Source organism: Durio zibethinus, chromosome 22 (assembly GCF_047325235.1).
Source record: "Durio zibethinus cultivar Kanyao isolate XHJ-2024 chromosome 22, ASM4732523v1, whole genome shotgun sequence".
Classification (NCBI taxonomy): domain Eukaryota; kingdom Viridiplantae; phylum Streptophyta; class Magnoliopsida; order Malvales; family Malvaceae; genus Durio; species Durio zibethinus.
The window spans coordinates 8,865,368-9,009,546 of NC_143183.1; the positions used below are offsets into that span (position 1 = coordinate 8,865,368).

Sequence of the window (144,179 nt, forward strand, 5' to 3'; positions counted from 1 at the left end):
GGAGTTTTGGCCCTTTGTCTCGGCATATTCTTTGACTACCATCAGCACATGGTAGCCCTTGGTGTAGGTAGTTCTATCAAACACCATTGGCACATTCTGGGCTGTACAACACATACAGGTATTTTAGGCCTAGGCCATGCACCATACACACCATGACCAAGCAATAGGTGGGTTCAGGCACATCTTTGTATTTCCACTACGCCAATACTATTTTTATGGCTTCTAAATTCATATAATGGTCCCCTAAGCCTTTACGTTAAGTTTCATGGCAAGATGACTCATTTTTTATTTTTCACAATTTTTAAAATTTTTTAAAAATTGTTTAAATGGAATTTTGGCCTTAAATTTAGTATACATCATCCTTGTATTTCTGTTGGCATCCACAATAACATTAAGCTAAAAAATCGAAGTGTAGAAGATTTTGTGGCCATTTGAAAAAAGCATCCCCATTGCGATGAACCTATAAAAGCTCTTATACACTTTAAGAGGGTGTGAGTTATCAAGATTCCTTGGTGGATAGTGGCCCAATATAAGGGCCAAAGAGTAGCACCCATCACACATCATGTGCACACATCCCTCAGGCCCCCTTCAATCATCGAAACCCCTAATGCCACTGGTCAAGTTCCTTACAATGATGGTGCCCTAGGCAAAAAAATGTGGCACTAGCACATGCCTAAGCCCTACTTATGCACCGTGGCCTAGAATTGAACTTCGGCCAAAGCCTCAACCATCAATGGCATATGCTGGCATATGCTGCATGTACATGCCTTAACCATCATTAGCATAAGTTGGCCTTTCATACGGGCACTTACCTTGACCACCATCAGCACAAGTTAGCCTTGATACGAGTACTTGCCTTGACCACCATCAGCACATACTTGCCTTGACCACCATCAGCACATACTTGCCTTGACCACCATCAGCACATACTTGCCTTAGTGAGAGCATATGTCTCGATCAACATTGGCATAATTTGGACCTAGTGCAGGCATATGCCTCCATCAACATTAGTAGAAGATGGGCCTTAGTGCATGTAGTTGCCTCGAACACCTTTGGCAAATGTTAAGCTTTAATGTGGGCACATGCCTCGACCATCATGGCACCTATGGACCCTTGGTGTGGGATATGTCTGTTTGAAAAAAGTGTTCCCACTTTAGACACTTTAGTGTCTACTGCTAGCATATTTGTAAAATCTTTTATGCTCTTTCGAGGGTGGTTATTAGGGCCCTTTTTTCCCTTCATAGGGGGAGTAGGTGTGTATGATGGGCCTATCATTATGTATATCTTTGGCAATGTCCTTGGAGCAAAATCTAGGCCATGGATGCCTTTTGGTCGTGTTATCTGATGACTAGTTGCACCAGTGACCTATAGGTGCCTATGGGCTCAATTAGTTGGTGTGCATGCCAATAAAGGGCTCAATTGTGTAGAGCTCAAGCCAGTGCTTGTGGCTGATGCTACCCTAAACCAAGTCCTTGAATCAGGTAATAGTTCTCTAGGGTAGTGAAAGTAGAAGCCATCGTCATCTATGATCGTGGGCTTGGTCTACCAAATCTCTCTAGTATTTGGTAGTCTCATGGTCTATTCTCATTGACCATAAAATTGCTTTAGCTTCATTAAGCCTGTGCAAGCAGTTAATGCTACCCAAGACCCCAAGAATAAGTTTTTGAATCAGACAATGTCCTTTTAGGGTGGTGATAATGGAGTTTGCGTATGTAGTCTTGGCCAAACCAAGGATTGGTGGTGTCATGTCGTTATTGCCTATTAGACGATAGGGGCAGTCTCGTGGCCCTTACTTATGTTTTTCCCATGCTAAGTAGTTATGGCATGGCCTCGTACATCATTTCTTCCACTTACTTATTGAGTAATAGATTAAGTGGGTCGTAGACTGGTGTGTGTGGATGCTGCCACTTATACACAATAAGCATACAAATGTTGCTATGGTTGTGCCTGTTGACAAGTTTTATGCTTGATGCATTAAACTGTTGACCCATCATCCTCTTCAATCTCCCTTTCATATGGTCATTGTACCTTGGAAGTGCAATTGGGATCCTATGCTAGATACCTAAATCAATGGAAACTGAATGTCTTGTCATTCCCCATCCGCCTTGTGTCCTTAAGGACTATAAGTTAGACCTCATTCATGCCTCATGTCCAAAGTGTGCCACCCAAACCTCTATGGCAGTATTGGTGCACTAGTGTTCAATTGTGCTCTCAAATGTAGAATGTTTTGTAGGTGTAGGTTCTTAACCCTCTTTTGTCCAATGTTATGCATTTTACATGCTCAGCATGCATGATGCTTGTGCTCTGTGTTGGCTCTCTTCACCACTTAGTCAATGCGTTGAGACCTATATGGTACCAACATCCCAAAGAAATGCTATTTGGTTGATCCTGCTAGTAGTCATATGCTTGTCTTAAAGATTAAGAAATGCATGTGTAAGTATGAACTAATTTAGATTGTGAAACTATGAATGTCTCATTAAATTAGTTATATAGTTTGTTTAATAGTGTTTACTATTCGAATAACCATAGTAATTCTAGAGCTAATATGTGCAACAAACCCTAACTTGACCCTAAAGTGTTAACACTTACAACTTGGGCTGAGACTAAGGAAGACTTATCCAAAAATATGATGGGCCTATCCTTGGTCCAAATCCACTAAAAAAATGTAAAAATAAGGTGGGTTTGAATAGAGAAATTATGTTCACACTAGTTTGAAAAGAAGAGCATGAAAATGGATGGGATTATAGTCAGATTTATTATCATGTAATCTACAAGAGTAAATGGGTAGATATTGTGTTCACATTATAGACTATTGTGTTCACATGAAAATCCCATGATTTTAGGCACGATTCTAACAATTCAATATATGAAGTTCCCATGCTTGGAGGGATGTTCGTAGCTTATTTTTTTCTATTATTCTTTGGTAGAAGGTAGAATAGAGTTTTCTTTATCCTTAAGCAATCTTTTAGATTATGTTCAAGTTTTGTACCTCTTAGGTGGATTTCTTAGAGTGGTGAACTTCTATAGTTTCGTATCCTTGATTAGATTTCTTAAGGTGGTGTTTTTGTATCTCTTAGTATATAGTCTTGGTGGTGAACTTCTATCCCTTTTAATCCAATAATCATATTTTGTCGTTATTCAAATTCTTTTGAGTTGACTTTTTTGTGAGTTTTTCTACTTGCTATTAATCTCCAACATCTTAACCATCAATTCTTGGCATCAAATTGGTATCAGTGCCATGATAGGTCATTGTCATCAAATACCAGCAGAAGAGATTAAAGCCAATACCGATGTTGATGTAATTAACAATGTTGACCTAAAGGATGCTTTCATAGAGGAGATGTGGCAATAGATCTTTTAGCTGTAACAACGTTGCATATACAAGAAGAGAGAGAGGAGATAAGAAGGCAAGGAAAGAGGAACAAAAAAGATGAAGGAGAAACCAATCCATATCATGGAAACAATAGTGATTTTGATGATAGCACCCCACCTCACCCATGACAAGTTAGAGATTATCTATGCAAAAGCCAACTTCAACATAGCATATTCAATCCAAACATAGAGATTCGTAAGTTAGAAGGGAAGATATAACCTGAAAAGTTCTTAGATTGGCTACACACAGTATAGTGCATATTTGAATACCATGATCCCCTAAACATCGCAAAGTGAAGCTAGTGGCCATTAAACTTAGAAGGCATGCATCTTTTTGGTGGGAAAATTTGAAGAAACAAAAGGAAAAAGAAGGCAGGAGAAAAATTACAACTTGGGAAAAGATGAAAAAAGAGTTGAAGAGGAAGTATCTCCTAGACAACTTCCATCAAGATGTCTTCCTTAAGCTCTATAGCTTGAAGCTAAAAGATCTTTCAGTGGAGGAGTATACGATTAAGTTTCACCACTTCCTATTAAAATGTAAATTAATGGAATAAGAAGAGTAGACTATTGCACAGTATCTTAGATAGTGGAAGGTAGACTATTACACAGTATCTTGGATAATGGAAGATCAAGATAGCTAATGTAGTATAATTGTAACCCTATTAGACTTTCAATAATGTATGCAAGCTTAGCCTTAAGGTGGAGAGACACCAAAAAGAGGCCTGTGGTAGCAACTTAAGATTTTGGTCCCAAGAAGGCTATATTAATAATGATGGCTTATCCAAAATAGTTGTTCCTTCAAGACTGTTCCAAAGCAACCCTAAAAGAGATATGAAACCTTAACAAGCAAGCCTCAGTCTAGTCCATAAACCAAAAGGTGTTTTAAGTGTCAAAGGCTTGGACACATTGCCTCAGAATGCCCAAAACAAGAAGATTTTGACTCTAATAGAGGAAGACTTAGAGGAAAATGAAGAGGAGCTAGTTAAAGAGAATTAAAACGTTGAAAAAGAGGAAGAGGTAACCTATGGTGATTGTGGAGCATCTTTAGTCGTATAATGTAGCTTGAGTACTACACCTACTAAAAAAGAAGATTGGTTGCATAAAAATGTGTTCCACACTCGATGTACTATCTATGGGAAGGTATGTGCTGTTATAATTGATAGTGGAAGTTTTGCAAATGTTGTTTCTACTTTTATGGTGCAAAAATTAGGCCTCAAAATTATGGATCACCTCCAACCATATAAGCTGTCTTAGTTGCAAAAAGAGAATGAAATCAAGGTTAGCAAGAGGTGTTTAGTTCTTTTTTTCGTAAGAAAGCAATACAATGATGAAGTGGTGTGTGATGTAGCTCTGATGGATGCTTGCCATTTATTGCTTAGAAGACCTTAGCATTATGATAGGAGGGTTATTTATAATGGTTACCATAACACTTATACATTTGTGAAGGATGGATGCAAAATCATCCTAGGTCTTACCAAGCCCATAGTGATGTCAAAACCAACCAAAAGGGAAGGAAGTAGCTTGTTTACCAAGGCCAATTACAAAAGGGAAGTTAAGATAGGTGGTACTATGTATGCATTAGTGCTGATTGAAGAGAATGAAGATAGTGAGGAACCCTTTGCAATGATATAACCATTATTGGCAAAATTTCAAGATGTTGTTCAAGAAGAGTTACCAGCTAGTCTACCATCAATAAGAGACATTCAACACTGCATAAACCTTATCCCAATAGCTATTCTACCCAATAAGGCAACCTATAGACAACCACTAAAGAGCATGCAGAGTTACAATGCCAAGTTGATGAATTGGTGAGAAAAGAAATAATGATGAAAACATAAGCCTTTGTGTAATCACAACCTTTTTGGTGCCTAAAAAGGATAGATCATGGCATATGTGTGTGGATAGTAGGGCGGTCAACAAAATCCCAGTTGACTATCACTTTCCTATTTCGTGCTTAGATGACTTGTTAGACTAACTACATGGAGCAACCATTTTCTCTAAGATAGACCTATGTAATGGTTATCATCAAATCAGAATAAGGTTTGGCAATGAGTGGAAAATAACTTTCAAGAGAAGGGATGGTCTCTATGAATGGATGTCAATGCTTTTTGGTTTATCCAATGCTTTTTGTACTTTCATGAGATTTATGAATCATATCCTTAAACCTTGTATTGGCTTATATGTAGTAGTATATTTTGATGATATATGCTGTACAACAAAGATGAAAACCAACACTTAAATCATCTACACCAATTGTTTTACATATTGAGGGAAAAAAACTTCATGCTAACCTTAACCTTAAAAAATGTAGTTTCTTTACTTCCAGCCTTATGTTCCTAGGGTTTGTGGTGTCAAAAGAAGGAATAAAGATGGATCCTAGCATGGTTGAAGTAATTTTAAATTGGCCAACACCAGTATCTTTGCATGATATCTTAAGCTTCCATGGCCTTGCATCTTTTTATAGGCATTTCATTAGGAGTTTTAGCTCCATTATGGCTCCCATCACTAACTATTTGAGGAGTAAATATTTTAAGTGGACCAAAGAAGCCCAATACAACTTTAAGCTCATCAAGAAGAGGATTATCGAAGCTTTTATCCTATCCCTACTAGATTTTGATCAAGTGTTTGAGGTGGAATATGATGCATCCAATTTTGGAATAGGTGATGTTTTAAGTCAAGAAGGAAAACCTATAGTGTTTTTCAGTGAGAAGCTTAATGAAGCCATGAAGAAGTATTCAACTTATGATAAGGAGTTCTAGGCCATATATAAAGCTTTATTCCATTGGAATTAGTTTATTTTTTCTAAGCCATTTGTCCTATATTTAGACCACGAGGCCTTAAAATTTATTAATAGCTAGTACAAGCTCAACTGAAAGCATACAGTTTGGGTAAAGTTCCTTCAAGCCTACAACTCATTATCAAACATAAATCGAAAGGTTAGAATGTGGTCACAAATGCTTTAAGTCGAAAGCACTCCTTATTGGGGACTATGACTATTGAAGTTATTAGATTTGATGTGATCAAAGGGCTTTATGGGGTAAACCTTTACTTTGGCTGAATTTAGGAAGAATGTAAGCAATGACCACATAACTAGTTTTTGTTGTATGATGGATATCTCTCCAAGACTAATAGTTTTTGTATTCCTTCTTGTTCTTTAAGACAAACCTTAATTAATGAGGCTTATGATAGTGCATAATGTGGACACTTTAGATAGGACATGACACTTGCTCTTTTGTAGGATAGGTTTTATTAGTCAAAAATGGAGAGGGATGTGATGAAACACCTTGAATGATGTAGAGTATGCCACATTGCCAAGAGTCATGGTCAAAACACTAGATTGTATAATCCATTGCCTATGCCTAATGCTTTTTAGGAAGATGTTGGTTTGGACTTTGTAGTTGGACTACCTAAAACTTAAAGGAACAAAGACTCCATCATGGTGTTTGTGGATCATTTTTCCAAGATAGCCCATTTCGTTCCTTGCACCAAAACTATAAATGCTTCTCATGTTTTTGATTTGTATTTTAGGAAAATTGTGAGGCTACAAGGAGTTCTTAGATCCATGATGTCTTATTGGGATCCTAAATTTCTTAGTCATTTTTAGCATACCTTTTGGAGGAAGCTTGGCACCAATCTCAAGTATAGTTCTTCTCATCATTCTCAAACAGATGGTCAAACAAAAGTAACCAACCGTAGCTTGGGCAACCTTCAAAGAAGTTATGTGCGAAAAAATATCAAGTAATGGGATTTTGTTTTACCTTAAGTAGAGTTTACCTACAACCGCTCACCAAGCCAATCCACTAGTTATAGCCTTTTGAGGTGATGTATGGTAAGAATCCAATAAGCCTTTTAGATTTAGTTCTTCTCCTTACTAATCAACAACTTAGTGGAGATGCAAATAAATTGGCTAAAGGTATCTAATGATTGCATGAAAAGTGAAAACTAAGATTTTATATCAAAATGAGAAATATAAAAAGGCAACAAACAAGCATTGAAAACATGTGGAGTTCAAAGAACGTGATTTGGTGTGGATTAACTTGTGAAAAGAGAGATTTCCTCTAAGAAAGTTTGGCAAATTACAACCTAATGTTGATGGTCCATTAAGAATTTTCCAATGTATTGAGGAGAATGCCTATAAGATTGAGCTTCTTGACACTTATGGAGTATCTACCACCTTTAATGTTGTAGATGTGTTACCCTACCATGGCGAGAAGACTAATTCAAACTTGAAGACAACTCTTTTCCAACCAGAGGAGATTGACCCCAAAGTGTCAACACATCTTACAACTTAGGCTAAAAGTAAGGAAGACTTATCCAAAAATAAGATGGGCCTATCTTTATTCCAAATCCACTAAATAAATGTAGAAATAAGGTGGGCTAGAATAGGGAGATTGTGTTCACACTAGCTGGAAAAGAAATGCATAAAGATGGATAGGATTATGGTCAAATTCATTACCATGTAATTTGTAGGAGTAAATGGGTAGATAATTACGTTCATGTTATAGATTATTTTGATAACATGCAAATCCCATGATTTTAGGCACAGTTATAGTAATTCAATCTGTGAAGTTGTTAAGCTTGGAGAGATGTTCCTAGCCTATTTATTTTCTATTATTTTTTGGTAAATGGCATAATAGAGTTTTTTTTTTTATCCTTAAGCAATCTTTTAGATTGTGTTTAAGTTTTATATCTCTTAGGTGGATTTTCTATAGTGGTGAATTTCTATAGTTCTGTACCCTTGATTAGAATTCTTAGGGTGGTGTTTCTGTACCATTTAGTGTCTACTCTTAGTGGTAAACTTCTATCCCTTTTAATCTAATAATCATATTCTACTATTATTCGAATTCTTGTGAGTTTGACTTTTTTGTGAGTTTTTCTATTTGCTATTAATCTCCAACATCTCAACATCAATTCTCAATATCACATGTACTATTGTATTGGACCTTCTAGAAGCCTACAAATCTTATCCTCCCAAGACTGTGTTCAGGTGTGCTCGCACCTGGGTCTAATTATGTACCTATACCTCAATCATGAATGCCTGCACCTGGGTCCAACCTATGCATATGCATAGCTCATTAGTGCTTGCACTTGGTTCTAGGTCAATTTTACATCCTGAACACCATGCCTAAGTTTCTAGAGTCTTGATCACTGCCCATACCACTATTTTGGTCTACTTTAGTAGGTCTCAAGGCCTAGTCCCCCTAGTTGTTAGACCCTATCTCACTATAACTTGAATAGCTCCTCAATTTGAAAAGAACCCCTGGGGCTAGACCAGCCTGCAAACCATGACACATGCAATTGCCTCGACCACTACCTTGGTATTGACAAATGCTTCGAACACCATCAGAACATGTTGGGCCATGCACAATGCTGGGCATCTTTGGCCTGGGCCATACACTATACACACCATGATAGGGCACCAAGTGGATTTAGGCATGTCTTCATATTTTTGCCATGCCAATGCCATTTTTATGTCTTGTAAATTCATATAACTGTTCAACAAGCCCTGCATCTGGGCCTAGCTCAATTCTACCAAACCCGAACACCATGCCTAAGCTACTAGAGTCTTGGTCACTATCCATGCCACTATTTTAGGCTAGTTTCCCATGACGTAGGCCTCTAGTAGAACTCAATGCTTGGTCCCCCTAGTAATAGAACCCTATCCTACTAGAACTAAAACTACTTTTTTACTCAAAAAAAACCTCTGGGTGTGGACCAGCTTGTTGATCGTGACATATTCACTTGCCTCGACCATCATTAAGACATGTTTGCCCTTGGTTTTAGCACATGCTTAAACCACCATCTCACATGTTGGCCCTTTGTATGGTCAATTCCCTTAAACACCATCAACATATGCTTGGTCGTGCACCACGCATAGGTATCTTAGGTTTAGGCCTTGTACAATGCACATCACAACCTGGTAGTAGATGGGTTTAGGCACTTATACATATTTCTACCATGCCAATGTCATTTTATGGCCTGTAGATTCATATAAGTGCTCACTAGTGCCCACACTTGGGCTTGGCTCAATATTGCTAAACTTGAACATTGTGCCTAAGCCTTTAGAGTTTTGATCACTACCTATACCACTATTTTGGCTAGTTCCTCATGACATGGGCCTTTAGTATACCTCAAGACCTGGTCTTCTTCGTTATCAAACCCTGTCCTGCTAGAGCTAGAATTGTTCCTCAATATGGAGAGAACCCCTAGGCTTGGACCAGCTCACGAAGTGTGACACATGCATATGCCTTGATTGCAAACAAGATATGTTGGCCCTTGGTCTCGACACATACTTTAACCACCATAAACACATGCTAGCCTTTTGTGTGAGTAGTTCCCTCACAAACACCATTAGCATATGCTCAGCCTCACACCAAGCGTAGGTATCTTAGGCTCGGCCATGCACCATGCACACCATGACCTAGTGTTGTCAGTTAAGGTCATGCATAGGCACCTTTAAGTGCATTGGTGGAGCAACCAGTGGAATGCCTAAATTATGATGGCCAAGAGATAGGCCACTAAGCCCTGAGTTGGTTAAACCCTAAAGTGGTTGGGGAGAAAAATATCCCCATTTCAAACATTCTTATGGTTTCCTAGTAGGATGACTGGGAAAGTTTTTATGCTGTTTATAAAAAGATGACTAGTGTCGGCTCCTCACCATCCTCTTAGCCAACAAACAAGCTGGGCCTTGCTAGTTTGAAGTGAACTTATCCTAGGCAAATATGGTATCTAGATGGGTAGGCATTATCAGATCACGAGTGTGGCATGAAATCTCATCAAGTCATGATAAACTTGAAGATTGTCAGGGGTAGCCAACCTCACATCACGCCAGTGTGTTAGCGTTAGCTATACCCTTAATTTCCTTTCCTTGAGCTAATTCAATAAGTAACCAAGGATCATGAGATGGTGTTTGCATAGAAAGGGCACCATTGAGCCTAAAGGATAAGCAAGCTAACAGCCAAACACGCTGTTAGACCTTTGTGCCCAATTGGTAGAGGTATACTATGACTGAGGTAGCACACCTATGTCCTTTAAGGTAGGATAAGCATGATATAAGGTGTCCATCATGCTTGCAAGTAGCTTTTAATAAGGCTATGGGCTAAGGCCCTGAGTTATGAGTTTCATGGGATGAAACTAGCCTAGTGTGCCTCTGGACTGACTACTGCCTAGCATTTGTGTTGTGCCTTTGAGTTCAAGGCACAAAACCTTACTGATTTTTTGAGTAGGCATGGTGTTGGGTTCTTTCTATGCTAGGAGGAAATAATATTATGAGAATTAAGGTAGTGCATCCTTATAAGGAAGACAGGTTGGTGCTCAAGACCTTGATGTTTACGGGCAAAGAAGGGTGTTTAAAGCCACCTTAAGAATAATCAGTTGATAAGTTGATGGAAGTTAGGTTACTCCCTACCGAGTTTGAGAATGTTACATGTGACCCTAAAAGGTTCCAATAAGGAAAAGCTCACAAGTATGTGGCTTGAAGGATCAACATTGAGTTGTCCATGGTAAATAGACTCAAGAAAAATTGATCTCAACTATGAGTTATCCTGGTGCTACACAGATGCATGGTTTTGGTGTAGGGAACACACAGCCCATGATAGTTGGTATCAAAGCCATGGTTGGCTTAGTGATGGAACTAAAATGGCCCTAAGTGCGGGCATGAGATTGAGAAATCAAGGTTAGGCTAAGTTTAAGAAGAGCTATCAAGGTGTGATTGTGTTAATGTGGCTATGTGGGCTTAAGATGAGCCATTGATGCATGCTATAGGAAAAATTGGCCTAGATGGAAGGTCTTTAAGTGGACACTTGGATGCCAAGTGAAAAGACAAGGGAGTTTAGCCTTACCTAGTGAATGGTGTTGGCTTATGCAGGTATGTGATACATTTACAGTGGAAAAACAATGTTGAGACCAAAATGCAAAAATGGCTACACCATGCAAGGGTGTTATGTGAGGCCATGTAGGCTGAAAGAGTTTTGTCCAAAGAAACTTGAGCTTATTAAGATTAGTTACTAGTGTGTGCAGTAGTTGTAAGGTGCAGGTGTCTTGGCGGGAGTATGAGCTTAGTATTTGGGGTCCAAGTGTAAAACTATTCTATAGAGGTAGACGAGTTTGAGTTCGTTGAAGATTAAAGCCATGAGTTCGTGATGGTCAGTGGACCATGAGTTTTTATGGTCAGAGGATCACAAGACTATACTGGTTAATAGACCATGCTTGTGTTGGTCGAGAGAGAAGGCCTTATGAGATGTAATGGTCAATAGACTATGACAATGTGTAGTTCAAAGAAATAAGCAAGAGGGAAATGGCTAGTTGACAAGGCCTTAAGTTGTATCGATTAGAGGACTGATTGAGTTAAGTAAGCCAATAGCATTTTTGGAGTGGGATCTGGTTAGTGGACTGGATGAGTTTAAGCAAGGCAAAATTAAGCTGATTGATTGAGTCAAATATAGAACATTTTTTGAGTAGATACTGGCCAATAGGATGGCCATAAGTTCAAGTAGGTTAGTGGACCTTGAGTATTAAACGGGTTGGTGAACCCTGAGATTAAGCAATCAATAAATAGTATGATCGAGTGGATCAATGGATCTTTAAGCTTTGTGTGGCTTTGAAATGCCCTTTAAGATATGCCAAAGTTAAGGTAGATGAGTTGTGGAACCATTATGGAGACATGGTTGCATTCAAAGCTGAGCAGAGTTCAAGTAAAAGTGGGGAAGACTTGTCATTCCTTGTGAAATTGAGCCAAGGTAGTGAAGCCTATTAGATATATGTGCATGAGTTTGAGTTTGAGTTTGAGATAACAAGCACTAAGGTGCTACCACGAGGGCAGTTGGCCAAAGGGCCACACCTAGAGAGGTGACCTTGGAGGGGCTTAAAGGACCCCAATTATGAAATGACCAAAGTTTTTGAATACCACCATGCTAAGGTGTATTATGGGTGGTGTCATGTGAGTGTGGTTGACCTAAGCACCATGACTAGATGGGTGCTTCTAAGAGTCGGTGCCGCAGGCATGTAATTGGTGTGATGGGTCATGTCTAGCAGAGCGCACCAATGTGTGGCAAAGTAAGTAGTCGTTCATTTAACTAAAAGACATGATTGATAAAGTTGCCTTGAGGTTGTAACATTATGAGACCATAGAGGAAGCCATGCAGTGGCATGTATTGAGTAACTAAGATTGAGTCTTAGAGGTAGATGTGGAAATAGCACAAACGTACAATAGAGATGGGTGAGACTATCTGGCTCAGCAATGAATGGTAAGTATAGGTGGTACCTCATGTGATAGGATCTCGACCCAATCTTTGAGGGCACAAGTGTGGGACATATGGGAAAATGTTAATAGTGTGTAATAAGAGAGTTGTATGTGGTCCTGGCATCGATAAAGGCATCGACATAATAGGTGGGGGAGATTGTCATGGTTAGGCTCTAGTTTGCCTTGGTTCTGCCATAACTGACCTTGAGTTGAGTAGTTGTCGAAAGCTTCTTGGTAGGATGGAGGTCCTAGCAGTGGAGTGCAATATAAGCCTAAGAACATGTTACTGATAGTGTGTGCAAATGGTGTGAGCCATAGGCCTTGAGATGTGCAGGCAAGTGCAAGCTAGTGGGTGAGCACCTTAGAGTCGAGTTGTCAATTAGGTGCTATCAGCAAAAGCTATGCGTGGGCGCCCTTAAGTGGGTAGATGGAGTAATGAGTGGAATGCCAAAATTATGGTAGCCAAGAGACAGGCCATTAGGCCTTGAGTTCATTTGAAAAAAGGCTCTAAGGTGGTTAGAGAGAAAAGAATCCCCATTTTAGACATTCTTACATTCCTAGTAGGATTGCTAGGAAAGCTCTTATGCTCTTTATAGAGGGACGACTGGTGTTAGCTCTACACCACCCTTTTAGCTAGCAGGTGGACAGGGCCTTGCTAGGCTAGTCCTAGGTACATGTGGTGTCTAGATGGGCAAGCATTGTTAGGTTATAAGTGTGGCACGATGTCTCTTCAGGTCATGATAAACTCGATGATGGTCAAGGCCAGTAGGCTTTATATCATACCAGTGCATTAAACCATGGGGTTAGATGCTAATGTTCGTTATGCCCTCGATTTCCCCTCCTTAAGTGTTTGCATAGGAGGGGCACCATTAAGCCTGAGGGATGAGTGGGCTACCAAGCAAGCACTTTGCTAGAACTTTATGGCCAATCGGTAGAGGTGTGCTGTAGGTAGCACACCCAAGTCCCTTGAGGTGGGACAAGCATGATGTAAAGTGTTCATCATGTGTACGGGTAACCTAGAATGAGGCTAAGGGCTGAGGTTTTGAGTTATGAGTTTTATGGATGATATGAGCCTAGTGTGGCTTTAGGCTTGCTACTAACCAACATCTGTATTGTGCTTTGGGTTTAAGGCATGAGAACTTTTAGATGTTTCAAGAGGGCATGGTGTTGGGTTCCCACTATGCCAGAAGGAAATAATATTATGAGAACCAAGGTGCACCTTTATGAGTAAGATGGGTTGATGCTTGGGACCTTCTCTATGGGTAAAAATGGGTGTTAGGGCCACCTTAAGAATCATGGCTTAATGAGTTGATAGGAGTTAGGTTCCTCCCTATCAAGTTTAGGAATGTTACATGCGACCCTATGGGGTTTGAGCTGGGAAAGGCTCATGAGTATGTAGCTTGATGGATAAAGAATGAGCTATCCATGAGAAAATGGACTCATGAAAGGCTACCCTCTACTATAAGTAGTCTTGGTGTCACATAGACATGTGCTTTTGGTATAGGCAATGCATAGCCCGTGACAACCAGCATGTGATCCATGACACATACACATGCCTCGACCACCATTAGGACATGTTGGCCATTCATCTTAGCACATGCTTTGACCACCATTGGCATATGATGGCCCTTTCTATGGGCAGTTCCTCGAATACCATCAGCACATGCTAGGCCATGCACTATTTGAAGCTATCTTGGGACTGGGCTACACACAATGCACACCATAATTGGGCATTAGGTGGGTCCAGGCACATCTTCAAATTTATGCCATGTCAATGACATTTTTATAGCTTGTAAATTCATATAAGGCTCACCAGCACCCACACATAAGCTTGAGCCTTTAGAGTCTTGATTACTGTACATACCATTTTTTAGGGCTAGTTCCTAGTGGCTTAGGCCTCTAGTATGCCTCAAGACCTAATCCCCCTAGCTATTAGACCCTATCCTGCTAGAGTTGGAGCTACCCTTTGACTCAAAAAGAACCCTTGGGCCTAGACCAGCTTACGAACCGTGACACATGCACATGGCTCAACCACCATCAGGACATGTTGGCCCTTGGTCTCGACATATGCTTTGACCACTATCGATACATGTTGGCCCTTTGTGCGGGTATTTCCCTCAAATACCATTGGCACATACTGGGTCGTGCACCAAGCATAAGTATCCTGGGCCTGAGCCACACACTGTGTACACCATGATCGGGTAGTTGGTAGGTTAAGCTTCATATTTCTACTATGGCAAAGCCATTTTTATCGCTTGTAAATTCTTATAATGGTCACCAAGGCTCGTACCTAGGCCTGGCTCAATTATGTCAAACCTAAACACCATGCCTAAACTACTGGAGTCTTGATCTCTCCCTATACCACTATTATAGGCTAGTTCCTTATGACCCTAACCTCTAGCAAGCCTCAAGGCTTGGTCCCCCTAGCTGTCAAACTCTATCTTGCTAGAAATGGAATTGCTCTTTGATTTGGAGAAAGCCTCTAGGCCTGGACCATTTTATAGATCATGACACATGGATATGCCTTAACAACTTTTGGGACATGTTGGCCTTTGGTCTCGGCATATAATTCAACCACCATCGGCATATGATAGCCCTTTGTGTTGGCAATTCCCCTGAACACCATTGGCACAGGCTGGGCTAAGCACCAAGCATGACTATCTTAGGCCTAGGCCGAACACAATGCACATGACCATGTAAGTAGGTGGGTTCAAGCAGATCTTCATATTCCTACCATGCCAATGCCATTTTTATGCCTTGTAAATTCATATAACACTCACCAGTGCCTGAACTTAGACCTAGCTTCATTCTACCAAACCTAAACATTGGGCCTAAGCCTCTAGAGTCTTGATCATTGCTTATAACACTATTCTGGGCTAGTTCCCTGTGACTTAGACCTCTAATATGCCTTAAAGCCTAGTCCTCTTAGCTGTTAAACTCTATCCCACTAGAACTGGAACTACTCCTCTACTCAGAGAGAACTCTTGGGCTTGGACCAGCTTATAGACTGTGACACATACACATGCCTTGACTCTATCTCACTAAAACTAAAACTACTCTTTGACTCAGAGAGAACCCCTAAACCAGGACTAGCTTACGGACTGTGACACATGCACATGCCTCGACCACCATTGGACATGTTGGCCCTTAGTTATGGCACACGTTTCAACCACCATCGATAAATGTTAGCTCTTGATACGGGTAGTTCCATCGAACACCATCAGCACATGCTGGGCCACAAACCATGCACAAGTATCCTACGCCTAAGCTATGCACGATGCACACCATGACCGGGCAATAGGTTGGTTTAGGCACATCTTCATATTTTTGCCTTGCCAATGCCATGTTTTATGGCTTGCAAATTCATATAACAGTCCCCTAAGCCTTCATGTGAAGTTTCATGGCAAGATGACTCATTTTTTATTTTTCATGATTTTTAAAATTTTTCACGATTTAATTTTTTTGGCCCCTAATTTGGTATATGTGATCGTCATATTTTTGTTGGCATCCATAAAAAAAATTTAACTTAAAAATCGAAGTATAGAATATTTTGTGGCCATTTGTAAAAAAACATCCCCATTTCAAACACTTAAATGGCTATAGGCTGTGAACTTGTAAAAGCTTTTATGCTCTTTAAAGGGGTGTGAGTTGTTAAGATTCCTTAGGGGATAGGAGGCCAATATAAGGGCCAAGGATAAACATCCATCACACATCATAAGCGCAAACCTCTTGGCCTTTTTCCCCAATCATTAGAACCCCTAATGCCATCGATTAGGCTCTCCCATAATGTGTCAGCAATGGGGTGCTAGGAAAAAAAATGTGGCACTAGCACATCCTAAGCCAAGCATGTGCACCATGGCCCATAATCAAACTTCAGCAAGGCCTCAACCATTATCGACATATGTTGGTGCATGGTGTGGGCATATGCCTTGACCATCATTGGCATAAATTAGACTTTGGTATAGTCAATTGCATCGACCACCATTGGCATAAGTTAGCTTTTCGTATGAGCACCTACCTTGACTACCATCAGCACATGCTGGCCCTTGGTGTGGGCACATGTCCCGACCAGCATCGGCAAAAGATAGCCATTTGTATGGCTAGTTGCCTCAAACACTATAGGCACATTTTCACCCTTATTATGGGCACTTGCCTTGAACACCATTGACACACTTTAGGCCTTGTTGTAGAAAATTCCTAGACCCCCATTGGCACCTGTGGACCCTTGGTGCAGGATATGCTTGTTTGAAAAAAGTGCCCCCATTACAGACACTTTAATATCTACTACTAGTATATTTGTAAAATCTCTTAAAGTCATTAGAGGGTGGTTGTCCATGCCCCTTTTCCCCCCTATGGGCATATCATCACGTACATCCATGGCAACATCCTTGGAGCATGATCTAAGCTATGCATGGCCTGACTGGTTAGCATGCATGTGGTAAAGGGGCTCGACAAAGCTTATGCCTATGGCTGATGCTACCTCAAACCCTAGGCCAAGTCCCTAAATCAGGCAATAGTTCATTGGGATGGTGCACGTAGAAGCTATGGTCGTGAGCTTGGTCTAGCCAAGTCTCTTAAGTATTTGGCAGTCTTATGGTCCCTTTTCGTCAACCATAAAAATGCCTTGGCTAGCCAAACCAGTGCATATGTCATACTCTAAGTGCAAGTCCTAAGCCAAGTGGGTGAAAAGACATAAGATGTTTGAGTTGGTGTAAGCAAAGGATCGAAAAGGATCGAGACCAAGGTCTTAAAGGCACATATGAGGCCCAAGTGTAAAAATTCAAGCCTAGGCTAAGTTGCAAGAGCATGGCAAGGTGAGCAGCTAGTGTTGAGAATTGGGATTTCTTATTAGAAGGATCTAGAATGCCCCAAAAAAGTGGCATGGGGAGGTAGGCATGAAAGGCTCTAGATTAGCCTAGAGATAGGCTAGGCGTTTTGGTGTAGAAGAGTCTAGAGAAGCCTAGAGGTAAGCCAACTGTTTGGGCACCAAAAGTTCCAAAAAGGCTAGGTACGAGAATAGTAGCAAATACTATAGCATTCAGATGATGAAGGCCCTTCATGTGCACTAGGCTCGGGCACTAAGTAAGAGTGCCTAAACTCTTGCAGACCTGAGGCTCAATGAGGAGCCTAGAACAAGCTAGATTCTACAAAGGCCTTAGCCAACATAGGAAGTGTCTAGGGACCATTAAAGGGTTTAAAAGGTGTATGAGGGTGACACCCTTGGATCAAACGAGCCATATGTGCTGGGGAGGCTCAAGTACAAATAGGGGCCCTCCCTCTCATTTGTAAAAAGTTGAAGCAACAAAAAGGAAGCAAAAGAGGAATTAAGTCATAGACTTAGCCATGCTTAGAGACTTGGGGATAAACATAGGAATCATTATAAGGACATTGAACAATTGTACAAAGCATCAAGTAAATAGAAATACGATTGCATTAACTCTCTTTCCTAGCTTTCTCCCAAGCTCCTAGGGAGCCAATGGAGTGCATGGCACAAGCATTTGGCATAGAATTGGAAAATGGGCTAACTTAGGCATATGGATAGAAGTTTTTAGCCTAAGGCCACACGAGTGCTGGGCTTAAGCCCCATGGCCTATGATAGTTCGTATCAGAGCCAATTCCAATCGTAGTTGGTATCAGAGCTGGTTCTAACCATGGTGGGATTAGAACTTTTGTTGGAACCAAAGTTGATATCGATTTCATTGTGCAGGCAACTTCATGTGCTAGTGTGTTGCTTCTGTTGATAGCTTGCATGTAGGGTTGTGTGGTGTAGGAATTACTAGTTGTCATTGTCAAGAATAGGGCACAAAGATGCTTGAGTGCCACTGAAGATGTATGGGAGATGCTTAGTTTAGGCTTCACATTTATGGTTGAATGCACGGGTGATATGTATGAGGGCGACTGACCCACGTGTAAGGGGAGAAAAGCTAGTTTGAAGGAGAGGTTGTTATGCATGACAGCTGGTTCAAGACACCAAGGATCACATATGAGTGTTCGACTCCATATGGGAGGAGTCTGAAGAAGGGTAAAAGTCATGGGTAAGAGCCAAGTGAAATGGTAGGGTATGTGACTTGAAGCAAGACTATTGCCATTGCTAAGTCAGTGGTCAAGGTTGAGTGCACTAAGTCTCCACAGCCCAAAGGTATGGGTTGAACCCAAGGGTAAGGGCTTGAGTGGGGGAGATGAGAGTAATAGTTTCCCTATTGCTCCACTAGGCACTGTATGTGAGTTGGGTTGTTTGGGAATGCAGGCCTAATCGAGTAGTAAATTCTACCTAAGGTTGAATATGATTGAGAGATCGATAGCAAAAAAATACCGCAAGGGAAAGATGAAAAGGACTTTGAAAAAATAGTCAAATAGTGCTTGAAATTATTATAAGAGAAGTAGATGGGGGTTGACTGTGCACCACATTCGAATGTGGAACAACAAAAAACAATTCACTAATTAGTTTGAAGTGTGGACCAACATTGAAGCCCAAGCTTTCGATATGCCCATGGAGAGGTTGTTGCTATAATCATGGAATGTAGCACGTGTCATCTTAGCATGCCATAGCATTGGCATGCTTTCAGTGTCGGCCTACAGTCTCCCCATTTGGCTTGTGTTGAAACATAGACCAAGGAGTCTGACATGTGTGTATGTCAGTAAGTTTTATCAAGCAAAGCCAATGATTAGAGGCATTAAGGGTGCCATGCCCTCAACCTATTCTCGAACTTTTAAATAAGTAGGATGACATGGCTGCTTCATTGAACCACACCACTAAATCGAGAGCTTTGAGTGTGCCATTTTGGATAAATAAGATTGGCATTGCAAGATGAACCAAAAGCTAAGTTACGGTGACCAACTACATGCTAACCTAGAACCCACAAATAGTGTTGGTTAATTGAGATAGTAGGATAGTGGTTATGGAAGTCAAAATCTGCTAAGGAGTGTGTAACAACTTACCTGCTGAATTAACTAGCCTAAAAAATGAATGGCATTTAAGCGTGTGACCTATACCAGGTTGTCGAGGTAAGGGCCAAGCTCGATAAGTAAGAGGGCATGGTAGATGCTACAAAACCTAGGGCACAAGCCCGAGTAGAGTGGCCGTTCATGCAAATCTTGGTGGTAGTAGCAAATATTCAAATAAGAACTTTGGAAGCCAAAAAAGGGAAAGGTTTCATGTGTATGGTACTTGCACACAGGTTAGTCAATCCTAAGAGATAGGGGAAGCCCATCCAATAGCATGTCTAGCATTAGCTTTGAAAGGGAATTGGGTTAAAATTCTTGAATCAAGACATGGTAGCTGACAACAATGTTTGAGAGTTTGGAGATATTGGCAGGGGCCATGAAAAGAGTTATCTTATTTATTTAACAGCTTACCCACCCTAGAAATGGCTCAATCGAAGGCAGGGTCCAATGGCTAGAAGAGTCCCGTACATCATGTGGTGTCCAGTGTGCCCCTAGTGGCCTTTCAAAATTTGAAAGATTGAGTGCCATCAATACGCAATCGTATTCATAACTGTATCAAGTCTTCAAGGTGATCAACCTTTAGTTGATGGAATAATGTAGGCAAGGGGAGTTGGCACAATGGATTTGTAACCTTTGAAAAAGGATTGGCTCTGAGGGTTGGACATGAGGGTCCCAGTTCAAAATCCATCAGCTATCGATGTACTACTCGAGTTGCTCTCATGGAAAGAGTGGGTCACTGCATGCTGGCTGGGGGACAAATTGGGAATGGCTCTCTCGGAGGCCTTCCCCCTAGCAGTGAACAAGGGGAATCCAACTGTTCAATTAAAATAAAGCGTTGTGATGGTTCTTGCAAATGCTCATGCAATGTGATTTCTACCTAGTGCTCTAAATGTCAAAGTGAAAAAATTCAACTCTGTGCAGGTAAATGGCGAGAGTAACTATGGCTTTCTTAAGGTAGCCAAATGCCTTATCATTTAATTAGTGATGTGCATGAATGGATTAACAAGATTCATACTATCCTTATCTACTATCTAGCAAAACCATAGCCATGGGACAGCATCTAGCCCCTCGTTGGTGTAGGTAATCGCATCCAACACCATCAATAGATGCTAGCCCAATGTTGCCTTGGACAACATCAGTAGATGTTATTCCCTTAGTGTAGGATGTTTCCCCAAACACCATCGCCAAATGCTAGCACTTAGTGCTAGCACATACCTCAACCACTATTGGCACAAGTGGGCCCTTGGTATGGGTTATTGCCTCAGACACCTCTTTGACAGATGCTGGCACTTAGTATGGGTTGTTGCCTCATACACCTTTTTGGTAGATGCTGGTACTTAGTGCAGCATGTGTACCATAACCCTCTTACCTAAGGCACTTGTTTGCCCCTTGAATACCATCAACACCAAATAATGCTCAGTGCATGCATCATGGGTTTTAGTCTTAAGCCAAACTCTATGCAACCTTGGATAGTGAATTGACTTTCTCTGCCTAAGTCACCTTACAAAACTCAAGTGCTTACCAAAATTTCAACTTGTCAAAGATTGTGGTGCAATATTGGGCCTTCTATAAGCCCACAAATTTGATCTTCCTAGGATTTTGTTCAAGTGTGCTCACACCAAGGTCTGACCATGTGCTTACACCTTAATCATTAGTGGTCACACCAAGGTTTGATTATGTGCCTGTGCATCACTCACCAGGGCCCACACTTAGGCCTGGTTCAATTCTGCTAAACTTGAACATGTGTCTAAGCCTCTGGAGTCTTGATCACTACCTATACCACTATTTTGAATTATTTCACAGTGACTTGATCCTTCTATAAACCTCAAGGCTTAGTCCTCCTAGCTATCAGACCCTATCCTACTAGAATTGGAACTGCTCTTTGACTTGAAAATAACTTTTGGTCCTAGACTAATGTCATAAGCCATACGTTGCTTAGACTGAAACCATGCGTTTGTATGGCACCAAGACTACTCTTAGTCGAGATTAACCTTTCCTGAGTCCATTTCTCTATCGATAGATTATTTCCAATCCTTCAAGTTGTATACTCGTGAGCCTTTCTTGGCTCTGACCTCACAAGGTAGCACACAATATTCTCACTCTTGGTAGGGAGGAACCCAACTCCTTTCATCATAATCAACCCATAATTCTCAGGGTGGCCCTGAGCTCCCATCTCTATTCATAGGCATCAAGGTCCCAAGCATTGACCCACCTAGCTCATAAGGGCACATGCCTCGATTCTCATGATATTAGCTCATTTTGGCATGGTGAGAACCTAACACCATACCTGCCCGTATTGCATGCAAGCTCTCATGCCTTGAACCCAAAGGCACAACACGAATGCTAGTCAGCAACCAGCCCAAAGCCATACTAAGCTCATCTTATACCATGAAACTCATATCTTAGGGCCTCAGCCTTTAACCTCATTCTAGGCTGCCCACACGCATGATTGGCACTCAACTTCATGCCCATCTCATCTCGGGGAACTAGGATATGCTATCCCAATAGCAACACACCTTTGTCGATTCATCCCTTAGGCTCGATGGTGCCCTTCCTACTCAAACACTATGTCATGATCCTTAGTTACTCATTAAACTAGCTCAAGGAAGGGAGACTAAGGGGCATAGCAAATGCTATTATCTAACCCCATGGTTTCACACAGTAGCATGATACAAAGCTTGCTGGCCCCAATCATCCCAACATTTAACATAACCTGAGGAGACACCATGCCACACTCATGACCTATTGATGCCTGTCCACCTACACACAACATGTGCCTAGGAGTAGCTCATTTTAGACTAGCTAGGCACTTGTCTACCCCTACCCAAAGGGGTGGTGGAGAACTAACACTAGTCATCCCCCTCTAAAGAGTGTAAAAGCTTTCCCAGCTATCTTACCAGGAACCATATGTTTGGAAGGGATGCATTTGTTAGATAAAAGGTCGATGTAGGCTTTGCTCATTGCTATGATGATTCATGATAACTTGACGGATCACATAGCCTTTGTACCGATCATGGATCATTCAAATTTTTGCCCTATCAACTTTTGATAGTAGGATAGTGGCCTACTATGGTGGTAATGGATGATGGAGAATTAGGGTTTGATTCCAATGAGAGAGCCTAAGAAGTAGCTATGACATCCAAGGATGGTAGCAAGTGCACAAATTACCCAATCCTGACATGGGAAGGTAGTGACAATAAATAACAATATCAGGCTCTGTGAGTTTGGTAATTGGAATGAGTACAATTTAAATCCCTTAATGATGATCCATTGAAAGGCAAGTCTGGTGCCAGTAGCCACGATAATTCTAGCTCTAATAACATATATTTAAGTTACCGCAATTAAAAGGCTCATAGTTGGAACTAGGGTTCTATTGTCTAATATGCCTCACGGTGAGCACCAATCTACTTGTCCTTATTGCCAATGATGCACTCCAACCCTTAACTGGCCAGGTCATTCCTTTGGTGATGTTGCTTTGAAGAAACTAGAGTTTTCAAAGTAGGCCTAGGCTTATTTACAATAGCATGGGATAACATCATAGGATTTGAATCCTATTGTGTTAGCTTTTAGGTCAAAGTAATGATTAAAAAAAATAGTCAAGGGCATTCGTATTTCTTAGTTAGAGGTGAAATTCTTGGATTTATGAAAGATAAACAACTATGAAATCATTTGCTAAGAATGTTTTCATTAATCAAGAATGAAAGTTGAGGGTCAAAGACAATTAGATATCATCCTAGTCTCAACCATAAATGATACAAACTAGTGATCAACAAAAGTTACTTTTAGAACTCTATCGGCACCTTATAAGAAATCAAAGTCTTTGGGTTCCTAGGGGAGTATGGCTATAAGGCTGAAACTTAAAGAAATTGATGGAAAGGCACCACCAAAAGTGGAGCCTACGGCTTAATTTGACTCAACATAAGGAAACTTACCAAGTCTAGACATAGTAAGGATTGATAGGCTGAAAGCACTTTCTTGATTCTATAAGTGGTGGTGCATGGCTATTCTTAGGTGGTAGAGCAATTTTTCTGGTTAATTCCATTAACAAATAAGACCTCAACTTGCTAACTAGCTACACGGATGTAATCCTTCATGGCTTGCTTTTTAAAGGGATTATAGCCACTTAGGCCAAGAAAGTTTGAGGCAATAACAAGACTGTGATACCTTTAGATGTTTTAAGACACATGCATGCTACATTGATGTATTCAATAAGTCTATAGCCTTGTTCGATAGGCCTAGGTAATCTATGAAATTTCATCATAATGAGGATAGATCATTGCAATTGTTGGTCTTCAATAAGGAATTCCTAGTAAGCATGAGTCAATAGCTCATGTTGACATGTCCCTGCCTTTTGTACACACCCCCTATTGCTCCTACCAATTGAATGGTCAGGTAAAGTGTTCAAATTGTAGTAACATGGACAGTTCATTGCCTATGATGCAGCGAGAAGTCCACTGGACCTTTTCATTTAGAGGAAGGAAAAGTTGTAATAAGGTCTCTATAAGTGAACCTGTAAAAGGATTATTGTTGAAACCAGCTCAATGAACAACCCACAACACATTAATGAAACATCAAAGGGGTGAGGGTGTCTTCCTAAGCCCTTTCTAACCCCTAACATGCATGATAGTTACTTTGTTCTACCTCTCAAATAGGTGAAATGATCAGTATCGTCACCCACTACTGAATAATGAACCCTAAAAGTAAATTACACAAAGGAACCAGAATGAAAAAGAGCATGCATGCCATCATCATCCTGTTTGCTGTACATGTATGGGTGGCACCATGACTCATTTTGTCTTGAAAAACCAAAACAACTCTCGATAATGGATATCATGGCTCTTACAATGATGAATAACATAACAAAATGTGATGCTTGGTGTGAATTGTAGAATCCTGTGAACCATCAATCTTTGAATGCAAGCTACACCCCAAGCCATTAGGCCAAGGGCATGCCTACTAAGTGTCATGAATCATTGCCCCCTCTAACCTTTTGTCGATTGGGCTTCAATTGAAAGGGGGCAAAAGATGGCCTCCCATGATTTCATTGGTTGTGGTTGGCCTAAAAGCAAGACCTCGATAATGATAGCACTGTGACCATTAATGGTAAAGCTCATGGCGTGCTTCGTCTCTGGTGACATACACTCATAGTCCATCCCGACCCCATCAAACAACCCACATCACTAGTTTGATGCTAGCATTGTGACCCTGGGTTATGAGGGATTATTCATTGAGTTTAAGCATATCAATAAGCAAAGTAAAAAAACCTTACTAAGATTCTCCTAGTAACAGTGAGCAGATCAAGAAGAGCCTAACTTGGGAATTAGGCACCCTTGATGTTCAAATTATAATCTAAAGAAACATCCTCTACAACAAACCAAGCCTAAGTCCCCTAGAAAGGGGTGCCGGAAAGAGCCCCATTATGCTTGGACTAGAGGTGTAAATGATACATTAGTACTCGCAAGCTACTCGAGTTTGATTCAAAAAAAAAACTTGAATTCGGTTCGATTATTGTCGAGTCGAGCTCGAGCTCGAGTAGCTCGACTTATCGATCGAGCTAAATTCGAGTATTCTTATATCTGACTCGAGTAGCTCATGAGCCTAATCGAGCTTTTATATTTAAATATATTTTTATTATTTTAATTAATAAAATATTTCAAGTCCGAGTTTGAGTTCGAATTCGAGCATGAATAATCAAACTCTTGTCGAATATACGAATCGAGCTTTTTTTTTACATATTAATCGAGCTTAATCAAGCGAGCTCGAGCTTGAAAAATAAAATTCGATCGAGCTCGAGCCGAGTATCGAGCCTCGAGTTGTGAGTCGAGCTCGAGCTCGAGCTTCTCACTACTCAGCTCGGCTCGGCTCATTTACACCCTTAGCTTGGACCCTGTTGCACAATAAGGCACTATTTGCAAGTTAGGTTGTTTAGGAATGTAGCCCTAATTAGGCAATAAATTTCATCTAAGGTTGAATATAGGTCAAAGACCGATAACAAACAAGTATTGCTAAGGAAAGATGAAAAGGACTTTAAAAAAAAAGGCAAATAGTGCTTGAAATTATAGGGATAGAAGTGGGTGGGGGTTGCCGATGTGCCATAGTCGAATGTGGAATGGCAAGAGCTAGCTTCTTGATCGAAATAGGGTGTGGATTGATGTGGGCCATAATGGTGGCCTAAGCCCAAGCTTTTGATATGCCTGCGAAGACATCACTACCATGATCATGGATTATAGCTTGCACCATCTTAGCATGCCTCAACACCCATATGCTCTCGATGTCGGCCAGTGGGCTTTCCATCTAACCCATCTTTAAACATGGACCAAGGAGTTTGACATGTGTGTGAGTCAATGGGCTAGAAAACCCATAAGGCACAAGAAAGCTAATTGGTGGGAGATTTTATCGATATGCTAGTAAGAGACATTAATATGTTTGAAATAGGGATAACTTTTTCAAACAAGCATATCCCAAAGCAAGAGTTCATAGATGTTGATGTGGTCAAGGCATGTGTACACACCAAGGCCCAACAAGTGCTGATTCTATTTAAGGCAAGTTCCCATAGTAAGGGCTAGCATATGCCAATGGTGTTCAAGGCAACTAACTGCACTAAAGGCCATCTTCTACCGATGTTGATTAAGGTGTGTGCACATGTTGGTTGAAGTTTGATTCTATGCCACAGTGCACATGTTAGGCTCGAGCATGTGTTGGTATCGTATTTTTTTGCCTGTGGCATAATTATCGAAGCATCACTAAAAAACATGATCGGTGGCATTGAGGGTTTTAAAGATTAGGGGTAGTGGATCGGGGGGCTATGCACACATGATGTGTGATGGATACTCATCCTGTGCCCTTATATTTGCTCTCTATCCTTGAAGGAATCTTAACAACTCACACCCCCTTAAAAAGCATAGGAACTTTTATAAGTTCACAACTAGTAGCCATTTAAGTGTCAAAAATGGGTATGCTTTTTTCAAATGGCCACAAAATCTTCTACAATTCAATTTTTTAGCTAAATATTTTTTATGGATGCCAACAAAAATACAAGGATGACTTATAACAAATTTGGGGCCAAAACTCCTTCTCAAAAAATTTCAAAAAATCTTGAACTACAAAAAATTTTAAAAATCATGAAAACATAGAAAACAAGTCATCTTGCCATGAAGCTTCACATGAAAGCTTAGGGGACCATTATTTGAATTTACAAGCCATAAAAATGGCATTGGTATGACAAAAATATGGTAATGTGCCTGAAGCCACCTGTTACCTAGTGTGGTGTGCATAGTGTGCAACCCAGGCCCAAGATACCCATACATGATGCATGGTTTAACATGTGTCGATGGTGTTGAAAGGCACTACCCACACTAAGGGCCAGCATTTTTCAATGGTGGTCAAAGCATGTGCCAAGATAAAAGGGCCAACATGTCTCGATGGTGATTGAAGGATGTCCATGCATTGAGGTGCTGATGGTAGTCGAGGCAAGTGCATGTGTCATAGTTGCCAAGTTAGCCTAAGCCCAAGGGTTCTTTCTAAGAATAATTTCAGTTCTAGTGGGATAAGATTTGACAACCATGAAGACCAAGCCTTGAGGCCTAATGGAGGCCTAGGTCATGGGTAACTAGCACAAAATAGTGGTATGGGCACTGATCAAAACTCTAGAGGCTTAGGCATAGTGTTCAAGTTTGATAGAATTAAGCCAGGCGCAAATTTGGGCACTAGTGAGTGTTGCATGGGCACATAGTCAGATGCAAGTAAGGTGTCATAGGCCATGTATTCCTTAGACCAAAACCATGTGTACACGTGACACCAAGACTACTCTTAGTCAGGGTTAGCCTTTTACAAGTCCCTTTTTCCATGGACAAATCATTTTGTAATCTTTCAAGCTGTATACTCGTAAGCCCTTCTTAGCTTTAACCCAATAGGGTCGTACACACATTCCCAAACTCTATGGGGAGGAACCCAACTCCCATCATGATTCTCAATCAATGAATCTCAGGGTGGCCTTGAGTACCCATCTCTACCTACAGGCATCAAGATCCTAAACATAAACCTACCTTACTCAAAAAGGTGCACAGCCCTAGTTCTCTTGATTTTATCTCATTCTAGCTTAGTGAGAACCTAACACTATGGCCACCTGTATCATATGAAAGCTTCCGTGCTTTGAACCAAAAGGCATAACACCAATGCTCGTCAGCAACTAGCTTGGAGCCACACTTGGCTCATCTCAACCCATGAAACTTGTATCTTATGGCCTTAACCCTTAGCTTGATTCTAGGCTACCCTACACATGATGGACACCTTACATCATGCTTGTTCCACCTTAAGGGACTCAGGTGTGCTACCCAAATCATAGCACACCTCTACGATTGGCCACAAAGATCTAGCAACATGCTTACCTGCTAATCCACTCATCCCTTAGGCTTAATGGTTCCTCTGTTACATAAACACCATGTCATGATCCTTGGTTGCTCATCGAACTGACTTAAGGAGGGGAAACCAAGGGGCATAGCAAATGCTAGTGTCTAACACCATAGTTTAATGTAATGATGTGATATAAGGCCTACCAGCCTCGACCGTCTTTGGGTTTGTCATGACCAAAGTAAACATTGTGCCACATTTATGACCTGATGATACTTACCTACCTTGACACCATATGTGCTTAGGAGTAGCTCACTTTAGACTAGCTAGGCCCCTACTTACCCACTAGCTAAGAGGGTGGTGGAAAGTTGTCACTAGTCGTCCCTTTATAAAAAGCATAGGAGAATTCTTAGCCATCCTACCAAGAACTATAAGAATATATGAAATAAGGACTCGGGGCCTTTTTTTCAACCCATTTAAGGTCCAGTGACCTGTCTCCTGGCCACCATAATTTTGGCATACAACTCGTTGTTTCACCAACCTACTCAAGGGTGCCTATGCATGGCTTCTATTGGTAGCACCTGACTGGCTACTCGGCTTCAAGGTGCCCACCCATTGGCTCATAGTTGCCCATACATCTTGGTAACTAGGGCTCACACTGTTTGTATATGCTATCAACAACATGTTCCAGGGCTTACACTGACCTCGTTTAGCTCTAGGACTATTGTCCTAACCACAAGGCCTCATTTGCTTAGGGTAAGTCATGGCAGGACCAAGGCACACTAGCGCCTAACCATAACTTGAGGGCATTGATGATCGAGGAGTGGGTGCATGGTCAAACCCAAGTACAGGCATGCCTAAACATAATCCTAGAAAGATTAGATTTGAGGGCTTCTAGAAGGCATAGTATTGTAGCATGAGCCTACTTAAAAGCCTTACACCGAGGATAATTTTCCCACAAGATGCATTGATGGCTCCTTCTAGAGCCTACATAGCAACTATATTGCATTCTCAACTCGACAGCTCTCTCTAAGCTTTTTATCATCTCAATATGTTGTTAACATGCCCACACCTAGGTCACTTTAGTCCCACAACTAAGCCAAACTAGGCTTTGATACAATGTGTCATGGGCCACGTGTTACTTATATTGAAACCACATGTCCATACAGCACCAAGGTTACTCTTAGTTGAGGTCAGCCTTTTATGAGTCCCTTTCCCCATGGATAGATCATTTTTTATCTTTCAAGCTACATACTCATGAGCCATTCTTGGCTCGAACCTTGTAGCGTCAGACACATATTCCCAAACTCTATAAGGAGGAACCTAATTCTCATAATGATTCTCAATCTATGAATCTCAGGGTGGCCCCAAACGCCCATCTTTGCTCGTAGGCATCAAAATCTTGATTAGTTACCCATCTTCCTTATAAGGGTGCACAACCTAGTTCTCATGATTTTATCTCATTCTGGCCTAGTGTGAACCCAACACCTTGCCCGCCCCTATTGTATACAAGCTTTTATGCCTTAAACCTAAAGGTATAACACAAATGTTGGTTAGCAACCAACCTGGAGCCACATTGGGCTCATATTATCCCATGAAACTTCTATCTTAGGGCCTCAACTCTTAGCCTGATTTTAGGCTGCCCTTATGCATGATGGACACCTTACATCATGCCTATCACACTTTAAGGGACTCAGGTGTGCTACCCTTTCCATAGTACACCTTTATCGATTAGCCACAAAGGGCTAGCAATGTGGCTGCCTGCTAGCCCACTGATCCTTTAGGCTTGATGGTGCTCTTCCAATGTGAACACCATCTTATGATCCTTGGTTCCTCATCAAAACCATCTTAAGAAAGGGAAACTGAAGGGCATAGTGAATGCTAGTGTCTAGCCCCATGGTTTAAAGTAATAATGCGATACAAGGCTCGCTAGCCCCAATCGTCCCCAAGTTTACATGACCCAAAGGGACATCATGCCATACTCCTGACTTGACAATGCCTACCCACCTAGACCATATGTGCTTAGGATTGGCTCACTTCAGACTAGCCAGGTCCTTACTTGCCCACTTGCCAATAGGGTGGTAGAGAGCCGACACCAATCATCCCCTTATAAAGAGAGTAAGAGATTTCCCAGCCATCCTATCAGGAACCACAAGACTATTTAAAATAGGGACACCTTTTTTCCCAATCACCTTAGGGCCTTTCATCAACCAACTCAAGAGCCAATGACCTATCACTTGGCCACCATAATTTTGGCATTCCACTCATTGCTCCACCAACCCACTCGATGGTTCTTACACATGGCTTTGATCGATAGTACCCGTCTAGCTACCTAACTCCAAGGTACCTATCCATTAGGTTGTACTTACCTATGCATCTTAGGGCATAGGGCTTATACCGTCTGCACAAACTATTAATAACATGTTTGAAGCGTACATTACTTTTGCATAGCTCTAGGACCATTGTCCTAACCATAAGGCCTTATTTACTGCTTAGCTCATGGTCAATCATGGTAAGATCGAGGCACACCAAGGCCTGACCACAACATAAGGGCACTAATGATTGAGGAGAGCAAGCACACTTGAACATAATCCTAGGAGAATCATATTTGAGGGCTTCTAGAAAGCCCAATACTATAGCACAATCTTTGACAAGCTAAACTTATACTAAGCACTTCAGTTTTGTAGGTTGATTTAGGCAAACCCAATCAATTTTCTATCTAAGGCTACATAAAGTTTGGCTTAAAACCGGAGCTAGTGACACATGCACTAAGTGTCATTTGGTGCCAATGGCACTCAAAGAGTAAAAAAGTGCCTTGGGAGGGATAAAAGAGTAATAGGAGAGTCATAGTACATATGCCACACTAGGTGCTAGCATCTGATGATGGTGTTTAAGGCAACAAATTGCACTAAAGGCCACCATGTGTTGATGGTGATTGATGCATGTGTTGAGACCAAGGACCAACATGTCCCGATGGTAGTCAAGACATGTGCATGTGCTGAGGGTCATTAGGTGTCAATGGTGGTTGAGAGAAGTGCATGTGTCATTCTAGGCCTAGAGGCTCACTCCAAATCGAGGAGTAATTCCAATTCAAGCGAGACAGGATCTAACAGCTAAAGGGACTAGGACTTAAGGTGTACTTAAGGCTTAAGTCATGGGGAACTAGCCCAAAATAGTGGTATGGGTAGTGATCAAGATTTCAGAGGCTCAAGCATGTTGTTTATGTTCAACAAAATTGAGCCAAGCCTAAGTGCAGGCCCTGGTGAGTGCTTATATGAATTTAAAAGCCATAAAAATGGCATTGGCTCAATAGAGATATAAAGATGTGCTTGGACCAACCTACTACTCATTCGTGGTGCGCATGCTATGTGACCCTTGCTAGGATTCTCATGCATGGTGCGTGTCCCATCATGTGCCAATGGTGTTTGAGGGAGCTGCCCATACAAAGGGCTAGCATATGTCGATGGTGGTTAAAGCATGTGCCGAGACCAAGGGCTAACACATCTTAATGGTGGATGAGGTAAGTGCATGTGTCATGGTCTACAAGCCGATCCAAGCTCAGAGGTTCTCTTCAAGTTGAGGAAAAGTTCTAGTTCTAGCAGGACAGGGTCCAACAACCAAAGCAACTAGACTTTGAGGCCTATTAGTGGCCCAAGACATGGGAAACTAGCCCAAAACAATGGTATTGGCAATGATCAAGACTACAGAGGCTCAAGCATGGTGTTCATGTTTGGTAAAATTGAGCCAGGCCTAGGTGCAGGCAGAGATGAGTGCTTGTATGAATTTACAAACCATAACAATGGCATTGGCAAGATAGAAATATGAAGATGTGCTTGAACCCACCTACTGCCCAATCATGGTGTACATAGTGCCTAGCCTAGGCCCAAGATACCCACACATGGTGTACAACCCAGCATCTGCATATGGTGGTCGAAACTTATGCTGACACCAAGGGCCAACATGTCTCGATGATGGTTAAGGCATGTGCATGTGTCATAGTACACAAGCTGGTTTAAGCCCATGGATTGTCTTCGAGTCAAGGAGCATTTCTAGTTCTAGTAGGATAGGGTTTGACAGCCAAGGGGACCAAGCCTTAATGTCATGGTTCGTAAGCTGGTCCAGGCCTAGGGTTTTCTCTTAGTTGAGTAGTAGTTCTAGTTCTAGTAAGACAGAGTCTGATAGCCAAGGGGACCAAATTGTGAAGTGCACTGAAGGTCCAGGTCAAGTAAATCTATCCTATAACAATGGGGCAGACAGTGATTGAGACTCTAAAGCCTTAGGGAAAGTGTTTAGGTTCAGCAAGATTAAGCTAAGTCTAGGGACAGACGCTGGTGAGTGATGCACAAGCATGCCTAAACATAGTCCTAGAATGATCAAATTTGAGGGCTTTTATAAGACCCGATGCCCAGCATGATTTCAGCAAGCCAAAGATTGTGCAACAACACCAAATCTTTAAGAATCAAGGATTGTAACTTAGCTCCTAGAATCAATGGATTGTAGTCTCTAGAGTTTAGGAATGTATCTCAGGCACTAAATGTAAGGGAGGCTTAGTTATAAATAAAGAGTCCCTTACCCTTATTGTACATACACCAAAACCATTGAGTAATAACATCCTTACTATTGCCTTAATCCTTTCTGTTGTTCTTTCGTTAGCCTTTTTTCTAACACTTATAGTGCCTTTTCATTTTGCAGTGTATTGAAGGGCCAAGCCCCATAGTCTAGAGTCTCCGCACATAATTTCTTATGTTAGGTTGATCTGGGACATAGAAGAGTCCATTCTTGTGTTCTAGAGCCATACATGCTTAGAGCTTGAGTCTTGGCCTGTGACCATGGTATCAGAGCCCAGTTTGGGGGAGCTGGGAATAAGTGGCTGAACTAAACACTAAAGGGCATCAAATCCTAGATTAGACTAGAGGCAGTGACTAGAGCCTTAGTTCAAAGTGTGTAGATAGATCCTTGCTCATGACAAATGGAGCTAGAGTTGCCATGAAAGCCAAAGTTGGCATGGAAAGCTAGAGTTAGCATCGATACAGGTTCAAAGACTTGTATATAGGCATCCTAGTGTGGTATGTGACCATCTTGGTAAGTTTTGAAGGCATCTTATTATGTGTACAGTATTTGATTATGTCATGTTAGTAGTTTGATGCTTGGTGCATGCATCTTAAAAGGGCTACTCTGCTTGTGTGTTGCTAGTGAAACACTCCTAGTGTGCTAGGTGTTGGCAAGCTAGAGTGCAAGCTAGGTGCTCAACAAGTTGTTGATGTGTGCTATGAGCGTGCTAGGCATGCTGTGCCGATGTGTAGGTGTGTAGACTGGTGTCTAACCAAGAGGTTGGAATGTTGAGCTAGTGTACAGACTAGTGCCTAACAATGTATGCTATGCTAGTTTTCGAGAACTAGAACTGGATTAGTTGAGTGCTTACTAGAGTTAAGGTAATCCTTTTGGTATCTACATTTGTGGTCTAATAGTTTGTATGTTTAGGCTATGGCATGGCTAGGGAAAACTAGAAAAGGGCCCAAACAAGGTGCTCGAGGAGTGCCCATGTACAGACAAGTGAAGGAAGGCTTTAGTAGGATAAGTGTTGACAAGCACTCGATTAGTGAAGCATGAAAAGGTCATTCTATAGATAACAGATCAGTTTGGGCATATTGAGGGATCCTTGATTAAGGTAATGGAAAAGCTCATGTGGTGTAATGAGGCATTGGAATCTATGGTGTCAACCTTACGAAAGGAGCTGGCCAGGCTCATAGTTGACCATGTTGGATTGCAAGGTGCCATGGTTGCTGATGTAGGCTTGGGACAGAGAGTGGAGGTGCCTAAGCATTTTAGTGATAGGTTAAAGCCCTACATAAAGGCCAAGCCATAATGAAGAGGTATGCAGAAGTTGAGTCAGGCTAGAGTTGCTATGAAATGAATTACTCAAGTTAAGTGCACCATGTCTCCAAGTCGAAATGAAAAGGCCAAAGTGGGAGAGACACTAGTGGTAATTCCTCAAGGGCGAAAAGAGCTTTAGGGAAGCCCAAATTTCAAAAAATTGATAGAGTTGCTAGTAGGGGCAAAGGGAAGAAACCTTTGAGTTACCATTGTTGTGCTAGTCTACATCGGGTCAGGGAGTGCCCAAAGCTTTTAGCCATCAACTAGGTAGAGAGGCTATCTGAAGGCAAGCATGGCAGTGGTAAATAGCACTAAAAAAAAGCCCAAAAAAGAGCGACTAAGTGATAGTCGAGACTAACAAGGGGTTGGGAACTCTCAAGTAGCTGATAAGGGGAAAGCAATGGCAGTTGATTGCCACAGCATAAGTCTTACAATTCAACTAGATTCCTCATAGGAGAGTGTGCCATGGGCAACTCAGTGGAAACACAAAAAGCATCAGTGGCATAGGTAGAAGAGACCACTACAATAGAGTGCTAAGAGACTTTGGAGTGAGAATAGTGAAAGCCAACAAAGTATATGTTTGGGAAAGGGACTGATATGTTGGAAAATTGGTTCGTGAGCTAGGAGTTGGAATCGATGTGCGAAGTGAGCATATCATCCCCCTAGCAACAAAGGCATTGCTAGATTGAGTGGGGGAGAATGTCATAGTATGCAAGCTAGTCCACACCTAAGGGTTCTTTCCCAATCGAGTAGCAGCTCCAGTTCTAGTGCAATAGAGTTTGATAGCCAAGGGGACTAGGCACTGAGGTGCACCAGAGATCTAGGTCATAGGGAACTAGCCTAGAACAATGGGGCAAGTTCTGATCAAGACTCCAAAGGCTCAAGAAAAGTGTTTAGGTTAGACAAGATTGAGTCAGGCCCAAGCACAGGCACCCAGTCAGACCCAAGCAAAAGCACTAATGATCGAGTTGCAGGTGCACAGTCAGGCACAGGTGTAGGAACAAATGAACATAGTCATGAGAGGATGAAATTTGGGGGCTTTTGAAAGCCTAGTGCTTAGAATGATTTCAACAAGTCAAAGATTGAGCAACAGCACCAAATCCCTTAGAATCAAGAATTGTAACTTAGCTCTTAGAATCAAGGAATTGTATCTAGAGTTTTGAAATTTATCTCAGGCACTAAATGTAAGGGGGGATTAGCTATTAATAGAAAGTCCCCCACCCTTATTGTACACACACTAAGACCATTGAGTAATAACGTCCTTACTCTTGCTTTAAACCTTTTTATTTTTTTTTTAGCTTTTCCTTTGGCATTTATTGTGTCCTTTCATTTTGCAACATAGTAGGTAGCCAAGCCCCATTATCTAGAGCATCTATACATGATTTTTTGTGTTAGGATAATCTGAGATGCGAAAAAGTCCATTCCTGTGTCTTAAAGTTGTGCGAACCTAAAGCTTGAGTTTTAGCCTGTGACATTGAGGCCTACTAGAGGCCCAAGTCACTGGAAACTAACCAAAATAGTGGTATGGGCAGTGATTAAGACTTCAAAGGCTTAGGCACAGTGTTTATGTTTGGTAGAATTAAGCTAGGTCTAAGTATGGGCACTGGTGAGCACTTATATGAATTTGCAAGCAATAAAATTGCCATTGGCATGACAGAAATATGAAAATGAGCCTAAGCCCACCTACTGCCAGTCATGGTGCACTTGGTGCACAACCCAGACTTTGGATACCTATACATGGTACGTGGCTTAGCATGTGCCGTTGCTATTCAAGGGAGCTACCCACACAAAAAGCCAGCATGTGCTAAGTCCAAGGGCTAATATGTCCCGATGGTGGTCCAAGAATGTGCATGTGTCACGGTCTACAAGTTCATTGTGATGGGCTATGCATTCCTTAGATTGAAACCATGCATTCGTGCAGCACCAGGACTACTCTTAGTTAAAGTCAACCTTTCTTAAGTCCATTTCTCCATGGATAGATCATTTTTTATCCTTCAACCCACATAGTTGTTAGCCTTTCTTGGCACAAACCCCATAGGGTCTCATGCAACATTCTCAAACTCGATATGGAGGAACCTAACTCTCTTCATCATAATTAGCTCATGATTTTCAAGGTAGCCCCGAGCAGTCATATCTGCTTATAGGCATCAAGGTCTCAAGCACCGACCCCCTAACGTATAAGGGTACATAGCCCTGGTTCTCATGATATTATCTCATTCTGGCATGGTAAGAAGCCAACACCATGCCCGCCCATATCATATGCAAGCTTTCTTGCCTTGAACCTAAAGGCACAATACAAATGTTAGTCAGTAGCTGGCCTGGAGCAACACTAGGCTCATCTTGTCCCATGAAACTCATATCTTAGGGTTTCAACCCATAGCCTTATTCTAGGCTTCCCACATGCATGATGGACACTTAACATCATGCCCATCCCACATTGAGGAACTCAGGTGTGCTAGCCCAGTCGTAACACACCTCTTCTGATTAGCCACAAAGGTCCAGCAACATGCCTACCTGCTAGCCTGTTCATCCCTCAGGCTTGATGGTACCCCTCCTATGAAAACACCATTTCATGAAAATTGGTTACTAATCAATCTAGCTCAAAAAGGGGAAACCAAAGGGCATAACAAATGCTACCATCTAATTTCATGGTTTAATGTAACGGCATGATATGAGGCTTATCAACCCCGACTATCTTTGGGTTTACCATGACTTGAAGAGACAGCCTACCACACTTGTGACCCGGTGATGCCTACCCACCCAAATACTAGGTGTGTCTAGGAGTAGCTCACTTCAGACTACCAAGCCCCCCACCTGTTCACTAGCCAAAGGGTGGTGGAGAGCTTACACCATTTGTCCTCTAATAAAAAGTGTAAAAGATTTTCGAGCCATCCTACCAGGAACTATAAGACTATTTGAAATGGAGATACCTTTCTCCCTAGCATCTCAAGCCTTTCTTCAACAACTCAAGGCCTAGTGACTTTGCCCTTGGTCACCATGATTTTTAGATTCTGCTCGTTGCTCTACCAACCCACTTAAGAGTTCACCTACATGTCTTCGACTAATAGAACCCAACTGGCTACTAGGCTCCAAGATGCCCACACACTAGCCGCACTTGTTCGCCCATCTTGGGACTAGGTCAGACACTGCCTACAAACTTTATCAGCATCATGTTTCTTGGCTTATTCTACCTACACATAGCTCTAGGACCACTATCCTGACCATAAGGCTTTGACTACTACTCAGCTTAGGGTCAGTCATAACAAGACTAAGGCACACAGGGCCCTAATCATGACACTCTCTTCCACTTCCTATGTCAATGGCCTCATCGATGTGAAGATGACCCTAACTCTATTGTTGCACATAGTTGACATTTTCTCATATGTCCCTCACTTGTGCCCTCAAGGATTTGGTTGAGATCTTGTCACATGAGGCACCACCCATAATGTTCATTCATTGCTGATATTAATGTATCTCATCCAAGCTCTATAGCACCTCTGTGCGGTTTTCTTATTTGACCATCCGACTCTATCTTGGTTACTCAATATGTGCCACTGCATGGCTTCTTCCATGATATCATAATGTTGTGACCTCGAGGTGCCCTTTTCAATCATGACCCTCAGTAAATAAATGACCACCTACTTTGCCACACGTTGGTGTACCCCGCTGGACATGACCCATCACACCAACCACACACTTGTAGCACCAACTTTTTAATGTGCCCCTTTTGATGTGGTGCTTAGGTCAACTATACTCATATGGCACCATCCACTATAGACCCTAGCATGGTGGCATTCAAGCACTTCGGTCATCTTACAACTTGTGTCCTTTCTGCCCCTCCAAGGTCACCTCTCTAGCTATGGCCCTCTGGCCAACCGCCCTCAAGATGGCACCTTAATGCTTGCTATCTCAGACTCAAACTCATGCCCTTGTAGGCTTCACTACCTTAGTACAATTCCCCAAGACATCGCAAGTCCCCTTATTTTTACTCGAACTAAGCTTGACATTGCATGCAACCATGTTTCCATGATGGTTCGATAACTCATCTACCTTGACTCTTGCATATCTCAAAGGGCAACTCAAAGCCCACATAAAACTCAAGGATCCATCGATCCACTCGATCACACTATTCACTGATTAGTCGATCACACTATTCACCAACCCATTCGATACTCAAGGTCCACTAACGTACTCAAACTCAGGGCCATCTCATTGGCTGGCATCTTGCTCAAATCATTGGCTCAATTTTGCCATGTTTAAACTCATCTAGTCTACTGACCAAATGCCACTTGAATGCTTATACCATCAGCTTACTCAAATCGATTGATCCTCTGACCAATACAACTCATAAGGCCTTGTCAACTAGCCAATTCTTGCTTGCTTATTTCACTAAACTACACACTGTCATGGCCCACTGACCATCACATCTCATAAGGACTTCTTTTTCAACCAATATAAGTATGGTCTATTGACAGGCATAATCTTATGGTCCTCTAACCACTAGAATGCCTAGTCTACCAACCAACACAAACTCGTCTACCTCTATAGAATGGCTTCACACTTGGTCCCCAAATACTCATTTTGTAGCCTCGCTAAGGTACCTGCATCACACAACAAGTGCACATGTTAGTAATTAATCTTAATAAGCTCAACTTAAGTCCCTTGAGACAAGACTCTTTTGGCCTACATGGCCTCATGCAACTCCATTTCATGGTGTATGCCCTTTTCACATCATAGTCTCCAAACAGTTTTTCCCACCGTAAGGGCATTACATGCTTGCAAGTACCAACAACTTTCGCTAGGTGAGGCTAGACTCTTGTACCCTTTTGCTTGACATCCAAGAGTCAACTTAAAGGCCTTCCACCTAGGTTAGTTTTCCCACAGCATGCATCGATGGCTCATTCTCAAGCTCACATAGCCATAATATTATAGTCTCACCTCGATAACTCTTTTCAAGCATAGCATTGCCTCAATTTCTCTTTATCATGCCCACACTTGGGGCCATGTTAGTCTAACCATAGAGCCAAACATGGCTTTGATACCAAAATTTCACAAACCATTTGTTCCCTAAATTGAAACCATGCATCCGTGAGGCACCAAGACTACTCTTAGTTAAGGCCAGCCTTTCTCAAGTCCATTTCTCCATGGGTAGACTATTTTGATCCTTTAACCCACATATTAGTGAGCCCTTCTTGGCTCAAGCCCCATAGGGTCATACATAACATTCTCAAATTTGGTAGGGAGCAATCCAACTCCCATCATCATAATTAGCCCATAATTTTTAGGGTGGCCTTAAGCACCTATCTTTGCCATACGCATCAAGGTCCCCAACACCGACCCCTCTAGATCATAAGGGTGCACAACCTCGGTTCTCATGATATTTCTCATTTTGGCATGTTGAAAACCCTACACCATGCCTATCCACATCATACGTAAGCTCTCATGCATTGAACCCAAAGGCACAACTTAAATGCTGCTTAGCAGCTAGCTTGGAGCCACACCTTATCTCATCCCATGAAACTTATACCTTTGGGCCTCAGCCCTAAGCCTCATTCTAGGCTACCCATATGGATGATGGACAGTCAACATTATGCCCATCCTACCATGGGGAACTCAAGTGTGCTGCTTTAGCCATAGCACAGCTCTATCAATTAGCCATAAGGGTCTAGCAACATGCCTGCCACCTAGCCTGCTCATCTTTTAAGCTCGATGGTGTCAGTTCTACACAAACACTATCTCATAATAATTGGTTACTCATTGATTTGGCTCAAAAAAGAGAAATTTAGGGGCATAGCAAATGCTACCATCTACCCCACGGTTCAATGTAATGCCATGATATAAGGCCTATCGACCTTGACCATCTTCAAGTTTACCATGACCCAAAGAGACAATGTGCCACACTTGTGACCTGATGATGCCCGCCTATCTAGACACCACTTGTGCCTAGGAGTAGCTTACTTTAGACTAGCTAGGCCTTACCTACCCACTAGCCAAAGGGGTGGTGAAAAACTAACACCAGTCATTCCCCTGTAAAGAGCATAAGAGATTTCCTAGGCATCCTACCAGGAATCATAATGAAATGGGGACACCTATCTCCCCAGCCATCTTAGGACCGTTCTTCACCTAACTCAGGGCCCAATGAGTTTTCTCTTGGTCACCATGACACTCAGATTTTGCTTGTTACTCTACTAACCCATTCAAAGGTGCATGCATACATCTTTTACTAATAGAACCCAACTAGCCACTAGGCTATAAGGCACCCACACACTAGCCTGCACTTGTTCATCTATCTTAGGATTAGGGTATACACTGCTTGCACACTCTATCAGCATCATGTTTCTTAGCTTATACTGCTCGTGTATAGCTCTATAACCACTGTCTTAACCACAAGGCCTTGATTGCTACTCAGTTCAAGGTCAGTCATGGCAAGTCCAACGCACAACAGGGTCTGACCATGACTTTGAGTTAAGAAGAAGTTCTAGTTCTAGCGAGATAGGGTCTAACAACTAAGGGGACCATGCCTTCAAGCCTACTAGAGGCCTAAGTCATAAGGAATTAGTGCAAAACAATGGCATGGGTAGTGATAAAAATACTAAAGGCTTAGGCATAGAGTTCAAATCTAGCAAATTTGAGCCAGGCCCAAGTGTAATCGATGGTGAGCGATGCACAAGCACTAGTCAAATCTAGGTGTAGGTACTGATAAGTGAGGTGTAGTGCATGGTTAGACCTAGTTGTGGGCATGCCTAAACAAAATCTTAGGAAGACTAGTATTTATAGGCTTTAAGAAGGCCCACTACTATAGCACAATCTTTGATAAGTTGGAATTATGCTAAGCACTTAAGTTTTAAAAGCTGACTTAGGTAAATGAGGTCAATTCCCTATCCAAAGCCACATAAAATTTTTCTAAAGAACAGAGCCCATGACACATGCACTTAGCGTCATTTGGTACCAATGGCAATCGAAGGGTAGATAAGTGCCTTGGGTGGGTGGGTCACTGTACACATGTCACACCAAGTGCCAGCACTACCAATAAGGTGTCCAACGTAACATCCCGCACCAAGGGCCTGCTTGCATTGATGGTGGTTGAGTTAAGTTTTTGCATTAAGTGCTAGCATCTAATGATGGAGTCTGAGGCAACATCCTACACTAATGGGCCAGCATTTGCTAATGGTGTCTGAGGCAACAACAGGCTAGCATTTACCAATGGTGTTGGATGTGATTGCCAACATCAACCAGGGGTTAGATGCTATCAATGGTGTTCAAAGTAATAACTTGCACTAAGGGCCAACATGTACCGATGGAGTTCGAGGCAAGTACCCATACTAAGGGCAAGCCTATCCCTAAAACAAATATGAAGGGCTCGAGGGAGGAATGTCATCACCCAGCCAAATTGGTTGCAATGGAAAAGACCATTCATCCTAAACCCTAAAAGGGTGCAATGTAAAAAAATGAAATGAGATGACTTTAATGGGTGTATAGAATGAAGGATGAAATGAAGTGACAAAGGGCTAAAACTTAATGGATAGAGGCAGCAAGGCCACTCTACCACTTACAGTACCCTGCCACATATTTAAGTTATTTGCAAAAGATTCTATTCATTGTTTGATTCCAAAGAGGCCTGTGTGGCTTGTTTGCCATAGGGGCTACACCTATGACACATGTTTTTAGGGGACATGGGCCTCTACTAAGGGATGGTAATTGGGCTATGGGCACGTGTATCACTTCTAAACCAAATTTTGACTTAGAGGTGTTCGATCATAATCCAGCGTATGGTAACTTCATGCCACTAGCTTTTTAACCAAGCATGATGACCAATTGTGCAAATCAGTGGTTACTTTTATGCTAGGTTGAATTATTATTTCGATGCTACCATAGTGGGGTAAAATTAACCTGTCTCATGATGGTCTAAACCCAATTCGCTTTCATTATTGGTAGGTGAACAATTCAACACTTGGTGAATTTTGCTTCACAATAATAGGAAGAGCCAACATCGAAGGATCAAAAAGCAATGTCACTAGGAATGCTTGGTTGCCTCAAGCCAATTATCCATGTGGTAACCTTTTTTATGCCTCTAGCTTCAAATTTTAAAGGTTTAAAGGATCAATAGGCCACATTTACATGGTTCATATTTATACTAAAAATTAGAATCAAACAAGCTTTTATCTTTTTGTTCCATATGAGATTTATGTTCTCATTGAGCTTATCTTAAGAAACCTATGTTATCTTTTAATAGATGTGATGCCTTAGCCAAACTCTCCCTTAACAATATCTTTTGCCTAGATTGATCGATCGAGGCTAACCTTGGGTCTAAAAGAGGGGGTTGTGCCTCATCCCTGATTCACAGAATAAGTAAAATAATGTTAAAAGTAGTGATATTTCAATTTCGTCTGAGGGCTTCCACTTATCCTACAACTCTCAAGGTATTTCACAAAGTCGAACTAGAGTTGAGCTCAATAAGGTCTTTTTTTCTTATAGATTATGCCAAGCCCGTTCCTTTGGCTGTGGTTTTGCTAGATAGTAGATAGGGATAGTAGGAATCTTATTAATCCAATCATACACATCACCAATTAGATGATGAGGCATTTGGCTACGTTAAGAGAGCCATAGTTACACCTGCCATTTACAAGCACTTGGTTGAATTTTTTCACTTTAACATTCAGAGCATTGGATAGAAATCACATTGTGTAAGCATCCATAAGAACCATTATAGTGCTTTGTTTTAATTAAATAGTCAGATTCTCCTTGTCTGTAATAGCTTTGAGTTGAATGTTCATCACCTAAAGAAGGCCTCTAAAGGAACTGTTCATAGTCTACCCCCCAATCAGCATGTAATGACCTATTCTAGCCATAAGAGTAGATTAAGTAGTGCACTAGCAATCGATGGGTTTGGGATTGGGACCCCGTGCCTAGCCCTTAGTACCAATCTTTTTTTTAAGGTTATGGATCCATTTTGTCGACTTCATTTGCCTACATTATCCATCGACCAGAGGTTGTTCACCTTGGATACCTGATACGGTTATGAGTATGACTAGGCATAGATGACACGTGGTTCTTTAGATTTTCTAGGGCCATCAAGGGTGCACTAGATACCATATGACATGCAGGCTCTTCTAGCTTCTTGACCCTACCTTCAATTGAGTCATTTCAAGGGTGGACAGGCCATTAAACATAAAAGATAACTCTTCTTGAGGCTGGTGCTAACATCTTTGGACTCCCTAACGTTGCCATCAATTGTCGTGTCCTAATTCATAAATTTTAACCTAATACCCTTTTGAAGCTCACACTAGACATTCATTAGATAGGCTTCCCCCATCTTTTAGGATTGACTAACCCATGTGCAATGTTGTTCACATAGAACCTTTCCCTTCTTCAACTTTCAAAGTCTTCATTTGAATATTTGTTGCTACCACTAAGATCTGCACCGATAGGTGCTCTACCTTGGCTCATGCTCTAACTTTTATGATGACCACCACACCACACCCTCTTACTCATCAAGGCTTGGCCCTTGCTCAGATGGTCGAGTATAAGTCACGTGCTTAATCGCCATCCATTTTTGGGACTAGTTGATTCGATAAGTGAGTTGTTACACACTCATTAGCAAATTTCAACTTCCATGACCATTATCCTATTGTCTTAATTGACCAATACCTTTTGTGGGTTCTAGGTTAACGTGCAGTTAGGCATCATAACCCAACTTTTGATTCATACCATATCACCAATTATGTTTACCAAAAATGGCCTACTTAGAGCTTTCAATTTTAGGATGCAACTGTAGCCATGTCATCTTAACTATTTAAAGTTTGAGAATAGGTGAAGGTGTTGCACCCATGATGCCTTTAATTATTGGCTTTACCTGATAGAACTCACTAAAGGCTTCAACTATCCTAAGGGAAACTTTAAAAGGAACTAGCTACAAGATGGTTCAATTAGTCTTTTGCCCCTATACCCAAGTCAGACAAATGATTTGCATGTCAATATTGATATGGGCCTCCACTAATATTACCTTTGGCTTTACCCCACTCTAGCATAGTTCACCATTTTTTGGATCCTAATAGGCATGTCACACTCGAACCCTTTTTAGAAGATCAAGGTTGGCTGATAGTGCACCTGTAAAAGATCTTGCCAATTAGTTTCTTTGTGCTTTATAGGCTTTCTAGCTAGTAGACACACACAAATGTCAAACTCTTTGCTTCGTGTTTCAAGATAGGTCGGATAGGGAGCCTACAGGCCAATTTTGGAAGCAAATGGGTGTTAAGCCACACCAAGATGGTGTGTGCTGCATTCTATGAATACAACAATGATGTCTCCATGGGTATATCAAAAACATGGCCTTGGGTTGCTATCGTAACCCGTGTCAATCTAAACATGAGTTGATCAATGAACTAACTCTCGTCATTCCATATCCAACTATGGTACATTGCTATCCCCTATCCTCTTTCCTTTTAACAATTTCAAACACTTTTTGACTCTTTTTTTAAAGCTTTTTTCATCTTTTACACACGATACTTGTTTGCTATTAGTCTCTTACTTATATTCAACCTTAGATTAAATTTATTGCTTGAATGGGGTTACATTCCCAAACAACCTAACTCATAGATAGCACCTCATGGTGTGATAAGGTCCAAGCATAATAGGGCTTTCACCCTATCTGGCACCCTTTTCTAGGGGACTTGGTCCTAGTCCACCACTGAGGATGTTTTTCCAAACTACAATTCAGATGGCATAGGTACTCGATTATCAAGCTATGCTTTTCCTGATTTACTCATTGTTACTAGAGGAATCCTAGTAAGTTTCTTTTCCTCTACTTATTAATATGCTTCAACTAGTGGGTAATCACAACTGACCTAGGTTCGTGATACAAGCATTGACTGAGTGATGCAAGGGGTTCAATAGGGTTTGGATGGACAATGAGCATGCATCACCAGAGACGAGGCATATTGAAAGCTTTACCACTGATGGTCATAGCACTATTATTGTCGGGGACTCACTTTTGGGCCAACCATGACTAATAACATCATAGGAGGCCATCTTTTATCCCCTCACCTGAAGCTCAATGGGTAGGGGGTTGTAAGGGGTGATAATGCATGACACCTAGGTGAGCTTGCCTTCAGCCTAATTTCTTCAAGTTCAACTTACATTCAAAGACTCGATAGTTCATGGAATTCTGCAAGTCACACCAAGTATAGCATTTTGCTATGTTCTTCATTGATGTGAGAGTTGAGATATCCATTACCAAGAGTCATTTTGGTTTTTCATGATAAAAAGAGTCATGGTGCCACCTACGTAGGCATTACAAACAAGATGGCCATATCACATACGATCTTTTCATTTTGGTTCCTTAGCATAATTCACACTTGAGGTTTGTTATTTGACCACAGGTAAAGATATCGATCATTTCGCCTGCTCTAGCGATGGAATGAATCAACCATCACACATGCTCAGGGCCAAAATAGGCTCAAGGCATAAAGGCACCCTCACCCCTCCGTGTTTCATTAATGCATTTGTAGGTCGTTCATTGAGCAGGTTTCAACAATGATCTTTCCACAAGTTCACCTACAAAAACCTTGTTATGACTTCTCTTCTTCTAAATGATAAGGTTCAGTGGACTTCTCGTAATGTCATGGGTAGTGAATCATCCATGTCGCCATGATTCAAGCACTTCATTGGACCATGCAATAAGTAGGAGTGACAGGTGGCATGTACAAAGGGCAGGCACATAACCAACATGAGCTAATGACTTGCACTTACTAGGAATTCCCAATTGAAGACCAATAATTACAATGATTTAACCCTATCATGATGAAATTTCAAAGATTACATGGACCTTTCAGCCAAGGCTATAGACTCATTAAATACATCAGTGTAGCATGCTTGTAGCTTAGAACATCTAAGGGCATCATAGACCTTTTATTACCTCAGACTTCCTTGGCCTTAGTGGCCATTGTTCCTCTAAGAAGCTAGCCATGAAGGATCACCTCTATGTAGTTAATTAGCTGGCTGAGGTCTCATTCGTTAATGGAATTAACTAGCAAATCACTCCACCAACTAAGAATGGCCATGCACCACCACCTATAGAATAAAAAAAAAGCTTTTAGTTTGTGAATCCTTACTCTATCTAGACCTGGTAAGTTTCTCGAGTCAAATTAAATTGCAAGCTCCACTCCCAGTGTTGCCCTTCCTTCAATTCCTTTAAGTTTTAGCCTTGCAACCATACTTCCCCTAGAACCCAAAAACTTTAATTTTTCATAATGCGTAGGTAGAGTCCTAAAAGTAACATCCATTGATCCTATGATGTTATTCGATGCAAATGTATACAAGTGTAGGTCTATTTTGAGCACTCTAATTTCTTGAAAGTAACTGTGCCAGAAGAATGACCTAGCCAGTTAAGGCCAGAAGCACATCACCAATAGTAAGGATGAGTAGACTGATGCTCACTATAAGGTGGACCAAATGACCTAACTCATGTTTCAACTACAAGCTTTTTAACTGTAACACTTTAAATATATGCTATTGAAGCTAGAATTACTACAGTTGCTGGCACCCTAACTGCCATCCAAAGGATCTTCATTAAGGGATTTAGATTGTACTCATTCTATTTATTAGACTTATAGAGCCTACTATTGTTATTTATTATTACTACCTCCCTATGTCAGGATTGGGTAATATGCACTCTTGCTACCTTCCTTAGATGTGGTAGCTTTTTTTTAGGCTCCCTATCCAAAATCGAACCCTAATTTTTTGTCACCCATTACCACCATAGTAGGCCACCATCCTACCATGAAAGTTGATAGGGTAGAAATTTGAATGATGCATTGTTGGCATAATGGCTATGCCATCTGTTGAGTTATCATGAATCATCAGAGCAACGGGCAAAGCTTGTGTCAACCCTTTATCTAATAAATACATCCCTTCCAAAAGTTAGGGTTTGTTGCACATATTAGCTCTAGAAGTACTACAGTTATCCAAGTAGCAAATACCATCAAACAAACTATAATTCATTTAATGAGCCAATCATAGTTTCACAATTTGAATTAGTTCATACTGACACATACATGGCTCAATCTTTGATACAAGCATGTGACTATTGGTAGGATCAACCAAGTAGTATTTCTATAGGACATTGGCACTGTATAGGCCTCAATGCATCGATTGAGTGATAGAGAGAGCCAACATGGAGTACAAGCATTGTGCATTTTGAGCATGTAAAGTGTATAGCATCAAATGAATAGGACCCAAAAGCCCACACCAACAAAGAGTTTCACATCTGAGAGCACATTCAAACACTAGTGCACCAATGCTACCACAGAGGTTTGGGTGGCACACTTGGGACACAAGGCACTATTGAGGTTTAACCCATAACCCCTAAGGACACAAGCTGGATGAAAGATGGTAAGACATCCAGTTTCCATTGATTTAGATATGAGCATAGGATCCCAACCCTTATGGTACAATGACCATATAAGGGGAGATTGAAAAGGATGATTGGTTGATAGTTTAATGCATCGAGCATGGAACCTGCCAACATACACAACCATAGCACCATTTATATGCCCATTACAGACAAGTGGCAACATCCATGCACATATTATACAACCCACCCAATAAATTACTTAATAAGCAAGCAGAGAAAATGATGTACGAGGCCATGCCATAGCTACTTGGCATAGGAAAAACACAAGTAAGGGCCATGAGACTACCTATGCCATCCATTAGGTAATAATGGCATGACACTACCAATGCCTAGTCTAGCTGAGACTACACATGTAAACTCCATTGTCACCATCTTAGGGGGATGTTACCTAATTCAAAGACTTTTTCATAGGGCCTTGGGTAGCATTGGCTATATGCACGGGCTTAGCCAAGCCAAGGTATTTTTATGGTCAATAAGAAGGGATCACAAGACTGCCAAATACCTAAGAGACTTGGCCAAACCAAACCTGTAATCATGGCTTTTGTTTGCACCACCCTAAAGAGCTATTGCCTGATTAAGGACTTAGTCTAGGGTCTAAGGTGGCATCAGTCATAAGCACAAGCTTGAACTTGACACAGCTGAGCCTTTTTTTCCACATGCATGCTAACTAGCCAAGGACATGGGTGCTTGCAGGCCATCATAGCAATCATTACTAAACAACATGTCTAGATGGCATACATAACCTAGTTTTGCTCTAAGGACATTGTCATGGATGTACAAAATGATAAGCCTATCATGCACACCTACTCCATTGGTGAGGGGAGAGAGAGGGCCAAAAACCAGCCTTAAAGAGCATGAGAGATTTTATAAATATGCTAGCAGTAGACATTAAATGTCTAAATGGGGACACATTTTTCAAACAAGCATATCTTGCACCAAGGGTCTACAAGTGCCAATAGTGTCAAGGTATGTGCCCACACCAAAGCCTAGCATGTGTCGATGGTGTTCTAGGCAAGTGGCATAATAAGGGCCAACATGTGCTGATAGTGTTTGAAGCAACTCCTTGCACTAATGGCCATCTTTTGCCAATGTTGATCAAGGCATGTGCTCATACTAAGTCTAAATTATGTCGATTTTAATCAAGGCATGTGCTTACACCAAGGGCCAACATGTGCCGATGGCAGTCGAGGTAAGTGCCCATACTAAGGGCCAGCTTATGCCAATGATGATCGAGGTATGTGCTTGCTTCATGCATTAACATGTGCCATTGATGGTTGAGGTGTTGGTCGAAGTTTAATTCTAGGCCATGATGCACATGCTAGGCTTGGGCATGTACTGGTGTTGCATTTTTTTCTCTAGGGCACCATCGTCAAAGCATTGCTAGAGAACATGACTGATGGCACTAGGTGCTTTGACGATTAAGGATAGGGAACGGGGTTGTGTGCACATGATGTGCAATGAGTGCTAGTCCTTGGCCTTTACATTGGCCTCTATCTTTCATGAAACCTCGATAACTCACACCCCCTTAAAGAGCATAAGAGCTTTTACAGGTTTGTAACCAATAGCCATTTAAGTGTCTTACATAGGGATTTTTTTTTTTCAAATGGCCATAAAATCTTCTACACTTTGATTTTTTAGTTGAATTTTTTTATGGATGCCATAAAAAATACAAGGATCACATATACCAAATTTGGGGCCAAAACTTTTTCTAAAAAAATTTAAAAAAATCTTGAATCATGAAAAATAGAAAATGAATCATCTTGCCATGAAACTTCACATGAAGGCTTAGAGGACCATTACATGAATTTACAAGCCATAAAAATAACATTGGCATGGAAAAAATATGAAGATGTGCCTAAACCCACCAACTACCCGATCATGATATGTATGGTAAATGGCCCAAGCCTAGGATAACCGCACATGGTGCAAAGCCTAACATGTGTCAATGGTGTTTGAGAGAACTACCCACACAATGGCTACCATGTGCCGATGGTGGTCAAAGTATGTACTGAGGCAAAGGGCCATCAAGTCTTGATGGTGGTCGAGGCATGTGTATGTGTCACAATTCACAAACTAGTCTCTTTAAGTCAAGGAATAGTTCTAGTTCTAGTGGGATAGGGTCTAACAACTAGAGGGACCAAGCTTGAGGTCTATTGAGACCCATGTGTGGGGAACTAGCACAAAATAGTGGTATGGATAGTGATAAGACTCTAGCAGCTTAGGCATGGTGTTTAAGTTTGATAGAATTGAGCTAGGCCTAGGTGTAGGCACTGGTGAATGATGTATGGGCACACAATCAAACTAGATTTGAGGGTGTTATGATTGAGATATAGGTGTATGGTTAGACTGAAGTGCAGTCATGCCTGAACACAATCTTGGAAAGATTAGATTTAGGGGCTTTTGAAGGCCTAATACCATAGCATGATCTTTGATAAGCTAGAATTATGCTGCGCACTTGAGTTTTATAGGTTGACTTTAGCACACGAAACCAATTCCCTATCTAAGGTTGCATAGAGTTTGGTTTAAGATTAAAGCTTGTGACACATACACCGAGCGTCATTAGGTCTAATGATGCTCGAAGGGTAGACAAGTGCTTTGGAAGGAATAGAAGAATGGTGGAAAGGTCACAATACACATGCCATACCAAATGCCAACATCTAGCGATAGTGTCCAAAGTAATAACTTACACCAAAGGCTAGCACGTGTTGATGGTGGTTGACACATGTATTGAGACCAAGGGCTAATATGTCATGAAAGTGGTCAAGGCATGTGTTTGTGTCATGGGAAATTGCTTAAGCCTAGTACCTATACAGCCTTAGGTTAGAAACTACTGTCCATTTACCTAAGTCAACCTCTTTTCTGACTCATCCCAAATGTTTTTTCCATGCACTACTTTGGCTTCTTAGTAGCTTAGAGAAAGCTAGGAATGAGAGTTAAAGCAATAGTATTTCTATTTAATTAATGCTATGTACAATTGGTCAATGTCCTTACAATGATTCTTATGTTTATCCCTAAGACTCTAAGTGTGGTTTAGTCTAAGACTTTGTTCCTTTTTTACTTGCTTATCTTGTTGCTTCTAACTTCTTACCAATGAAGGGGAAGACCCTTATTTATACTTGAGTCTCCCCAGCACATATGGCCCTTATTGATCCAAGTATGTGGCCCTTATAAGCCTTTTAGATCCTTTCATAGTCTTTAAACACTTTTTAGGTCAACTAAAGCCTTTGCATAATCTAGCATTTTCCAAGTTCCCTGCTAAGCCTTGAATCTGGAAGAATTAGTGTACTCTTCCTAAGTACGTGCTTAACGGGTTCTAAAAGCTTCCTTATCTGGTCATTGTTTTACATACAGCTAGGGCCTTTCAGAGCCTTTTTCATCTAGGCACTATAGTGCCCACTATTGTTCTTGTGGTATGCCTTTCTTAAACCTTTGGTTTTGGCACACTTGGCTAGCCTCTAGACTTCTTTAGACTCTTATGTGCATGTGTGCTTGGTCTATCTCCAGGCTAATCTAGAGCACTTTATGCTTGTCTACCTGTGCCACTCTTTTATGGCATTCTAAATAATTCCAATGAGCAATCCCTTTTCTTGTCACTATACTGCGAACCTCACCATGCTCTCACACCATAGCCTAGGTATTAGTCTGTACACTCAGTCATTGTGTGTGCCTTTAGGACTTTGGTCTAGATCCTTCCTAGTGCTTCACCTACACCAACTCGAACAAGCTATATTTATAAACCTTCTTGGCTTAGAACTTGTGCACAGACCATGACATTCTCTACCACTTGTTCTAGCAATGCACTCATTGCTAGGGGATGTCATTCTGCATGTGCATGCTGGATTAATGTCCCACTCTCATCCTAATGGTCTTTGGCATGTGATGGTTTTTGGTAAACCTTCATAATCATCCATTGTTTTGGTAGCGATCCCATATAGTTTCGGTGAAACAAATGCTTGTCAAAGCAAGCAGTGCTTTAGCTGGTGACATGCCATTATCTTTTCCTCATGTTTAATAAGTACTACGGGGTGTGCAGCATCCATGTCATGGATTCTTTCATGATCCTGGCTTATCAAAGTGTGCAATGCCTCTATGTTTGATGTGCCATTACCCTCTCCTCTTCACCATAGGGTCCTTACACTCTTTCCATGCTCAAAGGGCCCTTCAGGGTGTGCAATGCTTATGTCTAGGCCATTACCGTTTCTTTAACAAATTATCTATCTCCAAGGTTGATGGCTCTTTACAGCTATACTCACCTTGCCTTTATTAAGAGCCTAAGAGATCCTTTCCTCTTGGCTCAACAACCATCATGACTTTTACCATTAGACTCTCCCTAAATCCTTGCAATGGCTTCGGGCTTCTTCTACTATGGCTATTCCCTGACCTTATGCGGTCCTAAGCATAAAAAGTAGTTAAAGGACATAGTCACCAAACCTTTGTCTTGGATCAAATACTTGGTCCCTGCCTTTCGATGCTACAGTTCTTCATTAGCCTTTTTTTTCCTCGAAGAACTACTACTCTCATCTCTCCTAGTTAAGGCCTTATCACTAGGCTCATCTTTTACCCTTGGGCTATGGAAACTTAACCCTTACCCTTGGGCTATGGAAAGTTAGTGCACTTAGCCTTGACAATTGATTCAGCAATAGCAATACTCTTGCTACAAGTCTTATACCCTACCATTTCACTTAGCTCTTACCCATGACTTTTACCTTTTTTCAAACTCCTTTGTTGTGGAGTCTAGCACTCATATGCGATCTTTGTTGCCCTCAAATCGACTTTCATGGATGAAAATCTCTCTTTTAAACCAACTTTTCTCTTTTTGCATATGGGTGGGTGGCCCTTATGCATGCCACTTGTGCACTCAACCACAAACACGATGCTCGAACTAAGGATCTCCTATATATCCTTAAGAGCACTCAAGCATCCTTGTGCCCCACTCTTAGCATTTATGACCAATGATGCTCGCAGCATGCAACCCCACATATAACTTAATAGAACAAGTGACACACTAGCACGTAAGCTACCTGTATTCACTAAACTGACACTAATTCTAGTTGTAATGAAAGCTTTAATCCCACCATGGTCAAAACCTACTGTGATATCAACTCTAATTGGAACTAGCTCTAATAACAACTATCATAGGCCGGGACCTCAAGCTTAGCACCCATGTAGCCTTAGATAAGAACCTACCATCCATGTGCCTAAGTTAGCCTCTTTCCTAACTCTGTGCTTAATGCTTGTGCCATGCACTCCATTGGCTCTCTAGAAGCTTGGAGAAAGCCAGGAAAGAGAGTTAAAGCAATTGTATTTCTATTTACTTAATGCTATGTACAATTACTCCATGTCCTTACAATGATTCCTATGTCTATCACTAAGACTCTAAGTATGGCTAAGTCTATGACTTGGTTTCTCTTCTACTTGTTTATCTTGTTGCTTAAAACCTTTAACCAATGAAGGGAAGGGCCTTTATTTATCTTTGAGCCTCCTTAGCACATATATCCCTTATTAATCTAAGTGTGTAGACTTTATAGGCCTTTTAGACCCTTCCTAGTCCTTAGACACTTCCTAGTCCTTAGACACTTCCTAAGTCAAATAAGGCTTTTACAGAATCTAGCTTGTTCTAGGATCCCTACTCTATGCCTTCTCATGATGTACTATGGGTAAAACTACTACCTAAACTCCTTTTAAAACTCTTCCCATGTTCTAATAGCATCACCCCTACACCTGGCATCCTTATACTAGTGATGCCACCATAGAAGTGAGATGTTTACAAGATATATAAAAGTGGTGCTTACCTTACCAACATCCTTTTCGATGCCTATTGCATGGAAATACTACTCTATGCCTTATAAAAAGTTATCTACATCCCTTACAGATTGTGTCCCCTTGAACTTCTTTAGCTTGTGAACCTCCACTCTAATCTTAAGAGCAATTACAAGTATGTCTCCCCCTATAGCTACCTTGCATGCAGAGAGCCTCTTATTAAGCTACTCCATCTCCTTCCTCATGGCCTCCACCATAGCCTTTAGGGTAGAGTTGATATAGGTAATGCCTTCAATCTCTTCAAAAAAAAGTGTTTGTTTTAACTCTTTCATGATCTCTTTTTTAGCCAAGACCACATTTTAACCATTTTAACCATGGCCAACTCCACCTTGGCCAACTAAGCATTAAAGGTTGAGATCATGTCCCTATTGGTGCCTTTCTTACCCCTTCTAGTAGTGCATGTCTTATGAGACTCTTTCCCCTTAGCGTTCTAGTGGCTTATTTCAAAAGTAGACATTATCTTGGATAGAGGTCACACATTAAACCATGCTCTGATACCAACTATCACAAGCTTTAGTTTTAAGCCTTGTAACTATGCAACCTTATATGGGAAACTACCTCTCACATATGCCTAAGTCATCCTTTAATCAGTTGAGTGAGTGTGCCACTCACCAAAGACTAGTTGGACCCTAAAAACAATCAAACACTATAACACACTAAAAAGGCACTGGTGAAAGAATACAAGATCCTTTCTATTATTAGAACATGTGGCTATGTACAAATGTGTTTAAATAGCTTATTGGTTCACAAGTTCATAGTTTCATGAGTTGGTCCTATGAGGCAGAGGCACCCGTATTTATACTTAAGCCCCCATGGCCTATGTGGTCACTAAAGAGCCAAGTGTGTGGCTTTTATATACATTCTAGAAGGTTTTAAAGCCTCTAGATACATACAGGGTCAGTTAGGGAATTTCTAGAAAGGAGTTCATTCCAAACACTCTATGGCACACTAGGTCTAGAAGGTTTTAGGCTCTCTTCAAAAAGTGCCCATGACCAAGGCCTTCTAAAAGCTTCCTTACCTTGGTGCTACAATACCTATGACCTTTTCCATATCTGGCTCTTCTAAAAGGTTCCATGCTAATGCACCTGGCTTGTGTCTAAGCTTATCTAAAACCTTCACACCTACAATGCCCATACCACCTTTTTTGGCATTCTAGAAGCTTCTCTTGAATGGTCTTTTAGGCTCTGTATTAGGTAACTCTCATAAGACTCATTCTCACAGCCAGATGCTTGAGCGAAAGTCTGGCCTCTATGCATTGGTGCTTGGGCATTGGCTTTGATGGTGCTCAAATAAGGTGTGACACTGGCACTTGGTGTGACATGTGTACCATGACCCTTCCACCCAAGGCACCTGTCTGCCTCTCAATTACCATTGGCACCAAATGACATTTATGCATGTGTCATAGGCTTCAATCTAAAGCCAAATGTTATGTGGCCTTGGATAGGGAATTGACTCTGTCTGCCTAACTCAGCCTATGAAACTCAAGTGCTAAGCATAATTTAAGCTTCTCAAATATTATGCTGTAGTGCTAGACCATTTAGAAACCCACAAATTAGATCTTCCTATGACAATGTTTAGGCATGCCTGCACTTGGGTTGATCATGCACCTGTACCTTGACCATCAATGCTTGCACCTAGATTTGTCAATGCACTTGCACCTTGAACATCAACACTCACATTTGGGTCTGACTATGTGCTTGTGCATTGCTCACCGTGCTTGCATTTAGGCCTAGCTCAATTCTACCAAACTTGAACACCTTGCTTGAGTATCTAAAGTCTTAATCACTACCCATGGCATTGTTTCAAGCTAGTTCCCTGAGACCTAGGCCTCCAATAGGCCTCAAAGCCTAGTCCCCTTGGCTGTCAAACCCTATCTCATTAGAACTGGAACTACTTTTTAACTAGAAAGAACCCTAAGGCCTAGACTAGCTAATGGACCATGATACATGCACATGTCTTGACCACTATTAGGACATGTTGGCCTTTAGTCTCAGCATATGCTGGCCCATTTTGTGAGCTATTCCTTTGAACACCATCGACACATGTTAGGTCACACACCAAGTGCAGGTATCCTAAGCCTGAGCCATGCACCATGCGTACCAAAATTGGGCAATAGGTGGGTTCAAGTAGATCTTCATATTTCTACCATGCCAATGCCATTTTCATGACTTGTAAATTCATATAACACTCAGCAGCACCCACACCTAAGCCTGGCTTAATTTTATCAAACCTAAACACCATGCTTGAGCCGCTAGAGTCTTGATCATTACCTATGCCAATGTTTTGGGCTAGTTCCTTGTGACCTGAACCTCTAGTATGCCTTAAGGCCTAGTCTCCCTAGTAGTCGAACCCTCTCTCACTACAAGTGGAACTACTCCTCGACTTAGAGAGAACCCTTAGTCCTAGACTAGCTTACATACCATGACACTTATACATGCCTCAACCAGCATTGAAGCATGTTGGACCTTGGTCTTCGCACATTCTTCGACCACTATCAACACATGCTGGCATTTGGTGTGGGCAGTTCTCTCAACACCATCACCATTGCTAGGCCATGCACCATTTGTAGGTATTTTGGGCTCGAGCCACGTACCATGCTCACCATGATCAAGTAGTAAGTGGGTTCAAGCACATCCTTTTATTTCTACCTTGCCAATGCCATTTTTATGGCTTATAAGTTCATATAATATTCTCTTAAGCCTTCATGTAAAGTTTCATGGCAAGATGACTTATTTTTTATTTTTCATAATTTTTAGAATTTTTTACAGTTTGGGATTTTTTGAAATTTGTTTAGAAGGAGTGTTGGCCCCAAATTTGGTATACGTGATCCTTGTAATTTTGTTGGCGTCCATAAAAAGATTTAGCTAAAAAAATTGAAGTGTAAAAGATTTTGTGGCCATTTAAAAAAGGCATCATCATTTCAGACACTTGAATGGCTACTAGCTACAACATACTATTAAAGTTTTCAAGGTGCTAATTGCTATTGTTATTCTAGCCATTGGACTCCTCATAAGTCTTTCCAATGGCTACAAGTTTCTTTCATTACGGGTAATCCCTGGGCCTATGTGATCTTGAACACAAGAAGTAGCTAAAGGTAATGTCCTTCTTACCTTTCTCCTTGTCAAGCTCCTTGACCTTTGCCTTGTGATGATGAGACTTCTCTTTAGCCTTATCTTTTGATGAAAAGTGGTTATTCTTGTCTCCCCCATTCAAGCTATTGTACCTAGCTCATGAGACTTGGTGCGCTCATACTCGACCAATGATTCAACAACCACAATTGCCTGACTCAAGTCTTGGACTCTATGCTACTTTATCTCGATTCTTGCCTATGGCTTGATTCTATTGAGAAAGTAGAACAAGGCTTCCTACTCAGCCATGTTAGGAACTATAAGTGACAATTTTGAAAACTTCTGACAATCTTCCTGCACTATTTCGCCTTGAGTGAGCTGATAAAGCTTCACCAAACTTTTTCTTCCACATACTCTAATTTAAATTATCTCACTAGCTTTCTCACAAATTGATCCCTTGTGGTGATGCAATCTCTCCTCATTCCATGTCATCGCACTTTTGACACCATAATAGGGCCACATCAATTAAGTACATGTTGTGGTGCTTACCTTGGCTTTCTCCATTAAACTAGCCACTCGATAGTACTTCTCCATGCCCCACATGAAGTTGTGGACATCTTTGGCCTAGCAACTTCTAGCAATGGCTTTCGTTTGGGCACCTCCACCCTAGGTCCCAAACCCCTGTTTGCAACTATGGTGGCTTAAAATGCACCAAACTCCCAAATGAATTGCTCTAGTTCTTCCATAAGGCTACCAACTAAGCCTCTAGAGCCTTATTATGCTATGTGAGCATTTCCATCTCTCAGGCCAAGGCACCATGCATCTTTTCTTTTAGCTCCTCGAACCAATCCTCAAATCTCCTATGGCTAACTTATATTTTGCCAACCAAGATTCCATGGATGATAATAGATCCTTCGAACTAGCCCTTCTCCACTAGCTCGTGGGTGGGCGGCCATCTTGCACGACACTCGTGCACTCCACTTAAGGGTTTCTAGCCAAGTTTTTGCATGTACACCACAATCATGAAGCTTAGACTAAGGATTTCCCATAATTTCCTTAGGAGCACTCAAGCATCTTTGTGCCCTACTCTCGACATTGACAACTAGCAATCACCCACACAAACACTTTTTATTGCAAGTCAACAACAAACTGGCACACTGACATGCAAGCTACACACACACTCAAACTGACACCAATACTAATCACAACTAAGGTTTTGATCCCACTATGGTCGAAACCTACTCAAATACCAAGTTTGATTGGAACTGGCTCTGATACCAATTATCATGGGCCAGGAGCTTAAGCCTAGCTACTGTTGGCCTTAGGCTAGAAATTACCATTCGTATGCTTTAGTAAGCCTTTAACTAACTCTATGATATGCACTAATTGATTGTGCCATGCATTTTTACTAGAACTTGACTAACCTCTTAAGAGTTTAGGAGAAAACGAAGAGGGAAATGGTTAAGGCATGAGTAGTATATTTACTTGATAGGGTATGTACACTTGCTCTTCTAGCACAGTCCATATGTGTTCTTTGCAAAGGCATTCAATGCCTAAGTCACTAATACTTCATACTCTTACTTCATTATGTGGTCACCTATTGCTTGTGGCTTCTATGTCTGACTACCCACAGCATATCTTGAGGTATCCAGAACCTTGCAACAAGTAGTCCTCATCCCTGGCATCGTACAGCTCACCTCGAGTGTACTCTTACACTCTAGCCTTAGCCTTAGCCAACACATTTAGGTAAAATATGTGCCATTAGGGCCTTGATTTCGATCTTTCTTAGTCTATTACCTATGCCATCTTAAATAAGTCTCATCACATAACCTTCTTGGTTTTGGACTCATGTGTGGTCTGTGACATGGGCACATGCTTCTACCATTATCAGCACAGAGGATGTGCAGTTCCAAGTAGGAAAATTGGTGTTGATGAAGCTACATCCCATTATGCATTATAGAGGGCTACACAAAGGCCTAGTCCAAAGGTATAAGGGACTTTTTAGAGTTCTTAAGAGGGTAGGCAAGGTTGCTTACAAGCTGGATATACCACCTAAGCTAAGGGTACACCTGATGTTTCATGTTAGCATGCTCAAGCCATTCCATAAGGATGAAAGAGATCCAGGAAGGGCAGAGTCAAAGCACGCGCCTTTTGGAGTAAAGGCCTCATATAAAATAGAGGTTTATAGCATCATAGTTGATCAAGAAGTGAGGCAAAAAAACTATCAACCAAGATAGAAGTAACAACATTGGTACAAGCTATGCCTTAGTGAAGGCACATGCCTTAATTAGTATTGAAAAAAGATGGCCCTTGGTGTAAGTAGTTACCTCAAACATCATCAGCACATGCTAAGCATTGGTGCGAGCACATTCCTTAACCATCATCGGCATTTGTAAGCCTTTGGTATAAGATATGTTTGTTTGAAAAAACAATGCCCCTATTACAAACACTTTTATGCCGATTGCAAGCATATTTGTAAAATCTGTTATGCTCTTTAGAGGGTGGTTATTCATGCCCCTTCTTCCTCTTACGGGGGAAAATAGGTGTGCATGATGGGCCTATCATTGCATACATCTAGGGTAGTGTCCCTAGAGCAAAATCCAAGTTGTGCATGCCTTTCAGTCGTGTTGTCTAACGACTAGTTGCTCTGATGACCAACAGGTATCCATGGCTTTAATCAGTTAGCTTGTATGTGGTAAACAGGCTTGACTTTGTTAAGCTCAAGCATATGCCTATAGTTGATGCTACCTTAGACCCCAAACTATGTCCCTAAATTAAGTAATGACTCCTTAGGGTAGTGTAAGTAGAAGCTATGGTTGCAAGCTTGGTTTAGCCAAGTCTCTTGAGTATTTGGCAATCTCGTGGTCCCTTCTCATTGACCATAAAAATGCCTTGGCCTAGCTAAGCCCCTGCATGCAGTCTATGCTTCCCAAAACCCCTAGAACAAGTCTCTAAATCAGGCAACATCCCCTTCGGGTGGTGACAAGAGAGTTTGCGTGTGTAGTCTTAGCTACACCAAGCATTGGTGGTACCATGCTATTGTTACCTATTGGATGAAAGAGGCAGTCTCATGGCCTTTGCTAGTGTTTTCTCTATGCCAAGCAGTTATGGTATGGCCTTGTACATCATTTCCTCTATTTGCTTATCAAGTAATCGATTGTGTGGGTTATGGATCGGTGTTCATGGATGCTACCACTTATAGGCAATAGGCATATGAATGATGTTATAGTTGTGCATGTTGGCAGGCTCCATGCTCGATGCATCAAACTATCGACCTATCATATTCTTCAATATCCCCCCATGTGGTTATCGTACCCTAAAGGTCGAGATCTTAGGCTACATGCCTAAATCGATGGAAACCAAGTGTTTTGCCATCCCTCATCTATCTTATGTCTTTCAAAGCTATGGGTCAAACCTCAATCATGCTCCACCTTCCAAGTGTGCCACCCAAACCTCCATGGCCACATTAGTGCACTTGTCTTTGATTGTGTTATCAAATGCAAAACATTTTGTGGGCATGAACTCTAGGCCCTTGTTTCCCTAATGCTATGCATTTTACATGCTTGACATGCATGATGCTATTGCTTTATGTTGGCTCTCTCTATCACTCAATTTATGTGTTAAGGCCCATGTGGTGCCAACATCCTGAAAGAATGCTACTTGGTTGATCTTACCAGTATTCATATGCTTGTCTCAAAGATTAAGCCATTTAAATATAAACTGATTCAGACTATGAAACTATGAATGGCTTATTATATCAATTATAATTTGTTTGATCATATCTATAACTTGGATAGCAATAATGATTCTAGAGCTAATACTTGCAACAAACCCCAACTTCTAGAAAGGATGCATTTATTAGATAAAAGGTTGATACAAGCTTTGCTCGTTGCTCTGATGATTCTTGATAACTCAGCAGATTACACGACCTTTATGCAGTGATGCATCATTGAAATTTCTACCCTATCAACTTTTGATGGTAGGATATTGGCCTACTATGGTAGTAACAAGTAATGAATAAGAATTAGGATTGATTCTAGAGAGGGAGCTTTAAAAATGGCTACCACATCCAAGGAAGGCAGCAAGTATGCAAATTACCAAATCTTGACATAGGGAGGTAGTGATAATAAATAACAATATCGAGCTCTACAAATCTGGTAATTGGAATGAGTGCCATCTAAATCCCTTAACAAGGATCCATTGCAGGGTAAGTTTGGTGCCAATAGCCACGATAATTTTAGCTCTAATAGCATATATTTAAGTCATTACAATTAAAAAGCTCGTAGTTAGAACTAGGGTTGTGTCATCCGATGTGCCTCACAATAAAGATCAGTTTATTTATCCCTACTACAGGTGACATGTTCCTAGCCTTAGTTGGTCGGGTCATTCCTTTAATGCTATTACTTTGAAGACATTAAAGGCTCAAAGTAGGCCTACGTTTGTATACATTAGCATAAGATAACATCATAGGATTTTGGTCCAATTGTGTTGGCCTTTGGGATCAAAGTACTAATTAATAGGGATAGTTGGGGGCATTCATATTTCATAGTCAAAGGTGAAATTATTGGATTTATAAAAGACGAACAATATGTTTTCTTTAATCAAGAATAAAAGTTAGGTGCTCGAAGATGATTGGATACCATCCTAATCTCAACCATAAACGATGTTAACCAAGGATCGGTGGATGTTACTTTTAGGACTCCATCGACACCTTATGAGAAGTCAAAGTCTTTAGGTTTCAGGCTGAGTATGGTCGCAAGGTTGAAACTTAAAGGAATTGATGGAAGGGTACCATAAGGAGTGGAGCCTGCAGTTTGATTTGACTCAACATAGGGAAACTTACTAAGTCCAAACATAGTAAGGATTAACAAATTGAGAGCTCTATCTTGATTCTATGGGTGGTGGTGCATGGCCATTCTTAGTTGGTGGAGCAATTTGTCCAATTAATTTCATTAGCGAATGAGACGTCAGCCTACTCACTAGCTACATGGAAATGATCCTTTATGGCTAGCTTCTTAAAGGGACTATGGCCACTTAAGCCAAAGAAGTTTAAGGGCCAAGGAAGTTTAAGGCAATAATAGGTTTGTGATGCCCTTAAATGCTCTAGGCTGCACATGCACTACATTGATGTATTCAATGAGTTTATAGCCTTGGCTGACAAGCCCAAGTAATTTTTGAAATTTTATCATGATAGGGATAGATCATTGTAATTATTGGTCTTCAACGAGGAATTCCTAGTAAGCTAGAGTCATCAACTTGCATTGACTATATCTCTACCATTTGCACACACCACCCATTTTTCCTATCAATTGAATGATCTAGCGAAGTGTTCAAATCATGGCAATGTGCACGGTCCATTGCTTATGACATCACAATAAGTCCACTGAACCTGATCATTTAGTGGAATGAGAAGTCGTAATAAGGTTTTCGTAGGTGAACCTGGAGAAAGATCATTGTTGAAACCTACTCAACGAATGAACTATAGACACATTAATGAAACACTAAGGGGGCAAGGCTACCTCTATGCCCCAAGCCCTTTCTAACCCCAGGCAAGCATGACAGTCTCTTTGTTCTACCTCTTAGGTGGGCAAAACGATCAGTATCATTGCCTGTGATTGAATAACAAACCCTTGGGGTGAATTGCACCAAGGAACCAGAATGAAAAGAGAATGAGAGCCATCACCATCTCGTTTGTGGTGCATGCATGAGTGGCATCATGACTCTTTTAGCCATCAAAAGCTAAAACAACTCTTAACAACAAATATCTTGACTCTCACATTGATGAAAGATGTAGCAAAATGTGATATTTGATGTGAATTGCAGAATCCCAAGGACCATCAAGTCTTTGAATGCAAGTTGTTCCCTAAGCCATTTGGCCGAGGGCATGCCTACTTGGGTATCAAGCATCATCACCCACTCCAAACCCCCACCCATCGAGCTTTGAGTGAAAGGGCCAAAGATGGCCTCTTATGATCTCATCAATCATGGTTGGCCCAAAAGAAAGTCCTTAACAATGATATGGCTATAACAATTGGTGCTAGTGTGCCTTGTCTCTTGTGATGCATGAGCTTTAAAAGAGAATCAAGTTAAAAATCCTAAATCGGGATGCCAGGGCTAACGACAACATTAGGGAGTCTGGAGACATCAATAGAGGCCTTGGAATGAGTTATCTTTTCTATTTAATGACCTACCCACCCTAGAAAAGGCTCAACTGTAGGTAAGGTCCAAAGACTAGAAGAGCATCGCACATCATATGGTGTCTAGTGCACCCTAGTGGCCTTTGAAAATTTAGGGATAGAGTGTCATCCAAACTCAATCGTACTCATAACCACTCTTCAAGGTGAATAGCCTTTGGTTGATGGAACAATATAGGTAAAAGAAGTCAACAAAATAGATCCATAACTTCAGAAAAAAGATTGGCTTTGAGGGCTAGGCAATGGGGTCCTAGTCTTGAACAAATTTGGTTGCCAGTGCACTACTTGAGTTACTCCCGTAGTGAAAGTGGGTCATCATATGCTAGCTGGGTGATGAACTGGGAATGGTTCCCTTGGAGGCCTTCCTCGAGCAATGAAAAATCAATTCAAAATTGGTACGGACAAGGGGAATCTGACTGTTTAATTAAAAAAAAAGCATTGTGTTAGTCCCTGCAAATGCTAACGCAATATGATTTCTACCTAGTGCTCTGAATGTCAAAGTGAAGTAATTAAACCCAGTTTAGGTAAATGGCAAGAGTAATTATGACTCTCTTAAGGTAGCCAAATGCCTTGTCATCTAATTAGTGACGTGTAAGAATAGATTAACAAGATTCCCACTATCCCTATCTATTATCCAACAAAACCACAACCAAGGGAATAAGATTGGCAGATTTAGCAAGGAAAGAAGATACTATTAAGCTTGACTCTAGTTTGACTTTGTGAAATGACTTGAGAGGTGTAGGATAAGTGGGAACCCTTAGCCAAAATTGAAATACCCTTACTTTTAACATTATTTTACTTATTCCATGGATTAGAGGTACGATAGACCCTTTTTTCTAGACTTTAGGCAAGCCTTGGTCAATTGATCTAAGCAGAAGACATTGTTAGGTGGGGAGTTTGGATGGGGTGACACATCTGTTAAAAGATAACATAGGTGTCCTACAATGAGCTTAACAAGAACAAAAATTTTGTGTGGAACAAAAGAGTGAAAGCTCATTTGATTCTAAATGAATACAAACTACGAAAGCGTAGCCTATTAGTCCTTTAAACCTTCAAAATTGAAGCTAAAGGTGTCAAAAAAGTTACCATAAGGATAATAGACTTCTAATAGCCAAGTGTTCATAATGACATTGCTTGTTGATCCTTCGATGTTGGCTCCTCCTATCATTATGAAGTAGAATTCACCAAGTGTTGGATTGTTCACCCACTAATAGGGAATGTAAGCTAGGTTTAGACCATCATAAGACATGTTAGTTTTACACTACTAATCGTAGCATCACAATAGTAATTTAACCTATTACGAAAGAAACCATTGATTCATACAATTGGTTATTATGCTTGGTTGAAAAACCAATGGCACATAGCTACTATGCTCTGGATTATGACTAAATGCCTCTAAGTTAGAATCCAAGCTAGAAGTAATGCACGTGCCCATCGCCCGATTGGAGACCTTTAGTAGGGGCCCATGATCCCCAAGTGCACGTGTTGTAGGTGTAACCCCCACAGCAAACAAGCCATACGAGCCTTCTTGGAGCTCAATTCCAACTAAACAATAGGTAAAATCCTATGTAGATGAGTTTAATAAGTCATAGAGTATTGTAAGTGGTAGAGTGGCCTTGCTACCATGATCCACTAACATTCAACCCTTTGTCACTTTGATTCATTCCTCCCATCCACACACACTAAAGGGGTGTGATGTTCTCCATTGTAATTGATTAGGCCAGCAATGACATCCTTTCCTCGAGTATCCAACTAAACGACAACCAAATGCCCTTGGTATTTATTGTAGAGATGGGTTAGCTTATCCTTATTGCAGCCACTTGCCTTGAACCTTATTGGCACATGTTGGCCCTTAGTGCAAGCTGTTACCTCGAATGTCATCAACATCATCTAGCCTTTTAGTTGGGGATGGCAATTGCATCCAACAACATTAACAGATGCTGGCCCATTGTTACCTTAGACAACATCTCCAAATGCTAGCACTTGGTGTAGGCACTTGCCTTGACCACCTTTGGCACAAGCAAGCCTTTGGCATAAGTTGTTGCCTCAAACACCTCTTTAGCAGATACTAGTGTCATAGGCCAAGACTCAAACTCTAACTCGTATGACTCCAGGACCCGAAAATGGACTTATCCATAATCCTAAATCAACCTTCAATCGAACTAGTGCACGAACACTCAAAACTCCAAGGCCAACCATCCTAAACTACTACCAGACAAAGCTGCACATAAACTATTTGATGGAAAGCTAGAGAGAATAATAGAGATAAGCAAGAGTAAACTTGTATTACTCAAGTTGTGGTGTGTGTACAATGAGGGTGGGGGCACCTCTTATTTATAATGAAGACCTCTTTGAATCAATGGTTGACATTGTTCCTATCTTAGGGCTCACAAAGAGCCTAATATATACAAAAGATTATAATAGAATTACATTTAAAGAGTTCTAATTTTAGATAGACTCTATTAGGAAAAGAGTTTGAACTAGGTTGGACTCTTTAACTAGTAGTGCTTGTGCGGGGTCCTTTCTAAGGCTTACACTTAGATCAATTCTACCTACACTTTGGCTTACTCCCACAGCCTTTTTTGCGTTTATCTGAAAGCTACCAAATAGAATTGCCTAGCTAAGCTCTTTGAGCTCTTTTCAATGCTTATGCACCTATTCTAGGTCATGGTTATACCTTTAGAACCTTAAGCGTAGTCTTCCTTACATTTTAACTTGGTCTTGGTTGCCTTAGAATCACTCCCTATCTAAATGAAAACCTCTAGACCTGGTCCTTCCCATGGATCGTGACATTTTCCCCTACTTATTCTAGTGACATCCTCATCGTTAAAAGGATGCTACAGTTGGACTACATGCCCCTGTGCACATTGGCTTTGTCTTTTGCCCCTCAAACTAGATTTCTCGTGTATCGATCCCATGCTTGAACAAGTACTCTACTGGTTGTTCTCCTAAGTGTCATCAGCCATATAATATGCTACTCCCTTTTGCCTACACGCCTAATGTTTCCTTTACTTCCTCTAAATTGCCCATTACACACATTTTTAGAAAGATTTAGCTGCACCTCAAGACTCAAGCTATGGCACTCCATTGCCACTTTGCCTCATCTCCTAGAAAGGATTTTCCATTTCGATAGAATTAAGAAGCATCAAGCTGTATCACTTTGGGCTCTTCCAAGTGTTTATCACCACTACTATTTTTACCTATGTATAGCTCATCTCCCCAGTTGATGGTTGAAAGCCTTGCATACCTTGGGCACTCCTTGACCCTATGCGGATTGCCATACAAAAAGTAGCTTAAGGGCTTATTTTCCTTGCCCTTACTTATGGCACTATTGGCCTTGCAAAATTTGGGCATTATCGCAACCCTTTCCTCACATAAGGATCAAACATCAATGTCCCTCCCACTCTAGCTATTTCCCTAGGCCTTGGAGACTTGTTGCACTTTACTTGAGTCTTAGGTTTTATAGCAACATAGGCCTAACTTGACTCTTGCATGCTACTTTGCTGTAGCATGATCTTTACTCATGACTTCTAACCATCTAAAAAATGCTTAGGCACTACCACCTTAGGTCTTAAGCCTACACTAGCAACTATGATAGCTCGTAATGCAATGTGATCAACCCTAAGCCTTGCCAACTTCTCTCACAAGGTTGACATCATGGCCTCCAAAGCCTTATTCCACTGTATGGGCACCTCCAATGCCTTGTTGAAGGATCCTTCCTTATCCTTGAACCTATTCCTCAAATCAGCAATGGTTATGTTGCAATTTTGTAGTTATGTGTCTAGGGATATCAATATGTCTCTCGATCCAACATTCCTTCCTTTGTTTGTAGGTAGGCACTCATCAAAGCCCTCAATAAGGCCTTTGGTTTAGTTATCCCTAGGCATGCCACAGCCCCAAAACACATTGTTAGTCACAAATGCATGAAACCAATAAGATTACTTCAACCTTTTTGTACACTTGAGTGATCCAGTCCTAGTCTCCACGAACTAGCACATCTGCCTATCGGCATAGCCCATCAGTACACACACACACTTTAGGCACCAATCTAGTCACTAGCTCAGCATACCCTGCACTCTCGGTTAGGCACCAATTTGCACACCTACACAGCATGCTAGTTCTCCCACAGCATTAGAATAACAATCAGTCAAACACTTGATTTACACTTTTGCATGCTTGCACCATGTGCACTAAAGGGCGTATCACTAGCACACAAGCATAAAAACAACCTAGGATGCTCATACCAACACATTTGAAACCTCCCCTAAGGCTAACTCTGGTTCTAATAGCACCTAGCATTGATCACCTCTTATGGATCACCTTTCGCTAACTCTAAACTAGCTTTGAACCTACTTTGATAGCACTTGTCATGAGTTAAGGCTCAAGCTCTAGCTCGTACAGCTTTAGGACCTAGGAATGGACTCATCCAATGTCTTAGATCATCCTTCAACTAGTGCATGGACACTCAAAACCATGGGGCCAACCACCCAAAGTTATTGCTAAGGCTAGACATAAACTATTTGATGGAAAGCTAAAAAGAACAACAAAGATAGATAATAGTAAACTTGTATGACTCAAGTTGAAATGTGTGTACAATAAGAGTGGGGGGCACCTCTTATTTATTACTGAGGCCCCCTTGAATCAATGGTTGGCATTGTTCCTATCCTAGGGCTCTCAAAGAGTCCAATATATGTAGAAGATTACAATAGGATTAAATTGGAGAGTTCTAATTTTGCATGGACTCTATTACGAAAGTAGTTGGAACCAAGTTGGACTCCTTTATCAATAGTGCCTACATAGGGCCCCTTTTTAGGCCCATGCCTAGATTTGTTCTACCTGCACTTGGTTTTATCTAAAAGCTTTTGATAAATCCCCTAGCCTAAGCTCCCTGAGCTCATTTCAGTGCTCATACACTAATTTTAGGTCATGGTCCTACCTGTAGGACTTTTATTGCACCTTTGGGCCTAGTCTCCCTTGGATTCTAACTTAGTTCTTGTTACCTTAGAACCGTTCCCTATCTTGGTAAAAACCCTTAGGCCTGGTCTTTCCCTCAAACTATGACATAAGCACTTAGTGCAAGTTGTTACCTTGGATAGCTCTTTGGTAAATATTGGTACCATGGACCGCATACGAGTCCAAGACTAAGAGAGTTATTTGATGAGACTTACTTGAAATGGTACAGGCAATAGATCAGGAAAGATAAAAACTCAGGCCCTAAAGGCACATACCAGATCAAGCAGTACCATGCAGAAGATGCAACGAGGGCGTTGTGCAATCAGGTGGGGGAGAATGTCACGCCCTAGGTGGGCGTACCAGGTACATCAGGTGCACCAGCAGGCGAACCAGAGGTTCAAGCCCGTAGACCAGGCGTGCTGGCAGGTATCTGCGTACAAAGCCTAGCAAACGAGTTCAGAACGCCCGCCCGACTTGCAAGCCAACCCGTGAGACCAAGGCATGGCATACAAGCTGCCCGTACCACATCCAAAAGGGCCTAAGGTGCTGGACATGCAAGGGAAGCTTCTAGAAGTAGGCAAGATCAGCAGGAGCATCCTGACAGATTTGGTTGACCCTGAAAATCAGGAGTTAGCATCCTGATTGATTGTAATCTGTATAATCCCTTGATTTTAGCCTTTATTCTAGGGATATTGCCATTAAGTGTAGCTGGAGCCTTAACTATAAATAGAGGGCTGCTCCACCCTCATTTGTACACCATCAAACACTTCTGTTTCAGTGAATACAAGAGCATTTCTAGAATTTTGCCTTCTCATCCTGTTTCTCTTTAACTTGCGTAATCAGCCCTTCCCATTGTTCTAGTGCCCGCACACTTGTGTTTTAGGCTGACTTAGGCATAAAAGAGTAGATTCCAAGCCTAAGACCGTACGAATTCTGAGTCTAAGGTCAAAGCCCGTGACAATTGGTATCAGAGCAAGTTCGATTCTACGTGTTTATGTTATGCAGGTTAGATCGTGATTAAGGAGATGGCATCCCAAAGCGACGTTGCTAGCCAACAACCAAAGGCCCAAAAGCATGGGTGTGGAAAAGGCAAGAAAGCCAGTTTTAGAGATATTTGGTCTACCATGGATGGTAGGCTAGCCAAGGTGGAGGTGACCATGGGCGACATGGGGGAGAAGCTTGAGGAAGTAGAGACTCACATTGCATCGCTAGACTCTATGGGGGAGGAGATCCAAAGTGAGCTAGAAGCTGCTCTCAACAAAGGCTTGGATGTGTTCACCTAAAAGAATCAGACCTTGGAGGCTGAAGTGCTGACCTTGCACGATGGCATGGAGGCCATGCGCTAGCGGATAGAGGAGCTTACCAGTGAGCTTGTTGCTTACAAGACTACCATTGGGAATGGCATGTTTGCTGGAGTGTCTAAATCCAGATTGGATGTCCCTAAGCCTAAGGAGTTCAAGGGGACTAGGGTGGCTAAGGAAGTAGACAACTACCTTTGGGGTATGGAGCAGTACTTCCAGGCCATGGGCATGCAAGACGAGGCGATAAAGGTAAACACCATTGCTATGTATCTCACTGATGTAGCCTTATTGTGGTAGAGGCACAGGTGTGATGATGTCAGGTGTGAGAGCACCAAGATTGGAACCCGGACAGAGTTCCAAAAAGAGTTCAGAGAACAATTTTACCCGGAGTATGCCGATGATGAGGTGTGGGCAAAGTTACATCAGCTTAGCCAGTAAGGGGACATAAGGGAGGATGTCAAAAAATTTTCTGAACTGATGCTACAGATCTCAGATCTAGGCGAGAAGAATGCCTTATTTGCTTTCATGGATGGGCTGAAGCCGTGGGTGAAGCATGAGCTACAAAAGAGGGAAGTTCATAACTTGGCTAAAGCCATGACTACTGCCGAGGCCTTGATAGAGTTCAAGCCTCTAAACAAGTTCGAGTCTTCCAAGCCCAAGGGTAAGGGCAGGGACGATAGGGACCAGAAGAAGCAGTCCAAGGGGAAAGACCGTGACTGAGAGTCCAAGGATGGAGACTAAGATCGTCCAACCAAGGATGGCGAGAGGAAGCCACTATCAGGCAAGTGGAAAGCAAAGGGGAACCGAGAGCCACTAGCATGCTACCTATGTGGAGAGAGCCACATAGCACACAATTGCCCACAGAAGGGTAAGCTGGCTGCTGTAGACAAGGAGTTTGATGAAGAGCCAGAGTCAGGGGCAACAAAGCTTGGGTCATTGGTGCTCAATGTTATCCAGAGTAAGGGGAGTTGCAAGCCAAAGGGCTTGATGTTTGTAGACCTGATGGTTGCGGGTCAGAAGGTGAGCGCATTGATGGACACAGATGCCTCACATCTTTTTATTTTAGGTGATGGAGCCCGAAAGCTCATACTGAAGGTGCAGAAAGGGATTGGTACCATTAAAACGGTGAACTCCAAGGAGGTTCCAGCCATTGGAGTAGCACCGGGAGTGGAGTTACAGCTTGGAGACTGGAAAGGCAAAGAGACTATAGAGGTAATACCCCTTGACGACTATGAGTTTGTGATTGGGTTGGATTTCCTTGTTCGGATTAACGCCCTCCTTGTGCCTTTTATCAATTGTGTTTGCATCTTGGATGCACAATGCCAATCCTTGTGCCATTGATGAGAGGGTCTGGAGTTGGGTCACGGGTGGTGTCAGCCATCCAATTTGCCAAGGCAGTAAGCAAACAAGAAGACACCTTCTTGGCAGCCCTGAAATATGATGAGCCAAGGGAGAAAGAGATCGAGTCACCCTTAGAGGTGCTAAAGGTGCTGAAGACCTTTAGTGATGTGATGCCCGCAAAACTGCCTAGCAAGCTACCACCTAAGAGGGAGGTGGACCACAAGATCGAGCTGGTGTCTGAGGCCAAGCCACCAGCTAGAGCCCCTTACCGAATGTCTCCACCAGAGTTGGAAGAGTTGATGAAGCAGCTTAAAGAGTTAATTGATGCTGGCTTCATCAAGCCATCAAAGGCACCCTATGGTGTATCGATTCTATTCCAGCACAAGCATGATGGGTCATTGTGGCTGTGCATAAACTACCGGGCTTTGAACAAGCTGACCATCAAGAACCAGTACCCCATCCCACTCATTGTGGACTTGTTCAATCAACTTGGAAGCGCAAGGTGGTTCACCAAGTTGGATTTGAGGTCGGGCTACTATCAAGTTAGGATCGCAGAGGGAGATGAGCCCAAGATAGCATGTGTCAATCGGTATGGTTCGTATGAGTTCTTGGTGATGCCTTTCAGACTCACGAATGCCCCAGCAACATTCTGCACCATTATGAACAAGGTACTTCAGTCATTCCTTGATCGGTTTGTTATGGTTTATTTGGATGACATTGTGATCTACGGCCAAACTTTGGGAGAGCATGTAAACCACTTGAGACAGGTGTTCGAGGTGTTACGGGCTGACAAGTTGTTTGTCAAGAGGGAGAAGTGCTCATTCGCCCAGCAGGAGATCTCGTTCCTCAGCCACATAGTGGGAGGTAAAAGATACGTATGGATGAAGGTAAGATACACACCATCCTGGAGTGGCAACCGCCAGCCAAGGTCACTGAGTTGAGATCGTTCCTTGGGCTGGTTAACTACTATAGGCACTTCATCAAAGGTCACTTACCAATAGCCACGCCATTGATTGACTTGCTCAAGAAAGGGAGAGCATGGGAGTGGAGCGTAGGGTGCCAGGAAGCCTTGGACAGGTTAGAGCGGGCTATGACCGAGGAGCCAGTCTTGGCCTTGCTAGACCATGCCAAGCCGTATAAGGTGCATACGGATGCATCAGACTTTGCCATAGGGGGCATGTTGATGCAGGAGGGACGTCCAGTCGTGTTCGAGAGCAGAAAGCTAAACGAGACTGAATGTAAGTACATGGTCCAAGAAAAAGAGATGACTGCAACGGTGCACTGCTTACGCACTTGATGCCATTACCTATTGAGGTCAAGGTTCATGGTAAGGACGGATAATGTGGTGACCAGCTACTTCCAGACGCAGAAGAAGCTATCCCCCAAGCAAGCGAGATGGTAAGATTTTCTTGCAGAATTTGATTTCCAGATGGAGTACAAGCCAGGATGGGCGAACCTAATGGCAGACGCCCTGAGCAGAAAGGCTAACCTTGCTACCATTAGCCAACCAGAGGGGCCGCGCATCAAGGAGGGACTTATGCATGATCCTACAGCCAAGGCTTTGATGGAGTATGCCCAACAAGGTAAGACTAGGCGATTTTGGTTGCAGGATGGCTTATTGTACACCAGGGGTAGTAGACTGTTTTTGCCGCAGCACGGGAAGCTCCGCAAGAAAGTTTTACAAGAGTGTCATGATTCAAGGTGGGCTGGACACCCAGGAGTGAGCCGTACCTTGGCACTAATCGAGGACCGATACTATTGGCCGTACATGAGGGATGAAGTGAAGGCCTATGTGAAGACATGTCTTGTGTGCCAACAGGACAAGGTGGAGCTCAAGAAACCAGGCGATCTCTTGGAGCCATTGCCAGTGCCAAAGCGACCATGGGAGAGTGTTTCTCTGGACTTTATAGTCGGTCTACCCAAAGCAAAAGGGTTTGGAAGCATCATGGTAGTGGTGGACAGGTTTTCCAAGTATGAAATTTTCATTCCAGCAACCAAGGAGTGCCCAGTTGAGGAGGCAGCTCGATTGTTCCTGAAAAACATGGTTAAGTACTGGAGAGTGCCGAAGACCATTGTTAGTGATCGAGACGGGTAATTCACGGGCAGGTTCTGGACTAAGTTGTTCAAGCTATTGGGGTCAGACTTGAACTTTTCCACCAGCATGCATTTGCAGACCGATGGGCAGACAGAATGAGTGAATGGACTATTGGAGGTCTACCTCAGGCACTATGTGAGTGCCATACAAAGGGACTGGCCAAAGCTGCTAGATATTGCATAGTTTTCCTACAACTTGCAAAGGAACGAGGCAACCAACCAGAGCCCATTTGAGGTTATGACAGGGCAATAACCACTAACACCCGATTCGATTGCTGCAGGTTATACAAGGCTGAATCTAGCAACATACAAGTTTGCCAAGGCATGGCAGGAGCAAACTGACTTGGCCAGAGTTTGTCTACACAAGACAGCCAAGAGGTCGAAGAAGTGGGTAAACCAGCATAGGCGCGACGTGCAGTTCCAGGTTGGAGACTTGGTGTTGGTGAAGCTGCATCCCATTGTGTGCCATAGAGGGCTGCACAAAGGCCTAGTCCGGAGGTATGAGGGACCTTTTCGAGTAGTCAAGAGGGTAGGTAAGGTTGCCTACAAGCTAGATATGCCACCCAAGCTGAAGGTACACCCGATGTTCCATGTGAGCATGCTCAAGCCATTCCATGAGAATGAGGGAGATCTAGGACGTGCAGAGTCAAAGTGTGCACCATTGGGAGCAAGGGCCTCATATGAGAAGGAGGTCCACAGCATCATAATAGATCGAAAGGTGAGACAGAAGAACTATCAACCAAGATAAGAGTACCTGGTGTGCTGGAAGGGACTTTCAGATAGTGAGGCAAGCTGGGAACCAGCAGATGACTTATGGTAGTTTAAATACCAGATCAGGCAGTACCATGTAGAAAATGCAACGAGGGCATTGCACAATCAAGTGGGGGAGAATGTCACGCCCTGGGTAGGTACACCAAGCACATCAGGCGCACCAGCAGGCAAGCCAGAGGTTAAGGCCTGCAGACTAGGCATGCTGGCGGGTATCTACGCACAAAGCCTAGCAAATGAGTTCAAAACACCTGCCCGACTTGTAGGCCGGCCCGTGAGACCAAGGCCTAGCATACAAGCTGCCCGTACTACATCCAGAAGGGCCCAAGATGCTGGAGACGCAAGGAAAGCTTCTGGAAGTAGGCAGGATCAGTAGGAGCATCCTGGCAGATTTGGTTGACCCTGAAAATCAAGAGTTAGCATCTTGATTGATTGTAATCTATATAATCCCTTGATTTTAGCCCTTATTCTAGAGATATTGCCATTAAGTGTAACTGGAGCCTCAACTATAAATAGAGGGCTGCTCCACCCTTATTTGTACACCATCAAACACTTCTGTTTCAGTAAATAGAAGACCATTTCCAAAATTCTACCTTCTCATCCTGTTTCTTTTTAACTTGCGTAATCAACCCTTTCCATTGTTCTAGTGCCCGCACGCTTGTGTTTTAGGCTGACTTAGGCATAAAAGAGCATATTCCAAGCCTAAGGGTAAAGGCAGGGATGATAGGGACCGAAAAAAGTAGTCCAAGGGGAAAGACCATGATCGGGAGTCCAAGGATGGAGATCGAGACCGTTCAACCAAGGATGGCAAGAAGAAGCCACCAACAGGCAAGTGGAAAGCAAAGCTTGTCATAGGTTGAGACTGAAGCTCCAAACCCGTGTGGCTCTGGGACTCGGGCATTCACCCTTCTGACATCTCGAATCAGCCTGACCACCACAGTTCACACCTTTGTGAGGTATTATCCACTTTAGCCCCCCTGGCCTCACAGTTTTATCCTACAAAAGGTGTCGCACAAGGCAAAGGTGGTGTGAACCCTTATATACCCCAGTGACCCTCCTATTATGTTCGATGTGGGGTCTTCCAAGCCTAAGGGTAAGGGCAGGGATGATAGGGACCGAAAGAAGCAGTCCAAGGGGAAAGACCATGATCGGGAGTCTAAGGATAGAGATCAAGACAGTTCAACCAAGGATGGCGAGAGGAAGCCACCAACAGGTAAGTGGAAAGCAAAGCTTGTCACGGGTCGAGACTTAAGCTCCAAACCCATGCACCTCTGGGACCCAAGCATTCACCCTTTTGATGTTTTGAATCAGCTTGATTGCCACAGTTCACACCCTTATGAGATATTCTCTGCTCTGGCCCCCCTGGCCTCATGATTTTGTCCTATAAAAGGTGCTTCACAAGGCACAGGTGGTGTGAACCCTTATATACCCCAATGACCCTCCTATTATGTTCAATGTGGGATTCAGGACTCATTCTTAGGTCCGTGACATTCTCTCGCACCCAACCTCGTGACACCCTCATCACAGAGGCTGGCCACCCTACCTACCTCCCTCGAGGTGCTTGGCGTGGATCGAACGGTTTAGGGCTGACTTTGATACCACTTGTCATAGGTGGAGACTCAAGCTCTGAACCCACGTGACTCTGAGACCCGAACATTCACCCTTTCAGTGTCCCAGATCAGCCTTCCTGCCTCGATCTCCTTATCACGGATCGAGACTCAAGCTCCAAACCTGCGTAACTCTGAGACCCAGGCATTCACCCTTTTGGCATCTCAGATCAGCCTTCTTGCCATGGTTCACACCCTTGTGAGGTATTGTCTACTCTGGCCCCCCATGGCCTCACGATTTTGTCCTACAAAAGGCACCTCACAAGGCAGAGATGGTGCGAACCCTTTTATACCCCAGTGACCATCCTATTATGTTCGATGTGGGATTCAGGACTCCCCCTTAGGTCTATGACATTCTCCCACACCCAACCTCGTGGCGCCCTCGTCACGGAGGTTGGCCACCCTGCCTACCTCCCTCGAGGTGCTTGGCATCGATCAAACGATTTAGGGCTGGCTCTGATACCACTTGTCACAGGTTGAAACTCAAGCTCTGAACCTGCACGACTCCGGGACCCGGGCATTCACCCTTCCGGTATCCCGAATCAACCTTCCTGCCATGGTTCACACCCTTGTGAGGTATTGTCTGCTTTGGCCCGCCCCCCTAGCCTCACGGTTTTATCTTACAAAAGGCATCTCACAAGGCGGAGGTGGTGTGAACCCTTTTATACCCCAGTGACCCTCCTATTATGTTCAATGTGGGATTCATGACTCTTTCTTAGGTCTGTGACATTCTCCTGCACCCAACCTCGTGACACCCTCGTCGCAGAGGCTGGCCACCCTGCCTACCTCCCTCAAGGTGCTTGGCGTGGATCGAATGATTTAGGGCTGGCTCTAATACCACTTGTCATGGGTTGAGACTTATGCTCTGAACCCGTGCAGCTTCGGGACTCAGGCATTGACCCTTCCGACATCCCGGATCAGCCTGACCGCCACGATTCACACCATTGTAAGGTATTGTTCACTCTGACCCCTCTGGCTTCATGATTTTGTCCTACAAAAGATGCCTCAAAAGGCGAAGGTGGTGTGAACCCTTATATACCCCAGTGACTCTCCTATTATGTTCGATGTGAGATTTAAGACTCATACCACTTGTCACGGGTCGAGACTTAAGCTCTGAACCCGCACAGCTCTAGGACCCGAGTATTTACCCTTCCAACATCCCAGATCAGCTTTCCTGTCATGGTTCACACCCTTGTGAGGTATTGTCCACTTTGGCCCCCTCTGGCCTCACGGTTTTATCCCATAAAAGGTACCTCATAAGGCGGAGGTGGTGTGAACCCTTTTATACCCCAGTGACCCTCATATTATGTTCGATGTGGGATTCAGGACTATTCCTTAGGTCCGTGACATTCTCCCGCACCCAACCTCATGACGCCCTCGTCACGGAGGCTGGCCACCCTGCCTACCTCTCTCGAAGTGTTTGGCGTGGATCGAACAGTTTAGGGTTGGCTCTGATACCACTTGTCACGGGTTGAGACTTAAGCTTTGAGACTCGAGCATTCACCCTTCCAGCGTCCCAGATTAACCTTCCTGCCACGGTTCACACCCTTGTGAGGTATTATCTGCTTTGGCCCCCTGGCCTCACAGTTTTGTCCTATAAAAGGTGCCTCACAAGGCGAAGATGGTGTGAACCCTTTTATACCCCAGTGACCCTCCTATTATGTTCGATGTGAGATTCAGGACTCCCCTTTAGGTCCATGACATATGGGCCAAGGCCAAGGTTAGAGTGCCAAAGTACACTTGAGATGAGCTGTTTGTTTGGAAAAAATGTTCCCGTTACAAACACATTAATGTTTTCTACTAGTATATCTATAAAATCTCTTATGCCCTTTAGGGGGTGTTGTATGAGCCCTCTCTTTCCCCCCTACAAGGGGAGTAGGTGTGCGTGATGGGCTTGTCATTGCATACATCTATGGCAACATCTTTGAAGCAAAATCCAGGCTGTGCATGCCTTCTAGCCATGTTGTTCGATGACTAGTTGCTTTAGTGAGCCGCTAGCACCATGGCCTCAACCAGTTGGTGTGCATGTGAAAAAATGGTTTAGCTTTGTAGAGCTCAAGCCCATGCCTACAGTTGATGTTACCTTAAACCCCAGAGCAAGTCCCTGAATTAAGCAACGGCTTGTTACAGTAGTGTAAGTAGAAGTTATGGTCACGAGCTTGGTTTAGCCAAGTCTTTCGGGTATTAGCAGTCTCACGATCCCTTCTCATCGGCTACAAAAATGCCTTGACTTGTCAAGCCCTTGCATATAGTCGATGATACCCAACACCCTAGGAACAAGTCTTTAAATCGGGCAATGTCCCCTTGAGGGGTGACAGTAGAGTTTACATGTACGGTCCCGACTAAACCAAGCATTAACGGTGTCATGCTATTATTGCCTGTTGGATGGTAGGGTAGTCTCATGGCCCTTGCTTGTATTTTTCTCATGCAAAGTAGTTATGGCATGGCCTTGTACATCATTTTCTTTGCTCAATTGTTGAGTAATCAATTGGGTGGGTCGTGGACTCATGTGCATGGATGCTACCACTTGTACAATGGGCATATGAATAGTGCTATGGTTGTCCATGTTAGCAGGCTCCATTCTTGATGCATCGAGCTATTGATCCATCATCCTTTTTAGTCTCCCCTTATGTGGTTATCATACCTTAGGGGTGCAATCAAGATCTTGTGCTACATACCTTAATCGATGGAAACTAGATGTCTCACCATCCCTCGTCTGTCTTGTGTCCTTAAAGGTTATGGTTTGGACCTCAATCATACCCCATGTCCTAAGTATGCCACCAAACCTTATGGTTGAATTGGTGCAATGATGTTTCATCATGCTTTCAGATACAAAACATTTTAACCCATGTTCATCCGATGCTATGCATTTTATGTCCTCAACATGCATGATGCTTAAGCTCTATGTTGGCTCTCTCTGCTACTTAGTCGATGTGTTGAGGCCCATGTAGTGCCAACATCTTAAAGGAATGCTACCTCATTGATCCTGCTAGTAGTCATATGGATGTTTCAAAGATTAAGCCATGCATTTATAATTATAAACTAATTTAGACTGTGAAACTATGAATAGCTCATTAAATCAGTTTTAATTTGTTTAATGGTATCACTACTCAGATAACTATAGTAATTCTAAGCTAATATGTGCAAAAACCCCGACTTCTAAAAAGGATGCAATTATTAGATAAAAGGTCGATGTGGGCTCTGCCCATTGTTTTGATGATTCATGATAACTCGATGGATTACAAGGCCTTTTGTGCTGATGGCACATCATTCAAATTTCTACCTTATCAATTTTTAATGGTAGGATAGTGGCTTACTATGGTGGTGACAGGTGATGGAGAACTAGGGTTTGATTCTAGAGAGGGAGCCTAAAAAATTGCTACCACATCTAAAGAAGGCAATAGGCACATAAATTACCCAATCATGACATAGGAAGGTAGCGATAATAAATAGCAATACCAAGCTCTATGAGTCTAGTAATTGGAATGAGTACAATCTAAATCCCTTAATGAGGACCCATTGGAGGGTAAGTCTAATGCTAGTGGCCTTAGTATTTCCAACTCCAATAGCATATATTTAAGTTGTTATAGTTAAAAAGCTCATAGTTGGAACTAGGATTGGGTCATCCAGTCTACCTCATGGTGATCATTAGTCTACTCATCCCTACCATCAGTAATGAGCTTTCAGCCTTAAGTAGCTGGGTTATTCATCTAGCACTATTACTTTGGGGAAATTAGAGTGCTCAAAGTGGGTCTATACTTGTATACATTAGCATGGGATAACATCATAGGATTTCAATCCTATTGTGTTGACCTTTGGGAACAGAGTAATGATTAATAGGGATAGTCAGGGGCATTCATGTATCATTATCAGAGGCAAAATTTTTGGATTTATGAAAGATGAACAATTGCAAAAGCATTTGCTAATGATGTTTTCATTAATCAAGAATGAAAGTTGGGGGCTCGAAGACAATCAAATATCATCCTAGTTTCAACCATAAATGTGCCAACTAAAGATCGACAAATGTTACTTATAGGATTTCATTGGCTCTTTATGAGAAATCAAAGTCTTTAGGTTATGTTGGGAGTATGGTCACAATGCTAAAAATTAAAAGAATTGATGGAAGGGCACCACTAAGAATGGAAACTACAGCTTAATTTGACTTAACATGGGGAAACTTACGGGGTCTAAACATAGTAAGGATTGATAGACTGAGAGCTCTTTCTTGATTCTATGGGTGGTGGTGCATGGCCATTCTTAGTTGGTGGAGCTATTTGTCTAGTTAATTCCATTAAGGAATAAGGCCTCAACTTGCTAGCTAGCTACACAAAGGTGATCTTTTATGGCTAGCTTATTAGAGGGACTATGGTCATTTAGGCCTAAGAAGTTTGAAGGAATGACAGGTCTATGATGCCCTTAGATGTTTTGAGCTATACGTTTGCTACACTGATGTATTCAACAAGTATATAGCCTTGGCCAATAGGCCCAAGTAATGTTTGAAATTTCAACATGATAGGGATAGATCATCATAATTGTTGGTCTTCAATGAGGAATTCCTAGTAAGTGCGAGTCATTAGCTCACATTGACTACATTCTTGCCCTTTGTACACACCACTTGTCACTCATACCAATTGAATGGTCTATTGTAGTGTTTAGATCGTGACAACATGGATAGTTCACTACCCATGACATCACAAGAAGTCAATTGAACCTCAGCATTTAGAGGAAGGAGAAGTCGTAACAAGGTTTCTATAGGTGAACCAACAGAAGGATCATTGTCAAAACCTACTCAATGAATAACCCATAAATGGGTTAATGAAACATTAAGGAGGTGAGGGTGCCTTAATGCCTTATACCCCTTCTAGCCCTAGGTGAGCATGATGATTGCTTTTTTCTACCTCCCGGGTTGGCTAAACAATTGGTTTCATCACTCACAGCCAAATAATGAACCCATAATATGAATCGCACTAAGGAACCAGAATGAAAAAGAATGCATGCACTGTCACCATCCCATTCATGGTGCATACACGGGCGGCATGGTGACTCTTTTTATCATGAAAAACTAAAACAACTCTCAATAATGGATATCTTGGCTTTCGCATTGATGAAGAACATAGCGAAATGTGATATTTGGTGTGAATTGTAAAATCCCATGAACCATCGAGTCTTTGAACACAAGTTGCACCCTAAGACATTAGGCTGAAGGCATGCTTGCTTGGGTGTCATGCATCGTCACCCCCTCCAACCTTCTACCTATCAGCCTTTAGGTGAAGGGGCAAAAGATGGCCTCTCATGATCATGTTGGTCTTGGTTGGCCTAAAAGCAAGTTATCAGCAATGATAGCACTATGACTGTCGTGGTAAAGCTCCTAACATGCCTCATCTCTGCTGACATGCACTCGTTATCCATTTGGACCCCATTGGATCCCTTAAATTGCTCGATTGATACTTGAATCATGACCTTAGGTCAGGTGAGATCATCCATTGAGTTTAAGCATATCAATAAGTAGAGGAAAGAAAACTTACCAAGATTCTCCTGACAATGGTCAGCAAACCAGAAAGACCCCAACTTGAGAATCAAGCACTTTCAACATCTAAATTATAGTATGGAAAAGTGTCCTCAATGGCAGATAGAGCCTAAGTCCTTTGGAAAGGGGTGCCAAAAAGGGTGAGAGTCCCTTGTGCCTAGACCTTGTCACACCATGAAGCATTGTCTACAAATTGGGTTGTTTGGGAATGCAGCCCTAATCAAGTGGTAAATTCTATCCAAGGTTAAATATAGGCGAGAGATTGATAGCAAACAAGTACTGCAAGGGAAAGATGAAAATGACTTTGAAAAAAAAGTCAAAGAGTGCCTAAAATTGTTAGGAGGGAAATAGATGGGGGCTGGTATATGCCCCAGTTGGATATGGAATAGCAAGGTGAGTCCATTGATTGACTTTGGGCTTTGACTAATACGAGTCACTATGGCAGCTGAAGCTTAGGCTTTCAATATGCCACATAGATGTCATTGCCACAATAGTGGAATGTAGAATGCATTGTCTTAGCTTACCTCAACGCTAGCATGCTTTTGTTATCAGCTTACAGACTCTCTATCTAGCCTATCTTGAAACACAGACTAAAGAGTATGGCATGTGTGTAAGTCAATGGGCTAGAAAACCCCCCACCCATTAGCCTTTAGGTGAAAAGGCAAGATCCCTCATAGGTGCACCATTGACCTACCTTGATCTTCTAAGAAGGGTTTGAGTGTGAGCATACCTATTAGGACCTAAAGGATGGTGAACTATGCCTAAGTAGGGTGAAGCCAAAGGAAACTCTAGTGGAGGCCCGTAGTGATACTAACATGAAAGTTATTCTTTTAACTTGGGTATAGGCTAGCCTACCTTGAAATAACACTACTTTTAACATCATTTTACTTATTCCATGAATTAGAGACAAGGCACAACCTCTTCTTTTGGACCCAAGGTTAGCCTTGGTCGGTCGATCCAAGCAAAAGACATTGTCAAGTAGGGAGTTTGGCTGGGATGGCACATCTATTAAAAGATAACATAGGTGTCTTAAAATGAGCTCATTCAGAACAGAAATCTCATGTAGAATAGAAAGGTAAAAGGTCATTTGATTCTAATTTCCAGTATGAATATGAACTATGAAAGCATGGCCTATCAATCTTTTAGACCTTCAAAATTTAAGGCTAGAGGTGTTAGAAAAGTTACCACAGGGATAACTAGCTTGTGGCAGCCAAGTGTTCATAGTGATGTTACATTTTGATCCTTCGATGTCAACTCTTCATATCATTATGAAGCAAATTTCACCAATTGTTAGATTTTCACCCACTAATAGGAAACAAGAGCTATGTTCAGACCATCATAAGATAGGTTAGTTTTACCCTACTGATGGTAGTGTCCCAATAATAATTAAATCTAGTACAAGAGGAGCCATTGATTTGCATAATTAGTCATTATGCTTAGTTAAAAAGCCAATGGACGAAGCTGCCATGCATTGGATTATAACTTAATGCCTCTAAGTTAGAATCTAGGCTAGAAGCAACACACGTGCCCACTGCTCGATTATCAACCTATAGTAGGGGCCCATAGCCCTAAGGCATGTGTCATAGGTGCAGCTCCCATGACAAATAAGTCGTGCAAGCCTCCTTAGAGCTCAATTCCTATCGAGTGACTAGTAGAATCCTTTGTAAATACTTAAATATGCAATAGGGTATTATAAGTGGCAGAGTGAGCTTGTTGCCATGATCAACTGAGATTTAACCCTTTGTCACTTCAAGTCGTCCCCTGCCCACACTCACCGAAGTCCTTTTACTTCATTTTTTACATTACACTCCCTTAAGGTTGGGAGTGAGTGGTATTCTCCATTGCAATTGATTTTGCCAAATGATGACATCCCTTCCTTGAAGGTCCAACTAAATGGCAACCAAATGCCTTCGGTATTTGTTATAAAAATAAGCCTGCCCTTGGTGTAGGCACATGCCTCAAACCCCATCGCACACATTGGCCCCCAATGTGGGCTATTGCCTCGAATGTCATTGACAACATTTGGCCCTTGGTTAGTGTGGGCAATTACATCTAATACCATCGGTAGATGCTGGCCTGTTGTTGCCTCGAACACCATTAGTATATGCTGGCCCCTTGGAATAGGTGTTGCCTCGGACACCATTGCCAAATACTGGCACTTGGTGCAGGCACTTGCCTTGACCACTATCGACATAAATGGGCCCTTGGTGCCAGTTGTTACCTCAGACACCTCTTTGATAGATGCTAGCACTTGGTTAGGGCTGTTGCCTTGGACACCTCTTTGGTAGATTTTTACACTTGGTGTGGCATATGTAATGTGACCCTCCCAACCAAGGCCCTTGTCTATCCCTCGATCACCATTGGCACCTAATGATGCTTAGTGCATGTATCACGGGCTCCGTTATTAAGCCAAACTTCATACAACCTTGGATAGGGAATTGACTCTATCTACCTAAGTTAGCCTATGAAACTCAAGTGATTAACATAATTCCAACTTGTCAAATATTATGCTATAGTATTAGGCCATCTAAAACCCCACAAATCTGATCTTTCAAAGACTGCATTTAGGCATGCCTTTCCCTAGGTCTGACCATGTGCCCATACCTTGATCATCAGTGTCTACACCTCGGACTGACTATGCACTTACACCTCGATAATCAATTCCTGCACCTAGGTTTGATTATGTGCCCATGTATCACTCACCAGCTGCCATACCTGGGCTTGGCTCATTTCTACCAAACTTGAACACCATGCTTAGGCCTTAGAGTCTTGGTCACTACCCATAACACTATTCTAGGCTAATTCCCCACAACTTGGGCCTCAGTAGGTCTCAAGGCCTAGTCCCCCTAGTAGTCAGATGCTATCCTGCTAGAACTAGAACTACTCCTTGACTTAAAGAAAACCCCTTGGCTTAGACTAGCTTACAGACCCTGACATATGCACATGCCTTGACCACCATAAGGACATACAGGCCCTTGGTCTAGGCACATGCTTTGACCACCATTGACATATGCTTTGACCTTTGTGTAGGTAGTTCCCCCAAATCCCATCGACACATGTTAGGTCGTGCACCAAGCACGGGTATCCTAGGCCCAGGTCATGCACTATGCATACCATGATCGAGTAGTAGGTGGGTTTAGGCACATCTTTCAATTTTTACCATGCCAATGCCATTTTTATGGCTTGTAAATTCATATAACACTCACCAACACCCACATCTAGGCTTGGCTCAATTTTACCAAACCTGAACACCAAGCCTAAGCCTTTGGAGTCTTGATTACTACTTGTACCACTATTTTGGACTAGTTCCCTATGACCTGGACCTCCAATACACTTTAAGGCCTGGTCTTCCTGGCTATCAGACTTTGGTTCCATTTGGGTAGGTGTTGAGATTGGTTACTATGAGATTGAAAATAGTAATCAAATTTACTATAGCTACGATTGAAAAAAAAAAAGTTACTGTAGCTGCAATTGAAAAAAAATTTAATGAGAAATTTATGTTGACTTGACATCATTAAAGTTGGCATTTGGATTCAACTGGAGGTGCGATGAGCTTAATTGCACTGTAACAAAGGTATGGTGAAATCCAAATGCACCATTTGTCTTGCTAGAATTAGAATTACTCCTTGACTAAGAGAGAACCCCTGGGCCTAGACTAGCTTGCAGACCATGACACATGCATGTGCTTTGACCACCATCGAGACATGTTGGCCCTTGGTCACCACACATGCTTCGATCGCCATTGGCCCATTGTGGCCCTTGGTATAGGTAGCTCCATCAAACACCATTGGTACATGCTAAACCGTGCATTGCATGTGAGTATCCCTGGCTTGGACCACGGACCATCGCACCATGACTAGACAGTAGGTGGATTCAAGCACATCTTCCTATTTTTGCCATGCCAATGCCATTTTTATGGCTTGTAAATTCATGTAACGGATCCCTAAGCCTTCATGTGAAGTTTCATGGCAAGATGACTCGTTTTCTATTTGTCACAATTTTAAAAATTTTTCATGGTTCAGGATTTTTTAAAATTTTTTTATAAGGAGTTTTGTCCCCAAATTTGGTGTACAAGAATTTTTGTTGGCATCCATAAAAAAATTCATATAAAAAATTAAAGTGTAGAAGTTTTTGTGGCATTTGAAAAAAATATCCCTATTTCAAACACTTGAATGGCTACTGGCTACAAACCTGTAAAGCCTCTTATGTTCTTTAAGGTGGTGTGAGTTGTTAAGGTTCCTTGGGGGATAAGGGGCCAATATAAAGACCAAGGACTAGCACCTATTGTACTTCATGGGTGCACGCCCCTCGACTCCCTCCCCCAATCACGAAAACCCTTAATGCCACTAACTATGGTCTCTAATAATGCTCTGGTGATGTGCCCTAAGCAAACAAATCAAACTTTGGCCAAGGCCTTGACCATCATTAGTACATGTTGGCACATGGTGCAAGCACATGCCTCGACCATCATCAACACAAGCTAGCCTTTGATATAGGCACCTACCTTTACCACTATTAGCACAAGCTAGTCATTGGTATGGGCACCTACCTTTACCACCATTGGCACAAGCTGGACTTTAGTATGGCCATCTGCCTCGACCACCATCAACATATGTTGGCCCTTGGTGTAGGTATATCCCTCAATCAGTATTAATAGAATATGGCCCTTGGTACAAGCAGTTACCTCGGATGCCATCGATTGGATTAATCACCCACCATTAGGGAATATGAGCTAGGTTTAGACCATTGTAAGACAAATTAGTTTTACCCTACTAATGTCAATGTCACAATAGTAATTTAACCTAGTATAAGAGGAACTATTGATTCACATAATTGGTCATCATGCTTGGTTGAAAAGCTTATGGTAGAAAGCTACAGTGCACTAGATTATGGTTGAACACCTCTAAGTTAGAATTTAGGCTAGAAGTGATGCATATGCCCATCACTTGATTGCCAACCTATAGTAAGGGCCCATGGCACCCAAAGGCACATATTGTAGGTGCAACCCCTATAGTAGATGAGCCATGCAGCCCTCTTTGAATCTCAATTCCTATTGATCAATGCATAAAATCCTTTATAGATGACTTAAGTATGTGATGGGGTATTGTAAGTGGCAAACTAGCTTTACTACCAAGATCCACTAAAAGTTAGCCTTTTCTTACTTTGATTCATCCCTCCCTTCTATACCCATCGAAGTCTTCTTACTTTATTTTTTTACACCACACTCCTTCAAGGTTGAGGATGTTACAACTGATTCAACGGGGCAATGACATCCCTTATTTGAGTATCCAACTAAATGACAATCAAATGTCAAGGGTATTTGTTATTGGGATGCACTCACCTTTGGTGCAGGTGTCATGCCCTAAGCGGGTGCCCCAAGCACATCAGGTGCACCAGCACGTGAGCCAGAGGTTAAGGCCCACAGACCAGGCGTGCTAGCGGGTATTTGCATGCAAGGCCTAAGAGATAAGGCCAGAACTCCCGCCCAGCTTGCAGGCCAACCCGTGAGGCCAAGGCCTAGCATGCAGGCTACCCGCATTACATCCAGAAGGGCCCAAGGTGCTAGATACGCAAGTGAAGCTTCTGAAAGCTTGCGGGATCAGTAGGAGCCTCCTAGCAGATTTGGTTGACCCTAGAAATCAAGAGTTAGAATCTTGATTGATTTTAATCTGTGTAATCCCATGATTTTAGCCTTTATTCTAAGGATATTACCATTAAGTGTAGCTAGAGCCTCAACTATAAATAGAAGGCTACTGCACCCTCATTTGTACACCATCAAACACTTCTGTTTCAGTGAATACACAGCATATTCCACCATTTCTGCCTTGTTATCCTATTTCTCTTTAACTTGCGTAATCAGCCCTTCCCATTGTTCTAGTGCCCGTATGCTTGTGTTTTAGGCTGACTTAAGCATAAAAGAGGAGATTCCAAGCCTAAGGCTGCATGGATTCTGAGTCTAAGGTCAGAGCCTGTGACAATTGGTATCAGAGCAAGTTTGATTCTGCGTGTTTTTGTTGTGCAAGTTAGATCGTGATTGAAGAGATGGCATCCCAAAGCGATGTTGCTAACCAATAACCAGAGGCCCAAGAGCAGGGGTGTGAAAGAGGTAGGAAAGCTAATTCAAGAGATATATGGTCTACCATGGACGGTAGGCTGGCCAAGGTGGAGGTGACCATGGGCGACATGAGAGAGAAGTTTAAGGAAGTAGAGACTCACATTGCATCGCTAGACTCTATGAGGGAGGAGATCCAAGGTGAGCTACAAGCTGCTCTCAATAAAGGCATAGACATGATCACCAAAAGAATGAGGCCTTGGAGGCTGAAGTGCTGACCTTGCGTGATGGCATGGAGGCCATGTGCCATGGCATTGAGGCCATACGCCAGTGGATGGAGGAGCTTACCAGTGAGCTCGTTACTTGCAAGACTACCATTTGGAATGGCATGTTTGCTTGAGTGTCCAAGTCCAGAATGGATATCCCCAAGCCTAAGGAGTTCAAGGGGACTAGGGCGACCAAGGAAGTAGACAACTACCTATGGGGTATAGAGCAGTACTTCCAAGCCATGGGCATGCAAGACGAGGCGATAAAGGTAAGCACCGCTGCTATGTATCTCACTGATGTAGCCTTATTGTGGTGGAGGCATAGGTGTGATGATGTCAAGCATGGGAGCACCAAGATTGGAACCTAGGCAGAGTTCCAAAAAGAGTTTAGAGAGCAATTTTACCCGAAGTATGCCGATGATAAGGTGCGGGCAAAGTTACACAGGCTGAGCCAGTAAAGGGACATAAGGGAGTATGTTCAGAAATTCTCTGAACTAATGCTACAGATCTCAGATCTAGGCGAGAAAGACATCTTATTTGCTTTCATGGATGGGCTGAAGCCGTGGGTGAAGCATGAGCTACAATGGAGGGGAGTTCATGACTTGGCTAAAGCCATGACTACTGCTGAGGCCTTGATAGAGTTCAAGCCTCTGAACAAGTTTGAGTCTTCCAAGCCCAAGGGTAAGGGTAGGGATGATAGGGACCGAAAGAAATAGTCCAAGGGGAAGGACCGTGACCGGAAGTCCAAGGATGAAGACCAAGACCATTCGACCAAGGATGACGAGAGGAAGCCATCAGCACGCAAGTAGAAAGCAAAGAGGGACCGAGAACCACTAGCATGTTACATATGTGGAGGGAACCACATAGCACGCAATTGCCCATAAAAGGGCAAGCTGGCTACTGTAGACAAGGAGTCTGACAAGGAGCCAGAGTCAGGGGCAACAAAGCTTGGGTCGTTGGTGCTAATGTTGTCCAGAGTAAGGTGAACCATAAGCCAAAAGGTTTGATATTTACGAATCTGATGGTTGTAGGTCAGGTGAGTGCACTGGTGGACACAGGTGCTTCACATCTTTTTATTTCAGGTGATGGAGCCTGAAAACTCAAACTAAAGGTGCAGAAAAAGATTGGTACCATTAAAACAGTGAACTATAAGAAGGTTTCAGCCATTGGAGTAGTACAGGGAGTGGAGTTGTAGCTTAGAGACTGGAAAGGCAAGGAGACTATAGAGGTAATACGCCTTGACGACTATGAGTTTGTTATTGGGTTAGATTTCCTTGTTCGGAATAATGCCCTCTTTGTGCCTTTTGTCAATTATGTTTGCATCCTGGATGCACGGTGCCAATGCCTAGTGCCATTGAGGAGAAGGTCTAGAGTTGGGTCACGGGTGGTGTCAGCCATCCAATTTTCCAAGGTGGTAACTAGAGAAGAAGATACCTTCTTGACAGCCCTGAAATATGATGAGCTAAGGGAAAAGGAAATCGAGTCACCCTTGAAGGTGCTAAAGGTGCTAAAGGTACTGAAAACCTTTAGTGATGTGATGCCCGCAAAGCTGCCTAGCCAGTTACCACCTAAGATGGAGGTGGACCATAAGATTGAGCTGGTGTCCGAGGCCAAGCCACCAGCTAGAGCCCCTTACCGAATGTCTCTACCAAAGTTGGAGGAGTTAAGGAAGCAGCTCAAAGAGTTAGTTGATGCTAGCTTTATCAGGCCATCAAAGGCATCCTATAGTGCACTGGTTTTTTTCCAATGCAAGCATGATAGGTTGTTGTGGCTGTACATAGACTACCAAGCTTTGAACAAGCTGACCATCAAGAACAAGTACCCTATCCCACTCATTGCGAACTTGTTCGATCAACTTAAGAGCGCAAGGTGGTTCACCAAGCTGGATTTGAGGTCGAGCTACTACCAAGCTAGGATCGTAGAGGGAGATGAGCCAAAGATAGCATGTGTCACTCGATATGGTTCGTATGAGTTCTTGGTGATGCCTTTTGGACTCACGAATGCCCCAGCAACATTCTGCACCCTTATGAATAAGGTACTTCAGTCGTTCCTTGATCGATTTGTTGTGGTTTATTTGGATGACATTATGATCTACAACTAGACTTTGGGAAAGCATGTAGACCACTTGAGATAGGTGTTCGAGGTGTTGCGGGTGCACAAGCTATTTGTCAAGAGAGAGAAGTGCTCATTCACCCAGCGAAAGATCTCGTTCTTAGGCCACATAATGGGAGGTGGCAGGATACGCATGGATGAAGGCAAGGTGCATGCCATCCTGGAGTGGCAACCACCAGCCAAGGTCACTGAGTTGAGATCATTCCTTTGGCTGGTTAACTACTACAGGTGCTTCATCAAAGGTCACTCAACAATAGCCACGCCATTGACTGACTTGCTCAAGAAAGGGAGAGCATGGGAGTGGAGCGTAGGGTGCCAAGAAGCCTTTGATAGGTTAAAGTAGGCTGTGACCGAAGAGCCAGTCTTGACCTTGCCAGACCATGCCAAGCCATAAGAGGTGTATACGGATGCATCAGACTTTGCCATAGGGGGCGTGTTGATGCAGGTGGGACATCCAATCGCGTTCAAGAGCAGGAAGTTGAACGAGACTGAGCGTAAGTACACGGTCCAAGAGAAAGAGATGACAACAGTGGTGCACTGCTTGCGCACTTGGTGCCATTACCTGTTAGGGTCAAGGTTCGTGTTAGGATGTGCAATGTGGCGACCAGTTACTTCCAGACGCAGAAGAAGCTGTTCCCCAAGCAGACGAGATGGTAAGATTTTCTTACGGAATTTGATTTCCAAATGAAGTACAAGCCAAAACGGGTGAACCTAGTGGCAGACGCCCTGAGCAAAAAGGCTAACCTTGCTACCATTAGCCAACCAAAGGGGTCACTGGTGTTGTGCATCAATGAGGGACTTGCACATGATCCTACAGCCAAGGCTCTTATGGAATACACCTAATAAGGTAAGATTAGGTAGTTTTGGATGCATGATGGTTTGTTGTACACCAGGGGCAGTAGACTGTTTGTGCCATAGCACGGGAAGCTCTGCAAGGAAGTTTTGCAAGAATGCCATTATTCAAGATGGGTTGGACACCCGAGAGTGAGCCGTACATTGGTACTGATCAAGGATCGATACTACTAGCCGCACATGAGGGATGATGTGGAGGCCTATGTGAAGACTTGTCTTGTGTGCCAATAGGACAAGGTGGAGCTCAAGAAACCAAGCAGCCTCTTGGAGCCATTGTCAGTGTCAGAGCGTCCATGAGAGAGTGTTTCTCTAGACTTTATAGTCAGTTTACCCAAAGCAGAGGGGTTTGGAAGCATCATGGTAGTAGTGGATAGGTTTTCCAAGTATGGAATCTTCATTCTAGCAACCAAGGACTGCCCAGTCGAGGAGGCAGCTCAATTGTTCCTAAAAAACATGGTTAAGTACTGGGAAGTGCCGAGAACCATTGTTAGTGATCGGGACGGGCATTTCAGGGGCAGGTTCTAGACTGAGTTGTTCAAGCTATTGGGGTCAGACTTAAACTTTTCCACCAGCATGCATCCACAGATCGATGGGTAGATAGAACGTGTGAATGGACTATTGGAGGTCTACCTTAGGCACTATGTGAGTGCCACACAAAGGGACTAGCCAAAGATGCTAGATGTTGCGTAGTTTTCCTACAACTTATAAAGGAACGAGGCAATGAACCAGAGCCCATTTGAGGTTATGACAAGGCAACAACCACTAACACCCAATTCGATTGCTGCAGGTTATACAGGGCTAAATCCAGCACCATACAAGTTTGCCAAGGCATGGCAGGAGTAAACTGACTTGGCCAGAGTCTATCTATACAAGGCGACAAAGAGGTCGAAGAAGTGGGCAGACCAAAATAGGCGAGATGTGCAGTTTCAGGTTGGAGACTTGGTGTTGGTGAAGCTGCACCCATTGTGCACCACAGAGGGCTATACAAAGGCCTAATCCAAAGGTATGAGGGACCTTTTCAAGTAGTCAAGAGGGTAGGCAAGGTTGCCTATAAGCTGGATATGCCACCCAAGCTGAAGGTAACCCGGTGTTCCATGTGAGCATGCTCAAGCCATTCCATGAGGATGAGAAAGATCCAGGATGGGTAGAGTCAAAGCGTACGCCATTGGGAGCAAGGGCCTCATATGAAAAGGAGGTCCATAGCATCGTAACTGATCGAGAGGTGAGACAAAAGAACTATCCACTAAGACAAGAGTACTTGATGCACTGGAAGGGACTTCCAGACAGTGAGGTGAGCTGGGAACCAGTAGAAGACTTATGGCAGTTTAGGGACCAGATTAGGTAGTACCATGCAAAAGATGCAACAAGGGCATTGCGTAATCAGGTAGGGGAGAATATCACACCCTGGATGAGTGTGCCAGGCACATCAAGCGCACCAACACATGAGCCAGAGGTTAAGGCCTGCAGACCAGGTGTGCTGGCAGGTATTTGAGCGTAAGGCCTAGGAGACAAGGCCAGAACACTCACCCAGCTTACAGGCTAGCCCGTGAAGCCAAGGCTTGGCATGCAGGCTGCCCATACCACATCTAGAAGGGCCCAAGGTGCTAGATACACAAGTGAAGCTTCTGGAAGCTTGCAAGATCAACAGGAGCCTCCTGGTAGATTTGGTTAACCCTAGAAATCAAGAGTTAGAAACCTGATTGATTTTAATCTGTGTAATCCCATGATTTTAACCTTTATTCTAGGAATATTGCCATTAAGTGTAGCTGGAGCCTCAACTATAAATAGAGGGTTACTCCACCCTCATTTGTACACCATCAAACACTTTTGTTTCAGTTAATACACAGCATATTCCACCATCTCTGCCTTGTTATCCTGTTTCTCTTTAACTTGCGTAATCACCCTTCCCATTGTTCTAGTGCCTGTACGCTTGTGTTTTAGGCTGACTTAGGCATAAATGAGGGGATTCCAGGCCTAAAGTCGCACGAATTATAAGTCTAAGGTCAGAACCTGTGACACAGGCACTTGTGTTGAACCCTATCAACACACATTGGCCCTTAGTGTGGGCTATTACCCTAAACACCATTAACAATAATTGACCTTTGGCTAGTGGTGGCAATTACATCCAACACCATTGATAGATGCTAGCCCGTTATTGCCTCAATCACCATCAGCAGATGCTAACCCCTTGGTGCAAGATGTTACCTCTCACACCATTACTGGATGTTGAGATTTGGTTTGGGCACTTGCCTCGACCACCATCGATAAAAGTGAGCCCTTTTTGTGGATTGTTACCTTGAACACCTCTTCTATAGATGCTAGCACTTGATGTAGGTTGTTGCCTCAGACACCTCTTTGGTAGATACTGGCAGTTGGTATGGCATGTGATTATGACCCTCCTACCCAAGGCACTTGTTTGCTCCTTGATTGCCATCAGCACCAAATAATGCTTGGTGCATGTGTCATGGGCTCCAATCTTAAGCTAACTTTGTGTGTCCTTAGATAGGCAATTGACTCTATTGCCTAAATCAGTTTACAAAACTCAAGTCTCAGCATAATTCCAGCTTGTCAAAGATTGTGCATGATGGTGCATGGTCATTCTTAATTGGTGGAGTGATTTGTTTGGTTAATTCCATTAACTAATAGGACTTTAGCCTGCCAACTAGCTACATGGAGGTGATCCTTTGTGGCTAGTTTTTTAGAGGGACTATAGCCATTTAAGCCAAAGAAGTTTGGGCCACACATGCACTGATGTATTCAATGAGTCTATAGCCTTGGCCAACAAGCCTAGGTAATCTTTGAAAATTCATCGTGATGGGGATATATCATTGCACTTATTGGACTTCAATGAGGAATTTCTAGTAAGTATGAGTCATCAGCTCATGTTAATTATGTCCTTACCCTTTGTACACACCACTTATCACTTTTAACAATTGAATGGTCTGGTCAAGTGTTTGGATCACGGCAACAAGGATAGTTCACTATCCACAACATCATGAGAAGTCCATTGAACCTTACCATTTAAAGGAATGAGAAATGGTAACAAAATTTTCATAGGTGAACCTACGGAAGTATCATTGTTAAAACCTACTCAACAAATGAACCATGAATACGTTAATGAAACATCGATGAGGCGAGGGTGCCTCCATGCCCGATCCATTTCCAACCTTGAGTAGGCATGATGGTCATTTCACTTCACCTCCTGATAGGGCTAAACAATCGATATCATCATCCATGGCCAAATAATGAACCCTCAGCATAAATCATACCAAGTAACTAGAATGGAAAGAGCTCGTGTGTTGTCGGCATCCCATTTACGATGCATGCACAGTCGACACCATGACTACTTTTATTATGAAAAATGAAAAACAACTATCGAAAATAGATATCTCAGCTCTCACATTGATGAAGAACATAGCAAAATGTGATAATTGGTGTGAACTACAGAATCCCATGAACCATCGAGTTTTTGAATGCAAGCTACGTCCCAAGCCATTAAGCCAAAGGCACACCTACCTAGGTGTTATGTATCATCACCTTCACCAACCCTTCACCCATCGAGCTCTGGGTAAAAGGTCGAAAGATGGATTCCCATGATCTTATCAGCTGTGGTTGGCCCAAAAGCAAGTCTTCGATAATAATAGTGCCATCACCATTTATGGTAAGGCTCCTGTTGTACCTCATCTCCAGTGATGCATGCTTATTGTCCATTCGAACCTAGAGAACCCCATATATCACTCGATTAATGCTCCTATTGTGACCTTATGTCAGGCGAGATCAACCATTGAGTCTAAGCATATCAGTAAGTAGAGGAAAGGAAACATACCGGGATTCTCTTGGTAAAAGCAATTGAACTAGAAAAAGCCCATTATGAGAATTGAGCATCCTCGGTATTTGAATTGTAGTATAGAGAAATGTCCTCACTAATGGACTAGGCCTAAGTCCCCTAAAAAGAGGTGCCAAAAAAGGTGAGAGCCTCATTGTGCCTGGACCTTAACGTACCATAAGGCACTATCTGTGAGTTAAGTATACAGGTGTGACATCAATAGCGAAAAAGTACCATGAAAGAAAGATGAAAATGAATTTGAAAAAAGAGTCAAAGTATGCTTGAAATTGTCGAAAGAGAAATAGATGGGGATCAATGATATGCCTCGATCAGATGTTGAATAGCAAAAGCTGGTCCCTCAATTGACTCAAGGTATGGCCCAATGTCGGTCACAACAGTGACTCAAGCCTGGGCTTTTCATATACCTATTAAGACATTATTGCCACAATCATGGAATGTAGCACACACTATCTCGGTGTGCCTTAACACCAGCATGCTCATGGTGTCAACTTGTGAGCTCTTCATTCAACCCATCTTGAAACACAAACCAAAGAGTTTGGCACGTGCACAAGTCAATAGGCTAGAAAACTCATAAGATGTAAGGAAGCTGATTGGTAAGATCCCTTGAGGTGTACCATCGATCAACCTTGATCTTCTGAAAAGGGTTTGAGTTTAAGCATGCCTGCAAGACCCAAAAGATGGTGAACTATGCTTGAGCGAGGAAAAGCTAGAGGAAACTCTGCTAGAGGACTATAATGATACTAACATGCAGATCATTCATCTGACTTGAGTATAGGGGTGAAAGACTAATCAAACCATCTAGTAACTAGTTCTCTCTAAAGTTTCCCTCAGGATAGCCCTTAGTGAGTTCTATTAGGTAAAGCCAACAATTAGAGGCATCAGGATGCAATGCCCTCAACCTATTCTTAAACTTTAAATAGGTAGGATGATGTGACTACTTTGTTGAGTCATGCCATGGAATCAAGAGCTCCAAGTGGGCCTTTTTTTATAAGTAGAACTAGTGATGTAGGATGAATCAGAAACTGAGTTATGATGCCTAATTATGCACTAACCTAGAACCCACTAAGGGTGCTGGTCGATTAAGATAGTAGGACAATGGCCATGGAACTTGAATCTATTAAAAAATTGTAACAACTCACTTGCCAACTCAACTAGCCTAAAAAATGGATGGCACTTAACCGTGTGACCTATACCTAACTATCGGGGCAAGGGCCAGGCTCCAATGAGTAAAAGGGTGCGATGATCATTGCAAAACCTAGAGCATGAACCCGTGCAAAGTAGTCATCGATACAGATCTTGGTGGTAGTAGCAAATTTTCAAATGAGAACTTTGAAGGCCAAAGAAAGGAAAGGTTTCATGTGAAAGGCACTTGCACATAGGTTAGTTGATCTTAATAAATAGGGGAAGCCCATCAAATAGCATGTCTAGTGCAAGCTTTGAAAGGGAATTAGATTAAAATTCTTGAATCGAGACATGACAACTGACGACAATGTTAAGGAGTCCAAATATGTCGATGGAGGCCTAAAAAAGAGTTATCTTTTCAATTTAATGGCCTACCCACCCTTGAAATGGCTCAACTAGAGCTAGGGTCCAGTGGTTAAAAGAATACCACACATCACGTGGTGTCTAGTACACCCCTAGTGGTCTTTAAAAATCTAAAGGACTGAGTATCTTCTATTCTTGATTGTACTCATAACTACATTAGGTCTCCAAGGTGAACAACCTCTAGCTGATGGAATAATGTAGGCAAAGGAAGTCAGTAAAATAGATCTATAACCTCAGAAAAAAAAATTGGCTCTGAGGGCTGGGCCTAGGGGACCTAGTCCTAAATCCATCAACTATCAGTGCATTACTCAAGCTGCTCTTATAATGAGAGTAGGTTATCTTGTGTCAAACGAAAGACGGATTGGGAATGGCTTCCTCAGGGGCCTTTCCTGGACGATGAATAGTCAACTCAAAATTAGTATGAATAAAGGGAATCTGACTATTTAATTAAAATAAAGCATTGCAATGGTCCCTACTGATGTTCGTGCAACATGATTTTTGCTTAGTGCTCTAAATGTCCAAGTGAATAAATTCAACCAAGCACGGGTAAACGATAAGAGTAACTATGACTCTCTTAAGGTAGCCAAATGTCTCATCATCTAATTAGTGATGCACATGAATGGATTAACGAGATTCTCTCTACCCTTGTCTACTATCCAACAAAACCACAACCAAGGGAATAGGCTTAATAGAATCAGTAGGAAAAGAAGACTTTATTGAGCTTGACTCTAGTCTAACTTTGTAAAATGAATTAAGAGGTGTAGGATAAGTGAGAGACCTCAGGCAAAATTGAAATATCACTACTTTTAATGTTATTTTACTTATTTTGTGAATTGGAAGCAGGGCACGACCCTTTCTTTTAAACCCAAGGTCAGCCTTGATTGGTCAATTTGGGTAGAAGACATTGTCATATGGAGAGTTTGGCTAGGGTAGCACATCTATTAAAAGATAATGCAGGTGTCCTAAGATGAGCTCAATGAGAATAGAAATCTTATGTAGAACACAAGGGTAAAGGCTTGTTTGATTCTGATTTCCAATATGAATACAAACCATGAAAATGTGGCCTATTGATCCATTAGACCTTTGAAATTTGAAGCTAGAGGTGTCAGAAAAGTTATCACGGGGATAACTTGCTTATGGTAGCCAAGTACTCATAGCGATGTTGCTTTTTTATCCTTTGAAGTTGGCTTTTGTTTGTCATTGTGAAGCAAAATTCACCAATTGTTGGATTGTTCACCCATCAATAAGGAACGTGAGCTGGGTTTAGACTATTGTGAGGCAAGTTAGTTTTACCTTACTAATGGCAGCGTCATAATTGTAATTCAATCTAGTATAAAAGAAACCATTGATTGGGATCACGCTTGGTTGAAAAGCTAGTGGCGTGAAACTACCATCTACTAGATTATGACTGAATGCCTCTAAGTTAAAATATGGGCTAGGAGTGACACACGCACCTATTACCTAATTGCCAACCAGCAGTAGGGCCAAGGCCCCTAGGGGCATATGTTATAGGTGTAGCCTCTGTAGCAAACAACCCACGTGGGCCTCCTTGGAGCTCTGTCATAACGTATAGATCCGTGGACCTATCACTAGACATAAACTTTAGGAGTCGCCACCAATCTTTTTTGTTAAGGTGTGATTGGCCACCTGATCAAACCTATCATATTTAAAAAGGAGTCCCAAGATTGACTTTGGTATCTTTAAATAGTAGATTTTAGTCCACAAAACTAGATTTTAGATTCCGGAGTATGGTTACACGTGATAAAGGTTATATCACCCTCACAGCACCCATCTAAGGGATGGTACCAATTTGATTTTGAATTATCCAAGTCTTAACCATATTTATAATTTATTAAAATATTTAATATTGAAAATTGATCTTAAAATTACTCCAATAATTTGGTAGCAATTTAAGATAATTCTCTCACCTTATAAGTATTCATGGAGACTAGTGTCCCACTGTAAAGAGGCTTCGTCATCAGATTTATTAATATATTTTATTCAAGAAATTAATTAGTAAAATCTTTCAATAGTTTGGTAAGATTTACTATTGATGCAAATCTCCCAATAGTTTGGTGAGATTTCCTTATAAATTTATTTTTAGAAAATGTATTAAATCTTCCAATAGTTTGGTAAGACTTAATTTAATATGTAAATCCTCCAACAGTTTGGTAGGATCAAAACAAAATATTTTATTAGCCATAATTTTTTATAAAAATTGATTTATGAGATTCCCCAATAGTTTGGTAGAATTCATACAAATTTTAAATTCATGAAAAATCTTCTAATAGTTTGGTAGGATTCATGAATTTATTTTAGAAACATTTTTTTGGTTATTTTTAAAATAAATAAATAAATAAATAAAAATTCATAAAGGCATTTTAAATAATAAATAATAAAATTTTCAATTTAAAGTCATGAGTAAATTAATAATTAAAGATGAAAATAATAATAATAAGTAAAAATTAAAATTTTGAAATTAAAATAGAAAAAGTAATATAAAATAAAATCAAAACAAAAAATATAATGAAAGACAAGAAAGGAAAACTTGCAATCGGGTCAGGCTTGAAGCACGAATCTTCTCACGAGTTATCAGGTCCATGCAAAAACTTCAAACTTCAACCAAAAAGTTCATCCTAAACCCAAAATTTTTTTAAATTCTTACAAACCCAACAGAAACCTAAAAATCAAATCAAACTCAAAATGAAATAAAATCACATAACCCAAAGAAAAAAATCCCCTAATTTGCATGAATGTTTTCTCAAAAAAAAAAAAAAAAACCTAAGATCCCTAAAATTTTGCTTTTTTCTTCCCCTTTTTTTTGTGTGTGGTTGATTGGTGTTTATATAGGACCTTTTGCTAGGAATTTTAGGGATTTGAATTGGATGTAAAAGATTACAGATCTGATTATGCTATGAATTTATCTTTTTATTGATTCTCTTTAAATTATGTTTAATTAATTTCAAGAATTGTCTTGATTTTCCTTGATTTTCAGAATCCCTCAAAATTTTTCATATTAAATCTAACTTTGATTCCTTGATTTGATTTCCTTTTAACCTTCCTTTTTTATTTGAAGAGATCATGTTTTAGTTTTAATTGTAGAGAACATCCTTGATTAGTGCTCAAATTACTTCACATGATTTATGATTTATGATAAAAATTTAAAAGAAAATAAATAAAAGACTAAAATATAAAAAAAAAAAAGATAAATAATAAATAAGAAAAAAAAAGATATATAAAAGAAATGTAGGAAATTAGACAATTGGACTTGGATGGAATCTGGGCTCAATTGGTTTGAGCCCTGAACTAATTAGGGTGCTTATAACTACCCCTCTTTATATAGTTTATGCAAAACAAGAATTGTACAAAGACAAAAGACATCCATTTTGTTTGGGTCCAGAAAAACTGAAAATCTTAACTTGAAATACAAAGATTCACAATTTGGAAATTCATGGGTTTGTTACAAAACTACAAAGATTCACAAAGTTCCATAACAAAATTGAAAGAGTCCAATATTCTAACATTCAAAAAAAAATTGTAATGATTTCAAAATTTGCAAAGATTAAAAGATTCACAAAGGTTTTCATATTCACAAAGATTTTCAAATTTGCAAGATTTCAAATTTTGCAGAGGTTCGACATTTGCAAAGGTTTATATTCACAAGGACTTTCAGATTCGCAAGATTTCAAGTTTCATAGAGATTCTAGATTCGTAAAGGTTCTAGATTCACAAGGACTTTCATAATTGAAAGAATGGAAGATTCACAAGATTCCAAGTTTCACAAAGGTTCTAGATTTGCAAAGGTTTCAAGTTCATAAGAAATTCAAAGATTCGTAACAGATTCAATTTTGCAAGAAATTCAAGTTCGTAATAAATTCAAAGATTCTTAGAACTTCAAATTCATAATAAATTTAGGTTCACAAGAAATTGAAAGATTCACAAGAGCTTCAGTTTTGTAAGAAATTCAGGTTTATAAAAAATTTAAAGATTCGTAAGAAATTCAAATTCATAAGAACTTCAAAGATTTGCAAGAATTTTCATCATCATAAACGGTCACAAATAGGACTGCGTAACAAATTCAAAGATTTGCATTCAAAAGGGAAAAAAAATTCATGGATCCACATCAAAGATTTCAAGGTTCATAGCTAAAATTCAAAGATTCTCATTCAAAAAATTTCAAGGTTCCACATGCAAAGTTTTAAAGATTTCATTCAAAAAACTTAGGATCATATCCAAAATTTCAAAGATTTTCATTTAAAAAATTTTAGGATTCACATTCAAATTTTCAAAATTTCATATTGGAAAATTTTAAGAAATTCCCATTAAAGTTTCAAAGATTGACATCCAAAGTTTCAAAGGTTCTTTTCAAAAGCTTTATGGCTTCACACGCAAATATTCTCACTAAAATAATTTTGGTATTCACATCCAAAATTTCAAAGATTCTCATTCGAAAGGCTCTTTTAAATAAACACTTATAACTTTTAAATTTTGGAAAGTTTGCCAACAAAAAATCTCATCATGAAAGATTTTCCTTATTCAAGGATTCAAAGGTCAAAAATTTTCTCCAATCAAAGTCAGATTTTGTATGCAATAAATGTCAATGCAAATGTCTTCTACATGTTGCAACTATAGCAATCCAAATTCTCACTAATGCCAATATCCTACTATAATTCAAATGTTTTCTACATGATGCTAATGCATGCCCTAACAATGCAATTATCAAGTATTTAAGTACAATGTAAACACAATGTATGTAATGCAAATGTCACTAAATGAATGTCACAAAATTCTAATTGTGGTAACAAGGTTCTCAGGACTCCACCATTCCTTCTTAGCTTCTTACCATTAATGATCTCAGAATAGATTCCATCACTCGATCCATATTATTTTCCTCATTTGGTCACATCTCATAGGTTATGTTGACTAATCCATCACTGTATTAATCACCGGTCATTTCATTTGCCTTTTTCAAATCATTTTTTTAGGCTTCTTTCACTTTTTCATCTTAGATTTTTTTCAAAAGAATGGAAAATCTTTTATGAACATCATTATTCATTTATTTATCATCATTCTAATTCATGACAAACATGATACATTTCCTAGATTCATTCAAGGGATGTACACTTGGTAAAGAATAAGCCAATGGGTCTTTATTATTGAAAGAAAAAGTATGATAAAAAACAACTCAAAGATAAATGAAAGCAAAATGTTGTGACTGTGTAAATGGGATATCAACATCCAGAATAGTGATTGTTTCGACAATTTTGAACTCTAACTTAGAATCCTATTTCGAAAACACATTCGATTAATATTCTCGATCTTTAGACATTATCCATATCCTTTGGATCCTCAAATGAAGCTATATTTCCAAGTTTCCATCTTTACTTAAACCACCCTCTCAAGTTTTTAGTTTAAGTCTTCCTTTTTCCTTTTTTTTCTCTCTTTTTTTTTTTTTTTTGCATTTCATTTTTTTTGTTTTTTTTCATTTTTTGCACACTTATTTCTCTTTTTTTTCTTTTCATTTCTTTTTCCCCTTTGATCCATCAATGATATTTTGATCAAAACTCCAAGCAATCCAATGGCAAATATGCCTTAATTCAATTCATGATTCTTTAATTCAAGTATTTACATTCAATCAAAATGGACTTTTAAGGGACATAACGTAGGCTAGGGTGAGGGGTTATGAAAGAAATGAAAAAAATAGGCCCAAATTGTATTTGAAGGGTTATCAAACCAAGAACCATTTCTTTTCATGTGAAGCACCTTGACATTTTGTCTCATCAATTTTTCCTTCATTTTTTTCCTTTTTTTCTTTTCCTTTTTTTTTTCTTTCATCATTTTTCAAGAAAAATTTGAGCACAAAAGGGTTTTGCCCTTGAAATCACTAAGGATAAACAAGTTTATCAAAGTTTGTCCTTATGTGGGGTGATCCTTGGCTAGGGTCTCTTGAAAGAAAATTTCAACAGGCTTAAAATGGGTTAGCAAGTGATAATTTTACTCTTTCAGTGAAATATAAAAGAAAAATGGTCATTTATCATTTCTAACATGAATAATTTCAATGGAGAACATTGATTCAGTAAAAACAGACTTGTGAATGAACTACTACAAAGATCATGTATTGCATCACTTTCAAAATTCTTCACTAGATTTATCTTCTTTTATTTAGTAGTCCTAATGAATCAACAATCTCAATTCATCAACCGTATCATCTTGAATGATATTTTCAAAATCAAATCCTGAATTATTGTCATGATTGTCTGAACTTGCATTATTCGAAATCAAAGAATGGATATAGTGAAAAGATGTGAGAAGGTAAAAGTATACAATGGTAATTCACATGAAAGAGAAAATGTCAAGAAAATGCAACAAATCTACCATTTTTATTAAAATGATAAAAAATAAGATGAAATCCAAATACATAAAAGAGTTCCATATTCTCAAGAAATTCTAAGATTATAAGCTGTTCCAATTAGCCTCCTAAAAACCATGCCCTTGGGTGATTGGATAAAGGGCCATTATGGATATTCAGCTCCCCTGATTCATTAAAGCTCATTGAGCCTACTCGAATCAAACTTTGCACCGTATGATTGAAAGTAGGGCAGGTTTTTATGGATTGACCCACATTCTCATTATGGTATGTGCCATCAACATTGTACAATTTAGGATAGGGTGGCTTTAATGGTTCCAAAAGGACTGGGGATACGAGGTCATTCTTGACCAATTATGGAAATAGCATAGTATAGGTTATGGGGATAGGATCAATGCGAGCTCTCTCTTGATTGCCCATGGATCTTCCCAAATTACTCATTTGATTGTTAGGCCTTAGAATTGGTATAGTAACAGGATTAGGCCTATACGTCGATTCTTAAAAAGCTAATTAATGAGGACTTGGAGCAATGTTGTTCATGGTTAGGAAATAAGGCTGGTAAGCAACTTATGCAACATTATTGATTGTTAGGTAGTAAGCAGGATAAACATATGGTAGGTATGAAGCATAAATTCTAAATTGTTGCCCTTAAAAACTCATCACTTGGGCTTTAGCTTCTTTTTTCTTAGGCATCCCACCTTTCTTGGCACTACTGGCCTCTCTTTCTTCAAGCTTACTACTTTTGATGGTATTTTCAATAATCTCCCCTAAGATCACCATATTAGGAAAATTCTTTACTGTGTTCACTATCATCTTCTCATAATAAGGTGCCTCTATGGTGTTTATGAATAAGACCATTGTTTCTTTCTTAGTTAAAGGAGGTTAAACTTACACAACCATATCCCTCCATTGTTGGGCATATTCTTTGAAAGACTCTATTGCTTTCTTGTCCATGCTCTATAAAAAAAGATGATTAGGAGCCACATATATAATATGGCAGTATTGATTGATAAAAGAATAGGTCAAATCCTTCTATGATTAGATGCAAGTCCTATCTAACTAGACATACCTCTTTGTAGTAAAACCAGTTAAACTGTCTCAAAATACATGCATGAGTAACTTCTCATTATTAGCATATGCTGCCATTTTTCAATAATACATAGTGACATGAGTTATTAAACACTTAGTACCATTATACTTTTTAAGCTCTAAAACTTTAAATTTTAGAGGAACCACAACATCTATGACTAAACAAAAGCTGGTAGCATCCATAGAACCATAAAAATCTATCTTTGCAACAACTTGCAACCTCTCTTTGAGCATGTTCATCTTGTAATTAGCTTTTAAATCTTCCAAGCCTCAACCATTTTCAATTTCTCTTTTGGAATGTCCAAATTAGGAATTTGGATTGATTCACTACTTTTTCAGCAAGGCCAAGGTTGTTGTAACTTTGGACATTCCCTTCGCTGGGTGTAGGTGACATTTTTGTGTAAGTATAGCCTATCAAAAATGTAAATTGTTGTAATGGTAGGCTCGGAGTGGACTGGCCCAAAGTGGGCCATAACTCAAAAGATACAATGGATAAGAAAGTTCATGTGAAACATCTTCCTCTACCACCTTTCCCTTATTCAACTTACCCAAAGCTTTAAGGATCTTGCTAAGTTCTCCCTTGATTTCCTCCTAAGCTTTTTCCAGTTTCTCAACATGGCTCACATTATCTTGTTCCATTCTCTTAGCTTGAACTCGGGTATTGTACTTGTGGTGGGTTGGTCAAGCTATTCTTGAACCTTAATTTTTCACAATTATGGTGCAAATTTAAAGATATGTTTGTATAACCTTTAAATTATGCATGAGACTGAATGCTAAAATGCATGAATGCAACAAAGAGGATTTAATGATGTCAAGCATGCATATAAAATAAAAGAAAAAGGTTAGTAAAAAATGATATATACAAAAAATAATATATAGAAAAAATAGGATAAAGGGTTAGTACACAAATATAAAGAAAACATATAAATTTACAAGCAGAATAAATGTCCCATCATATGTCCTATTTGGGATTTCCTAACACAAGAAACGGCGAAGCTCTATCCTAGGTTTCGACCTTTAGGGTTTATTTACATGCTAGGTTCAAAGGTTTGACAGTCTAAGGGTTTTCAAATTGTTCATTGCATCATTGTCCAATATAGACTAATAAGGCACCCCAATCCTCACCCATTATAGGCTACAAGTGAAAAAGGTTCAATTTGAATGGTACTTTTTTCTTGCCTATACGAAGACAAGAAATCTCACAAAGGTGTAGGTACTTGACTCCTTTCTAAGGGACAGAACTCAGGTGTAGAGATCATGTTATGCATGTGTATGTGAATGATAGATATATAAAATGAATAAATAAAAAAAAATAAAATACAAATAAGAAAGAAAAAAAATCTTAAATTTATTAGGTTAGGCTTGGATAACAAGAAATCTTTTAATGGCCTAACTCTTTTACGTCCCCAGTGGAGTCACTAAACTATCATGACATATAGATCCGTGGACCTATCGCTAGACATAAACTTTATGAGTCACCACCAATCTTTTTTGTTAAGGTGTGATTGGCCACATAAACAAATTTGTTCTATTTAAAGAGGAAACCCAAGATTGACTTAGGTATCTTTAAATAGTAAATTTTAATCTACAAAATCAAATTTTGGATTTGGGAGTAAGGTTACACATAGGGAAAGTTATAGCACCCTTACAATGCCCATCTAAGGGATAGTACCAGTTTGGTTTCAAATTATCCAAGCCTTAACCATATTTATGTTTTACCAAAATATTTAATATTGAAAATTGATCTTAAAATTACACCAATAGTTTGGTAGCAATTTAAGATAATTCTCTCACCCCAAGAGTATTCATGGAGACTAATGTCCCATTTTGAAAAGACTATATCATTAGATTCTTTAATATATTTTTCTTCAAGAAAATAATTAGTAAAATCTAATAGTTTGGTAAGATTTACTTTTGATGCAGATCTTTCAATAGTTTGGTGAGATTTCCTTGTAAATTTATTTTAGAAAATGTATTAAATATTTCAATAGTTTGGTAAGACTTAATTTATGATGCATATCCTCCAATAGTTTGGTAGGATCAAAGCAAAATATTTTATTAGTAATAGTTTTTTATAAAAATTGATTTATGAGATTCTTCAATAGTTTGGTAGAATTCATAAAAAATTTAATTTCATGAAAAGTCCTTTAAAAGTTTGGTAGGATTCATGAATTTACTTTATAAACATTTTTTGGTTATTATTTTTAAATAAATAAATAAAATGAAATTCGTAAAGGCATTTTAAAAAATAAATAATAAAATTTTCAATTTAAAGTCATGAATAAAATAATAATTAAATATGAAAATAATAATAATAATAATAAATAAAAAATCTAAAAATAAAATAGAAAAAGTATAATAAAATATAATAAAAACAAAAAATAGGATTAAAGAAAAAAAAGGAAAACCAACCATTGGGTCGGGCTAGAAGCACGGATTTTTATGCAGGTCATCAGGTTCATGTAAAAACTTCAAATTTCAACGGGAAAGTTCATCCTAAACCCAAAAATGTTTCAAATTCTTGAAAGCCTAATAAAAATCCCAAAAACAAATGCCAATAGAAAACTCTAGCAAAAATATTAGAAACTCAATAGAATATGAAATCAAACTCAAAAATTAAAACCCAAATTAAGGAAACCCAAAAATCAAATCAAACTCATAATAAAATAAAATCACAAAACCTAAAGAAAAAAATCCTAGAATTTGCTTGAATGATTCCTCCAAAAAAAAAAAACAAAAAACTAAGATCCCTTCAATTTTTCTTTTTTCTCCCCCCCTTTTGTGTGTGGTTGATTGATGTTTATATAGGGCTTTCGACTAGGAATTTTAGGGATTTGCATTAAATAGAAAAATATTGTAGATCTAATTATGCTTTAAATTGATTTTTTCTTAATTCTTTTTAAAATCTGTTTAATTAATTTATAGAATTGTCTTGATTTTCCTTGATTTTTAGAATCCTTCAAAATTTCCCATATTAAATCTAACTTTGATTCCTTGATTTGATTTCTTTTGAACCTTCCTTTAATATTTGAAAAGATCATGTTTTAGTCTTAATTCCAGAGATGATCCTTAATTAGTGCTCAAATTACTCCACATGATTTATGATTTATGATTTATGATAAAAATTTAAAACCAGATAAACAAAAGACTAAAATATAAAAAAAGGATAAATAAACAAATAAATAAGAGAAACAAGATAAAAAAAATGTAAGAAATCAGACAATTAGGCTTGGATTGAATCTGTGCCCAATTAGCTTGAGCCCCAAACTAAATAGGGTGTCAACAAGCTCAATTCCTATCGAATGATGGGTAGAATCCTTTACAAACGACTTAAATATGTGACAAGATATTTTAAGTGGCAGAGTTGCCTTCTTATCATGAACCACTGAGATTCAACCCTTTGTAGCTTCGATTTGTCCATCCCCCCTCACACCTACCAAAGTCCTTTCACTTCATATTTTTATACCACACCCCCCTAAGGTTAGGGATGAATGGTGTTCTCCATTGCAATTGATTTGTCTGGGTAATGACATCCCTACCTCGAGCATCCAACTAAGTAACAACCTAATGCCTTTGGTTTTTGTTACTGGGATGGGCTTGCCCTTGGTGCGGGCACTTACCTTAAACCCTATTGACACATGTTGGCCCCTGGTGTGAGCTATTGCCCCGAACACCATTGACAACATCTAGCCCTTGGTTGGTGCAGGCAGTTGCATCTAACACCATCGACAGATATGGCCTGTTGTTGCTTTGGACACCATCAGTAGGTGTTGGCCCCATAATGCATGATGTTGTCTCGAACACCATTGCCAGATATTGGCACTTAGTGTGGGTGTCACGGTCCATGAAAATGACTAGGCCCAGGGATTCTCACCAAGATAGGGAGCAATTCTAAGGCAATTGAGACTAAGTCAAAATGTAAAGAAGACTAGGCCCAAAGGTGAAATGGCGATCTTGAAGGTAGGACTATAACCTATAATAGGTGTATGGGTGTTAAAATAAGCTCAGGAAGCTTAGGCCACAAGATCTAGTTGGTAGCTTTTAGATAGACCCAAGCATGGGTGCTGGAGTAAGCCCAGGTATGGGTAGAACCAATCCAGGTTAGGCCCAAGAATGGGCCTCATGCTAGCACTACTGAAGGATTCCAAGCTTGTTCAAACTCCTTTATTGATAGAGTCCATGTAAAATTAGAACTTTTTAATGTAATCCTTTTGTAATCTCATATATATACTGGACTCTTTGTGAGAGCCCTAGGATAGGAACAAAGTCAACTATTGATTCAAAGGGGCTTTAGCTATAAATAAGAAGTGCCCATACCCTCATTGTACACACCAATACTTAAGTAGTACATGTTTACTTTTACCTTTCTCTATTGTCCTCTTTAGCTTTCCATCAAATAGTTTATGTGTTGCTTTCTCTAGCAACAACTTGGAATGGCTAGCCCTCAAGTTTCGAGTATTCATGCATTGGTCTATATAAAGGCTTATCTGGGACACTGGATGTGTCCATTCTTGAGTCTTAGAGTCTATATAAAGGCTTCACTTACATATATTTTCTACTTTGGGCCCTTCTAGATATGGTACGAGCAGCTTACTGGCCAAGCCTTGGCCTCATGGGCTGGCCTGTAAGCTGGGTGGGCGTTCTGGCCTTGTGCACAAATACCCACCAGCGCGTATGGTGTGCGGGCCTCAACCTCTGGTTCGCTTGCTGGTGCACCTGATGTGCCTGGTGCACCCGCCCAGGGCATGACATTCTCTTCCACCTGATTGTGTAACACCTTCATTGCGTCCTCTACATGGTACTACCTGATCTCATCCTTAAATTACCATAAGTCCTCTACTGGTTCCCAGCTCACCTCACTATCTGAAAGTCCCTTCCAGCGTACCAAGTACTCTTACCTTGGTTGATAGTTTTTTTATCTCACCTCTTGATCAACTATGATGTTATGGACCTCCTTTTCATATGAGGCCCTTGCTCCCAATGGCACCCATTTTGACTCTGCCCATCCTGGATCTCTTTCATCCTCATAGAACGACTTGAGCATGCTTACATGGAACATCAAGTGTACCCTCAACTTGGGTGGCATATCTAGCTTATAAGCAACCTTGCCTACCCTCTTGACTACTCAAAAAGGTCCATCATACCTCCGGACTAGGCCTTTGTGCAGCCCTCTGAGGCGCACAATGGGATGCAGCTTCACCAACTCCAAGTCTCCAACCTAGAACTGCACGTCCTGCCTATTCTGGTCTGCCCACTTCTTCGACCTCTTTGCCACCTTGTGTAGACTGACTCTGGCCAAGTGAGTTTGCTCCTGCCATGCCTTGGCAAACTTGTATGCTACTGGATTTGGCTCTGTATAACCTACAGCAATCCAACTAGGTGTTAGTGGTTGTTACCCTGTCATAACCTCAAATGGGCTCTAGTTCGTTGCCTTGCTCCTTTGCAAGTTGTAAGAAAACTGCGTAACATCTAGCAACTTTGGCTAGTCCATTTGTGTCGCACTCACATAGTGCTTGAGGTAGACCTCCAATAGTTCATTCACACACTCAGTCTGCCCATCGATCTGTAGATGCATACTGGTGGAAAAGTTCAAGTCTGACCCTAATAGCTTGAACAACTCAGTCCAAAACCTGCCAGTGAAACGTCCATCCCGATCACTAACAATGGTCTTCAGTACTCTCCAGTACTTAACCATGTTCTTTAGGAACAATCAAGCTGCCTCCTCTATTGGGCACTCCTTGGTTGCTAGAATGAAGATTCCATACTTGGAAAACCTGTCCACCACTACCATGATGCTTTCAAACCCCTCTACTTTGGGTAGACCAACTATAAAGTCCAGAGAAACACTCTCCCATGGTTGCTTTGGCACTGGCAATGGCTCTAAGAGATCATCAATTTCTTGAGCTCCACTTTTTCCTATTGGCACACAAGACAAGTCTTCACATAGGCCACCACATCTTACCTCATGTGCAGCCAATAGTACCTGTCCTCAATCAACGCCAAGGTGCGGCTCACTCATGGGTGTCCAGCCTACCTTGAATCATGGTACTCTTGTAAAACTTCTTCACGAAACTTCCTGTGCTGTGACACAAATAGTCTACTGCCCCTGGTGTACAACAAACCATCCTGCACCCAAAACTGTCTAGTCTTACCTTATTGCGCATCCTCTGTAAGAGCCTTGGCTATAGGATCATGCATAAGTCCCTCTTTGATGTGCGACACTAGTGACCCTTCTGGTTGGCTAATGGCAATAAGGTTAGCCTTCCTGCTTAGGGTGTCTGCCACCAGGTTCGCCCGCCCCAACTTGTACTCCATTTGGAAATCAAATTCTGTAAGAAAATCTTGTCATCTCGTCTGCTTGAGGGATAGCTTTTTCTGTGTCTGGAAGTAACTGGTCACCACATTGTCCGTCCTAACCAGAACCTTGACCCTAACAAGTAATGACACCAAATACGCAAGTAGTGCACCACTACAGTCATCTCTTTCTCTTGGATTATGTACTTGCACTCAGTCTCGTTCAGCTTCCTGCTCTTGAACGCGACTGAATGTCCCTCCAACTCTGGTGGGGACATTCGGTAAAGGGCTTTAGCTAGTGGCTTGGCCACAGAAACCAGCTCAATCTTATGGTCCACCTCCCTCTTAGGTGCTAGCTGGCTAGGCAGCTTTACAGGCATCACATCACTAAAGGTCTTCAACACCTTTAGCACCTCAAAGGGTAACTCAGTCTCTTTCTCCCTTGGTTCTTCATATTTCAAGGTTGCCAAGAAGGTATCTTTTTTTCTGCTAATCGCCTTGGCAAATTGGATGGTTGACACCACCCACGACCCAACTCCAGACCCTTTCCTCAATGGCACTAAGCATTGGCACCATGCATCCAGGATGTAAATACAATTGACAAAAGGCACAAAGAGGGTGTTAATCCGAACAAGGAAATCCAACCCAATCACAAACTCATAGTCGTCAAGAGGTATTACCTCTATGGTCTCCTTACCTTTCTAGTCTCCAAGCTGTAACTCTACTCTCCATGCTATTCCAATGGCTGGAACCTCCTTGGAGTTCATCATTTTAATGGTACCAGTCCCTTTCTGCACCTTTAGTCTGAGCTTCTAGGCTCCATCACCTGAAATAAAAAGATGTGAGGCACTCATGTCCACTAGTGTGCTCACCTTCTGACTCGTAACCATCAGATCCGTAAACATCAAGCCCTTTGGCTTGTGGCTCCCCTTACTCTGGACAGCATTGAGCACCAACGACCCAAGCTTTACTGCCCCTAACTCTGGCTCCTCGTCAGACTCTTTGTCTATAGCAGTCAACTTACCCTTCTGTGGGTAATTGAGCGCTATGTGGCTCCCTCCACATAGATAGCATGCTAGAGGCTCTCGGTCCCATTTTGCTTTCCACTTACCTGCTAGTGGCTTCCTCTCGCCATCTTTCGTTAAATGGTCTCAATCGTCATCCTTGGACTCCTGATCACAGTCCTTCGCCTTGGACTGCTTCTTTCAGTCCCTATTGTCCCTGTCATTACCCTTGGGCTTGGAAGACTCAAACTTGTTTAGAGGCTTTAACTCTATCAAGGACTCAACAGTAGTCATGGCTTTAGCCAAGTCATGAACTCCCCTTCATTGTAGCTTATGCTTCACCCATGATTTCAACCAATCCATGAAAGCAAATAAGGCATCCTTCTCACCTAGATCCGAGATCTGTAGCATCAGTTCAGAGAATTTTTAAACATACTCCCTTATGTCCCCTTACTAGCTCAGATTGCGTAACTTGGCCCGCGCCTCATCATCGGCATACTATAGGTAACATTACCCTCTGAACTCTTTTTGAAACTCTGCCCAAGTTCCAATCTTGGCGTTCCCACACCTAACATCATCATACCTGTGCCTTCACCACAACAAGGCTACATAAGTGAGATACATAGCAATGGTGCTTACTTTTATTGTCTCGTCCTGCATGCCCATGGCCTGAAAATACTGTTTCATACCCCATAGGTAGTTGTCTACTTCCTTGGTCACCCTAGTTCCCTTGAAATCTTTACACTTCAGGACATCCACCATGGACTTAAACACTTCAGCAAACATGCCATTCCCAATGGCAATCTTACAAGCAACAAGCTTACTGGCAAGCTCCTCTATACGCTAGCGCATGGCCTCCATGCCATCACACAAGGTCAGTACTTCAACCTTTAAGGCCTCATTCCTTTGGGTGATCACGTCCATGCCTTTGTTGAAAGTAGCTTATAGCTCACCTTGGATCTCCTCTCTTATAGAGTCTAGCAATGTGATATGAGTCTCTACTTTTTCAAGCTTCTCCCCTATGTCGCCTATGGTCACCTCCACCTTGGCCAGCCTACCGTCCATGGTAGACAATATATCTCTTGAACTAGCTTTCCTGCCTCTTCCACGCCCCTGCTCCTAGGCCTCTGGTTGTTGGCTAGCAACGTCGCTTTGAGATGCCATCTCCTCAATCACGATCTAACTTGCACAACACAAACACATAAAATTGAACTTGCTTTGATACCAACTGTCACGAGCTCCAACCTTAGACTCAGAATTCATACGGCCTTAGGCTTGGAATCTCCTCCTTGATGCCTAAGTTAGCCTAAAACACAAGCGTACGGGCACTAGAACAATAGGGAAGGGTTGATTATGCAAGTTAAAGAGAAATAGGATAACAAGGTAGAATACTGGAAATATGCTCTATATTCATTGAAACAGAAGTGTTTGATGGTGTACAAATGAGGGTGGAGTAGCCTTCTATTTATAGTTGAGGCTCCAGCTACACTTAATGGCAATATCCCTAGAATAAAGGCTAAAATCAAAGGATTACAAAGATTACAATCAATCAAGATTCTAACTCCTGAATTCTAGGGTCAACCAAATCTGCCATGAGGCTCCTGTTGATCCTGCAAGCTTTCAGAAGCTTCACTTGCATATCTCTCACATTGGGCTCTTTTGGATCTGGCCTTGTGCACAAATACCTGCCAGCGCGCATGGTGTATGAGCTTCAACCTCTGGCTCGCTTGCTGGTGCGCCTAATGTGCCTGGTGTGCCCACCCAGGGTGTGACACTGGCACTTGGTGTGCATGCATACTGTATCCCTCCCACCAAAGACACTTGTCTGCCTTTTGATCAGCATAGCACCAAATGACGTTAGGTCATATGTCATGGGCTCAAACCTTAAGTCAAACTCTGTATGGCCTTGGATAGGGAATTGACTTTGTTTGGCTAAGTCAGCCTATGAAACTCAAATGCTTAGCATAATTCTGACTTGTCAAAGTTTGTGCTATAGTATTGGGCCTTTTGGAAGGCCATAAATCTAATCTTCTTAGGACTCTGTTAATGTGTGCCCACACCTGGGTTTGATGTGTGACCACACCTTGATCATCAGTGCCTACACTAGGTCTAATTATGTGCTTATGCATTGCTCACCAATGCTCATACTTGGGGCTTGGCTCAATTCTGCCTAACTTGAGCATTGTACCTGAGTCTCAAGAGTCTTGATCATTGCCCATATCGCTATTTTGGGCTAGTTCCCCATGACCTAAGCCTCTAGTAGGCCTCAAGGCCTGGTCCCCCTGAATGTCAGACCTTGTCCAACTAGAACTAGAACACCTGGCCCTGGACCAGCTTGTGGACTGTGACATATACACATGCCTCAACCACCATTGGGAAATGTTAGCCTTTGGTTTAGGCACATGCTAGCCCATTGTGCTTGTAGTTCCCCCAAACACCATTAGCAAATGTTGGGTCATGCACCATGTGCAAGTATCTTGGCCTTGAGCCATACACCATGCGAACCACGACTGGGTAGTAGGATGGTTCAGGCATATCTTCATATTTCTATCATGCTATCATTTTTTTGGCTTGTAAATACATATAAGCACTCACTAGCCTCCAGCATCTAAGCTTGGCTCAATTCTACCCATACCACAACTCTGGGCTAGTTCCCCATAAGCTAGGCCTCCAATAGGCTTAAAGCCTAGTCCTCAAGGAAGTCAAACCTATCTCGCTAGAATTGGAATCACTTTTTGACTCAGAGAGAACCCTTAGACTTAAACTAGCTTACAAACCATGACATATGCCCATGCCTTTACCATTATTAGGATTTGTTCACCCTTGGCCTTGGCATATGCTTCAACCACCATTAGCACATTATGGCCTTTTTTTGTAGGTTGTTCCCATAAACACCATCAACACATGCTAGGCTACGCATGACCCGCTAGTATCTAGGACCCAGGCCTCGCACAATGTGCACCACGATCAAGTAGTAGGTAGGTTTTGGCACATCTTCATATTTTTGTTGTGCTAATGCCGTTTTTAGGGCTTGTAAATTCATATAAGCACTCACCAGCACCCACACTTGGGCCTAGGTCAATTCTGCCAAATCTAAACACCATGCCTGACCCTCTAGAGTCTTGATCACTACCTGTATCACTATTTTGGGCTAGTTTCCCAAGTCTTAAGCCTCTAATATGCTTCAAGGCTTGATTTTCCTAGCTATCAGACCTTGTCTTACTAGAGTTAGAATTGCTTCTCGACTCAAAAAGAACTTTTAGGTCTAAACCAGCTTGCGAAGCATGACACATGTGTCACGCCTTGGGTAGGGGCATCAAGTGCATAAGCATGAGTACCAAGGACATTGGTGAGGTTTGTGCACTAGGTATTGGAAAGGAGTCCAGACTACCCACACAGCATGCAGGCTTGACCGCACAGCCTAGGCTAGGCCCGCAAGATGCCCACACCACACGTAAGAGGGCCCGAGGGAGTAAATGCGATCCAAGATCTTCCAAAACCAGTCAGGATCAGTAGAAGCCTTTAGCAGGATCTGGTTGACTCTAAAATTAGGGGGAGGCTTCTGTATTAATCTGTAATTAGTGTAATCCCTTATTTTTAAGAGATATTGTAATCCCTTGATTTTAGGAATTAGCCATAAGTATATACCAATAATTATATATAAATTAAATTATTAATATTATTAATATTATTAAACTAATTTAACCATTTATGAAATATTAGATAATAATTCATTAATTCATTATAATTTATAAAAAAACATATAATGATACGAATTTTAATAATTAAAGTTATCAGATATTATAAATTAATATTATTAGTACTAGAATAACTCAATTGTATAAGTTAACTAATTTATTAAATCTTATAAAATTAATAATAATATGTATTATTATATTAATATAATAAATTATTATAATTATAATATTATAATTTAGTAAATATTTAATTAAATATTATTATAATAATTATTAGTTAATAATTGATATAAAAATTAATTAATAAATTATTTTTTTCGAAATAAGCTTACATGAAAAAAACCAATTGTTTTATGACAAAACATAAAGTCATAATGTTTTGGGATAAATAATTGTTCAGATAGTCATAACTATTTAAACTTATTCGAAAAATAAATTCTTTTTTTTAATTCTCTTACTCATTAATTTTCAGAATATTAATAAATTAGTATTATTTTACTTTAGATAAGCTTGTATGAACTAAAATAAGTCTTTTATTACAAAAGAAAATGTTATAATAATTTGAAATAGATAATTATTTAAATGGTCATCACTATTTGAACTTGTTTCATAAACATATTTATTTTTTAAATCTTTTATTTATTAAAATGTTAATAAATTAATATTATTTTAATCCGAATAAACTTGAATGAATAGAAATAATTATTTTATGATAAAACAAAAAGTCATAGCAAGTTGAAATAAATAATCGCTTAAATAGTCATAACGATTTGAACTTGTTCAGTAAATAAATTTATTTTTTAAATATTTTACTTATTAATTGTCTTAATATTAATAAATTTGTATTATTTTATTCGAAATAAGCTTGTATGAACAGAAAATTTTATTTTATGACAAAACAAAAGGTTATAGTAATTTCAAATAAATAATTATTCAAATATTCATAATTATTTAAAATTGTTCAGTAAACAGATTTATTTTTTAAATCTTTTTATCATTAATTTTTAGATTTTTAGTAAATTAGTATTAATTTATTTCGAATAAGCTTATATGAATTGAAACAATTCTTTTATGACAAAACAGAAGGTCATAACAATTTGAAATAGATAATTATTCAAATAGTCATGATTATTTGATCTAGTTCAATAAACATATTTATTTTAAAAAATTTTTACTTATTAATTGTCAATATATTAGTAAATTAGTATTAGTTTAATCCAAATAAGCTTGTATGAATAGATTATTTTATTTCGAATAAGCTTATATGAATTGAAACAATTCTTTTATGATAAAACAAAAGGTCATAATGATTTTAAAATAGATAATTAATCAAATAGTCATGATTATTTGATCTAGTTCGGTAAATATATTTATTGGTTAAATTTTTTACTTATTAATTGTCGATATATTAATAAATTAGTATTAGTTTAATCCAAATAAGGATTAATAACTATTTGAACTAGTTTGATAAATAGATTTATTTTTTAAATCTCTTATTAATTTTTTAAATATTAATAGATTAGTATTAATTTATTCTGGAACAAACTTATATGAACAAAAATATTTGTTTTATGACAAAACAAAGGGTTATATTTATTTGAAATAGATAATTGATCAAATAGTCATATCTATTTATTAATAAGGTTATTAAAATAGTTAAACAAATTAGCATTATATAATTACTATTATATATAAGTACAAGATATATTAAAATTATAACTATTAAGTCTATAACGATTAATACTAATATTTATATTAATATAAAATTCAAATTTAATAAATTAATATAACTTAATAAAAGATAAGTTAATATAAAAATAGCAAATATATCTATTATTTCAATTAGTATAGAACAATTATAATTAATTGTATTATAGTATTATAATAATATAAATACTTTATACTAATATTTTTTCTGTATATTATAGATAATATAATATAAATTATGAAATATTTCTATGTTATAATAATTAAATTTAATTATAATTTAAATAAATTTAAATTTATATTAATAATTTATAACAATAAAATTTAAATTATGCCTTAATTTAAATTAATCGATTATAATTTATAATAAGTTATTAATATTTGATTAATATAAATATTATATAATTAATTTAGTTATATAACAAATAAAATTAATAGTTAAGTATTATAGTTTATAGTTTAATATAAATTATTTTATATTAATTAGATTATATAAAATTATATAGATTTGTCAATTTAGTTTAATATAAGTTATTTTATATTAATTAGATTATATAAAATTATATAGATTTGTCAATTTAGTTTATAGTTTAAATAGAAAATTATTTAATTGTTACTTAAATTAAAATCTTAACATAATTATTTAAATGATAGTTATTAGTAATTAACTCTTAGTTAATAATCTCTTTTTATTTATTAATATTAATTTTAATTAATTTAAGTAATATAATAATTAAATAATTACTTAAAATAAATTTTAACTAATTTATTCTTTTAATAATGATAAAGTAATAAATATTAATTATATATATAAATAATATATATCGTATTAGTTGCTTGATTACAAATATATTAATTTATAAAGTTAAATATTAAAGTTATTTAAAAGAATTATTAATTAATATTTATTGTAATATGTATAATATTATTTATAGATTAATATAATAAATAAAATTGATTTAATATATTAATAAAGTTTAAAAAATATTTTATTATTATAAATATTTTTAATTATTATAATTATAACTAAGAATTATATATTTTAATCTATTTGATAATAATAATTAAGTTAAAATCCCTTGGAGCTTTAATTTATAATAGTTATAACAATTAATGAATTTGTTATATATATAATAATTAAATAAATTATTTAACTATAATTATCTATTTAGTGTTATAAAAACTTATAATATTTATAAAAATATATTTTTTTATTAAAATATTTATCTGATGATTCATGATAACTCGATGGATCACACAACCTTTGTGTGATATAATATAAATTAATTTAATTAATTATTAAATTATAAAAGAATTATATTAACCCCTTATATATATTATAATAATTAAATAATATTAGAATAAAATGTAGTCTTATATAAAATTATATTATACTAAATTATTAAATATTATTAAGTTAATATCTAATACTTAATTAATTAATTTAATTATGAATAATTCATAATATTAAATATTTAATTCATTAATATCTAATAATTTTAATTAGCTTCGAAATGGACAATTAACTAATTTATTAAATATGTTATAAATAATATAATATTAATTTTAGTTAACTAATTTATTAATATAATAAATATTATTTAATAATTATTTATTTATTTATTTCAAATCATAAATAATTAATTAATATTATATTATTATAAATTAACTAATAATTTTTAATATTACTATTAAAAAATCTATTAATTTTTACTATAATTAGATTATAATTATGAATATTATTAATATTTATTTATTAATTGAAAAGTTATAAATAATATCAACTAATAAATTATTACTAATTTATAATAACTATAGTAAAACTATATTAATTATTATTATAACTTATAATTTATATTAAAATATAACTAATATTATAATTATTTGTTATTATTAATATAATGTATAATCAATAAATTATAACTAATAATTAGTTATTAAACATTTATAAACGTTATATTTAAATAAAAAAATATTATACTAATAGTTATATGTTTTAATGATATAACATATATTAATATTACTAATTATATAAAGTTATTAAATATGTTAACTATAATTAATAGTTAAATTATTATAATTTAATTATAATTTAATACTTTATTATTATATTAATTATTTACAATTTTTTATTTATATAATAAAGGTATATTTATTATTACTATTAAAAATATGTTTATAACTAAGTTATAGCTAATGAATCATAATAATTATTTGAATAAGATATTAATTAGTTTCCTCGTGCTAATCTATATATTAATATAAATTATTCATATATATTATGGAATATGAAATTATATTATTAATCTAATTTGATAATAAGATAAAATATAATAGTTGTATTTTATTAATATTAAATAATTAATATTAATATTTAATATATATTAAATTAGTTTTATAATTTAATAAAAAATATGAAATATTTTATTCAAAATAAAATAACACTGATTTATTACATTATTTTGTTTAATTAAAATTATTATATTAAATTAAATATTAATTATATATTACTAATTTACTAATTAATAAATGTTAATTAATAAATTAACTAATATTAATTAATAACAATATTTAAAATATTTAAAATTGTTTCTGATAATATTAATTATTATATAAGCTAATACAATATATAATATATTGTTTAATATTACTAATATTTAATATCAGTTAAATATTTTATGACTAATTTAAATTCACAACGATTTTAAATAGATAATTGTTCAAATAGTCATAACTATTTGAATTTGTTCGGTAAACAAATTTAGTTTTTCAAATATCCCACTTATTAATCTTTCAAAAGTTAATAAATTAGTATTATTTTCTTTTGAATAAGCTTGTATGAACTAAAATAATTATTTTATGATTAAACAAAAGGTCAAAACGATTTGAAACAGATAATTATTCTAATAATCTTAACTATTTAAACTAATCGGCAAACACATTTATTTTTTAAATCTCTTACTTATTAATTTTTAAAATATTATATATTAGTATTATTTTTATCTGAATTAGCTTATATGATAAAAAAATTATTTTATGATAAAAAAAAGATCATAACAATTTGAGATTAATATTTGTTCAAATAGTCATAACTATTAGAACTGCTTTGAAAAACAGTTTTAGTTTTTAAATCTCTTGCTTAATAATTTTTTAAATATTAATAAAGTAGTATTATTTTATTTCAGATAAGTTTTTATTAGCTGAAATAATTATTTTATGACAAAACAAAATGTTAAAATAATTTTAAACAGATAATTGTTTAAATAATCATATCTATTTGAAATTGTTCAATAAACAGTTTATTTTTTTAAATCTCTTGCTTTAATTTTTCAAATGTTAAGAAATTAGTATTATCTTATTCCAAATAAGCTTGTATGAACTGAAATAATTGTTTTATGACTAAACAAAAGGATAGAATGATTTGAAATAGATAATTATTCTAATAGTCCTAACTATTTGAACTAGTTCAGCTAACATATTTATTTTTTAAATCTCTTATTAATTTTTAAAATATTATTAAATTAGTATCATTTTAATCCGAATAAGCTTGTATGAAAGGAAACAATTGTTGTATGAAAAAATAAAGATCATTATGATTTGAGATAGATAATTGTTCAAATAGTCATAACTATTTGAACTGGTTTGTTAAATAGATTTAGCTTTTAAATCTCTTATTAATTTTCAAAATATTAATAAATCAAAATTATTTTATTTTGAATAATTTTGTATGAACAAAAAAAATTCTTTTATGACAAAACAAAAGATCATAAAGATTTGAAATAAATAATTATTCAAATAGTCATAACTATTTAAACTTGCTCGGTAAGCATATTTATTTTTTAAATCTTTTACTTATTAATTTTTGAAATTTTAATAAATTAGTACTATTTTATTTCAAAAAAGCTTTTTATGACCAGAAACAATTGGTTTATGACAAAATAAAAGGTCATAGCTATTTGAAATAGATAATTCTTCAAATAGTTATAACTATTTGAATGTGCTCAGAAAACGGATTTATTTTTTAAAATTTTACTTATTAAGTTTTGGAATATTAATAAATTTAAATTATTTTATTCGAAATAAGCTTGCATGAACAAAGCCAATTGTTTTATGACAAAACAAAAGGTCATAATGTTTTGAAATAAATAATTGTTCAAATAGTCATAGTTATTTGAACTTATTCGGTAAACATATTCTTTTCTTAATTCTCTCACTCATTAATTTTTGGAATATTAATAAATTAATATTATCCTACTTCAAATAAGCTTATATGAATTGAAACAAGTGTTTTATTAGAAAAGAAAATGTCATAATGATTTGAAATAGATAATTATTGAAATATTAATGACTATTTAAACTTGTTTGGTAAATATATTTATATTTTTAAATCTTTTACTTATTAATTGTCAAAATATTAATTAATTAATATTATTTTAATTCGAATAAACTTGTATGAATAGAAATAATTATTTCATGACAAAACAAAAAATCATAACATGATGAAACAAATAATTGCTCAAATAGCCATAATGATTAGAACTTGTTTGATAAACAGATTTATTTTTAAATCTTTTACTTATTAATTATCTTAATATTAATAAATTTGTATCATTTTATTCGAAATAAGCTTAGATGAACAAAAAAATTCTTTTATTACAAAACAAAAGGTTATAGCTATTTCAAATAGATAATTATTCAAATAGTCCTAATTATTTAAATTTGTTTAGTAAACAAAGTCATTTTTTAAATCTCTTTATTATTAATTTTAGGATTACTAATAAATTAGTATTATTTTATTTTGAATAAGCTTATATGAACTGAAACAACTCTTTTATGACAAATCAAAAGGTCATAATGATTTGAAATAGATAATTAATCAAATTGTCATGATTATTTGATCTAGTGTACAACAAAAAAAAATGTCATAATGATTTGAAATAAATAATTGCTCAAATAGTCATAACTATTTGAACTAATTTGATACATAGATTTATTGTCTAAATCACTTATTAATTTTTGAAATATTAATAGATTAGTATTACTTTATTCCAAATAAACTTATATGAACAAAAACATTTGTTGTATGACAAAACAAAAAGTAATAATGATTTGAAATATATAACTATTCAAATAGTATAATTTTTTGAACTGGTTAGGTAAACAAAATTATTTTTTAAATATTTTAATTATTATTTTTTGAAATATTAATAAATTCATTTTATTTTATTTCAAATAAGCTAGTATGAAAAGAGAAAATTGTTTTATGATAAGAAAAAAGGTCATAACGATTTGAAATAGATAATTGTTCATATAGTCTTAACTATTTGAATTGGTTTGGCAAACAAATTTATTTTTTAAATCCCGTAATTATTAATTTTTTAGAATATTATTAGATTAGTATTGTTTTATTTTGAATAAGCTTGTATGAACATAAATAATTGTTTTATGACATAACAAAAGGTTATAATGATTTGACGTATAGAATTGTTCAAATAGTCATAACTATTTTAATATAAATAGCATTAAATTATTTACCATAATTTATGTTAATTATTATATACAATTTAATTAAACATTAAATAGTATTTCAAATGGTTAAGACTGTTAGAACAATTATTATAATATATATTATAATAAATAAAATTTTAATTATAAAACAATTTATATAATAAATAGTATATAATGCTATTTATATTTAAGTTATTATTCATAAAACTATTATAAATTTTAATACAATTATAATATAAATTATAAATTAATTTATAAATTAAGAAAATTAAATATAATGTTATAACTATAACATACATTATAATATATTATAATTTTATTAGGCTATAATTATTTGATCTAATTTGGTTATAACCTATACTTTATTAATAATAGTAATAATTTTATATATAATAACAAATTAATAAAGTATAATAATATCTCAATTATAATACAAATTTAAAATATTAAATAATATATTAATATATTATTTACTAATAATTATTAATGTTGTAATATTCTATATAATATAATTAATTAAATATATAATTTATTATAATTAAATTCTATAATATAAGACTAATATATTATAAAGTTATAATTTAATAATTTAATAAATTATATTGTGTTATTATAATATTATAATAAATAATTTAAACATTATATTATTTAAATATAATATAATAATTATAAGTTAGTATATTAATATTATTTTTATTTTTATTATTCATAATATAAAATAATTATTTTTGTTAATATAAGTTTGTTCGAAATAAAATAATATTAATTTATTATTTATATTAATAAATACATAAATATATTATTTAAATATTTAACAATTAATTATATTAATATATATTTTTTATATTTTAATTTATGATAATTAATAAATTAATCTATTTAATATTATTATTATTGTTCTCTATCTTTTAATATAGGTATCGGGAATTTATTTTTCACTGTAACTATATTTAATTGTCTGTAGTCGATACACATCCTCCAAGTGGCATTATTCTTCTTAATTAAAAAACAATAATTTTTAATTAGTATTATTTTAGCTATAATTTAGTATCAAATAATTATTATATTTTTATTAAATATATATCAAATATGTAATTATGAATTACAATATTAATTATATAATAATTATAATAATTTATAATTTATTAATTATAATTCAAAATTATTTAGTCAATAAATAGATTTATTTTTTTAAATCTGTTTCTTATTAATTTTTTGAATATTAATAAATTAGTATTAATTTATTTTGAATAAGCTCGTATGAACTAAAACAGTTGTTTTATGACTAAACAAAAGGTCAAAACTATTTCTAATAGATAATTGTTCTAATAGTATTAGCTATTTGAACTAATTCGGTAAATAAATTTATTTTTTAAATCTCTTATTTATTAATTTTTAAAATATTATTAAATTAATAATATTTTAATTAGAATAAGTTTGTATGACCAAAACAATTCTTTTACTATAAAAGAAAATATCATAACGATTTAAAATAAATAATCATAAATATAATAAATATTTATAAAATTATATATTAAATTATATTATAATTAGTTAATATATATAATATTTCAAAAAACATTTATTATTATAATTATTTAAAACAAACCAGTAGTCATATGCTTGTCTCAAATTATACTATTTATTAATATTAATATAATTAATAAGTTTAATTATTTATATAAATTTATAGTAACAAATATATTATGACTACTGATTATTTATTATAAATAACTAATTTTTCAAATTAATAAATTATAAAATTTAATTTAATTCAATATTAAGTTAATTAATAACAAATAGTTATAATTAATTATTAGTTTAATATTCTATTAGTTTCATGTCTAATAAAATAAAATTAATTAATTAAATAATATAATTATTTATTATATTATAATTATTAATATTAAATAAGCTCATATAAGAATATAATAACTATTATTATAAATAGTCATAATTATTAATAACTATATAATATTATAATTAAATATATTATATTTAATATATAATTATTGAATAAAAATTAATTTAAAATTATAAATTAATAATTATTATAATTAATTAATTATAATAAATAGCATTAATATTTTTTTTTTCATATTAATAATATAATAAATAATTATATTTATCAAATAATGTATTAAATATAATAATAATTATTATTTATAAATTAATTATAATAATAGTTATAATTAGTACCATAATTATTTGAACTAATTTCTCTATCATATATATAAATTATTATGTTATAACTAATAATAATTGGATAAAATTACTATAATTATTATTATTATTATTATATTATTTTTAAAGATTATGATTATTATTAATTAATATTATAATATTTATTATACTTTATAATAATATAAATTAATTAATTAATTAACTTAAATTAATTAATTATAATTAATATTTTATTAATATATTTAATATTATATTATAATTATAATATATTAATATAATTATTAATTTGAATAATTAATTAATAAAAGGTTATAATGACTTGAAATATATAATTGTTTAAAAAGTCATAATTATTTGAATTAGTTCAATAAACAAATAATCTCCCACTTATTAATTTTTGAAATATTAATAAACTCGTATTATTAATAATTTAGAAATTAATAATATATTAATGATTATAATAATTAATTATGACTATTTTAATAATGAATTGTTTAATTATTTATATAAATTCTGTATAAAATGAACTAAGATAATTGTAATAATAATTATTATAATAATTTATAATATATTATTTATACGACGTTCAAATAGTTATTACTATTTTATTAAATAGTAAATCTAATTTACTATTTTAATATTAAATTAATATAATATAACTATATATTAAATTATAATATAATTAATTAATATAACTGAATATTAAGCTATTAATTAATAATATTGTTTTAATATTATAACAAACTTATTTCAAATCTATTTACCGAATAAGTTTAAATAGTTATAACTATTTGAACAATTATTTATTTCAAATCATTAAAATAATAATAAATAATTAATAAATATATAATAATTAGAAATAGCTTAAATATATAATAGTTATTAATATTATATAAATAATAAATATATAATATATTAAATAATTATATAGTATAATATATTAGTATAATTTATATATATGATATAATTAGATTATTTTATCAAATAGTTAAATAATTATTTGTAATCATGAATTAAGATTAGTATTTTAACTATATTAATATTAATTATAGTATTATATTTAAATTATATAATAATAATTATTAATTATATATAGAAATAATATAGAAATAATATAACATAATTATTAATTTCGAATAAGCATGTATGAGTTGAAGCATTATATTAAATTTAAATTATAATAATAATTATAATATTATTTTATTAATATTTTAAAAAAATTTTAAACTTAGTTATATTAAATTGTAATACATTATAATAATCAAATAATTGAAATAATGTTTTATTTTAATATTATAATTATTGAAAATTTTGATTATAAACTTTAATCAAAAGGAATTTATTAATTTTTTATTGTTATATTAATTTAATAATAATTATCCGTTATTTGATAATAGATTAAATATTTATACTTGTTTATTTTTGTGTAAAAATATACTCATTCATTATAATAAAAAAAATAAATATTTAATATTATTTTACAAATAATATATAATATATATTTATATATTTGAATAATATAATATTATTTTACTATTTGATTAATTAATAATTGTTGAAATATTACTACTATTATTAAAATTGAATACTAATTAATATAACAGGTCACTTGTTAATTTATCATTAATTTTATAATATTAATTAATTATAATACTTATAATAGTATAATTAATATTATTAAATTATTTATAAATTTAAAGTAATAGATAATTTAATAAATTACTACAATAATTTATTTTACTAATTTAACAATTAGGATTTGAAAAGGTCTTAACTAGGCTTTAAATATAATGATATAATTATAATTATTAAATATTAATGAATTAGTTAATTAATATATTATTTCTTAAATTATAAAGTGATTTAAAAAATAAATCTATTTATCAAACTTGTTGAAATAGTTATGACTATTTGAGCAATTATTTATTTCAAATCTTAACATATTAATATTATATAATTTATCCAATATTAGTAATAATTAATTGTATATTAATAAATATAATATATTAGTTTAATATATTAAAATTAAATAATATAATTTCAATTATTTATGTTAATAATAATAATTATTATTAAATAATTATAAATATTTTATATTATACTTATATTTATAATATAAATTAATAATTAATTTATTGTTCATAAATAAATTTAGTTATGATAATTTAATTATATTACATCATAATTATTTATTAAAAATAACTGTTATTTTTTATAAAATTATATTAGAATAAATAAGTTATTATTATTTTATATTTTATAATTATAATTTAATATAAAATAATATTAATTTAATATTTATAAATTATATATAATTATTAATTTATAATCTTATAATTATAATATATTAATAATAATGTGATGTTATTTAAATAATTATATAAATATAAATTAATAATAATACAATATTATAAATTGACTTAATTATCAATATGTTTATGATATAAATAGAAATAAATTATAATAGTTTTAATATTTAATTTCAAATCATTTTTAATAAATTAAACATATTCCTAACTTATAGATAATTTATTTTTATTAATTATTAATATAATTAATATTAAGTTAATATTAAATTTTAAATTCTTATAAATTAGTATATATTAAGTATGTTAATACTTATAATTAATATTATTATATTAATTTAGATTGTATTTAATCTACTTTTTAATAATTAATTATGGTTATTTATAACTATTAAATTATCAAATAGTTAGTTTAAATAATAATTATTAATATATAAATATATTATATATTATAAATCTAATTTAGATTATATATAATTAAGTAATATTAAAATATATTATCTAATAATATTTATATTATATTATATTATTTAATTAATGAATATTTAAATATTAATATTAATTATATATTTTTTAAATATATTATAATTAATTATAATATAAGTATTTTTATTATAATGTAATAAAATAAATTATAAAATTAATAATTTGATATATAACTAAACTATTTTAAGATATAAAAATATATTCTTTACTTTTTAAATTAGAATTATTTAAAAGCTTACATTTATATATATTAATAAATAAAATAACTATATAATTTTTATAATAAATTAATTCTCGAAGTGATATTATATTTTTTAAATATAAATATACTATAGTTATAATAATAAATATTATTAGTACTATTAGAATAATTATTAAACTATTAATAATAACAAATAAGTTATAAACAATTATTACATATTTAAATTATATAATTATTAATATTAGTTAATCAAGTTACATGTTATAAACTATTATTAATATAATAATTATATTGAAATCATAAATTGTTTTACATATGTAAATTCTTCATATATAATATAATAACTTAATTAATTTATATTAACTTATAAATTAGATAACTATTATTTTATAAATGTCTTATTATGTTATTATATAATTTATTAAATATTATAAATAAAATAGTAATAATATATATTAAATATTGTTAGTAATGTGTTTACTGAACAAATTCAAATGGTTAAGACTATTAGAACAATTATTTATTTCAAACTGTTCTTATTATTATATATATAATAATTAAATTATTATAATTTGATAATATATTACTTATTATTACTATATCTATTATTAAATAATAATAATAATAATATCATTATTAATAATTAGTATTATAGTAATACTTTGATTATAATTATAGTTAAATATAATATAATAATAAATTATAGTAAATTAATTATTTGAACAGATTAAATTATTATATTAATTTATAATAATTTATAAATATATTCAGATAATTATTCAATTAACCGTAATCTATAATTGTAATTAATTCTTATAACTAGTTATTAAAATTGTAATTATTGGATTAGAACTAATCATTAATTAATTTATAACATCTATTAAATATAATTACTTTAATAATTAATATTATATTAATAATTTATTAATTTATTATAAGATACTATAATAATCATTTATATAATTTTTATATATATTTAAATATTATAAATTGAGTTTGATATTTAGTTATGTAATATTATTCATATAATTTTTATATCATATTTATATTTATTAATTGGATAATTAAACTGATAACTAATATATTAATAGTTTATATTATCACTAATAATTTATTTAATAAACAATTGGTTATAATAGTATAAATATTGTGATAAACAGATTCACTTTTTAAATCACTTATTAATTTTTGGAATATTAATAAATTAATTCACAATAATTAATTGTGATATCACAATTATTAAACATTCATATTAATAGATTTATTTGTTAAATAATTATTATAATAGAAATTTAACTATAACTAAATAGTACTAATTACAGTATTGTTTATAAATAATAAATTGTTATTAATCTATATTTAAAAAAATTATATTTATAAATTATTATAATCATGATTAATAAATATTAACTACAAATAATAGAATTTATTTGATAGTTTTAATATTAAATATATTAAATTATATATTAATAAAATTGTTTTGTTCGTACAAGCTTATTTGGATTAAAATAATCCAATTTTATTAATCATTATTAAAATAACAAATAATAATTTATTAGATAATAAATTATTAATATTATAATCTCTATATTAACTACTAATTATAATCCATAATATTTAATAAGGTTATAGTTATATTAATTTATATATTTATTAATATAATTCAAATAGTTATTTATTAACTTAATTTGTATAACATATTAAATAAATATATAATTGATTATAAATTAATTTAAATTAATAATAATATTATTAATTTATATTACTATTTAAATATTAATATAAATATTTAATTAATTTAATTTAATTAATATATTATCAATTAAATATCATAATTATGATAATTAATTAATAGCATAATAATAATAAGAAAAATTTTTTATTAAATATTTAATAGAATATTTAATTTAATTTAATTAATTATATTTAATAATTTATCATAAAACAATTGTTGAACAAAAATATTCAAAATAAAATAATTTTGATTTATTAATATTTTAAAAATTAATAAGAGATTTAAAACCTAAATCTATTTACTAAACTAGTTCAAATAGTTATAACTATTTGAACAATTATCTATCTCAAATCATAATGATCTTTCTTTTGTCATACAACAATTGTTTCCTTTCATACAAGCTTATTTGGATTTAAATGATACTAATTTAATAATATTTCAAAATTAATAAGAGATTTAAAAAATAAAATATGTTAGCCAAACTAGTTCAAATAGTTAAGACTATCAGAATAATTATCTATTTCAAATCATTCTATACTTTTGTTTAGTCATAAAACAATTATTTTAGTTCATACAAGCTTATTTGGAATAAAATTAGTATTATTAAACTAATTTAACCATTTATGAAATATTAGATTAATTATATTAATTTAATTATTCATACTACAATAATTAGTTTTATGAATAATAATAATAATATATAATCTATTAAATAATAATTAAATAATTTATTAAATTTAATACTATAAATTAATAATATATTATATATTAATTTAACATAAATTAAAATTTTTTAATTTAATTATATTATAAATATAATTATATGAATAATTATATTTTAATAATGATAACAATATATTTTAATTGTTATCAGATAAATTTATAATAATATAATTAAATATTAAAATATTAATCATATTTTAATATTAATTAATATTTTAATTATTGACTAATATTATAGGATAAATATTACAAATATTTATTAACATTATTATTAATGTTAATATTTATTTAACAAACAATAATATTAGTCATAATGATAAACAATTGTTTATTATATTAATATTAATATCTATTGAATAATATATATTATTTTTATATATAGATATTTAACTTATAATATTATTATTATAAATTTATTTTAAATTAATTATAATAAATATTAATAATTTAAAATTATTTAAATAGTAAAATAATTATACTAATAAGCAATTGTTATAATTTATATTAATTAATTATAATATATCATTGAATTAATGAAGTTAAATATTAATTATTAAGTAAATATGATTTGTCATATAAATAATATTTATCTAATATATAAAGTTAAAGTATATATATACATAATTTATCAATAATAGGAAACAATATTATATTTTGACAAAACAATTAATTTAATTATATTTAGTTTTCATTATTCACGCATTTAATTTATTTATTAAATTAATAATATAATTAACTAAGTTGTATAATTAATTTAAAAATTAATTATTAATATAACAATTTAATTATCCAGTAATAATATTATTAATATAATTATATTATAATTATAAGTAATTAATAATTATAATTACTACAAATATTTAATAATTAAAATATTATATTATATTAAGTATACTATAATAATTATAAGTAATTCTATTATTGATGAACCCATTTAATCTAAATTGCTTATTCGAAATAATAATCATTTTAATTATATTAAATTTATTTAATAAATTTAATATAATTCTTTTATTTAGTCATATTAATAATAAATATGTTTATATAATGAATATATCTTTAATATATTCAAAACTTAATTACAATTAATACTAAATAAGTAAGAGATTTATAAATTTTTATAATAAATTATTAACTATTAATTTATTTATAATATAATTAATATTATTTTATTAGATTAATTAAGAATATTAGTATTTATATAATAAATAATACTAATAAATTTATAAATTATATATATAAATTTAATATAATTAATAGTTAATTAATTATATTATATTAATGTTATAAACTAATTATTTTATATATTATTATTAAACTAATATCTAATTAACTATTAATAATATTATTAATAATAATAAATGATTAAATTAATATAATTATTAATAATAAAATAATAATAAATTTATTTACTAATATATCCTATTATAAATTTAATTATTAAATAACTAATATTTAAATATTACAAATAGTTTTTTTTTTTGTTTTAACTGATTAATAATTTTTTTTAATTATTTCATAATTTATAAATTATATTTATAATCGTTATAACTATAAATTAAGTTATAGTATTATAATTTATTATTAATAAATGTAATAATTTAAAATAATTTAAATAAATTACGACATCTAAGTGACAATTGTACAATTATTTATTTGAATAATTATACCTAATATTGATATTATTATTTGTAATTAAATTATTAATTAAATATAAAGTTATAATAAAAGTTTAATTATAAAATTAGTTATATAATTAACACTAAATAATTAATAATAATTAATAATATTTTAATTAATAATTTAATTACAAATAATAATATCAATTATATTAAATTATTAAATATAAAATTTAATAATAAGCTATTATTATTAATAATAATTTAATTCACTATTAATTTATTATAAAATAACAAAAAATTATATGTAAACAGATTTATTTTTATTATTTAATATATATTGTTAATTAAATATTACTAAATCTTATAAAATTATGAATAATAATTATCTATCTCAAATCCTAATGATCTTTATTTTGTTTAACTGAATCTAATCAAAATATTTTTATTTCAAATTAATTAAATTTAAATTTTATATTTAGAATAATTATAATTAATATTATTATCTATTACAATATTAAGCTTGTATGAATTGATTATGATTAAATTTTGTTATAATTGACTAAAATCAATTATTGCTAATAATTATAATAATTATAAATTAAATAATTGAGATAAATAATTATATTCTTATAATTTATAACTATTAATACCTATTATTACTAATACTATATAAAAGCCTAATCATTCATTAATATTAATGAATATAATTTATATTCATAATAGGTATTTTAATATTTTATATTCTACTTTTGTTTATAAATGGTAATTTTAATATATAATTTAATAATAATAATTATAAATATTTAACTTATTCTAATTGTTAATACAATTATTAATTATAATAATTTTAAACTTATTAGTGAATATTATATGTAATATAATATTTAATTAATTGGTTTAAATAATAATAATTAATAAGTTTTGTATTATTCAATTTTGTTATAACAATTTTATTGTTATATTTTATATTTATTGTTAACTTAGTTAAACTAATACTTACTTATTAATATAATTATAATAAGCAAATAGTCATTTCCAAATCATATAATATAAGTATCCTAGTATTTTAAAAATACAAGTGATTATGGCCATTAAATAGAAACAATTTTTTAATTAACATTTGAATATTTAATAATTTAATTATATAAATATAATAGTAACAGAATATATCTAATAGCTTAATTTATTAAATATATTAAATAATAATATAAAATAACTTATTATTTTATATTATTATTATATAAATATCTAATTAGTATGATAATTTTAATAAATATATTTATCATTAATAATAATTATTTAACTATATTATTATTTATTATAATAATTTAATAATTATTGAAATATTTGAAATTATAACTATTTCAAATAGAATTATATTATATATTTTATTTATAACAGTTTGAAATTATATTAATTAGTTATATAGTAACTAACATTATAATATTATATTTATATTAATTAATTATTAATAATTAATATTTTAAATAACTAATTTTATTTAGTATAATTAATTATAATAAGTTTTATAATTTTATAATTTGTGTGTGAGGATTTTGTTATAATATATATATTTTTAATCTATTTTTAGAATAAGTTATATATAATAAATATAAATAACTTATATTTATTAGTAATTAATAAAATTGTTAAATTATATAACTAGTTCAAATAATTATGACTATTTGATTTTACCAAATTATAAAATCAATTAATTATTTATTTATATTTGATAAATATAATAGATATAATTAAACATAATCTTTTAATTTAAAATTATAATTAACATATATATTGTTATAGTTATATTGATTATTTTTGTTTATATAAATTATTTATTATTAATTTATTAATAATTATTAAAAAGTCGTAACGATTTGAAATAAATAATTGCTCAAATAGTCATAACTATTTAACTAGTTTGATGAATAGATTTATTTTTTAAATCTCTTATTAATTTTTGAAATATCAATAGATTAGTATTATTTTATCCCAAACAAACTTATATGAACCAAAACTTTTGTTTTATGAAAAAGGGGCATAACAATTTGAAATAGATAATTGTTCAAATAGTCATAATTATTTGAACTGGTTAGGTAAACAAATTTTTTTTAAAAATCTCTTACATATTAATTTTTGAAATATTAATAAATTCATTTTATTTTATTCTAAAAATGCTAACGTGAATTGAAAAAATTGTTTTATGATAAAACAAAAATGACTTGAAATAGATAATTATTCATACACTCTTAAATATTTAAGCTAGTTTGGCAATCAAATTTATTTTTTAATTATAAATTAAAATTTATTATATTTTAATTAAAGATAATAATTATAAATATTATTAATATTTACTTATTATAATATATAAATTATATTATTAAATTAGTATTATTATTATATAGATATTATTAAAATAGATAAAATAATTAATAATCTTATATATTTACTAGTTATTATTATATATAAATTATAATATAAATTTTATTTAAATTATTAATTTAAAATAATAAATTAGTATTACATTAAATATAAATTGTTCATTATAATAGTTTGTAATGCCTGCTGTTTTTTTATATGTGCTTAAAAACATTTTCATATCTTAATAATAACTATTTATTTTATATAATTAATTCATATAATCAATAATCATATAACCATTCAATTAATTATAACTAAGAATTATAATAATAAGCTAATTATTATTATATAATAAAAGTAGATTACTGTATTAATAATCTAATAATTATTATTTGTTAAAATATTTAACAAATAAATATTAAATTATAATATTAATTAAGGATTATTATTGGATATTTATAGATAATTAATAAGCTCATGCCTTATTGAATAGTTATTATATAAATTTTTATTATTAATTTAATAATACTAATATTTTAATAATAAGTAAAAAAAGATAATATTATTTGTCTAATTATCTATTACTTAATCAATGTTAATCAAATTCAAAATTTTATTTTATTTCGAATAAGCTAGTATGAATTGAGAAAATTGTTTTATGACAAGATAAAATGTCATAATGATTTGAAATAGATAATTATTTATATAGTCTTAACTATTTGAATTGGTTCGGTAAACAAATTTATTTTTTAAATCATTTAGTTATTAAATTTTGGAATAATATTAGATTAGTATTGTTTTATTTTGAATAAGCTTGTATGAACAGAAATAATTATTTTATGACGTAACAAAAGGATATAATGATTTGAAGTATAGAATTGTTCAAATAGTCATAACTATTTTAATATAAATAGTATTAAATTATTTACCATAATTTATGTTAATTATTATAAACAATTTAATTAAACATTAAATAGTATTTCAATTGGTTAAGACTATTAGAATAATTATAATGTACATTATAATAAATAAAATTTTAATTATAAAATAATTTATATAATACTATTTATATTTAAGTTATTATTCATAAAACTATTATAAATTTTAATACAATTATAATATAAACTATAAATTAATTTATAAATTAAGAAAATTAAATATAATGTTATAACTATAACATACATTATAATATATTATAATTTTATTAGGCCATAATTATTTGATCTGATTTGGTTATAACCAATACTTTATTAATAATAATAATATTTTTATATATAATAATAAATTAATAAAGTATAATAATATCTCAATTATAATGCAAATTTAAAATATATAATTATTAAACAATATATTAATATATTATTTACTAATAATTGTTAATGTTATAATATTCTATTATAATATAATTAATTAAATATATAATTTATTATAATTAAATTCTATAATATAAGACTAATATATTATAAATTTATAATTTAATAATTTAATAAATTATATTGTATTATTATAATATTATAATAAATAATTTAAAGATTATATTATTTAAATATAATATAATAATTATAAGTTAATATATTAATATTGTTATTATTTTTATTATTCATAATATAAAATAATTATTTTTGTTAATATAAGTTTGTTTGAAATAAAATAATATTAATTTATTAATATTTAGAAAATAAATCTGTAAAACATTTAAAAAGTAATTATGCTTACCAAACCATTTTCAAATAGTTTTTACAATTTCAATAATTATTTATTTCAAATCATTATTTGTTTTAATATGAAAGAGATTTAAAAATATTTATTTTATCTTTGGTTAATTTTTACGATATTAATATTTTAAATATTTTAAATTTTAACAATTGCAGATTGGACAGTTATTAACAATTATTTACATTAATATTTATTATTAATACGATAAGCTTATATAAGATTTAAGGATATAAATCCTTACTTATTAAATAAATAATTAATAAAAATATAATTAATTTATTATTAATTTATTTTTTTAATATTTATAATAATATTATCCAAATATTATACATTTAAATAACTAATATTTAATAAAATAAACACTATTAATAATATAAATTGTAGTTAAAATTTTAATTAAATATTATATAGATATTATAGTATCTATAATAAATACTTATTAATAATTATAATAAATGATTAACAAATTCTTATTAATAATATTATCTATTACGAATAATAGAAATATATATAAAGGTTTATATTATAATAACTCCTTATATATAACATTCAAAATTTAAATATAATATTAATTAATTGTATTAATTTAAAATAATTTAAATTAAATTAATAATAATATTAACAATAATATGATTTACATTAATAAAATTAATATCATAAAAAGTAATTAATAATTTTTCAATAATTTATTAATTATTAATATTATTAAAATAAATCTAATACAAAATTATTAATATATAATAATTTATTCTAATAATTAATATCAATTAAATATTTTAAATTATTAGAATTAACTAAAACTATTTGTTACTATTATATTTAATTTATAATCTTTAATTAATTATCATATATTATTTATAGCAATAATTTATTAAAATTAAATAATTAAATAATTAATTAAAGATTATAAATTAAATAGATTTATTTTTTAAATCTCATGATAATTATTATTTACAATAATCATGTATTAATTTGAGTATCATTAACTATTAACTTATAAACTTAATATTATAATTAATTTACTACTCTAATTAACATTATTACTTTTGATTAAAGTATTATCAATAATATAATCAAAATAGATTTAATATTAAATTAATAAATTAATATGCTAATTTTATAATTAATTAATTTAATAATAAATTATTAAATTATAATTATATTGTTTAATATTAAATTGTTAAATTATAATAATCTAAATACATAAACTAAAACAATTTATTAATATAGTTATAATAATTAAATAATTTATATTAATAATACTATAATTTAGAGGTTATTAATATTTTAGAGAAATAATATTTTTATAATTTATCAATCTAAAATTATAATTATAATTTAATAATATTTAATAATTATCAATTATTAATAAATGTATCTATTAATAATTAATAATTGAACCATAATACTATTAGTATTATTAATTAATTAATAATATTTATATGAAATATAAATTTATCCAAAAATAGATTATAAAATATAATTTTTATAATTATATTATAATATATATAATATGTAATATAATAATTATAATGGTTTAATAATTCATAACCAATTATTAAAAATAATATATATTATATTAATTACTCATTAATAAAATAATTTATTAGCAACCCCATCGAAATACATCCTCCATATCTCTTCATCATCTTCCTCTAACTCTGAGATTGCCATTAGTTCCTCGTCTAGAAAATCAAGCTTATTATTAAAAATTGTAATAAGTTTATAATACTAATTAAAAACTAAATAGATTATAATAATTTTTTTACTTATTAATTTAGAAACTATTAATTATAATATATCATTAACTATTAATAATATAAATATAAATATAAATATAATTTAATTATAATTCAAAATTGATATAAATAAAATTGATATTTATTATAACAAATTATGGTATTATTAATCTGTTTAGTATTATTTTATTCTAAATAATTTTGCATGAACAAGAACAATTGTTATGAATAATAACCAATTATCACTTACTATTTAATGATATATATAATAATAACCAATTAATTAAGTTATTTAATTAGTATATTTTAAATTAATAATATAATTAATTTATATAATAATCAATTTATATAATTATTATATAATTATTATTATTATTATAAAATATAATAAAATATTATATATGATATTTAAACTTAAAGTTATAATTATTAAACTATTAATATAAATTTATAATTTATAATAAATTATTATATATAATAATTATAATTAATTATATTATACTTATTATTTAATACAACTAAAATTGTTAATATAATAATAAATATAACAATACTAATTTATAATAAATTAGATAATAAAATAATATACAAATTATAATCTATTCAATAAATAATTATATTAATATAATTTATTTGATTATTATAATTAATATTACTAATTATCTTAGATTTCTAATATTATTATAATATTATTCTATAATTTATTATCAGTAAACCAATACTTATTATTAATTAAACAAATTCAAAATTAATAAATTATATTAATAGTAATTATTATTAACATAATAATTATCATTATTAACATAATAATTATCATTATTAAACAAATTTAATTAAAAATATTATAATATTAAATTAGTATAATATTCATTGTTATAAAACATAATATTACCTTTATATATTAATAATTATGTTAATTATTATTACTAAAATATTAATTAATATTTAATTGAGTTTAATAAATTAATAAAATAATTGAATAATTATTAACAATAATTTATAATATTTATAATATATTAATATTTATACTAAATAAATAAATTATAATGTAATTTAATACTATAAGTTAATAATAATTATATTATTAAATAATTATTTCATAAATATTAACTAACATTATAAGTTTTAAATTATTTTAATATAATTATTATATTATAATATTATTTTTTATAATATATTATTAATAGTATTATAAATTATTATTAACAAATTATTAATATTATAATTATAAATTTATAAGTAAATATTATTAATATATTAATACTTATATACATAGATAATTTATTTAATAATGTAAATTCTAATAGTCAAATATGTATATATATAATTATAATATTAATTGTTATAAATTATTAAAATTATATTAATATTAATATAATTTAAGTATTAATATTAATTATTAAATAACTTGATTTTAAATTAATTAATATAATCTTATATTAAATTGATAATACTATTGTTATAATATATTATATAATATTATTAAATAATAATAATTATTTAACACATAATAAGTTATTCATATTATCCGTCTCCATTTAAATATTAAATTATTTAATTAATATAAATATTACTATTATATAATTAATAGTTATTTTAATAATTATTTAAATTAATTAAATAATTTAATTATATATTATATAATAGTTATTAAATTAGTATAAATTAATTAATATATTATAATTAATTAATAATATTAATTTATTAATATTAAAAAAATTAAAGCAAGAGATTTAAAAAAATAAATCTGTTTACTGAATAATTTCAAATAGATATAACTATTTAAACAATTATCTGTTTAAAATTATTTTGACATTTTGTTTAGTCATAAAACAATTGTTTCAGTTAATAAAAACTTATATGAAATAAAATAATACTAGTTTATTAATATTTCAAAAATTATTAAGCAAGAGATTTAAAAACTAAAGCTGTTTTTCAAAGCAGTTCTAATAGTTATGACTATTTGAACAAATTATAGTTATATTTTAATTATAAACTTGTATGAAAATTAATTAATTAATTTAATATTTATATACCAATAATTATATATAAATTAAATTATATATAATTAAATTATAAATATTGTAAATATTATTAAACTAATTTAATCATTTATGAAATATTAGATAATAATTCATTAAATCATTATAATTTATAAAAAACCTATAATGATATGAATTTTAATAATTAAAGTTATAAGATATTATAAATTAATATTATTAGTATTAGAATAACTCAATTGTACAAGTTAACTAATTTGCTAAATCTTATAAAATTAATAATAATATGTATTATTATATTAATGTAATAAATTATTATAATTATAATATTATAATTTAGTAAATATTTAATTAAATATTATTATAATAATTATTAGTTAATAATTGATATAAAAATTAATTAATAAATTATTTTTTTTGAAATAAGCTTTCATGAACAAAACCAATTGTTTTATGACAAAACATAAAGTCATAATGTTTTGTGATAGATAATTGTTCAGATAGTCATAACTATTTGAACTTATTCGGTAAACAAATTCTTTTTTTTAATTCTCTTACTCATTAATTTTTAGAATATTAATAAATTAGTATTATTTTACTTCGAATAAGTTTGTATGAACTGAAATAATTCTTTTATTACAAAAGAAAATGTCATAATAATTTGAAATAGATAATTATTTAAATGGTCATCACTATTTGAACTTGATTCGTAAACATTTATTTTTTAAATTTTTTACTTATTAAAATATTAATAAATTAATATTATTTTATTTGAATAAACTTGTATGAATAGAAACAATTGTTTTATGACAAAATAAAAAGTCATAGCAAGTTGAAATAAATAATTGCTTAAATAGTCATAACGATTTGAACTTGTTTAGCAAACAAATTTATTTTTTAAATCTTTTACTTATTAATTGTCTTAATATTAATAAATTTGTATTATTTTATTTGAAATAAGCTTGTATGAACAAAAAATTTTATTTTATGACAAAACAAAAGGTTATAGTGATTTCAAATAAATAATTATTTAAATAGTCATAATTATTGAAAATTGTTCAATAAACAGATTCATTTTTTAAATCTTTTTTGTCATTACTTTTTAGATTATTATTAAATTAGTATTAATTTATTTCGAATAAGCTTATATGAACTGAAACAATTCTTTTATGACAAAACAGAAGGTCATAACAATTTGAAATAGATAATTATTCAAATAGTTATGATTATTTGATCTAGTTCAGTAAACATATTTATTTTTAAAATTTTTTTACTTATTAATTGTCAATATATTAGTAAATTAGTATTAGTTTAATCGAAATAAGCTTGTATGAATAGATTATTTTATTTCGAATAAGCTTATATGAATTGAAACAATTCTTTTATGATAAAACAAAAGGTCATAACGATTTAAAATAGATAATTAATCAAACAGTCATGATTATTTGATCTAGTTCGGTAAACATATTTATTTTTAAAATTTTTTACATATTAATTGTCGATATATTAATAAATTAGTATTAGTTTAATCCAAATAAGGATTAATAACTATTTGAACTAGCTTGATAAATAGATTTATTTTTTAAATCTCTTATTAATTTTTGAAATATTAATAGATTAGTATTACTTTATTCCGGAACAAACTTATATGAACAAAAATATTTGTTTTGTGATAAAACAAAGGGTCATATTTATTTGAAATAGATAATTGTTCAAATAATCATAACTATTTATTAATATGGTTATTAAAATATTTAAACAAATTAGCATTATATAATTACTATTATAAATAAGTACAAGATATATTAAAATTATAACTATTAAGTCTATAACAATTAATACTAATATTTATGTTAATATAAAATTTGAATTTAATAAATTAATATAACTTATATAAAAGATAAGTTAATGTAAAAAATAACAAATATATCTATTATTTCAGTTAGTATAGAAAAATTATAATTAATTGTATTATAGTGTTATAATAATATAAATACTTTATATTAATATTTTTTGTATATTATAGATAATATAATATAATTTATAAATTATGAAATATTTCTAAGTTATAATAATTAAATTTAATTATAATTTAAATAAATTTAAATTTATATTAATAATTTATAACAATTAAATTTAAATTATGCCTTAATTTAAATTAATCGATTATAATCTATAATAAGTTATTAATATTTGATTAATATAAATATTATATAATTAATTTAGTTATATAACAAATAAAATTAATAGTTAAGTATTATAGTTTATAGTTTAATATAAGTTATTTTATATTAATCAGATTATATAAGATTATATAGATTTGTCACTTTAGTTTATAGTTTAAATAGAAAATTATTTAATTAAAATTTATTTAATTGTTACTTAAATTAAAATCTTAACATAATTATTTAAATGATAGTTATTAGTAATTAACTATTAGTTAATAATCTCTATTTATTTATTAATATTAAATTTAATGAATTTAAGTAATATAATAATTAAATAATTACTTAAAATAAATTTTAACTAATTTGTTCTTTTAATAATTATAAACTAATAAATATTAATTATATATATAAATAATATATATATAGTATAAGTTGCTTGATTACAAATATATTAATTTATAAAGTTAAATATTAAAGTTATTTAAAAAAATTATTAATTAATATTTATTGTAATATGTATAATATTATTTATAGATTAATACAATAAATAAAATTGATTTAATAGATTAATAAAGTTTAAAAAATATTTTATTATTATAAATATTTTTAATTATTATAATTATAACTAAGAATTATATATTTTAATCTATTTGATAATAATAATTAAGTAAAAATCCCTTGGAGCTTTAATTTATAATTGTTATAACAATTAATGAATTTGTTATATATATAATAATTAAATAAATTATTTAACTATAATTATTTATTTAGTATTATAAAAGCTTATAATATTTATAACAATATATATATTTTTATTAAAATATTTATCTGATGATTCATGATAACTCAATGGATTGCACAACCTTTGTGTGATATAATATAAATTAATTTAATTAATTATTAAATTATAAAATAATTATATTAACCCATTATATATTATAATAATTAAATAATATTATAATAAAATGTAGTCTTATATAAAATTATATTATACTAAATTATTAAATATTATTAAGCTAATATCTAATACTTAATTAATTAATTTAATTATGAATAATTCATAATATTAAATATTTAATTAATTAGTATCGAATAATTTTAATTAGCTTCGAAATGGACAATTAACTAATTTATTAAATATGTTATAAATAATATAATATTAATTTTAAGTTAACTAATTTATTAATATAATAAATATTATTTAATAATTAATTAATATTGTATTATTATAAATTAACTAATAATTTTTAATATTACTATTAAAAAAATCTATTAATTTTTACTATAATTAGATTATAATTATGAATATTATTAATATTTATTTATTAATTGAAATGTTATAAATAATATCAACTAATAAATTATTACTAATTTATAATAACTATAGTAAAACTATATTAATTATTATTATAACTTATAATTTATATTAAAATTAACTAATATTATAATTATTATTATAATTATATATTATAATTAATTATTTGTTATTATTAATATAATGTATAATTAATAAATTATAACTAATAATTAGTTATTAAACATTTATAAACATTATATTTAAATAAAAAAATATTATACTAATAGTTATACGTTATAATGATATAACATATATTAATATTACTAATTATATAAACTTATTAAATATGTTAACTATAATTAATAGTTAAATTATTATAATTTAATTATAATTTTAATACTTTATTATTATATTAATTATTTATTAATTTTTTATTTATATAATAAAGGTATATTTATTATTACTATTAAAAATACGTTTATAGCTAAGTTATAGCTAATGAATCATAATAATTATTTGAATAAGATATTCAAATATATAAATTTATAATTTACTTATAAAAATATGTAAAAAACTATAGTTCATTATTATGAACTTATTAATTTGAACTTAATAAACTTCTCAAAAATTATGTTTTATAATTATTAATTAGTTTCCTCGTACTAATCTGTATATGAATATAAATTATTAATATGAATTATGGAATATGAAATTATATTATTAATCTAATTTGATAATAAGATAAAATATAATAGTTATATTTTATTAATATTAAATAATTAATATTAATATTTAATATATATTAAATTAGTTTTATAATTTAACAAATAATATGAAATATTTCATTCAAAATAAAATAACACTAATTTATTAAATTATTTTGTTTAATTAAAATTATTATATTAAATTAAATATTAATTAATTATATATTACTAATTTACTACTTAATAAATGTTAATTAATAAATTAACTAATATTAATTAATAACAATAATTAAAATATTTACAATTGTTTCTAATAATAGTAATTATTATATAAGCTAATACAATATATAATATATTGTTTAATATTACTAATATTTAATATTAGTTAAATATTTTAAAATATTTTATGACTAATTTAAATTCACAACGATTTTAAATAGATAATTATTCAAATAATCATAACTATTTGAATTTGTTTGGTAAACAAATTTAGTTTTTCAAATATCCTGCTTATTAATCTTTCAAAAGTTAATAAATTAGTATTATTTTCTTTCGAATAAGCTTGTATGAACTGAAACGATTATTTTATGATTAAACAAAAAGGTTAGAATGATTTGAAATAGATAATTATTCTAATAATCTTAACTATTTGAACTAATCGGCAAACACATTTATTTTTTAAATCTCTTATTAATTTTTAAAATGTTATTAAATTAGTATTATTTTTATTTGAATCAGCTTATATGATAAAAAAACAATTATTTTATGACAAAATAAAGATCATAACGATTTGAGATTAATATTTCAAATCGTCATAACTATTAGAACTACTTTGAAAAACAACTTTAGTTTTTAAATCTCTTGCTTAACCATTTTTGAAATATTAATAAAGTAGTATTATTTTATTTCAGATAAGTTTTTATTAACTGAAACAATTGTTTTATGACAAAACAAAATATCAAAATAATTTTAAACAGATAATTGTTTAAATGGTCATATTTATTTAAAATTGTTCAGTAAACAAATTTATTTTTTTAAATCTCTTGCTTTAATTTTTTGAATATTAATAAATTAGTATTATTTTATTCCAAATAAGCTTGTATGAATTGAAATAATTGTTTTATGACTAAACAAAAGGATAGAAAATAGATAATTATTTTTATAGTCTTAACTATTTGAACTAGTTAGGCTAACATATTTATTTTTTAAATCTTTTATTAATTTTTAAAATATTATTAAATTAGTATCATTTTAATCTGAATAAGCTTGTATGAAAGGAAACAATTGTTGTATGACAAAATAAAGATCATTGTGATTTGAGATAGATAATTGTTCAAATAGTTATAACTATTTGAACTGGTTTAGTAAATAGATTTAGTTTTTAAATCTGTTATTAATTTTCAAAAATTAATAAATCAAAATTATTTTAGTTTGAACAATTTTGTATGAACAAAAAAATTGTTTTATGACAAAAAAAGATCATAATGATTTGAAATAAATAATTATTCAAATAGTCATACTATTTGAACTTGCTCGATAAACATATTTATTTTTAAAATTTTTTACTTATTAATGTTTGGAATTTTAATAAATTAGTACTATTTTATTTCGAAAAAGCTTTTATCACTAAAAACAATTAGTTTATGACAAAATAAAAAGGTCATAACGATTTGAAATAGATAATTCTTCAAATAAAATAGTCATAACTATTTGAACGTGTTCATAAAACATATTTATTTTTTAAAATTTTACTTATTAATTTTTGGAATATTAATAAATTTAAATTATTTTATTCGAAATAAGCTTGCATGAACAAAGCCAATTGTTTTATGACAAAACAAAAGGTCATAATGTTTTGAAATAGATAATTGTTTAGATAGTCATAACTATTTAAATTTATTCGGTAAATATATTCTTTTTTTAATTCTCTCACTCATTAATTTTTGGAATATTAATAAATTAGTATTATCTTATTTCAAATAAGCTTATATGAATTGAAACAAGTGTTTTATTACAAAAGAAAAAGTCATAATGATTTGAAATAGATAATTATTGAAATATTAATGACTATTTGAACTTGTTTGGTAAATATATTTATTTTTTAAATCTTTTACTTATTAATTGTCAAAATATTAATTAATTAATATTATTTTAATTCAAATAAACTTGTATGAATAGAAATAATTATTTTATGACAAAACAAAAAATCATAACATGTTGAAATAAATAATTGCTCAAATAGCCATAATTATTAGAACTTGTTTGGTAAACAGATTTATTTTTAAATCTTTTACTAATTAATTGTATTAATATTAATAAATTTATATTATTTTATTCAAAATAAGCTTAGATGAACAGAAAAAATTCTTTTATTACAAAACAAAAGGTTATAGCTATTTCAAATAGATAATTATTCAAATTGTCCTAATTATTTAAACTTGTTTAGTAAACAAAGTCATTTTTTAAATCTCTTTATTATTAATTTTTGGATTATTAATAAATTAGTATTATTTTATTTTGAATAAGCTTATATGAATTGAAACAACTCTTTTATGACAAATCAAAAGGTCATAATGATTTGAAATAGATAATTATTCAAATTGTCATGATTATTTGATCTAGTGTGGTAAACATATTTTTAAAATTTTTTACTTACTAATTGTCAAAATATTAATAAATTAGTATTATTTTAATGCAAATAAGCTTGTATGAATAGAAACAATTGTTTTA

At 35.0% G+C, this 144,179-nt stretch overlaps 3 non-coding genes and 11 pseudogenes across 3 annotated transcripts; 11 read left to right on the forward strand and 3 right to left on the reverse strand.

Annotated features, from left to right (window-relative positions):
* The first annotated feature begins 18,672 nt into the window (after positions 1–18,672).
* LOC149512573 (25S ribosomal RNA) lies at positions 18,673–20,630 on the forward strand (annotated as a pseudogene).
* Positions 20,631–22,315: 1,685 nt separating this feature from the next.
* Positions 22,316–24,085, forward strand: LOC149512574 (18S ribosomal RNA; annotated as a pseudogene).
* Positions 24,086–24,370: 285 nt separating this feature from the next.
* LOC149512575 (5.8S ribosomal RNA) lies at positions 24,371–24,524 on the forward strand (annotated as a pseudogene).
* A 16,744-nt stretch (positions 24,525–41,268) lies between these two features.
* Positions 41,269–44,634, reverse strand: LOC149512576 (25S ribosomal RNA; annotated as a pseudogene).
* Positions 44,635–44,866: 232 nt separating this feature from the next.
* LOC149512577 (5.8S ribosomal RNA) lies at positions 44,867–45,022 on the reverse strand (annotated as a pseudogene).
* A 289-nt stretch (positions 45,023–45,311) lies between these two features.
* LOC149512578 (18S ribosomal RNA) lies at positions 45,312–46,885 on the reverse strand (annotated as a pseudogene).
* A 12,852-nt stretch (positions 46,886–59,737) lies between these two features.
* LOC149512579 (18S ribosomal RNA) lies at positions 59,738–61,536 on the forward strand (annotated as a pseudogene).
* Positions 61,537–61,826: 290 nt separating this feature from the next.
* LOC149512580 (5.8S ribosomal RNA) lies at positions 61,827–61,982 on the forward strand. Its single transcript, XR_016332249.1, has one exon. It is a non-coding gene; the product is annotated as a 5.8S ribosomal RNA (ribosomal RNA).
* A 455-nt stretch (positions 61,983–62,437) lies between these two features.
* LOC149512581 (25S ribosomal RNA) lies at positions 62,438–63,936 on the forward strand (annotated as a pseudogene).
* Positions 63,937–77,311: 13,375 nt separating this feature from the next.
* LOC149512582 (18S ribosomal RNA) lies at positions 77,312–79,116 on the forward strand (annotated as a pseudogene).
* A 291-nt stretch (positions 79,117–79,407) lies between these two features.
* LOC149512583 (5.8S ribosomal RNA) lies at positions 79,408–79,563 on the forward strand. The gene has a single exon (XR_016332271.1). It is a non-coding gene; the product is annotated as a 5.8S ribosomal RNA (ribosomal RNA).
* A 231-nt stretch (positions 79,564–79,794) lies between these two features.
* On the forward strand, positions 79,795–81,623 carry LOC149512584 (25S ribosomal RNA; annotated as a pseudogene).
* Positions 81,624–92,517: 10,894 nt separating this feature from the next.
* On the forward strand, positions 92,518–92,673 carry LOC149512585 (5.8S ribosomal RNA). The gene has a single exon (XR_016332261.1). It is a non-coding gene; the product is annotated as a 5.8S ribosomal RNA (ribosomal RNA).
* A 231-nt stretch (positions 92,674–92,904) lies between these two features.
* On the forward strand, positions 92,905–96,190 carry LOC149512586 (25S ribosomal RNA; annotated as a pseudogene).
* The last annotated feature ends 47,989 nt before the right edge of the window (positions 96,191–144,179 follow it).